Genomic DNA, 111258 nt, shown 5'->3' with positions numbered 1-111258 from the left:
TGACTGTTCCCTTTTCTGCTGTTTTGCTAACCCTCCTCCTGGCCATGTGCATTTGTTTACAACAAAGGCGACGAGAAAGCAATTGATAGCACGGTGGTAGCGTTATAAATCCTATACGATGTTACGACGTGTATGTTTGTGTAGTTTAATCTGTCAAGAAGTAACAACAAGTAATTACGGGTTACGGGGTGCATTTGTGTCGCAGTGCCGCAGAGACAAGAGCTGGGATGCCGAGGCGGCGGCCGCGATCTTGCAAAGTTGGTTTTCAGCCAAGAGACGCAATAAGTGACACGTACGTGTGGTCGTACATGTATGTAATAATTGTTGAATTGTTGTATTGCTGAATTGCTGAATTGTTTAATTGAAAAATTCAATAAAAAATATTTGAATAAGTGACACGTACGACGTGGAAGGCAGAGAGCCTCCATTCCACTCCAGAAACGATACGAATAGATACATTACGCTGCTAAAAAAAAAAAAAAAAAAGTCCCGTCGTCTTTTCGACGTTTCCAAAATAAATCTACACGCGCCGGCCAGACAAACGTCTTCATGACAGTGGGAAATGCAGTCTTCATTCCGCCGCTTTCGTCTACAGGGGCCGCCAAAATCAACACTAAATGAAAAGTCTGTACAGGGGCTTTAAGCTACAAATCCTGCATAGTTGCTCTTTAAAAAGTTAATTGTCCTTTGTGGGCTCCAAATGGTCACAGGGCCCTAAGCAGGTGCTTTGTTCACTTATGCTTTGGGCTGGCTCTGCAAAAACATCAGGAGATGCAATATCACAAAGAAAACAAGTGAATAAAAAGGCGCCTCTGCTACTGTAACAAGTAGTGACATAGAGGATGAAGGATTCTACAAAGTTTCCACAGCAATGTATAAGACAATGTAGGTGAGTAGGTGTTGACTGTCGTCTACCACCAGGCTGCCCTCGGAGGCCGCTGAGCTTAATATTCAGAAAGTGCTTCAGGCAGCGACACCCCGTCAACAACATCCCTTTAACAATGGAGCCGCCCGCTCGCCGCTCCCGGCCTGCATGCCGCAGGTCGTCTCAGTAACATGACTCGTGATTTCGCCCCTCAAATGTTGTTACAAACCAGCTGCAAGTAAAGGCAAAGAGCACTGTAGCCATATAGAAACATGATATCACCCAAAAGTCATCACAACAGGGAGAAGAGGTAATGCGGCGAGGCGGGCGGCAAGGCGAGGAAAGGCGAGGCGAGGCGAGGAGAGGGAGGCCCGATGTGTTCAGACAGGTCGATCCTCTCTTTGTCGACCTGCGTTTCTGCCTCTATTGTCCCAGTTGTCAGGGTGGTGAATGCCGTCTATTGAAGAGGGCTCAGGTGTGACTGTGTGTGTGTGTGTTCTGGGCCTGTGCACGCTATAGTCAAGCACTTACTAGCATGTGTGTGTGTGTGTGTGTGTGTGTGTGTGTGTGTGTGTGTGTGTGTGTGTGTGTGTGTGTGTGTGTGTGTGTGTGTGTGTGTGTGTGTGTGTGTGTGTGTGTGTGTGTGTGTGTGTGTGTGTGTGTGTGTGACGTTGGAGGGTATTGTACAGAGTCAGTAGGCTTGATCCTCCTTTTTGCGCTCCGGTGGGATTGGAAGTCGTTTCCTGTTTTTTAAGGTCCACTTAGAGAGAAATGGCTCCCCAGGGCGGACTAAGCTGTCACGGTGTCACACACTGACAGGTAGAAGACTAAATCAGAATAATCGCTCCCTCATGCACACACACACACACAGACAGACACACTCACACTGGATGATCTCTTGTGCTGTGACTGTCAAAATATATGTGTTGCACTTTTACTGTTTTTCTTTTTCTAAAAGTCATAACTCTGGATTCTTTTCTCACACACTGCAAAAACTCAAATATCTTACCAAGAATATTTGTCTTATTTCTAGTCAAAATGTCATTTCTAGTCAAAACAAATCTCATTATACTGAAAATAAGAAACATCACATAAAAAGTAGCTTGTTTTTAGACACTTTTTACTTCTTTCAAGCATATTTTCACTTGAAATAAGTAGAATAATCTGATAGTGGCGCAAGTTTTTATTCCTTATTACAAGCACAGAGAACTGCTGCTTTCACTGGCAGATTTTTCTACTTATTTCAAGTGAATATTTGTTTGAAACAAGTGAAAATGATCTAAAAACAAGTTAATTAGAAGAAATGAGACATTTTGACAAGAAAAGGGACAAATATTCTTGGAGAGATTTTGAGTTTTTGCAGTGCACGCTAAGACATCTCCTTCTCTCTCTCTCTGTCTTTATCTCTCTCACTTTCCCTAGCACACACACACACACACACACACCCCTGCATGGCTCCAGGCTGTACAAATGAGCCCTGCCACTTCAGAGAGCTAAAGAAAACTATTCTGATGTCAGTGGTAATTATTCAGCAGCGTGTTCCCACAGCTACTCCCTCCCTCCTTCTATCTCTCTCTCTCTCTCTCTCTCTCTCTCTCTCTCTCCATCTCCATCTCCATCCTTGTGTGTGTGTGTGTGTGAGAGAGAGAAGCTTCCCACTTAATCTGATCCAGATTTCACACTTTGTCACTCAGTATTTCAGTCTTGTACCTTTGGTGGTGGTGGAAGTGTAATCCCCTCAAGGCAAGACACGACATGAACTAAATGATTTCACACCGGAGCTATTTGTCTTCCTGAGGTGAGGTGAGCAACAACGCGTTGTTGCCGTCTCCTCGGCCCCGCGGTTTATAACCTCTGATCTCCATCGCCTCCGCTGTTTAACATTAGTGTTGGAAGAAAAAACAGGAAAACTAATGAAGATGTTCTTATTTAAAAATGACCTAAAAGAGAGAAAAAAAGCCACCAGAGGGGATTTATTTCTGAATGACTTCTCTATACTCATAATAACACTGAAACCAAACCCTTGTTGTAATGCGTATTTTAAACACATGTTCTTCTCATATAGTGTAGTTTAGTAATGAGGATTACACTATGTACCTCTCATAGATGAATTAGCTTTAATGCTTACAGGTCAGATGTTGACAGACTGAGTGCTGCACAAAATGTTAATTCACATTTCTATATATTTTTCCCTTTTCTTTTCTTTTTTAACAAGTTGCAAGCCTAGAGGTTTGGATGAAGTGGTCAGAAACATGGTGTAACACATTTCTCTTTGTGGCCTTTTGCAGCTATTAACACATTATCACACAAGACGTTCAAATGAAAACATCTGTCCCATCTGACCAGTTGATACAAAATCATCTTTTAAAATGAAATATGTAATTCAAATAAAATGAAATATCCTGTTTAATGCATCTTTGCACTCATTATTCTTAAACTCAATTAGAATTTGTAGCCATGGAAATAACAAATATAAGTCAGTCAGTTCAGTTGTTAACAACACCATAATTTCTGTGTTTTCTAATAACTGTGTAACATCGTCACCAGATCAACATTAATTAATTTGTCTATTTAGATGACATGAACTTAACTGGCCTGTAGATGGCACTGTAGCCTATCACTGTCCTGTTTATATCATGATGGCCGTAATGTGCATTCCTCTGCTGTGTGTGAAGGTCTTTGGACCACAGCTGCCTCTGATAGGGATCTACAGGATGAGGAAGGGAGACGCTCAGCAGGTCATATGCGCACACAACACCGCACACACACATACACACACACACACACACACACACACACACACACACACACACACACACACACAAAGGAAGAAAAGATGAGACTGAGTGAGGAATTGTTGGTCGCTCAAACACAGAGTGAAGTGAAACTGCCTTGTCTTTGTGTTTTAGCGGAAGAGAGCTTAATAGGGGCGGTTTATGAGTCAGAGAGGAACAGGTGAGTATGGGTGACCTGAACCACTTGTATACACACTCAGTGTACACACACACACACACACACACAGACACACACAGAGGCATCCCACATGTGAAGGCAGGCAGGCTGCTGCCTTTGAAGGGGCCTGGTCTCCTCCAACTGTCCCATGCATGCTTGAGTGATGTCAGCACGCCTGTGGAAAGATTCCTTTCCTGTCTTATACACACACACAGACACACACAGACACACACACATACAAATACACACCACACACATATATATAAATACACATATGTGCACACACACTCCTGTTTTTATCACACACAGTCTCTTTTCACACAAACACACACCAACGTGCCTGACCGTTTTACTACTTTCTCAAACAAATACACACACGCTCTTGCTTGTATAACGCACGTCGCACACTGACTCGGAGGTTCTTCCTCTGCTTTCTCACACACGCACGCACATGCACACACACACACACACATGCACAGACACACACTTGGCAGGATGTGCAGGGAGAAAAAGGGGCAGAAAGACAACACCGAGATTAGGAGGCTTTTGTCACGGCTCTGTGGCAGACTTTAAAGGCCCTGGCTGCCGTCCCATCTGCCAGATTTCTTTCTTTTCTCACCCTGTATGTCCACATCCCTCTATTTTCACGGGGGGGTGGGGTGGGGGGTAAACATTTGGGACAGAGAGATGGAGAAAGAGAGGAAAGGAGTGAGTGAGGGAGAGAGGGAGGGAGGGATGGGTGGAGGAGGGATGGAAGCCGCCTGCTGCCCCCTTTTAGCCTCTTTTTGTGTGTTTTTGTTTTCCTAGTTTTAATGGCAGCTTTGTGGCTGTGTGGAGGATGAGCGCAGAGAGGGAGAGGTATGCAAACAGAAGAGAGAGAGCCTCAATGCCAGCCAGGTGTCCGTGTGTGTGTGTGTGTGTGTGTGTGTGTGTGTATGTGTGTGTGTGTTGCATCTGTGCTTTTGTGTATCCGTGTGCACATGTTGCACTTGCACATGACGAAACGGTCTCCATCCATTTTCCAGGTGAGAGAGTGTGTGTGCATAGGTATCTTTTGGGTTTTCTATGACTAATGCGTTCATGTGTGTTTCCCAGCTGTCTGTGTGTGTGTGTGTGTGTGCATGTGCGTGTGTGTGTGTGTGTGTGTGTGTGTGTGTGCATGTGTGTGTGCCTCTTCATGGTCACTGACTCCATTCACCTGAGCGCTCTTTTCACAGTCAAAAGGCAGTTGCCGTTAAAAAAAAAAAAAAAAAAAAGCTCTTTGGACAGCTTCTCCTCATCACCAGCCACAGCTGCTGTTGACTCAAGCTTCCAGGAATCTCCTCCACGAGTTCACACCCTCCCAACCAGCCGACCGCACTGACACCCAGACCCAAAACCCAAAACCCAAAACCCCAGACCCAGACCCAGACCCAGACCCCTGCACCACTGGATAAGAGGTCCGCCAAGACCACGGGGTCTAGTCTATAGAGGACTCACATTTAGCTCCATCTGTGATATTGATTTCAAAATTGTGGCAAAGAAATTGTAGAAAATTCGATGTTGCTCTTTGGGAGTAGAAATGTTTTCTGGAGCGGTTCATTCATTCATGCATGTGCGCGGTTCAGGAATGTCTCGGTAACTTCACACTCTTGTGTTGAGCCTGTCACAGTGTTAATACAGACCTGCAGAAACCACAGGATCCTCCTACAGTAACACAATAAAAAGGTTCATTCACAAAAAAATGAAGCTCTGCCAAAGACTTTTCTACAGCTTTTGTGATGAACTTTTGTTCATGCATGCATCACACAAATTTAAATTTAGTCATTTGTGGGACCACTTTGCTTTGATTTGAATGAGACAGTGGACAGAGACGGGTATGGAGAGATAGAGAGAGAGAGAGAAGGAAGTGACATACAGCTGGTGAAAGTAAACCTAATCCGAGCATGTGTAATAATATGTTTTGTATTTTTCAATTAATCATGTCAATTGCAACTGTATAGATATATATTTTTTTATAATTCAACGAACCATGTCAGCCACATCTGTATAGATATATATATATTTTTTTATATTTCAATGAATCATGTCAGAACGTTACCAGACAGAGTTGTTTTAGAGGTAAATTCATGCAAAACTGCTGATGCGCGTTGCCTTCAGGGACAGTTTTTCATCAAGTAGTCTCTGTATTTACCTCAAAAACGGCTCTGTTTTGTAATATTCCGGTATTATCTCATAGCGTGGTAAATGTGCAGGTCACAACTTGTCCTACAGAGTGTTTTGGAGTTGTTGCATTGTGTATCTGATGAGTTTGATGAGGGAAACCAAGAAATCCCATGAGCCTCCGTAGCGTAGCTCTGAGCAGCTTACGGCTCTGCTCCACCGTTCTAAAAACAGCTTGCACAGACAATTAAAGGTAACGAACCTACTGCTATGACTATAGGGATTATGGCAATGGGTCAATTTGCCAAAACGTTGAACTATCCCTTTAAAGTAAAAATAAAAAAACCCTAGATTGTCTCAATTTTGACATCAATATATGAATTTTGTTTCAGCAGTTTTTACGACCAGTCGGACTCAGAGGTCTCAGGCCTCGCTGACTTTCTCTCCTCCCTTCCTGCTCTGCACATTTCTTTCCCCTCTCCTTCGACACTTCCCCGCTCTCCACTGATCTCTCCATTTTCTCATCTCCGCTCATCAGTGCAGAGCAGCGGTGAGCTCAACACATCTGTCAGCGGCTCAGCTCCATGTCATCCTCCTCCTCCCTGCTTTTCTTCATCTCTTCCTCCTCTGTCCTCCCCCCCTTTAACTCCTCGTGTCAATCAAATTCACAGGCGATAACCAGCAACACACACACACCAAAAAAAAAAAAGGAAAAAAATGGCAGGAAAAGGCTAATCTCTGAGATAAGAAAAGAATGAGAGTTGAATGTCAAGGATGGAAACAACCCAGGAAAGTTACACACAGTCTTTGCCTTGTATAGTATCTTTTATCAAGTTGTGTCTTTCCCCTTTAAATCTCACACTTAACAAAAATGTAGAGTGTAATGTATCTTTCACAGCTTTAAATCCTTCATATCACTTGCCTGGCTATTTATTTATCACCAGTGAAGCTTTCCAGATGCATGGAAATCCACAGGTTCCTGGATTTGTAAATCCCTGGGTTAGGTCACGCAGTCATGAGTAACTGTTGACTTTGCAAAAATTTCAAAACCACGAATTCCTGTGAGGTATTTTCCCCCCTCTGTATATTTTCATTGTTCGTTTTTTATTTTTCCTTAAACTGCTTTTCCTCTCCGTTGCACGTCCAACATCCCCTCAATCCCTTTTTTTTTTTTTTTTAACTCAATTTCTGACCTTCCAGTCCAGAGAGTTGTGAAACTGTATATGTCAATTAAAGATCCTATTTTTGGTCAAAGCGTCCAGCGCATGAGGGGGAATTATCTGTGGGTCAGTCTACATCCGTTTAATATGGGATGTCTGATCTAATTTAAATGAAAACTGGAAAGACAACTGGAAGCAAAGCAAATACAGAACATGAGACGTTTTTCTTTTTACTTTCCCTTCTTCCTTAACTCTTTCTGACAGATTTTATTTTCACTGACCTGCTTTTTATTTATCGTTTCATCGGAACTTTCTCGGTTCAGAAAAGTGGCGTTTAAACCATTAATGTGACCCTTGAACTCTTCATTCTTCTTGGGAAGTAGAAATTGGCTTCGTCATGGGTCTAAGTAAGTGCCTGCATGCTGCCGTCTGTAAGAGGTTAAATAGTGAGTCTCCACACCAGATAGTTGGACCAGTCCCAGCCTGGTCAGCTGCGTACATGAACTGATGAAGCCTCTTGGATGAGAGGTGAAACGTCTTCCTAGACAAATAACTAAGTTCAGTTGCTTTCGATTTAACCTCCTTTGAAATACTATGACCTGGACAAATGAGAATATGCACCGGCTTATTGCAGAACAATTTGGGGTGGCTACCCTTAGAATGGTGCGGGAACATGAAAGGTTGGCTCGGAAAATTGCAGATTACAGGAACCACCTACGGTTCAGTCTGAGATGCAGACAACAAAGGCTTACACCAACTAGCCTACGCTTGAATTCCACTATGAGAGGGCATAGAGTGGAGAAAATCATGGAAAAGGCTCAAAACCAACTCCTTAACGAACGAATAAGACAGGTCAACTTCACTATCGAGGGGCTAAAAGAGAAAACTGACCACTCACTGCTTAAACTGAAAACACTCTTACCTGGCTCCATCATGGAGAAAGTTGTGGATTTCACCCAAAAGGCACAACTATCACAACATAACAAAAGCAAAGAGAGACAAACCAAGAAATTCCGCAATTTACAATCTCGACATGTTGACAATAACACAGAAATACTCACATGGGGGCAAAAAACTGACCACTCAGCACAGAAAGAAACACAAAACAGATGGGTTAAGAATGTGTCTGACAGAGAACTCACCCAACCTGAGAAAGAGGTCCTAGCCAAAGGCTTGAACTTCGCCATGACACCGAAAGAGCTACCTATAGTGGATTTGATTACAGCTACAGAATCGGCTATAAGGAAAAACAACTTAACCGGAACTGAGGCAGATCAGCTAAGGTTAAAAGTGTCAGCGGCGGTGGCCGAGGCTAAGGTCCCCCCCTCTAACCTCACCTTTGAGGAGAGGAAAGCAGTGACGGCATTGAGCAAAGACCAAAACATTACAATCCTCCCAGCAGACAAAGGTAGATGCACAGTTGTGCTCAATACAACTGACTACCAGGCTAAGATATCTACACTACTCAGCGACTCTAACACTTATGAAACTCTGAAACGAGACCCGACCAGTGGCTATAAAAAGAAGGTGATAGAATGTCTACAACAATTACAAAAAGAAGGGGTCATTGACAAAACACAATACTACCGGCTTTATCCCCAGGATTCAATCCCATGCCTATATGGACTCCCCAAAAAAAAAATCCATAAAGAAGGGTCCCCGCTCAGGCCCATCGTCAGCAGCATAAACTCGGTCACTTACAACATAGCCAAACACGTAGCCAATATCTTGGCTCCTTTGGTGGGGAACACCCCACACCACATCCAAAACTCTATAGACTTTGTGGGTAAAGTCCGGGACATACAAATGGAACCAGATGACACGATGGTATCCTACGATGTGACTTCTCTTTTTACCTGTATTCCAACTATGCAGGCTTCGGCCACAGTAAGGGAAAGACTCACACAAGACAACTCCCTGCAAAACCGAACAAAACTCAAACCCGAACATATTTGCCAGCTTCTGGATTTATGCCTGAACACCACATACTTCCAGTTCAACGGCAAATTTTACAGACAAAAACACGGCTGTGCCATGGGTTCACCAGTATCCCCTATTGTGGCAAATCTGTACATGGAGGAGGTAGAGAACAAGGCTTTAAACTCCTTTGAAGGAACAACACCGAGCCACTGGTTCAGGTATGTGGACGACACATGGGTTAAAATCAAAACCAAAGAAGTGCAAGCTTTTACCGAACACATTAACTCAGTGGACAAAAACATCAAGTTCACCAGAGAGGATGTCAAGGACAATAGTCTGCCTTTCTTAGATTGTGACGTCCATATTAAAAAGGACAGGAGCCTCCACATTGGGGTATACAGAAAACCCACACATACAGACCAATATCTACTTTTCGACTCTCACCACCCTCTGGAACATAAGCTTGGTGTTATCAGAACTTTGCAACACAGAGCTGATAACGTGCCCACCAGCTCACAGGCCCAAGGGGCAGAACACAAGCACCTGAGAGGCGCCCTCACAACTTGTGGTTACCCTAACTGGACCTTTGTGAAAACTGCAGCTGCTTCCAGAAAGAAAACCAGCAAAGTGGTTGAGAAAGAAAGACAAAACAAGAGAAAAAACATAGTCATTCCATATGTGTCTGGAGTATCAGAAAAACTCAGGAGGATCTTTAACAAACACCGTATCCCTGTGTATTTCAAACCCAGCAACACACTCAGACAGAGACTGGTACATCCCAAGGACAGAACACCACACACCCACAAAAGCAATCTGGTGTATGCAGTCCAATGCAACGAGGAATGCAAAGACCTCTACATTGGAGAAACAAAACAACCACTGCATAAACGCATGGCCCAACACAGGAGAGCAAACTCCTCAGGACTGGACTCTGCTGTACATTTACATCTCAAGGAGAAAGCCCACTCCTTTGAGGACAGCAATGTCCAAATCCTAGACAGAGAGGACAGATGGTTTGAAAGAGGAGTTAAAGAAGCCATTTTTGTAAAAGTAGAAAAACCAACCCTCAACAGGGGAGGAGGTCTGAGACACCACCTATCCCCAATTTACAATGCTGCCCTTTCATCCCTTCCCAGGAGACTCAACAATCTAGCCTCAAAGAACAACTACTGTTCACAAGTGGCAAGTGACTCCAACGACTGTCGTTAGAACACATAGGGCACTAACGAAGTCGAAACCAACTTCCCACCAACGACTGTCACTCCAACTACTGTCGTTGGCACTTGGAGCACAAAAGGGAACCAGTGACATCATCACCCTTGTGAAACGCCCACACAAGAGGTTAAATAGTGAGTCTCCACACCAGATAGTTGGACCAGTCCCAGCCTGGTCAGCTGCGTACATGAACTGATGAAGCCTCTTGGATGAGAGGTGAAACGTCTTCCTAGACAAATAACTAAGTTCAGTTGCTTTCGATTTAACCTCCTTTGAAATGCCGTCTGTTAGTTATTGATAAGAGGCAATAATTGTCACTGAACTGACAGCTACTTCACAAGGCCTGTATTGATCTCAACACCTGGAGATGATCTGCTGGAGTTCAACCTGAGCATCAGAATGGATTAAAAAAGTGAGTTTGAACGTGGCATGGCTATGGCTTTGAAACTGCTGATCTTCTGTGATTTTGATCGAGAACCATCTCTAATATTTACAGAGACAGGTCCAAAAAAAGAGAAAATATCCAGCGAGCTGCAGTTCTCTGGGCCAAAACGCTTTGCTGATGCCAAGAGGTCGGAGGAGAACGGCCAAACTGATAGAGAGGAAATCCTCAAATACAACCAAGCTTTGCAGAAGAGAAGAGCAGCTCTGAATGCAGAAGAAGAGCCACATCCGCTGCCACCTTTGTAATCAAAGAAAATCAAGCTGCAGTTACACAGGCACCAAAACTGGACAACAGAAAATTAGGAAGAAAAAAAAAAAAACTCTGCATCAACGTACGGATCAAATGGCAGCATGAAATGTAAAACTGTGGCTTCGGTTTTACTGCCGGAAAATTTCAAGTTGAAGTTTCGGTCCAGTCTCTCATTAACCCTGTTTCCAGCTGCAGAGGACAGATGTTATCAGTGAAACACAGGAGACAGAGTCCAGTCAGTGTCTGTAGTGAAGCTGGTGCAACACAACAGGACTGAAGCCTGGATATTAAAGGGATAGTTCACCCAAAATTCAAATTTCAAACTCATTATCTACTCACCCTCATGTCGACTAAGGGCTGGGAGAAGTTTCAGAGTCCTCCGTGCCTTCTTGGAGTTACAGGGGGGTCCACGCAGCAGTGTTTGTCCATATGATGGTTGTCTTCGTCCAAAAAGACACACCAAAAAACATCCAAATACCTCCATGCTGCTCGTCTGTAATGCCCCTCTTGTATTGAAGCCCCAACATGAAATTGTTCCGCCGGCGTGATTTGCACTGACACAGGAAGAGCAGTGAACTGAGACACTGGGAGCTTCCGCTACAAACAAGCTTAAAATATAGACTTATTTAATTTTTTTCGGTACAATTTCTCATGTTGGGGCTTCAATACAAGAGGGACATTACATACGAGCAGTATGGAGGTATTTGGATGTTTTTTGGTGTGTCTTTTTGGACGAAGAAAAGTGAGCCCCATTTGCAACCATCATATGGATAAACAGTGCTGCACGGAGCCCCGCTGTAACTCAGAGAAGGCACGGAGGACTCTGAAATTTGAATTTTGGGTGAACTATCCCTTTAAACTAAGACCTGCTGGGTTTCAGAGATTAGAGTGAGCATATCTGCTGGATGAGTAACCAGACCAACACATTGGTCATAACGACTTGACAGGGTGTTAGAAGTTAGTATTGCTTTTTATTGCATGTTTTTCTCTGTTAATTCAGCTTTTAAATATATCGCTGTGGAAAGTCCTGGATGATGATTATTTCCATGCCGATCAACGCTGGAGGGGGAAACCTGCTTCACAGTCCAGCAGAAAATAAAGACAAAAAAAAAAAACACCAGAGCTTGGAAACAACTACTTTTGTTGTTTTGTGTGTCATCTTTTTCTGTTGTCATGTCCCTCCAGCCTATTGCAATGCCCCGTCCTTTCAGCAGCGTTTTCTTTCATCATCTTCCTCTCTTAAAAGTGAGTCAGGGAGAGGGAGACTCTCTGGGCACTTCACACACCCCTCCATCTGCACGCAACGCTTGTCCATCTGTCATCAGCGCAGACAGACACGTTGACAGATGAAACGCCGGCTGCAGTGCTCACAATTGAAGGGCTACAACTATTTAGAGAGGGACATTGGCTTAAAGGGATAGTTCACCCAGAATTGAAATTTCACTGATTATCTACTCACCCTCATGTCGACTAAGGGCTGGGAGAAGTTTCAGAGTCCTCCGTGGCTTCTCTGAGTCACAGCGGGGCTCGGCGTAGCAGTGCATGTCCATATAACGGTTGCAAATGGATACCAACTGTCTTCGTAACAAAAAGACACACCAAAAAACATCCAAATACCTCCATGCTGCTCGTATGTAATGTCCGTCTTGTATTGAAGCCCCGAAATGCGAAATTGTCCCAAAAAAATTAATAAGTCTATATTTCAAGCTTGTTTGCAGCGGAAGCTTCTCTTCCCAGTTCGTCCAAATTTGACGACACGGGAAGACGAGCTTCGAGAAGCTTCTGCTACAAAACAAGCTTGAAATATAGACTTATTTAATTTTTTTCGGGACAATTTCGCATTTCGGGGCTTCAATACAAGACGGACATTACATGCGAGCAGCATGGAGGTATTTGGATGTTTTTTGGTGTGTCTTTTTGTTACGAAGACAGTTGGTATCCATTTGTGTTATATGGACATGCACTGCTACGCCGAGACCCCCTGAAATTTCAATTTTGGGTGAACTATCCCTTTAAACACAGTCCTGTGGTCTGTGAGGGGTTTGTGTAGCTACAGTACAGGATGGGACTGGAAAATAAAACAAAAACAAAGACAGTTATCACATAGATTTGACTTTTTTTTTCTTTTTAATGGCACCAATAACGTGATTACAATGGGAGGAAACACATTTTTTTAATCCTAAATGATGATAGACTGTACAAGATTGTCGATACAAAGATTATCGATAAAATTTCGTATATTCCGTCGGCGGGTATAAATACAGTATCTTACAATGACATGAACACGGTGTTTGCTACATAGCTTACATTATGACTATAACACAAAATCCACTCATGCAGTATAATGCCCCAATTATATGAAAAATAACAAACATGTCAAGAGAGAAAAATAAATTAGAAGCAAACTGTTCCTTGTTTTCTGTTTTGTGGGGTCGGTGGGTGTGTTGTCGCCACGGTTACTGTACTGTATGGTCCAAAAGAATCTCACTAAAATCAGCACATTACAACATTTTCTATTGTTTCAACGGCGCTAATGTCGTTTCACGTACATACTAAGTGGTAAGTGCACATATATACAGTCTGTCTGTTGGCAGTCCATCAGCTTTGACACTTAAACAAACATGTGAAATCAGGAAAAAAAGAAAAGAAACGCAAAGACTGAAATTCATTTTAGATTTGACAGAGAGGAAAACTTCAAAATAAAGTAACACCAATAACTCTAACTTTCTTAGACAGAGGACAAGGACAAACATCTCAAAAGGGAGAGAGTGAACACAGTATTTCTTATTTTTTCATTCATTTCATTTAAATGCGTCTCCCTTTGGAGCAGAATAAAGTTTGTCTTTGGCGTCACATGCTTTTAATTTAGAGGGTTTCTACAGAAGAGGGGGAACCTGAGGGAAGGATGAATTAAGAGGACGATATGGTGGGAGGCTTCCTGTGTTTTGAATTTTAAGCTTCTGAACAGATTTATGCACAGATGGTATCACAATTATCTGTAGGCTTCAATTTGTATATTTCTATATTTGTAAGTGTGATTAGACAACAGCTTCACAGGTATCAGATAAATTTAGATTAGAGAGTACCAGTGAGTATAATAATAAAAAAAGGGGCATATATGATTTAGCCTATCCATGTTAATATATTTGTACATTTTCCCACTTGAGCTTAAAGATTTATGTGCAAAAATAAATGCTGAACAACGACCACATGTGTTACCGAGTTCACCAGGTGAGCTCAATATATCACTTCCTGTCACACGCTTGTTTAATCGCACTTGTAAAGTTCTCGCTGTTGTATTTTTAGTGTAGTGGAGAAAGGAGCTACTGAGGGGAAACTGAACACAGTCAACTACACGACCAACCTACGCTTTTCATCTTTCATATTTCACATATATACAGTACATTTCTACATTTGTGTGTTTGAACATCTTTGGACAGAGTCACCACACACACTCTTTTTACACATACACATGTGACATGGCCGAGTGAGAGAGAGGGAGAGAGAGCTGTAATGTAAAACAGCTGAAACCTAAATCTTATCTGAGGATATCGCTTTACACCGTTTTTCTTTCTTTAGTGGTCAGATTCATGAGAGCACACGCAGGGACAACAAGATGGACACCTGAGAAAGAGCGAGTCTCTTACAAATGGCCCGCGTGCTGCTGAGGACACGGCTGGTTTTTATTTTTTAAAGGGAGGTTATGGTCGACGATAATCAAGTTCACAGAGGGCTGGAGGAGAGGGATCTTCCCAGAAACGACCAAGAGCGTCGAGATTCATGAATACAAAAGACCGGCAGGCTGAGAATAAAAGTCAAACTGGAGAACGTGATGATCAAAATCTCTATAAACACTTCCAGAAAGAAAACTCAACAAGCTACCGAGCTGTTGCTACTGTTACAGGTGACTTGGATGCTTTTTTATTTATTTATAAAACCATCTTTATATTTTGGATTTTAGCGCATGTAGAAGAACTACTTTTTTGGGTCACTTAGTTTTTTGCAGATCTCTGACACCTTACAAGCAAAAACATGTCGCTCAGCCTTGGATCCTCATAACGAGGACTAATTGCTTTAGTCCTAACAGCTGCCGATGACCTCACTGACCGACAGACCCTGTGCAAACACACACACACACACACACACACACACACACACACACACGCACACATGTTTCCAGTTTGTCTGATGATGAGACTCAGGATGAAGTCAGGAAGAACCTGCATTAGGAATTACCTACGTTTACCAAGTTCACTGAATTAATGAGGATGATGAGGACTCGATGTTTCCCACAGAAGAGAGGGAAGAGCGAGGGAGTCTGTTCATTTTCACATACGTAGGCTAGTCCTGTAGATGGTTAAAATAAGTGGCAACACGTGTGGCAGTGTAACATGGGTGTGTAGGGGCTTTGACGCGGGGTTAGCGCTGAAACCTTGAGGATCAAATTGTACTCAAATAGTGAGAAAAGGTAAAAAAAAATCCACATGTAGATCCAGTTAATTCAGTTCAGATTCAGATTCAGTTGTAAAATTAGTGGAAAGTCAAAACATACTGACACTTTCTTGACTGAACAAGACTAATTGATATACCTGAAGATCGACGTCCATCCACATGAAAGACGCCGCACAATAAATGGCTCTAAGTTTAACATTTAAAATACTGAGATTGAATTAGTAACAAGCTGTGGAACCATTACCGACCTTTAAAAAGATCTTAAAAGTGTTGATTAGCACATTTTCCACCGTGTTTATCAGGGTGATAGAAACTGCTGCAGGCGAGAAGGCAGCTCATTATCAAGACTTTGCCTCTTTAGATTAAAACGTGTCTCCAGACTCTCTGCTCTGTGATAAACAGCACACGCAACATAACACCCTGTTCAATGAAAACCCAATTCATCTGTTGTTGTGATGCTAGAATAAGAACTGAGGGTTTCAAGTCTTAAATCTTTGAGTTAGAAAGTGGAAGTTTCTCCTTTTAAAGCCCTTTACATCAGATTAACAAGAACCTGTGATATACTATATTTATATAAAAAAATTCAGGGTGAGATCCGTAAAATCTGGACACAACTCTCATCATAAGGCACCATGTTTGTTACACTGAGGCATTGTGGGTGATCCCTTTGTGCTGTTTGTTGAAGAGGGTGAACGAGCTGATGTTCCTTCGTACTTCTGGAGCCAGCGTGCATCAAAGCTGGAAAAAAGAGACGTCCCAAACAGGAAATGTCCTCCTCCTCCTCCTCCTCTGAGAGGTAAACTGTCATACATGAACTCTGATCAATCTACTGACAGAGGTTGACATCAGCTTTTTTGTTTTTTTTTGGTGTTTCTTTTTCACACAGCACCGAGATAAGAGCTGGACGTTTATCAGAAGAACAGCTGTGTGGAGGGTGTAGTGGATACAGTGGATACAGTGGGTTTTTTCTGGAGTTGTGGTTCTTTATGGCTCAGTTGGGCTGATGCCTGAGATTTACTCTGAAAAGAAGCTTTTTTTTTTTACATTACACACTTGCTATTTCATTCTTTATAGATTACCCAGGATGGAGTAGCATGCTAAATGCCATATAATCATATTCCACTATATACAAGAGTAGCTATATTTGGAGCCTCGTAGTAGTGTGAGTGGGCTGTTTTCGTACTGTTGCTGAGGAGGTTGTGGTTTTAGAGTACAAAAAAGAAGAGAAGCAGATAAAGTGGTGGGTTTCTGTAAAGTTACCTTGAAGCTCTGAGTTCATTGTTGCTTCAAATGAGGCAGAGACTTAGACATTTACAGAGGAAATAAAACTCATTTGGGGGGATTTCTCTGTTCTCTTGTCGTTTGCAGTGGGTTGGCTCCATGTTGACTGAAAATAAAAGATCTTTGTCTTCTCTCTTTACATTCTTCATTGTTTGTGTCTTGAGTTAAGTCCATTTGCACGCAACATACGCTGCAGCAAAAATGAGGAAGAATTGCATGATCCCATGTTTTTTCTGTGTCAGGATGTGCACGGTCTCTTGCGTGTGTTTTTTCCTTGTTCTTTTTGCTTTCTGTGTCAGACTGTCGTGAGTGAGTCTGCAGGCACAGGAACATGCTCACGTTAAGAGTTGAATGTGAAGACACCAAAGCGCTGCTGCTGCTGCTGCTGCTGCTGCTGCTGCTGCTAACACTGGTAGTGAATGTGCTGATGCTGGTGCACTTTCCCGTCCACGTGCGAATGCGTGTGCGTGTGAATATCCGTGTAGATCTTCGGGTAGACCTTGGGAGCCAACGAGGCGCCTCCCTGAGCGAGGAGCAGCTGCTGATGGGCGACGTAGTCCTCGTACGAAAGGCAGTCTTTGTCCCCGGCGGCCGGTTGAGGGGGCAGCGTCGGGCAGGCTCGGTCACGATTGGCTGCGGGTGGTAGACGTTGAGCGGCGGGCAGCGCCGAGGAGGATGAAGGGGAAGCAGAGGAGCAGGTGCGTTTTGATTGGCAGAACCAGAGGAGGGCGGTGCCTAAGATGAAGGCGACGCCGGCCGGTATTCCAATAATGACGGGCCAAGGGAGACTCGGGGAGGAGGCCGTGGGGACCGAGTTGAGCTGGGGCTTCAGATCTGTAACAGAAGGAGACGTGGACATTAATTAAAGCAGAAGTAAGTGATCCGGTGGTTTTGGCTAACTTTTTGTCAGCCGATGGAGTTAGCAGTCCCCGCCCTCGTCCCTACGTCACCACATGCACGCGCATCCCTTGGCTGCACACACAGAGAGGACCGCCCCTTTATGCCGTTCTCTCTCCTCATTGGATAAAGGTTGTAGGATACAAGGAAAGTTTTCTCCTCGGCTTACAGCAGAGCAGAGTCACTGACAGACCCGTGTTTCAGACCAAACACTCATAACTCATAACACTCATATCATATTTAAGACTTATATTAACACAAACATTCCGCTTACTTCTGCTTTAACGGACAAAGATCTGAAAATACCAACTTTCTGTTTAGATCTGAAAGTAACACACTCCTGTTATTCATCGTGTTGCTGGTTAACATCTTTTTAGCTGATGATGGTGGTGTTGTAGCTGTAGATTTTTAAAGAGGAACTATGCAAGTTTCTGCTGTTTTTGCTAACCCTCCTCCTGGCCATGTGCATTTGTTTACAATGAAGCCGGCGAAATATCATTCAATAGATCGGTAGATAACGCTATATATCATATACGATGTTACAATGTCTATGTTTGTGTAGTTTAATCTGTCATAAACAATAAAAAGTTAAACCACCTATGAAACCATCACAATTACTCCAAAGCTGTTTAACTAAGGTAAAAATGTAGCATAATGTTGTTAAGCTACAAATCCTGCATAGTTCCTCTTTAGACAAGGGCTACAACCACAGTTTGTAATGCTCAATCAATGCAATGTTACTAAATGTTTGACCAACAGCCTGAAACCCTGAAATATTCAGTTTTATCAACATAAAAAGCAAAGAAAAGCATCAAATCCTCACATCTGAGAACCAGCAGATACACAGCAGGATACTTTGGCTTGAAAATATCTACCACGATCATCAAAATAGTTTCTAATTCATAGACAGAGATGTAAGCTGCATGGTGAAGCCACATACAGTGATGCAGATACACCTTCCTTATTGGTTATTAATTATTTTGCCACTAATATACTAAATCAAGTGAAAAAAATGTAGTTAACAGACTCAAGACCGAGTGAGGACCAAGTCTACTCATGTATCTTGCTCTCTAATATTTAAACCAGACAGGTAAATACACATGATCCTATGTGTTTCTCTCTATGTGTGTGTGTCTCTCCTTCCTCCTCTGACCTGGTAGGACGGTCAGGTAGGCGCTCCTGAAGCTGTAGCCCATGGTGTTGGCTCCCAGGCAGATGTACATGCCAGCGTCCTCTTCCTTGGCTCTGGTTATCAGCAGCTTGTTGAGGTAAGATCCATCGGGACGGGACCACACCTCTCCCGTCGGCAGCACCACAAAGCGATGGTCTCCAACCTTTGAATGAAATCAGGCAGAACAGCAAGTTCATTGAGCAATTCTGTTTGTTTTTTTACTACTTCCATCATTTGTGTCACAGTGTGTATCAATCAATCAATCAATCAATCAATCAATCAATCAATCAATCAATCAATCAATCAATCAATCAATCAATCAATCAATCAATCAATCAATCAATCAATCAATCAATCAGGCTTTATTTGTATAGCACTTTTCATGCCCACGGCAGCTCAAAGTGCTTCACATGATAAAAACAAGCAACATAGGGAACACATATTGAGAGACACACATACATTAAAGAAACAAAAGAAAGGCCAGCAACACTCGTGTCCTTCTCATTGTCTTTTATTACATACTGCGTCGGCGCTTAGCATGCACAAACCGGTTTCGACAACGTCTTCCTCCTTACCTCAACAAGCTGCTGATAACCAGAGCCAAGGAAGAGGACGCTGGCATGTACATCTGCCTGGGAGCCAACACCATGGGCTACAGCTTCAGGAGCGCCTACCTGACCGTCCTACCAGGTCAGAGGAGGAAGCATGCACAAACCGGTTTCGACAACGTCTTCCACTGAGGAAGACGTTGTCGAAACCGGTTTGTGCATGCTAAGCGCCGACGCAGTATGTAATAAAAGACAATGAGAAGGACACGAGTGTTGCTGGCCTTTCTTTTGTTTCTTTAGTTTATCTTTTGGCCGTGCACCTCTTTAGTTTGTTCCTGAGAGTTTTGTTGGAGAGTGCATGTTTTTCTTTGTTTTAGACACACATACATTCACATACATATACACATTCACACAATAATTTTAGAACATTGGATTTTAGAGACATCGGGGAAACGCTATCTTACACTCAATCATTTGCAGTGGGGAAAACACAAGATAAAATGAAGTAAAACAGATAAAATGAGAAGATGAGAAAGACACTAGATAAAATGAAGTAAAAATAGACAGGTGTAGTAGGATAAAATAGAATAAAAATGGATGAATTAACATAGAATAAAAAAGATAATAATAATAATAAATAAATAAATAGGAAAATAAAATAAATTAAATTAAATGAATGTTTTAGAATAGTAAAAATAATAAGAATCAGTTAAAAGCAAGGCTAAACATTTCCAGATTCTCTGCTCTCCTCAAGTCTTCAGGCAGTTGGTTCCATAGGCGTGGGCTGTGATGATAAAATGAGGCCTCACCATATGTTTTGTTAGCAACTTTTGGAATAATTAAAAGGCCGCTGCCTGAAAACCTGAGAGTTCTTAAAAGCAAATCAGACAGGTAACTGGGACCGAGAACTTTAAGAGCTTTGAAAACCATTAAAAGGATCTTAAAATCAATCCTGAAGCAGACAGGTAGCCAGTGCAGAGACCTTAAAATCGGTGTAATGTGTGCTCTCTCTCTCTCTCTGTGTGTGTGTTTGTACCTCGATGGTGGAGTTAAATTTGTTCTCGTCACCGGGTTCGACTCTTTTGAGCCACTGGATGACCGGCTTGACGTCGCTGCGGACTTTGCACTGGAACGACGTGGTGCCTCCATAGTCCACAGTGGTGTTGACGGGGTGAGTCCCGGTCAGGATGGGCTTAGCGTTGGTACGCTCTGCAGAAAGAGACACAGAAGACGGAGAAAATATAAGATTAATTCATTCACATACAGTAAATATTGAATTAGATTTCAGTTGCCAGTGTTAAAAGAAGAAGATAGTTTGATTTATATCTTGGAAATCTGTTGAATTCAGAAGCCAGAATAAAAAAAAAACCATGGGAAAAACACCGTGAGCAAAGAGCATGTTCTCCTTTTATTAATTTTATTTGAAGTGAATGAAAGTTAAAAAGAAAGCACCAGCCCTGAGAGAAAATAACACGGTTTGAAAGCATTATTTGCACAGTATCTGCCGTATTCACATGCACCGCACCACATCCTCCCTGCACTGCTGCAGACACACAAACAGATCCCTTATCTTTAGCTACCGCCTTTTCTTTCTCAGTTTATACAGCAGAATAAACACACCTTCCAGACACATTCAATAGTCTCCTTTATAGCATCTGGCGAAGCGATCTCACGGGAACATAACCCGAGAAAGTGTTAGGATTTTTTTTTTTTTTTTTCTTCCATGTTTGACATCAGCTGTTTGGCAGAATTTAAAGGCGTCTAAAGTTTTGTCTCTGATGCAAAGGACACAGCTTCTTGACTTCCAGGGGGACTCATTAAAGTTGCAGGTTTTAAACTAAGAGGGGCTGCCTTTGTTGTTCTTGTAAGGGCGGCTATGTGTTTCCCACAATGCAATGCAAACTATAACCCCATTCAGCTTCAGCTGGTGTGAAGTCTTTGGGCACTGCTGTTCATTTGTAAAGAATCTGGAGAGATGCCAAATGGTGCAGGGGTAATCTGTATTTAATGTACTTAATCTCAAAATTACTTAATCCCACCTTTACAAAGGCTGCTGGTGGTCAAGCAGGTGCAAACCCGCCATGACGATCAGACAGTTAAGTATAATTGTCTGTAATCTGTATTTGTGGATTTTGAGATTCACAGTTTAGACCTACTTGTCTTTAACAGCTGTGAATGACTGACAGCTGAGTGAATCTCTACTGATCGAGAAAATGTCACATTTAAATGAGCGAGCAGGACTTTGATTTACATCCTCCCTGACTAACTGTGTGTGTGTTTGTGAGGGTGTGTGTGTGTGCACATGTGAGTGAGTGTGTAAATGTCTTTCAGGAAAAAGACTACAGCTGTAGTTTAATGCAGCGCAGATGTGGCGTGTAAAGCTAGAGGCGAGAGCGCCGGTCTGAGCCTCTCAGCAGAGCAATAACACTCGGTATAACATCCAGTTCAGTGCATGCACACACACACATACACACACACACACACACACACACACACACACACACACACACACACACACACACACACACACACACACACACACACACAGTAAACGGCTCAACATTAAATCACCCAGCGTACAAACAGCTTTTGCAGCTTTCCAACAACCTAATTCATCAAAAAACACCCACAACTCATCATAACACACTCTCTCTGCTCTCAACAGCGAAACTAAACCTTGTTCAGACTGAATCTGGAGCCGCTCGCCTCACCGTCCGTCCGTCTCCACACCAACAAAACCTGCTGAGCATTCCTCGCTCGCTTGACTGAAGTTTACTGACAAGGCCGGCGGTGATCAATAAATGCCGTTGAAGTGAAAGGAGGCTTTTAAAAGCTATTTTAAACTTCTATTCTTGGTGCAGCTCAATTGCTTGCACATTGGTGAGTCTGGTCTGTGGCTGACTGCAGCTTAAAACTTTGGTTGACACTCTCCCTGTGGTCGCACTAATGGATTCAGTTAAAAAAAGGAAAAAAGAAAAAGTGTTGTGCAACATAATCTTCGACACTTTAGAAAAGTCAAATTCAACCAGAATAACACAATTGTGATTTTCAAAATAATCTTCTCCTGCAGGTTTGTAGCGTTAAAGGGATAGTTCACCGAAAATTCAAATTTCACTCATTATCTACTCACCCTCATGTCGACTAAGGGCTGTGAGAAGTTTCAGAGTCCTCCGTGCCTTCTCTGAGTTACGGGGGTCGGGGGGGTCCCCGCAGCAGTATTTGTCCATATAATGGTTGTGAATGGTGCTCACTTTTCTTCGTCCAAAAAGACACACCAAAAAACATCCAAATACCTCCATACTGCTCGTCTGTAATGTCCCTCTTGTATTGAAGCCCCGACATGAGAAATTGTTCCGAAAAAAATTAAATAAGTCTATATTTTAAGCTTGTTTGTAGCGGAAGCTCCCAGTGTCTCAGTTCACTGCTCTTCCTGTGTGATTCCTCCTGTGATTTGCACTGACCGGCGGAACAATTTCTCATGTCGGGGCTTCAATACAAGAGGGACATTACAGACGAGCAGCATGGAGGTATTTAGATGTTTTTTGGTGAAAATTCTCCCAGCCCTTAGTCGACATGAGGGTGAGTAGATATAATGAGTGAAATTTAAATTTTGGGTGAACTATCCCTTTAAGCCAATGGACTGACTGGCCGTTGTCTTCATGTGTTTTTCTCTTCACACCAGATGGAAACCTACACTCAGCTTCTTTTCCGAGCACAATGAGCGATTCCTTATGAAAGCAAGGACTGATTACTCTGCCAACAAATCATTTCAACGTTTGAAAAGTTAATTACGGGGCTCGTGATCATATGATCTTAGACATTCGACATAATCACCGTATTGTAAGTCAGGATGGAAACAAGAAAAACCCATTTCCAACCCTGCCATTCAGTCAGACAGGCCTCTCAGTCAAGCAACAATATACATACTGTGTACAGCATAATGTATGTTATTGTTTGGGTGAGAGGTATATGTAAATGTATATCATATACCAGCGGCACACACTCAACAAGTCGCACACCACAACTCCAAAAAAAATGTACTTTCAGATGTGTGTGGACGTGAGATGACCACATGTATCCAGAATCTTTACATCCGGTCGAACCACAAAACCCACAAACATTGGAGCTGCTTATAGAGAACAGTGGAGATTTTCTGTTTCAGATCAATGTTCGCTGATTATCTTTGGCTTTTTTTTTTTTTTTTTTACACAGACTTGATCTTGTGTTGCAACGTTTAAATGTACTCAGGAATGAAGAGACAGTCCTTCATACTGTAAATAACAGCTTCGGCATAAATACTGCAAATCTATGAACTAACACTTCATCAAAAAATCCACCCAAGGAAATAAAATAAAGAATAACAGATTTTGTAAAGTACACAAAGAGCATGTGAAGACCTATGTAAACATACTGGAAATATGCGATTACAATTACTGCATCGGACACAGGATGGTTCAAATCTACAAAAATACTTGCAAGTGGACCGTGACTTCATGTTGTTTAGTCAATGTTCAAACACACGCAGTGAGAAAACTTGTTTCAATTGATTATTTCTGAGCTCTGTTTATATTAACCACCTGGGTCAAGGAAGGAAGGAAGGCAGGAAGGAAGGAAGGAAGGAAGGAAGGAAGGAAGGAAGGAAGGAAGGAAGGAAGGAAGGAAGGAAGGAAGGAAGGAAGGAAGGAAGGAAGGACAAAGGGAACGATGGTAGGAAAGAAGGGGGAAAGGAAGGAAAGATACATGTAGATGGAGGGAGGCAAAAGATTGGGTCAAAAAGGAAGGAAGAAGGATGGAAGGAAGGGAGGGAGGGGGGAGGGGGGGAAAGGGATTGTGGAAAGAAGGAAGAGGAAAAGGAAGAAAAGAAAGATGGAGAGAGGGAACAGATTTGTTCAAGGAAGGGAGAAGGGAAAGAAGGGAGGAAAGAAGGAAGGGAAACGGAAGAAAAGAAAGATGGAGAGAGGGAACAGATTTGTTCAAGGAAGGAAGAAGGGAAAGAAGGGAGGAAAGAAGGAAGGGAAAAGGAAGGAAAGAAAGATGGAGGGTCAATTGGATCAAAAGAGGAAGGAAGAAGAAGTAAGGACGAAGGGAAGGAAGGAAGGGAAAAAGGATTGTGGAAAGAAGGAAGTGAGAAAGGAAGGAAAGAGGGAAGGATGGAGGAAGGGAACAAATTGGGTCAATTTGACCTATAGAAAGACAACAGGAGGGTTAAAACATCTCTTCTTTTTTGAGCTCAGTGTGGATCTGGGACTTGATTTTTCTTCTTAGCACGAAGGTGGGAAAGGTTTTATGCCATCACCTTTTTTCAGCTTTGATATCACCAAGTTCCTCTTTCTGAATGTTTTATTGTGTACAGGTCAAAAGTTTGGACACACTCAATGCATTTCCTTTATTTTCATGACTATTTACATTGTAGATTCTCACTGAAATTCCACTAATGAACCCTGACAAGCACACTTATGAAGTGAAAACCATTTTCAGGTCAGGTTCACCTCTTGAAGCTCATCAAGAGAATGCCAAGAGTGTGCAAAGCAGTAATCAGAGCAAAGGGTGGCTACTTTGAAGAAACTAGAATTTTTGGGGGCAGAGATAGAGGAAGAGGAGGAAGAAGGAGAGGAAGAAGAAAAGCAGAAAGAGAAGACAAAGAAGAAAAGACATTTTTTCAGTTATTTCACACTTTTTTGTTAATTCCACATGTGTTCATTCATAGTTTTGGTGCCTTCAGTGAGAATAAAGGAAACACATTGAATGAGAAGGTGTGTCCAAACTTTTGGCCTGTACTGTATGTATATAAACGATGCATAAAACTCACGTATGACTTCCACTTTGTAGGTGGCGTTGATCTCTCCCGCTCTGTTGGAGACGTGGCAGGTGTACTTCCCGCTGTGCTCCGGCGTCAGGTTCCTCAGACTCAGAGTCCACTTCTTCTTCTTCCCGTCACCTCCTCCTCCTCCTCCTCCTCCTCCTCCTCCTCCTCCTCCTCCTCCTCCTCCTCCGTCCTCGTCCACCAGCGGCCGGCTGTCCTTCAGCCAGACGATGTCGGGGCGAGGGTTACCGCTCGCCGTGCACTTCAGGCGCACCGAGCTGCCCACCGGGCGAGCGATGACGCGCTTCCTCATCTTTGCCGGCTGGGTGAAACGTGGACGCACTGCAAGTGGAAAGAAGAATTTAAATTGTAATAAGTAGGCATAGATCTGCAATTAGAAAATAATAATAATAATAATAATAAACTTTATTTCTATAGCACCTTTCAAAGCCAAGGTTACGAGGTGCTTCACAAAATACAAATACAATATCATTGAAACAATAAAGCAATTAGAAAGTAAGAAAACATCATACAGAAAAACAGTAAACAGGCATAAGATAAAATAGTGGAAATGGATAAGACAATAGAGAAAAAACAACAACAAAAAAAACAAAAAAACAAACATTAAGATTATTGCACAAATGCCAGTCGGTACAAAATAAGCCGCACTGTTATTAGCTACTTGAAGTTTATTGGAACTGAATTTCAACTACGAAACGCTGATTTGAAGATATAAATCACAAATTCTGCCTCTGATGTGAAGGAGAAGAAAGGAAGAAAAGGAGAGAACAGAAGAATAATTATCAGAGATAAATGGTTTAAAGAGCAGTTTTTATATTTACAAGCACTGTTCTGTTCTTCAGACCAGTGGACGGAGAACAGAACAGATCGTGGAATTCATCACATTCTTATTCGACACTTTTATTAGACGTAACAAGCGATCAAAGCCACATTATCTGAAGAGGCTGTGACACCGAGGGAGGGTTCAGAAATGTTTCAAGCCTCTTGTGTTGCAGGTTATATTAGTTTTCTACTTTGTAGAGTCAGATTTTCCCATCAGAGAAATAAAACAATAATTAGTATTTGGAAGTCTGCTATAAATACACATAGTCTTTTTAGAATATTTAATGTATCAGGAGTTGTTGAACTTAGCTATAATTAAACTGATATTATACATGTTTGCTTGCACTTCAAAAACTCAAAATCTTACCAAGAATATTTGTCTTATTTTTAGTCAAAACAAATCTCATTATACTTAAAATAAGACTCATCACATTAAAAAGTAGCTTGTTTTTGACACGTTTTACTTCTTTTAAGCATATATTAACTTGAAATCATAGCAGATAGTGGAGCAAGTTTTTCTTTCTTATTACAAGCACAAAAAACTTGCTTTCACTGGCAGATTTTTCTACTTATTTCAAGCGAAAATTTGTTTGAAACAAGTGAAAATTGTCTAAAAACAAGTTCATTTTTAGGTGATGAGTCTTATTTTAAGTGGAAAGAGATTAGTTTTGACCAGAAATGAGACATTTTCACAAGAAATAAGACAAATATTCTTGGAAAGATTGATTTTTTTGCAGTGTGTCTTCATGAACTGCATGTTGTTGTTTGCAAGCTTCTGCATCGTTTGGTTTTAGCGACATCCAATTTTATGTTTTATTGGTTATTGATATCTGAAACAACTCATGTGAGTAAATCATCCAGGGAATATTCTTGCACCGAAGCACAAGCCTCAGTCATGCACCGTGAAATCAATTTATTTGAACTCAATAAAATTCTGTATCCACACACAAGTGCACGTTTGTGTCTGGTGTGAAAAGGCCTCTGTGTTTCCTTGTTATCTATATCTGTGTGTCTCTATGAAGTCTGCAAACGAGAAAAATGTAACTAGGAACAAGCTGAATAAGTCTGAAACTGAATAAGTGCACAAAATTTGCTTCTTTTTTTTTTAAACACTTAAGTGAATTTTAGGACTGATTGTGAGGCTGAGATTTGAGCGTCACAGGGGCTGAGGTCATCGCTGCCGGCGGTGCCAGGAATCCCATGTTGTAACAACATATGGCAGCGTGCCTCTTGGTATATACAACCTAATTTGCTGTAATAAACCATAATTGTTTTGTTTAAGAAAAAAATGTTTAATCACTTCCTTTTCTCTCTGACACAAAAGAGTTACTCACATGACTGAGAACGCACTCACGCACACTGACTGACACAAAAGCATGCATTCACACAAACAAGACACACACCAGATCTGTGATTTTTCCACTGATCCAGCACCTCTTGCCGCATATTTAAAGGGATAGTTCAACATTTTGGCAAATTGGTCATAGCAGTAGGTTCGTTACCTTTAATTGTCGGTGCAAGCTATTCTTAGAACGGCGGAGCAGAGCCGTGAGCTGCTCAGAGCTACGCTACGGAGGCTCATGGGATTTCTTGGTTTCCCTCATCAAACTCATCAAATACACAATCCAACAACTCCAAAACGCTCTGGTGGACAAGTTGTGACCTGCACATTCACCATGCTATGAGATAATAACAGAACGTTACCAGACAGAGTTGTTTTAGAGGGAAATTCATGCAAAACCGCTGATGCGCGTTGCCTTCAGGGACAGTTTTTCAGCAAGCAGCCTCTGCATTTACCTCTAAAACAACTCTGTGTGGTAACGTTGTGTTATTATCTCATAGCGTGGTGAATGTGCAGGTCACAACTTGTCCACCAGAGCGTTTTGGAGTTGTTGGATTGTGTATTTGATGAGTTTGATGAGGGAAACCAAGAAATCCCATTAGCCTCCATAGTGTAGCTCTGAGCAGCTCACGGCTCTGCTCCACCGTTCTAAAAATAGCTTGCACTGACAATTAAAGGTAAAGAACCTACTGCTATGGCTATAGGGATTATGGCAATGGGCCAATTTGCCAAAATGTTGAACTATCCCTTTAACTAAAAATCATTCCTCCATGAGAGAGAGAGAGAGAGAGCTCACTGTACAACCCACAAACCTGTTAGACAGCTATGTAACATCGCTGTAAACATCCGGTCCTCCTGAATTCGTATTTGCGCACAAGCCCGTGAAAAGCCAGGCACTGACTGGCCCCATGCCAACACATCCTTTTCACCCATGCAAATCCTTTCTTTCAAAACATAAAATGGCCAGTTAACGTCATGCACCAACCCAAACAACCACATCCTTCCAGCCAGATGCATGACTTAACCCTGTCTAGCCATTCAAAGATACATATTCCTCCTTACAAACACATGAAATGATATTCATATACACACATATCCCTCTATATAAAGGGAAAAAGAAAAAAAAACCTCAACAATCAACGACCAGTGAAAACACATCAAAGAGGAAAAAAAAGAAAGAAAAAAAACTATCCAGCAGGGAGGGAGGAGAGGAAATCATTCACAGGAGCGCTTGATTTTACAGCCCTCATGTTCTAGCCGCAGCAGATAGCCATCAACCGGGGCGATAAATCACCCTGAAACTACTGCAGTTGCGTCTCTTTCTTTGGACACAGTTATTATTCTAGCTCTGGGTAAACAAATCGGGGGGAGAGTTATGTGACGGGTTTTTTTTGCGCGCTCAAATCTGGATACCTCACTACACTACGGCGGCATTACTCAGCAGAATATAGCTCTGTTGCTGTCTGTCCGACCCCGAGCTGCGTGGGCAGGATGACAAAAAAAACATACCCGAAAGGCTTTTAAGTCTCACCTCCCCCCCCCCCCCCCACACACACACACACACACACACGAGTCTGAGAAAAAGCTACCGGACTACAGCTGAACTGTCACCACACTGAGTCACTGCAACTAACAGAGTGTGAGGGAAGCAGAGAGGAGGAGGAGGAGGAGGAGGAGAAGACAATGATTAATACTTTAATGTTCTGGTGATGTCTGACGTATTCAGCTGCACTTGTTTCTACTAAAAATGAACTGATAAGACGAGAAAAAGGAGCCAAAGCAAAGTGCAGCTGATCTAAAGTGAAGTTGGATAAAGATGAGACCTGAGTTTGAAGAAAATACAGCAAGGTGCAATTGAAATGAACTGATTTACAGCGTCTGAGCTGAACCAAATTAAACAGAAAGTGCAGGAGAAAACAGATGGAGAGAGGGAGGGAAAAAGAGCGAAGTTCACATTAAGGTTAAAACATACAGAAGACTGACAGATTGCTAAAAACAGATGAATAAAAGTGGAGAAAAAGTGGAGAACAAAGAGAAAGAGACTGAGCTGAAACAATAAAAGAAAGTAAAAGGTAAAGGAGAGGGCACAGGGAGAGAGAGAGAGAGAGAGAGAGGAGGTGGAAGGGAAGAAACATGAGGACAAAGTGAGACGATAGAGGGAGAGAGGGAAGAGGGGAGTGGGTGAGAGAGTTAAGAACGGGCAAAAGGGCAGGCTTGTTCTGGGTCTCAGGGGCCACTTCAACGCCACACTTCACAGTGTAAAAATACTACTGACCCTCTGACAGAGCGCCTTTGATCAGACACTGAGCCAGAGAGAGACAGAGTGTGAACTGAAGGAGGGAGAGAGAAAGAGAGAGAGAGACAGGGGGAGGGAGGGAGGGAGGGAGCCTTCGCATTTCTAATATTCGATTTTAGACGCAGAGATAATGAGATTCTTGCTAAGTGATGTAACTCTGGCTCAACATTTAGATAAAAGAGACTTGTGTGGGTGTTAACGTTTGAATAAGAGTTACATTTATCTCATTTTGCTCGGGATTACAGAGCCTGATAAGGATATTTGCTGAGCATTAAATGATAAAGTTGATATTACTCTCATCATGTCTGTGTATGGAGGCCAGTTAGCATTACCTTCATACGTAGCATGAATGCAGGAAACAGAGCAGGAAACACCTCTGATTTGCCAAAGGTAGCTGAGCTAAATATCAGTGTCTGCAGATGGACAGAGATGGACAGAGTACAAATATTACTGGTCAAAATTTACTCCGTTACAAGTAAAAGTAGCTCAGTCAACATGTTACTCGAGTAAGAGTAAAAAAGTACTTGCTTCTAAAGGTACTTAAGTATCCAAAAGTAGCCTACATGTTTTTTTAAATCTACTTTAAGTAAGAGTAAGAGTAAATTTCTTATTTTTCACATCAATGAATGACTATATTTTTTTCTAAATGAATTTAAGGAGCTTTTAACTCTTGTTTCTGAGAATTAACTCTTTGAAACCATCTGCACTGATGTGCTGCTTTTAGGGGTTAGGGTTTCCTTCTTTGACAAACAGCTTGTGTCCAATAGGATTTTAGAAAAAAGAAAAGAAAAAAAGAGCAGACCTGAAAGTAACGAGTACTTTTCAGCCTTTCTAGAAATTAACTAGTAGTAAAAATATTTGTCTTGGAAATGTATTCAAGTAAGAGTAATAAGTACCAAAGAAATCTAATACTCAAGGAAAGTACAAATCCTCTGGATATTAAGTACAGTAAGTAAATTTACCCCGTTACTGTCCACCACTGCATCTGATATTTCAAGTTCTCATTTTAATACATTTGGAAACAGTCTTGTTTTCACTTGTTTGTGAGGAAAGTGACAGGATCTTAACACTTTCTGAATGCACGGAAAATATTGGGGCTGCAATTTTCATGCAGGGCTTAAAGCTGGTATCGACACACTGAGCCAAATCAGTGTGAGTGTGTGTCTGTTTCTGTGTGTGCATGTGAGAGAGAGAGAGAGCACTGTGAGGCAAACAGATAAAGAGAGAAAGAATGTGTGTTAAAAAAGGGGGGAGAGGAAAGGGAGTTGGATTAAAGGATAACAGCAAGCAAAGAAAGGTTTAAGTTACATGATAGGGGTCCAGGGACACCAGAGGGGTCCCAACAAATCACACCTCACACAAATAGACTGCTCTCTGCTCTGTCAGAGCTAATTATCTACACAAACAACCACCCTGGTGTGTGTGTGCCTGAGTGTATTCCTGTGTGAGTGTGTGTGTGGGGCATATACCCTCACCTTCTGCCCTCTCACAGTTCGCTAGGTGTTTATTGTACGATATGCTACTATAGTATATTTTTCAAATTTTAAACACACCCTCAGCTATCTAAAGGCTTCCCTCCCTTTTCCAAAGCTGCATCTGTCTATATTCAGGAGGAGATCAGAGATTGTTTGGAGCGCTCACCCAGTTTCCCGGCCAACTCGGGGGCATGTTCAGAGTCGCCATTGGCCGCCGCTGCTCCACCTCTTGAGCTGGAGTCATCTGGCGATCAAAAGGGAAAGACAAAATGTTAGTTGAATTCACAATTTCTAAACAGCTGATCAAGAATAATATATTCCAATTATCAGACAAAGATATTCTCTTGATCCCGTAGTTGTCAGTGCTGCGTTGTTTTGATATTATACTGTACATGAATTGTGTTCACAAACAAATTGGCCCGACAGGATGAATTTGCCACATGTGAAAATTACATCGAGTAATATTGTTAAAATTGCACACATTTTCTATTAAAGGTAAAGTTCAACATTTTGGCAAATTGGCCCATTGCCATAATCATCAGTCATAGCAGTAGGTTCTTTACCTTTAATTGTCGGTGCAAGCTATTTTTAGAACGGCAGAGCAGAGCCGCGAGCTGCTCAGAGCTACGCTACAGAGGCTCATGGGATTTCTTTGTTTCCCTCATCAAACTCATCAAATACACAATCCAACAACTCCAAAACGCTTTCGTGGACAAGTTGTGAGCTGCACATTCACCACGCTATGAGATAATAACAGAACGTTACCAGACAGAGTTGTTTTAGAGGCAAATTCAGAGACTGCTTGATGAAAAACTGTCCCTGAAGGCAACGCACAACAGCAGTTTTGCATGAATTTACCTCTAAAACAACTCTGTCTGGTAACGTTCTGTTATTATCTCATAGCGTGGTGAATGTGCAGGTCACAACTTGTCCACGAAAGCGTTTTGGAGTTGTTGGATTGTGTATTTGATGAGTTTGATGAGGGAAACCAAGAAATCCCATGACCCTCCGTAGCGTAGCTCTGAGCTGCTCGCGGCTCTGCTCCGCCGTTCTAAAAATAGCTTGCACCGACAATGAAAGGTAACGAACCTACTGCTACGACTATAGGGATTATGGCGATGGACCAATTTGCCAAAATGTTAAACTATCCTTTTAATACTAAAACAAAGGGAAACATTCCAAGTTCTTTTTATTTATAGGTTATCATGCTATTATTTTACTGGTCTGGTCCACTTGAGGTCAAATTGAGCTGTTTGTGGCCCCTGAACTGAAACAAGTTTGACACCCCTGGTCTAGAAGTTTCCTGAATGTGAGTATGAATGGATGTTTGCCTCTACATGTATATGTCAGCCCTGTGATAGACTGGCGACCTGTCCACGGTGTAACTTGCCCTCGTCCAGTGCCAGCTGTGACTGGCTCGCCCCCCGTGACCCTTTAAGATAAAGTAGTATGGATGATGGATGGACAAACTGTGAACTAAAGGAAGAGAAGAAGCCTCAGCCATGGATGGGGTAAGAAGAAGAAAGAATGGAGGATGGATTTGACTGTTTTCTATCAGAGTCTGACAGAAGTGTTTTATGATGTAGCTGCTTTCCCATGGAGTTTCCATGAGTCAGATGCCAGTGGTGAGTTATCACTTTGAAACATTTTAATAGTTAGACCTGAAATACACTGTTCTTTTTTATGGCAACGAGTAAAAAGCAAAGAGCAAAGGTGGTTCAGTGAGCTGAAAAAAAACAAAAGCAGGTTGATGATAGGGCGACAGGTGGAAGGTAAAATCTGGTCTAAAATGTGACACTGATCTGTTACATCCTGCAGCATCTTGAGCACGAAGCCCGATAGTGACAAATACGACAGAACAATTACCGCGCCACACTCTGAGACCTCTGGCTTTCAAACTCGCTCTGCTGCCAGTGCTCTGCCCTCCCCGCACCCCCGCCGCGCATTTCAGACTTCTCAGCAATGGACCAGCATCGCGTTTCTTATCGAACCAGAAAATCAAATGACAAATAATGTGATACAGCATGTCTGCCAATTAGTGCGACCGTGCCAGGGAGGTGGCGATGCTGCAAATCACTGGCGATGAAAGACATAAAATTAATGCTATTACGGCCCTATCATTCCTCCAGCCTTAACCCTAAAATTATTTATTTCTGACCCAATGAGCCGACGAGAAATACATTTTCTTAACATCTAGAAAGAGGATTCATTTTGATTTCCTCCAAACGACGTCTCAGGGATGTAGAAAATATTCTTGAAACAACTTTATATACATGTGTCTGGGGCGATGCACTACAGTATCATATTTGCTTTTACTCTCATGCTGGTGTATCACTTTCTTTTAAGTCAGCATGTCTTCCCCCCGTTGGTTTCCAAAAAGATACAAACATCTGTCTGAACCTTCATGCGAGGAACCACTTCAAGATGGAGCCAATGGATCCGAGGGGCCTTTTAACAGGGAAGTGGAGGGGTTGGGGGGGGGGGCTGATACAGTGCGACATCAGGTCTGTCAAAATACATGGGGGGTGTGCGGTTAACTTGGCTTGAACCTGAAACTTCCAACCAGAACCTGATGGTGGTTATAAAAAGAATGAAAATGGACTAAACAGCCTCGGAGCACATGCAGAAAAAAAAGTGCATGTAATAGTAAATGGATATGTTTATCATGCATGTTGGTGCATATACGGTGTGTGTGTGTGTGTGTGTGTGTGTGTGTGTGTGTGTGTGTGTGTGGATTTTTAAGAGGGTTCAGGCTGTTTAATGCAGCGCCAAACGTCTTTAAAGCATCACTATTTGGATGATGGAATAAAAGGCGCATTTGAAATGAAAATACGAGGCATGACCTGCATCCTCGGGGCTGGTATTAATAGCAGGCAAGCCGCGTGGTGCAGGCCCGCCGTGTGTGTGTGTGTGTGTGTGTGTGTGTGTGATATGAATTCCTGCGTGGGTGTGTCCGTCCGTGCATGTGTGGGTGGGTGCGTGTGTTCTGGCGTTATTTAACTAAACGGTAACTTGAGGTGCTGGTATTCCCGTCAAACTCTCTCTCTCTCTCTCTCTCTCTCTCTCCTCCTTCTTGACTCCCCCGTCGTCATCCCTCCCCTCCCGCCACATGCACAGCGTGTTCTGAGAAAGGGCATCGCGTTTGAAGCCGAGCGGCATGGGGGTCTGATCTGAAAGGGGTGGGTAAGGGGGGGGCATGGTTTAGCACTCTTAACAGCTACAGCGAACCCTCCCCCAGGCCGGGTGCGAGCCTGTAAACCTTACTTGGCAGACCTCCTGCAGACCCTGTCTCAGAAGGGGGCTGGGGGGGGGGGGGGTTGGACCGCTTCCACTGTCCATACAGTACAATGCAGCCATACATCCAGAGTATCCGAGTAGTTCCCAAACTCAAAACATACCGTACGTACAACAGCTGAATGTTGTGATGCTGATGGAGAGACAAATGTGGCAGAATCAACAACATTAACTGCACACATCTGGAGCCATCAGAGGATTTGAAGACTTGGCGTGAGAGACACATGTTCTCACCTACAGTAAGAGTAGCCTACACCTCTCATCCTGATGCCTTTATGTCCTACAATAGTGCTATGAGCTACAATCTGATCTGTTTTTGTTAATTGTTAAATTCTATATAGTAACTGTGCCTTCTCTTCAAGTCTCTTTCTCTTTGTTCCTAATTCTTCTGCCTTCATTCCAGTTGTATTCATCCAATCCAGACACACCTGGATTAATCAGTTTGTCCAATAATGTAAGACAGGAAACAAAGGAGCAGCATTAAGTTCAGGAAGTAGTGGAGCTGTGCAAAGAGCCCATTAAAGTAACCTTTACTGAAAAGTACGAGTGAGGATGAACCATCCTCAGAGAAAGATGGTGAAAGAAAACGAGTTTCACTCTGCAGCATTTGGTGAGTGCACATGAGTTGATGCTTCCCACAAGTTATATGAAGGTAAGTTGCAGCAAAATGTTAAATTTAACTGGCTATTTATTCAGTAAACTTAGCCAGTCTCATGACATATTTTTGTTGTGTCAACACCTGTTTGTGAAAGTTGGCAGGTTAACTTCATATGTCTTCAATTTAGCCAACGCTAACCATGTTAGTTAGACATGGGATGTCTAAACACAGTTCTTTTCAACTTAAATAACTTAGAACTGATTATCTACTTTACTTGGTCATTTTGAGGCAATTGGTTTCCTAAGTGTTTTTTTAAGTAAAGTCAACAAACTACATTTTTCAGTGCAGTTGTATCGCTGACAAAGATGATTTCTGTCTTCTGTGAATAAACACAGTTCTAGCCATTGAGTGTGATGTTCTACTTCTGACAACAGTTGAAGTCAGCAGAGCCGTCGGCCTTCACCGAAGCAAGCAGCATGGAAACGGAGTTGGTTTTCAAAAGATTTTTTCAAAGGCGTCAATAAAGGGAATTAATGTCTCCATAAACTTTATGCACTTTACTCTAAATGCTCCCAAAGTCAAACGTCCGCGCTGACAGGAGGGAGTTTTTCTATGTGGGACACTGAAGTAGTGAGATCTATAATATTTAGACACAGCTGTTAAAGAGGGGGCCTCCTAAAATAACCAAAACAGGACCCTCTGTGTTTCAAAAGATAAGCGCAAAATTTCTACACCGGGCTATTGATGTCACTGCAGAGTTAATGTCCGACTATAAACACACAATGTCGTTCAGACCGGCCAGCTGTCTTCTCCATTATCACTTCACTTGTGGTCCGAAGAGGAAGCTTTCATCCAAAGATGTTCAGAGAGCAGAGGGAGGAAGCAGAGCGTGTGTGGTCTGACTCACTACGGCGTTATTAACACCATACTCCACTTTGTCACTCACGACGACTCCTGCTGAAAAACGTGTTCCCCTGCGTATATAGACTTCTATGTTTGGGATGTGACACCTTTTCAAACCGTGGCAGAGAGTTTTTTAGTGTGAAACCCACAAATCACATTTCTGTCAGCGTGTTCGACGTCCAGGCCTCGGAGAACAGCAGAGTCTGCCAGCAGAGTTAGTTTTACACCTTTCTTCAGCTGTTATACGAGTTGCAGGGTTGCGGGGTGGTGGTGGTGGTGGACTTATTGTTTCGTTATTTGTTTCAAGTTGAACACACAGAGTAGAAAAAGTAGAAAAAAAAAACACACATTCCCTCCCGGCTTCAGCTGCTTTCAATAAATAAAATGTTTTCTTCTGATCCTGTTCCACCTTCTAATGTTCGGCCAGATACTTTGGCTCGTACCTACAGTGCACACACAGACACACAAACACACACGCACACACACAGGCACAGACACAAACACAGCCAAACACACATATTATATATAGTATATATAGCAAATTCAGATAACTACACAAAGATTAACACCCACACGAGTCATATCACAGTGGTATGAAACTGCGATATGACACATGTGATGGTTTCACATAGATTTATACACATTTGCTATCGACCGATAGACTTGTAGTCAAGAAGACCGCCTGAACCGAGACCAAGACACTACCAAGACCAGAGAGTATCAAGACCAAGACAAGACCAAGACAAGACCAAGACAAGACCAAGACAAGACCAAGACAGGCCAAGTCAAGACTAAGACCAGTTGAGCTTAAAGCAGAAGTAAGCGATCCGGTCGTTTTGGCTAATGCTGCGTTCCAGGCAGGCTTTTGAAACCGTAAATTACAGCTTCACGTCACAACTTACGACTTTGTAGCGTTCCAGGCAACCCACTCGTGTTTTTCCGACCTGTTTTACCTGTGAAAGTCACTATAACGGCCACTCGTAACTTCTGACCCGTGAACTCGTACCAGATCGAACTGGTACGACTTCACAGGTCGGAAAAACACGAGTTACGGGCTGCCTTGAACGCACCATAACAGTCCTCGTCCCTACGTCGCCACATTCACGGCGTCCCTTGGCTGCACACACAGCCCTGCATGCCGTTCTCTCTCCTCATTGGATAAAAACTGTAGGATACGAGAAAAGTTTTCTCCTCGGCTCAGAGCAGAGCAGAGGGACTGACAGACCCGTGTTTCAGTCCAAACACTCTATGTAAGTGATTGCTGTCGGAAGATATAACTATTTAAGACTTATATTAACACAAATATATCACTTGCTTCTGCTTTAAGACCGAGAACGAGAACCAGTTACACCATATTTTGCTATTCCGCATGAGTTGTAGAACGCGAGAGGACGAGTGCCAACACGTCTGTGTCACAAAATGCATTTTTGGTACCACTTGAAGGGGGCGCATAAATAATGATATTCAAAAAAAAAAAAAAAAGCATGCCTGCCTGGATATTGTGGGCTACAAATCCCTTCGAGACCGTTCTGCCAGTCCGAGACATTGCGAGACCGAGAGACACGAGACCGAGACAAGACTGAGACCAGAAAAAAGACCAAGACCGGTCTCAAGAACTACAAGTCTATCAACCGATCAGCTTCTTCAGCTCGTGGTGATTCACATAACATCGTCATCTATCTCTACATGAAAAATGTATCAAGCGAAGGAAATGTCGGCTGTAATTCTGGTTGACACACTAATGGTAGTAATCTGGTCGTTCTTCGGTCTACAGAAGGGCCATGTGGATAAAATCTTCCGTCATGGTTATTTTAATCTCACACACAGTGTAATATTCATACTGTATGTATTGTGGTTTAATATAGTCTCTGGAAAATCAATTGAGAAACTGCTTATGCATAAAGAAACCAGGCTGTTTTAGCTACTCCAGTAACCTTTCTTTTATATTGATGTATGGGACCACTGTTTCCATAAAGGAGTCGTGTCTACAACGGCCTAAAATATTTAAGAGATAACTCAACAGAATTAATAGTATAGAAAAATCTTCAGTGGGTGAAAAAAATGTTGTTGCATTGCCAAATCCTGTGTCAGTCTGTGTATCAGTGCTGAAAGCTCCAGAACAGTAAAACAAGTAAGAACAGAAAAAAGTTATTTGATCATAAAGGTTCAGTGTCATGAAAACTGGAAAAGGATCTGGTACAAACTCACTCAAGTTTTGTGAGGTTTTTTTTGCATTATATTTCTCTCTTTGTCTTTGTTATTGTCCCAGTTTTTTATATGACCGTGCAAGCCCTGTGTTAGGAAGACAACAACTCTCCCCTGATAGTCTTTGGTAACCTTGTGATCACAATACAAACCTGTTTCATGTTTTGCTCACATTTTAAAAATCCATAAAGTGTTATACACCATCTTAAATCTTTACTTCTGTTTTTTTTAAAGGGATAGTTCAACATTTTTGGCAAATCGCCCTAATCCATAGGAGTACGTTAACTTGTCGGTGCATGTTGTTTTGTGAGAGAGGCGCAGAGACGCGGCACACGCAACTTTCGGTTTACCCTAAATACACAATCCAACAACTCCAAAACTCTCTTATGGAGAAGTTGTGACCTGCATATTCACCACGCTATGAAATAATAATGTAACATTATGACATTACGAGTTGTTTTCGAGGTAAATGCGCAGCCAGAACTACATTGAAGCAGACACGGCTGCTGGGCGGAGTGATTTCAAAAATGCAAGTTGTTCTGAGCATTTGCTTCATGTGTTGTAATGTTACATGATTATGCATTATTATTTCATAGCGTGGCCAATGTACAGGTCACAACTTCTCCCCGAGAGTGTTTTGGAGTTGTTGGAGTGTGTATTTTGGGAAAACCGAAGGTTACGAGTGCCGCGTCTCTGCGCCTCTCCCACAAAACAACATGCACCGAGGTAAAGGTAATTAACGTAGTCCTGTGACTATAGTGATCGTGACAATGGGCGCATTTGCCAAAATGTTGACCTATCCCTTTAAGTTTGCTCTCTCTCTCTCTCTCTCTCTCTCTCTCTCTCTCTCTCTCTCTCTCTCTCTCTCTCTCTCTCTCTCTCTCTCTCTCTCTCTCTCTCTCTCTCTCTCTCCTCACACTTTTGCTTTCAACCTCTTTGTTTCTTTTCATTCCTCTCTCTCTTTTTTTTACTCTACAGGGGGAAACGGTTCAACAGTGCACTACATTTCACACATTCACTGGCTGGGTACCCCTATGTGAGTGTGTGTGTGTGTGTGTGTGTGTATTTGTGTAACCCCTTCTTGTATTTACTTTCAGGTCAGTAGAGAAAAGGCAGCGATTGGACATGAGCACGCTCAGAAATATGAGTCTGAACAGTCCAGTGTGTGTGAGTGTGTGTTTGTGTGTGTGAGCGTGTCCATGGGGCCAGTGTTTTCCTAAAGGGTCGTGTCCTTCCAGGTTTTAATATAGAGACACTGGATATGTGGACAGAACCTCTGTGTGTGTTAAGGCTGATGTGTGAGCGAGGGAGAGATGTCTCTGTGTCAGCTCCTGCTGACCGCTGCTTGTTGCAGCATCGGGGCCAAAACCAGCAGCCCTGATGGGAGTTTGTGTGTCTGACAAACCCAGTAAACCACTGTTAGTCCTCTAAAAATGACCACGGGACACATTCAGGCATTACACGGGCGCAGGCTTGCCTCACACTTCATCCAGACCTGATGTTTTACTTCACAGTTCAGACAGGAGCTACCGCAATGAACCAGTTTCACATAACTCTGGAAGAAGAGCCATTGTTCTATTAAACCCAGCTCCCAGGAGGGTTTATTTTTTCCTTCACTTGCGCTAAATATTGTGTGGATTGCAGTTTTTTTTTTTTTACTAAAGTTGTGGTTTAACCAAACTGCACGCTAAGTAAATGATCAGAAATGACCTTAAATAAACTTCAGACTTGAAATGGACTGCAATTTGTCTCCTAATGTTAAGTTGATAAACTAAATGATGCATAATTTAAGGAGGTTATTGCACAGTAAAAGTCACTCTTTCCCTGTGACTCAAAGTTCATTCTTCACTTTGGAAACATAATTAGAGAAAACAGCCTCACAACTCGCTCCATTTAGCAGCTGTAGCTTTCAATTATATCAGTCATCAAGCTTTCGATCATATCATTAGTTTCTCCAGGGAATAGAGTCGGCTGAAATGAACTTTCATCCTTGTTGGCGTAACAGTTAACAGGTAGGATTTTATCCTTTCACTTTTTCACCCATCTATGCCACTAAACAGTTAATCTGCAGTTGTGTTATAGGTGTAAATAACAGTGGCGACACTTTATCCAAAGAAGAACTGTTTTGGAAAAAAGTGAATTCCTCTTGGCTCTATCTTATCTCCATTGAAGACAATGGTTACTCAGCTTGTTGTTGTTGCCACATTACAGCTTGAAGGTTGCCAGTTTACTTTAGCTGTGATGTTGTATAGATCCTCAGTTCAGTTTTAGTTGCAGTGGTTTCTGGTAGGTGCGATGATAGTTCAACACGATACTGTGCTGTACATGCTGAGTCCATGTATCAGACAGATGAAGTCTAAAACCATGTTCTTTGGGACAGTCCTGCTCAGATCGCCGTGTACTCTAACAACACAGTTCGTCCTTCAGTAGTTGGTTCGTCTGTCAGTGCGCCGACCCCCTACCAAAGCACACACTGTCATTATCACTCTCTAATGTCAACGATACTATGAAAACAGCCAAACCAAGGACAGAGGGGTAAAGAGAGAGACATCCAAAATTCCTCTTTCTCTCTCTCTCTCTCTCTCTCTCTCTCTCTCTCTCTCTCTCTCTCTCTCTCTCCCTCTCGTATAAAGTATTACTCCACAGTCGTCCTGTATTTTCGACCCCACGTTCCAAACATACTTTTCTGCTCAGTCACAGTTGTGACATTTAGTTGGGAGATCTTGCAACATTGCACGCAGTGTGATTGTAATGAATGATTAGATTCACATGCTGTTGCTTCATATCCTAAATATGACACTGATATAATACTAGATGTTATGGAAACCTTCTGTCAGATGTAATTAGCAGCTCATGTAATCCTCTATGGACGATTACTGTTTGACTGTTTACCTGGGAACAAGCCAGACCGCTGATCACATACATGTACCGTACAAACAGACATGGACGTGAATGTGAGAATTTGTTACAAGAACAAATGAAAACACGAACAAAAGGTTTTTACAGTGACAAAGTATCTGCAGCATGTTCATGTTCAGTTGTGTCTCTGAGGATCTTTACGACCTTAAGGTGGGAAGACTTAGAGGCTTTGTTGATGAAATCATAACAACTGTGCTGAGCTCAGTCAACAGATCCAGATCCAAACTGATGTGATACAACTAAAAGCTCAGAGAACAATTTTTTAAACTACTTTCCAAGGTCGGGAATGAACTTGTGTGCTACAGTAATGTAATTTAAGGCTGGAACGGTTGGGTGATTAATTGACTGATCTGCCTGAAAGTTAATTGGCAACGAATGTGATCATTTTTCAAGCAAAACTGCCAAAAATGTGCTGGTTTCAGATACAAATGTACAAATATGAGGATTTGCTGCTTCTCCCTGTTTCATATCACTGTAAATTCAGCATCTGTGGGACTGTTGTGACTGGACAAAAACACAGTGAGAGGATATAAATGTGTTTTTGGGGAATTTGCGATCAAACTTTCTCGACAGGTTTTTGACTTTTTGGTAAAAATATGGATGGAAAAACAAACATGTTGATGTCTTTGTTCTTTGTTGACCTTAGCACTGTCTGATGATGGTAGAAATGAAAAAAAGATGAACCATTAAAGCCCCAGTATGTAGGAATTCCCCCCATCTAGCGGTGCGGTTGCATATCGGAACGTATTCTTGATGTTGCATTCACGTGAAATCGGGCAGACGTCAGACAGTAAACAAGTGGTCCGCCAGCACGAGGCTAAACAATACAGGCGTGACAATATGTTGTCATGGTGATGTGGTATTGTTTACCTGACCCACGTTTTACCGTCTTTCTCTCGTCGAGTAAAATGACATCCGGTTGGTTTGCCGACGGCCGTCTGCCTGACTGCACCTGAATGCAACACCAGTGCCTCCGTCCTTCCTCACACTACACAGTGGTGACCGTTTTCCGGTGAGTTTCCGTGGTTACCTACGGTCACGCTGCCACTGAACGTAAAAATGGTGATGCAACATGGCCGCCTCGGTTCGGTGCAACCCCCCTTGTATTTGTAATGACTTGTAACAACTCATTCTGGTACGGGAAAGCTTTCATTTGTATGCGGGTTTGATTCGAATAGTGAAAGCAATATTTGATTTTTGCTAATAAAAAGCCAAATAAGTTACACACTGGGGCTTTAATGAAAATATCATCAGTGTCCACTGTCATTTAATATTCTCTGCATCCTACTTTTCTGTGATCTTTATGCTGGAGCCCCTTTAACTCACCAGGCAATAGGATTGTCCTTTTACTCTCACTCTCTCTCTCTCACACACACACACACTCACACACTCACACACTCACACAAACGTCACAGTGATTTACGCTCTCGCCTGTGGAGAGGCTGTGTAGCCTTATGGAAATCATTATAACTTGTGCTGCTACACAGTCCTCAATTAACAGCATGAGAGAGAGACAGTGAAAGGAGCTGCGACGGAGAAAGAGAGGGAACAAGACGGGATCTGACTGACTTTTTAGAGGAGGTCAAGAGGCGGCGGAGAGGGAGTGGGGGGGGGTTGGGGGGTTGAGGGGAGGGAGAGATGAAAAGACAGAGCTGGAGAGAAAAAGGCGACAGAGCAGAGAGAGATTTATTGACTGTAACCTCGGAACAGACAGTCGGACACTGCAGTTAACTGCTGCTCTGAGCGACAATGCTGGCTTACATGACAGATTAATACTGTACAACATTTGTGTGTGTGTGTGTGTGTGTGTGTGTGTGTGTGTGTGTGTGTGTGTGTGTGTGTGTGTGTGTGTGTGTGTGTGAGTGTGTGTGTAGCTTGGAGTATTTAGTAGCCAATGATCACAGACGGTGACGTGCGTTTGAGCTGACGGCTTTTTCCAACATTCATTAAATCACTGAATCCGACAGAACCGATTTCTTTCTAAGTTTAAAAAATCCTCCTAAGGAAAACATCTTTGTCTCCGAAACGTCTCTGGAACATCTGATCTCATTACCGCTCGTCATGACACACACACACACACACATGCACACACACACAGCAACACCTGACAGCGTTCTCTGCTCCAAGTATTCACCTCCCCCCTCCTCTCCTTTGCCCCCTTGGACCAGACCAAGACAACAACAAATCTTTTTACGAGTGCAACTTTACGATGCTATTTACAAATGTGATTACAAGTTGTGGCGCTCCGAGCTCTCGGGCTCGCTCTGGAATATGATGAACACACGTCAACGTTCAGGGAGAATTGCTTCCAGCTTTCTGACCTGTTTGGTACAAACACATGTGAGCGAATCAAACACACACACAGAAACACACAAACACTCAGAGACGCACACGTGTGTCTATGATATTAAAAGAGGTTGTGCAGACAGTGACGGAGTAAATTTACTTGAGTACTTAAGTTCATATCCAGAGGATTGTACTTTACTTGAGTATTAGATTTCTTTGGTACTTATTACTCTTACTTGAATACATTTCCCAGACAAGTATTTTTACTTTTACTCAAGTTAATTTCTAGAAAGGCTGAAAAGTACTCGTTGCTTTCAGGTCTGCTCTTTTTTCTTCTTTTTTTTCCCTAAAATCCTATTGGACACAAGCTGTGTTTGTCAAAGAAGGAAACCCTAACCCCTAAAAGCAGCACATCAGTGCAGGTGGTTTCAAAGAGTTAATTCTCAGAAACAAGAGTTAAAAGCTCCTTAAATCCATTTAGAAAAAAATATAGTAATTCATTGATGTGAAAAATAAGAAATTTACTCTTACTCTTATTTTTACTTAAAGTAAATTTAAAAGCCTGTACTTTTGGATACTTAAGTACCTTTAAAAGCAAGTACTTTTTTACTCTTACTCGAGTAACATGTCGACTTGTAACGGAGTAAATTTTGTCCAGTAGTATTTGTACTCTTACTCAAGTACTGGGGTCGAGTACTCTGTCCATCTGTGTGTGCAGATTCATTTGGCTGAATCATGAACCACTTCTTCACCTTAGCAGCACTGACCAGAAAAGCTGGAAGAATTATCAATAAATGACAGTTTGAATCATGTATTAAGATCAAGATATTCTAGTTGCAGATGTGAAGATTTAAAGAACATCTGTTTTACAATCACTGTAAATTTAGTATCTTTGAGTGTTGGACTGTTGAGAAATCTTTCTGAGCATATTGAATTATCTCTGAGAATTTATGATCAGCCTTTTTTTTTTCAACTCAAGTTTTTCATGGACAAACAATTAATTGATAAAAGAGGTAATTTATCTTTTCTGAGTTTCAATATTAATCATAATATGACCTTTGTGTTAGTGTCACAATTACCATCAAGCCATAGGAATGTCCTTTTAAAAGCCAATTCGCAAACCCAAGACGCCAATGCCTGTGTTTTAGAAGTGCTGAAAGTGGGCGCAGGCGTCCATGTGTGCATTTTAACAGTTTCTAAAGTGGGACCTGTAACTCTAGCTGACAAGTTTGATCAGTGGTGCAATTGACAAGACGACAAGTCTTGGAACTCGAGAAAAACAGGTTCAGTTTTTCCATAGTCACTGAATCCAAAAAGGCTTTCATCATCGATTCGTATCACTCTTTAAACTAACTTTTTTTTTTTTTTTAATTTAATGGAGCGAAATGTGCCATGTTTAACTCATGACTGAATTAGGTTACCCATAATTCTGACTGTGAAACAAACTGTGGGTGAGACAGAGCACAGTCTGTTCTGAGACCTAAAGAAGACGTCGTACCAGAGGCTGGACAACATCTTGGGTCCAAAAAGAGTCTGAATTGTTTTGGCTCACTGACAGGAGTGAATGGAGGCTCCTATAGAACCAGTTCCTCAACATCTACAGCTGACAAATTATATCTATTTAAGGGAAGACACTACAGGTGAATAGGGGAAAACATTTTAAATAACAGATATCACCATGAAACTTCCCAAGTTTATCACTTACATTAAGACAAATATTTTTTGTATTACAAGTTTTGTCTAATTTTATGTTTGAATATGTAAATGAGGCAATATCTGATGAAATATGCGCTAATTTGCATACATTTTCAGAACCAAAATCTGAAAAATGGATAAAGCCCCTTTCAAAATTCTTGTTTTATTTTGTTGACATATTAGAGTCAGAAGTTTTTACAGAGGGGATTTGGGATATTTCTTTTTATCACTCTGTTAATGAGAAAATACTGTCACCAGCCCTAAAAAATCCAATTTCGCCATGTTTTTAGGAGTAAAATGTTGTATAAATCAGGCTGTGAATGACATATCAACAATCCCCTCTGTAACAACCTTCAGAATATAGACAGGAATAAAACTGGAAGGTTTGGTGTCTGTAAGTGCTGCTGAAGTGGAGATTTCGCACCCGGAGTATGAGGAAAAACTCATTTTGGGAAAACGGCCTTTAAAGACTTGTACCGAAAAATTCCATAGATTGTTAATGTAAATCATACTTTTACGATTGGTTGTGCATATGGAGGAGATGGCAATTTTTGGAGCCTACATCGTTGTTCAGGAGAGAGAGCTTTACAGTGATACCTGACATGACATGGGTCAGACAACAGGTACAGCACAGTAAGTCACAGTAGCATGTTAACGTTTGGCGAACTTAGGAGAAATCTACCAACAAAAGAGACAAAATGAAGTAAAATAAAAACACCTTAATGTGGACTTTCTACCATTTCATTTGACTTTTCTGAAAGAATACATGTTAGGTCAGAAAAATAGCCAAAAATCTCATAATTGATCAGTGCATGAAAAAACAGTGTTTTTGCCTGGGGTGTCTCGCCTCAAGTCTAAACTAATAGATTACTTACAAAGACTAACTGGGCCCGAGGACTTTAAATGAAGGATGGCACAACAGGTAAAACTGACTGTTACTGGATGAATAAAGTATGTGGTGCTCTGCTTTTCAGCTCCAACAAAAACCCAAGTGTCAGTTTTTACTGGTGAGGAGGTGAAGCCAACTACAGCTGAGAGCCAGTGGAAGAAAGCAGGATACTATAGAAAAAGCAGTTTTCACAGCGAACACTGTAAACACCAAAGTGTTTAGTGAGGCAATGTTTCAACCATCAACGTCTTTGCCAGACTGAAAACCTGACCGAGACCTTGACTGTCAAAAAAACTGCCAAATTAAACGGTTCACTGTGCGCTGCTCAACCTTTTCTTTTTCTCCACCCGATGGTAAAAAAAACACTCGTGGTTTCATTATAAAATGGCTCATATTTGTCATTCAATAATTCCAGTCATGTTACAGTGCTGTAGTGCTGCATGTTAGAAGCACAGCGCACGGTGAGACGCGCCTCATCATCACGAAGAGCTTTTTCTTCCAGCAGCAGTATTATTGCTTTTATAACCTTGTGCCCAGCTGGTCCGGCTGTGAACGGTTCAGCTTACTGCTGCAGCAAAAAAACCAACTGCGCCGTATATGTGTGTGTGAGTGTGTGATCATAAGGTTGAATGGAGATGTTGAACTTTTTCAGGCTTATCTAACTCCTAATCCCCTTGCTCTCCACCTTCTCCTGTCTGCAGAAGTAAACACTGAGTCTGTAAGTTTCTACAGAGAAGTCAAAAGCTCTGTTTCGCTCGCAGACTAAACAAAAAACAGTTTCAGGGGGGGAGAGAAACCTTTTGTATGATGGCAGCTTCACGTTAGAGAGAACAAGACAAATAAAGAGTGAAGGTGCATGCATCTACAGTACGTACGAATGTGCGGATCAGTGTGTGTGTGTCTAACTCTAAGCAGGGCTCTGTATTTCCTGAAGCCCAGCGGACTGCAGTTTGATCTTGTGCCATGAATGGGCTCAACACACTAATTACAGCCACCTGTGTGTGTGTGTGTGTATGTATGTGTGTGTGTGTGTGTGTATGTGTGTGTGTACGGTATGAGGGAGGAGGATGACTGTATGATCATGAAAAAAGCAACCTGCTGTTTCCACTCTGTTCACACACACACACACACACATACAGAGGAGAAAATAATGTAGCGTCATACTTTGAGGAGGCAGAGGTGCTGTTTTCCACTCTTGGGTTAACCTTCAGTGTGTGTGTGTGTGTATTTGTGTGTGTCTGGTATGTGTCAGGCCTCTTAAACTGACTTTAGCCTTGACTGTATCTCTCAACCAGGCAACAACAGCACGTCTGAGTTTGTCTGTCCAGCTGTCAGTCACTCAGCGAGTCCATGAACAAACCAGGAGACATTTTAAAACTGAAAATACAAGAAAACTCACCTTTAAAAAACAAACAAACAAAAAAAACACAACTCAGATTTTCAAGGGAGAGAGAGAGAGAGAGAGAGAGAGAGAGAGAGAGAGAGAGAGACTGGGGCTGTTTGCCAGTTGCTTCACTGATCCATCAAACCACTGACATTGTGCTCACCACAAATTCTCTCCAGCTCTTACAGCAGCTTCCTTTGAAGCGGTGCTTGTCCACGTGTGCTACAAAAGCCTGATGACGCACATTTGCAGTGTGTACGACAAAGAGTCTCGTTCCACAAAACTTCCCTGATGATGTCAAACAGACAAAAGCCCCTGGACTATAACGCTCCTGCTCACTTCTAAAGACACCTGCAACCTGCTGTTTGCTGCTCTCCATCTCCAGCATATGTCTGGACCACCATCACACAGCATCTTCCTGTCTGTTGTTGTTCCTCCACCTGCGGCTGTTAGACTCACCAGATACCATCAATTACCCTCGCTACGATCTTTGAAGGGATAGTTCAACATTTTTGGCAAAGTGGCCCATTGCTATAATCCCTATAGTCATAGCAGTAGGTTCGTTACCTTTATTTGTCGGTGCAAGCTGTTTTTTAGAACGGCGGAGCAGAGCCGTGAGCTGCTCAGAGCTACGCTACGGAGGCTAATGGGATTTCTTGGTTTCCCTCATCAAACTCATCAAATACACAATCCAACAACTCCACAACGCTCTGGTGGACAAGTTGTGACCTGCACATTCACCACGCTATGAGATAATAACAGAACGTTACCAGACAGAGTTGTTTTAGAGGTAAATTCATGCGAAACCACTGATGCATGTTGCCTTCAGGGACAGTTTTTCATCAAGCAGTCTCTGTATTTTCCTCTAAAACAACTCTGTCTGGTAACGTTGTGTTATTATCTCATAGCGTGGTGAATGTGCAGGTCACAACTTGTCGACCAGAGCGTGTTGGAGTTGTTGGATTGTGTATTTGATGAGTTTGATGAGTGGAAACCAAGAAATCCCATGAGCCTCCGTAGCGTAGCTCTGAGCAGCTCGCGGCTCTTCTCCGCCGTTCTAAAAATAGCTTGCACCGACAATTAAAGGTAACGAACCTACTGCTATGACTATAGGGATTAAAGCAATGGGCCAATTTGCCAAAAATGTTGAACTATCCCTTTAACTCCACACAGACTCATTCAGCACCGTGTTGCTGGAAATCATTTATGACTTCCTCCTGCCTTGGGCTTCCTGCATTGCACTGTGGGTAAAAAAAAAAATCAGCTTATGTGTTTATCTTTGTGTTCATCAGCTTGAATGTCGCTCGCACATCTGCAGATTGTTTTCTGTGTGTTTTATGATTATGACAGCAAGTGCCTATTTGTGTGATCAATCAGGAAGCCACATGCTGCCCACACAGTGTCACTGGAGTTAAAAGAGCCATTTTTTTTTTATTGGCAGGAGTAGAATACACTAGAATGATCACAACTCAAAACATCTGGTGCACTTGTGTTTCACTACTTTTCCTCCAAAAATGAAATTATAAAGTTCTTTCTTGAGAGTACATGGCTTGCGATGAAGGTCAGGCAGTAGTCTTGAATGTGGGTGTTGAATAACAGATAAAAAAATGCCATTAAGAACAGAAAAGCCTCCAAAGTTCCCAGTTCCTCTTGACAAAATCCTCAATAAGCGAACTCTTCCAGGTAATTAATTTAAGCCAGGGAGCAGAGTTTTTTTGGCTAAAACTGCTCAGCAATAAAATCCTGCTCCAGGAAGTAAACGCTACACCTCTAAAGGCTGAAAATAGTTCCAGACCCCTCAGCACGGCCGCCTCTATAGAGCCATTGTACAGCTGTACTTCTCTGTACCGCTCTCTTTCTTTTTCCTCTCCTTTTCTAAATGATTTCACATTGAATTTCTCCGCTCCAGACCTTTTTGCTATAAGTCTAGGGATGGATAAGTATTTGCAATACTGGGAAAAATGGATTATGTTTGTAACCACAAGAGACAATGAGCCATTACTGTATGAACTTACTTGTATCTCCATCAGTATAACGCCTGTATGAATGTGTAAGTCACCAACTGTTTGTTCTATGTTTTTCTGTATGCTGTATGTTGTTTATATAAAAAAAATCCCCAGCTCCAGTTGAAACTCTCATCCACAAGTGTAAGAGAAATAAAGCAGCACATTTAACTCTCCATTATTTCATGCAGCTTGTATGGCAAAAAAGTAATTTACAGGGGAACTATGCAGGATTCATAACTTAACTCTGCTATAGCTTAACCTTAGTTAAACAGCTTTGGAGTAGTTCTGATGGTTTAATAAATAGCTGAACCAGTTATGAGGGAGAATGGAGGCTCTCTGCCCTCCACTTGCGTACCACTTATTGCATCTCTTGGCTGAAAAACAACTTTGCAAGATCGAGGCTGCAGCCTGCCGGTGTCCCAGCTCTCTCCACACTCACACACTGCGACACAAACGCGCCCTGTAACCCGTAATCTCTTGTTTATGACAGATTAAACTACACAAATATGCACGTCCTAACATCATATATGATACATAAGGACACCTACCGCTCTATTGATTGATTTATCGCCTGCTTCGTTGTAAACAAATTGCACATGGCCGGGAGGAGGATTAGCAAAACAGCGGAAAAGTGACCAGACTTACATAGTTCCTTTCACATATCTTTTGGATTCTGAGAGACTCAAACCTAAAAAAAAACCCCCAAAAAACTGAACTGTGTCTTTGATTTCCTTTGAGTTTTCGCAGGTAAACCCCACTGTGACTGCATGCTGCTGTTATACATCTGGTTTCCCACAGGAAAGATGAAACATTACAAAACCAATCAACGTACGGTACAGTACATCACTGATAGCAGTTTGTTTTAGCAATGTGAATCTGTGTCCAAGTGTTTTAGGGTTGATTTCTCCTTTGGGTAAGAAACTAAATCCCTATCTACTTCCCTGCTGCTGATCCTGGCCCCTGTCTTCCAAAGGAAAAGGAGATTTTTCCACTGGGGATCAATAAAATAACACATTATATAGTGATTCTGAAGTATTTTGGTGAATCTTGTAGCAGTGAAGGGGAAGGAAGGGAGAGTTGAAATATGCTGCTTCCAGCTGACAAAGCACAAATCCTACCTCATTGGATCTCAATCTGATTTTATCCAAATACACAATATGTGATTAACATGCCACATTTTTATGTGGTGTTAATAAATACAGATCCATTTCCCAGCAGAGTTTCTTGTAGATTCGGCTCTGGTATATTTGCAGATGCTGCGGCCAGGCACGAGCCATTTACCCTTGGCGGTCAGGTTTAAGTTAACTACAAGGTCTGGGTTTGGTTATGACATGAAAAATGTTGAGAAAACCCAACAGCGAGAAAATACACGAAGAACCTCGGGCTCCTCCAACGCCGAACATGGACTGTGTCAGAGCGTAAAATATCAACAGAGCGATGAAATAACATACAGGCACGAGGCACAAGTGGTTCCACACTTGCTCATAAATGTCATACAGAGATGGGGTTTATGAGTTCTGAAAACATACAGTTAGGGATCGAGTTTTTGGTTTTCTATGTGTGGCTTAATACAAATCTGGATCTGGATAAGTTAATTTTGTTGTTTTAAGCCTTAGAATAAAAGCAGCGTCGCCACCTTGCCTTCCTTCTCTTTCTTTCCTTTGCCCCCCCTCCCCTCCGCCTGCCTTCTCCATATGTGTGCGCCTGTGAGTGAAAGTGCATTAACCGTTGCACATGCGCTTATTCGCGTCGCTGTTTTACATCACTGTTCACACTTCATCGACAGAGCGGCAGGGGTCAAGCACGCAACACAGACTGAGATTTGCCTAAAACGGAGCCGACGTGGACCTCACGCAGGAATCTGGCAAACGAAAAGGAGCGCGGCCAGAAGTCTTTACCGGCGTCCACCTGGAAGATTTACGTGATGGAGGCGATTGAGTCAAGGACAGAAATGATTCAGGGGGAATTAGTGAATTACTTCATGTCCGCTGCTCACAGGGGGGCTCTGAGATCACAGCAGTGGAAACTCTGTGTGTTTGTCTCAGGGTACTGCCACTAAAGGAATGAATGTAGCTCTCAATGAACTAAACAGACATGATTTCAAAGGTGAATTTTACCCTGAAACAAAGGTACTAAACTATTTAAATGTGTTTAATGGGTCTTCGTCAGACATTAAGCTCACATGAATCAACACCTTTATGGCCACAGATGGCAACAACTAGCCAAAGAAATATTTCACCAAGGTCCTTATAATAAAAGAGAATTCACTAAAATGACAAAAAAGAATTATGATCATAACCCTGTGTTTGTTCTTAAAACATTTCGTGCTGACAGTATGAGCCAGGTGTGCCAGATGTAATAATCAAGGTACTTCTTTGCATATTTTTTTTTCCTTCTGCCATTGTCTTCGTTAACTCTCCACATAAAAAGTGACTCACTCTCCAATGAGTGCTTGACGCAGGTCCGTGCTCGCTGTCTGGGAGGTGTTTAAAAAAAAATTATAGAGCAGCGAGCGGCTGCCAACCTGAGAGGCACGAGAACTCAGGAGATGACAAATTAGTATTATTATGAATAAAAACTTTTCTTTTCTTGCAGAGTAGTAGTAGTAGTAGTAGTAGAAAAGTGTTTTTTTGGGGGAAAGGTACAAATCCTGTTGGAGGTGATTAATTTGTTTTAAAGGGATTACAATCTAAAAAGTGTGGTTAAGAGATCTGCTCTGATAGGATTCAGATGGTGCATTGTATGTTTAAGGCACACCTAGTCGGATATATTTAGTCATTTTAACCCTCCTGTTGTCCTCCTGGGTCAAGGAAGAAAGGCAGGAAGGACGAAGGGATAGAAGGAAGGAAGGAAGGAAGGAAGGAAGGAAGGAAGGAAGGAAGGAAGGAAGGAAGGAAGGAAGGAAAGGAGGGAGGCAAAAAGGATTGTGGAAAGAAGGAAGGGAAAGGGGGAGGAAAGAAAGATGGAGGGAGAGAACAGATTTGTTCAAGGAAGGAAGAAGAAGAAAGGAAGAAGGGAAGGAAGGAAGGAAGGAAGGAAGGAAGGAAGGAAGGAAGGAAGGAAGGAAGGAAGGAAGGAAGGAAGGAAGGAAGGAAGGAAGGAAGGAAGGAAGGAAGGAAGGAAGGAAGGAAGGGAAAGAAAGATGGAGGTAGGGAACAGATCAGGTCAATTGGATCAAAAGAGGAAGGAAGAAGAAGTAAGGACGAAGGGAAGGAAGGAAGGAAGGAAGGAAGGAAGGAAGGAAGGAAGGAAGGAAGGAAGGAAGGAAGGAAGGAAGGAAGGAAGGAAGGAAGGAAGGAAGGAAGGAAGGGAAAAGGGATTGTGGAAAGAAGGAAGGGAGAAAGGAAGGAAAGAATGAAGGAAGGATGGAGGAAGGGAACAGACAACAGGAGGGTTAAAACAACACTCTGGCTACAATACAACTCAAACCATCCTGGCTTATTAAAAAAAACAAAACTCTGTCTTATTCCTAAAATAGATGATGTCCCTTCATTTAAGTATTGCCTCTCTGCCCCTCTCGTGTGATGGTCCACTGCTCCCGTGGAGGCAGAAACGTTGCTGTTATTCCTTCAGGATGATGGATGGTGAAATGACTTGCTAATGTGTTTATGGCCTCCTTATATCATTTTAAAACGGCCCTGTTGTCTTACAAAGCAAACGTGTTTGGTCAAAATACAGACGAATAAATCTTCATGGCACTTTTAAAGAGCTCCAGCCTGTAACAAAACTGTGATTTAATGAACAGAACTGTTGTATAAATACCGGTATGTCTTTGTTATTGAATACACGAGCATGTATTTATGCATAAAGTAAGTGTGTATTGTGTATGTGGGTTTATGTTTATTCAGTGTAATTTGTTCCTGTACTTTCATCTATGTATTTCAATGTCAGTGAGTGTGCTTGTGTGTGTCTGAATACATTTGCACATGTGTACTTGTTCCTGCACGTGTGTAAATTCATCTGAATGTATTTATGTGCACATCTGCCTTAATGTGAGGACACTATCTTGTCGTCCCATCAAGTCACACACTGTCTGAGTTTGTGTGTGTGTGTGTGTGTGTACGTCGAGCTGCTGAATGTGTAACTCTAGTAAACATCAAGGCAGCGCTTTGCCTTGCTGAATTAATGAATCGCTCACATCCATCGCCACGCGCCGCCTTTGAAACGCACACCGCCGTCCTCGGCTCAGCGCTTTGAACTCTCAATCATTCTCTCCCTCGCGCCCACCCTGCTCTTCCCCGTATCACATTATACTCCGGTTAAAGAGCTACTCATTAGTAGTTTAGTAGTTTTCTCCCCGTTTGACCTCTTTCTCATCTTAGATTCCTGAATTAAAAAAAAAAAAAGGTGTGATCACGGCAGCCGAGGCCACACGAGGTGGAGAAGACATGAAGAGAGAACATTTCTATGATTTCTAATGGTGTTCTCCACAGTTATCTGATTTATCATCTATTAAAGATAACAACTACTTAAGTTAAGTTTCTGCACAAATAAGACAAAGTGCTTCTTGCTCATACAGTTACTGCTATTTATGTGAATGCACTCTTACTGTAGGTGCAGAGCAGATTGTCAGCATGCATCTGCTACTTCTGGTTTACATTGTGTACTGCTCCTCTTGAAGGAGCCTAATACAGTTAGCACCCGTCCAATATTCTTAGGAAAGCTTGTCTAAAAACTATAAATTCTTTAACAATAAATCATTAATGGCTTCTCTGTGACTCTCCTCTGCTTGCTGCAGCTTTGCTCGCTGCTCAGTGCTGAACTCCTCTGTGATCCCTGCAGGAATGTAAGAGAGACGCCTCCAAACAAGTTGCACTTTAAAGCAACTCCTGCAGCTCTTTTAGTGTGAGTATAGTATGTCATGTCATATGCATGTCCACAAGCATGTGCATGAACTCGTTTGTCTCACACAAGCTTGCATGTATTGATTGTTTCTGCATGGATCTGCATGCATGCTCACAAGTGTGCCAGCATGCACTTACATGCCCTTGTGTATGTTTTCAAGTGTCGAGTGTGCGAGTGTGAGTTTGCATGTATGTGTGTGTGTGTGTGTGTGTGTTGAGAGTATGCGGCTGTACTGTTTAACTTCAAAGATGCTGGCACACTCTGCTGTGCGAGGCTACATGCTGACAGGCCGTCTTTGATGAACAACTATTTACAACAATGTAAAACTAACCCGCTCATCATGATGCCCCCGCTGGGCGACGTTTCAACATGACTCACCCACGACGCCTGCTTTGTTCAACACTCGTTTGTGTTACTCAGAGCTGTTTTTGGATGAACAATAATGCAACTTTTTTTTTTTTTTTTAATCATCACTCAGCGGGGATGCTCCCTCGGCGCTTACTCACCTCCAACAGTCAGTGATTTGCTAGAGAACATTTCAGCGAGGCAGATGATTTTGCAGTTTTTCATGCCTACTCCAAGTTTAGACTCGGTAACTGGGTAAAAACAATGAATCAGGAAGCTTATCCATGTGGTGGTTGTGTCCTTGACTGAATAAGCAACACACATTGCTGCAGTGCTGTCACATGAAAATCCTCCCAACACAAGGTCATGTACAGTTCATCAAAGACAAAATACATCCAACAACAAACAAGTATATACACAGTTGTGCTCAAAAGTTGACATACCCTGGCAGAATTTGTGAAATACTGACTACATTTCAGAAAATATAATTGATAATGCAACAAAACTTTTTTTATTCAGAGTTAGTGGCTGGGCGAAGCCATTTATTATTATCACACGATTGTGTTTGATCTTTTTGAATCCTATAATGATTAGTGCAAACACCAAAATGGCCCTGATCAAAAGTGTACATACCCTAAAAGTTTTACCCTGATAATAAACACACAGATTGACACAGACAGGTTTAAATGGCTACTCAGGGTAACTGTCCACGCCTGTAACTTGATTGCTTGTAATTAGTGTCTGTGTATAAAAAGTCAATGAGATTCTGGGCTCTTAACAAACACCTGTATCTACAGTATTGCAAGTCTGTCCGTCCTGGGTGAGGGATCCCTCCTCTGTTGCTCACCCTGAGGTTTCTCCGATTTTTCCCTGTTAAAAGGGTTTTTCCATGGAGTTTTTCCTCAGTCGATGTGAGGGTCTAAGGACAGAGGATGTTGTTATGACGCAATGTGAAGCCCTTTGAGACAAACTGTTTGTAAAAACGGGCTATACAAATAAAATTGCCTTGCCTTGCCTGTACTGTACATTTCATCCATTGCTGCACTGACTTTGCTGGATTCTGAGCCGTGGGGAAAGCAAAAGAAGAGTCTTTCAAAGGAGGTTAAATCGAAAGCAACTGGACTTAGTTATTTAGTTATTAGTTTTTTTTAGTATTGTGAGAGCTTTGGTCTCCTGGCCAAGTGGAGTTACAGCAGACAGAGAGACCCGAAAAGGACACACTCGGCTTGTCACGGCGGCTTAAAATCTGACAAATGTTGGCATGAAGCGTTCCCAAATCCCAAACTCCGATCAAAGCAACACTTGCATACAAAAAAAAAAAAAATTGTCTTAGGGTGTTTGCCATGAATGAAAGCGGGTAAAAATCATGTAACAGCCCCAAAAACCTCAGGAACTGAAAGGGATTTAAAAGGCGTTGAAGTCAGTGTGTTAGATATAGAAAGACCCTCACAGAAAAGAACACAGAATGAAATAATCAGCTGGAAATGTTGACGTTTAGACACAAAAAGATAAATAAAGCTCTAAAAATAAAGTATACACACATACACACAAATGTAAAATGGAGTGAGAACAGAGGAATGTAATGAAGAGATTATGGTCATGGCCACAGAGAGTGTGTGTGTGTGTGTCTGTGTGTGCGTGTGTATCAGTTTTCAGCATGCTGTCACACTGATCAAACTTCAGGCTGATAGCAGAGGCGCCGCAGATCCATCGCTGTGTTTGCCTAAGAACCACGGGGAATACTGCACACACACACACACACACACACCTCATCTCCACAACACAGCAAAAACATATTGTGCATGCATTTATGTGAAATATAAGGCGGAGGAATGCGATATTATGCAAGTAAGCACATGCACACACACACACACACCTGATGGCCTGGAACAAAACCAGTCTGTTAGAGCTCATTTCTTGTTTTACACATCTCGTCTTTTTTCTTTTGAAATACATCTGCATTATATATAAATTACATGTAATTTAGATGTTTCTGTCTGCAGACATTTTATGTAATCATTAGTCTTTGTCCGCCTCTTTCTCCTCAGGTATGTTAAATGTTTAGAAATTCAAGCGATAAAGCTTTTTTTTATTTTTTATCAGACTTCCTGAGGCTGAGATATGGTCGTGAAAACCAGTTTAGTCTACCCGCCTCCTGCGACCCTGTGACAAGAAAACACTGAATAGGCAACAAGGCTTATCAATCCCAGATAAAACATTGGCTTTGGGATACATGGCTGAAACTGTGATAAACCTTTTGATAAAGTGAAACAAGTTTTTCCATGCCTGCTGCTTTTTTATCGTCCCTCTGAGCGCGAGCGTTTTTTTTTTTTTTTTTTTTTTCTTCCACTGCATCCCGCCTGCTCGTTGTCAGTGTGATGATGAGATTGGAAAAGATGCAACTGCAGGAATCTGAAGAGCGACAAAAGGGAGAGTGAAGGAGGGAGGAGGAGGAGGAGGAGGAGGGGGTGGGTGGGAGAGTCTGTGAACATAATTCGCTCTTCACGTCGTCATTAAGACATCAAAGCGGCTGCAGAAGATACAGGGCTTTTCAGCGCTGACACAAATGCATTCTCGGGGAGAAGAGTAACGAATGAGAGGAGAACGGGAGAGAAAAGAAAGGAGGCAGAGGGAAGAGGAGGGAGGGAGGGAGGGAGGGAGGGAGGTTGCGTGCAGAAGAACCAGTCTTTGGCTTTGATGACGGCGCAAGAGTGAAGCAGCAAAAAAGCAGACAAAAGTTTCTAAAACTTCAAAAGAAGCCTTTTTGTAGCGCAGGTCCGCTCTCTCTTTCTCCTTGATTCCTCCATTCTTTTTCTCTCCCTCCTCTCTTCAAACATGTCTTTGCTAATTGCCAGACCCTGTTCTGCCCTTCGCAGGCTCTCCACTCCTCTCAGGTCTATTCAGCGGGGGGGTTGGAGGCCTAATAACCCGCTCTGAGTGGGACAATGGAGCCTGCAGGGCCAGCGACAAAATCCCAGCCCTAATGAGAAAAGACTCCTTCAGCGAACAAGCAGCTCTGTCAATAGACGGGCCTATTATAGAGAGAGAGAGAGAGGGTGGAGGGGGGGGTGAGGGGGGCTGCATCTGGGTCTGTTTTTGGTGTTAAAGTTATGGGTGCATTGGTTTATGTCTGTAATAGAGACGTTAATACATACATTAAAAAGACTAGTGTGTCAAATAGATGTTAAAATGTTACAGAAACGAATGGGAAGAAACGGTGTATGTGTGTATTTGTGTGTGTGTGTGTGTGTGTGTGTGTGTGTGTGTGTGTGTGTGTGTGTGTGTGTGTGTGTGTGTGTGTGTGTGTGTGTGTGTGTGTGTGTGTGTGTGTGTGTGTACGTGTGTGTGTGTGTGTGTGTGTGCTGGTACCTCCTGAGGGTAACAATAGTGAACAGGACTAATCCTCCAGACCGTATAATGGCCACTAAGCTGTCTATTGAGAAGTGCATGGCTCCCCTGCTAACTGCTGTGATCAGAGACGAATACTCACGCTCAGTCGTTTGCACTCACTCTCTTCCTTCCTTCCTTCCTTCCTTCCTTCCTTCCTTCCTTCCTTCCTTCCTTCCTTCCTTCTCAATCTTTCTATCAATGTCAAATCTCCTCTTCAATCTTCTTTATGTATCTATCTGTTTGTCAGTGCACAGAAGACTATGAGGTGGTCACTTTGAGAGTCCAGACTGATCATATTTCTACTATTGGTCAGCGGGGCGTGTGTTTAAAGGGATAGTTCAACATTTTGGCAAATTGGCCCACTGCCATAATCCCTATAGTCATAGCAGTAGGTTCGTTACCTTTAATTGTCGGTGTAACGGCGGAGCAGAGCCGTGAGCTGCTCAGAGCTACGCTACGGAGGCTCATGGGATTTCTTGGTTTCCCTCATCAAACTCATCAAATACACAATCCAACAACTCCAAAACGCTCTGGTGGACAAGTTGTGACCTGCACATTCACCACGCTATGAGATAATAACACAACGTTACCAGACAGAGTTGTTTTCGGGGCAAATTCAGAAAATGGCCCTGAAGGGAACGTGCATCAGCGGTTTTGCATGAATTTACCTCTAAAACAACTTTGTCTCGTAACGTTCTGTTATTATCTCATAGCGTGGTGAATGTGCAGGTCACAACTTGTCCACCAGAGCGTTTTGGAGTTGTTGGATTGTGTATTTGATGAGTTTGATGAGGGAAACCAAGAAATCCCATTAGCCTCCGTAGCATATCTCTGAGCAGCTTGCGGCTCTGCTCCGCCGTTCTAAAAATAGCTTGCACCGACAATTAAAGGTAACGAACCTACTGCTATGACTATAGGGATTATGGCAATGGGCCAATTTGCCAAAATCTTGAACTATCCCTTTAAGTTTAAGTGTCTGTATTGGTGTGAGCAACCAGACTTCTGCTCATGTATCGGAGTCGGACTGGTCACTATGTCGGACTTGATCAACAACCACAGAAACTTCAGCTGATGAAATACTGTGCTGGAACGGAGCAAACAAAACTGTTTAGTGTCGTCATGTATTGATTCATTTATCCGTGTCATCCAATGAGCATATTTCAAATGCACCGTGGCTGATGTATCAGTATCAGTATCAGCATTTTAATTCACTTTAATCTCAAGCCATCGGTCTCTGTTCCTCTTGGTGATTGTGGTTTTGATGAAGTTTTTGACTCTATCCCTCCATCTGTCGTGCTGCCTGCCTCTCCCTCCTCCTTTCTTAATCCCTCCTCTTCTCTGTTTCTTGCCTGTTCTTGCCCCCCCTCCTCCACCTCGTCCTCATACTCCCAATCATTCCTGCGGTGTTTGTGTTTTTGTGTACGCGCCAGTGAGTGTTTGCATTGATGAGGTTTTTGGAGAGGTTAAAGCCTCTGTCGTGAGAACGCGGAGTCGTTGTTGCGTGTGAGGGAACCGGGAGCTATGTGGAGAAGGACGCTGAAGCACCTCGTTTCCTTTCAGTCGGAGGTGGGGTGGGGTTGTGAGGATGTGGTGGGGGGGTTGTTAAGTGAGGAGGGGGGGGCAGGACATCTCCCATAAGCACCCACTTTAAGAACAGTGCGTGTCTCCTTGAGAGGATTTCATCAGGCCTTTCACATGTCTCTAAAGTTTCCCAGCTTCATTGTTACCTCGCATGTTTACTCACTCAGTTTCTTACTCGCATTAAGAAAAAAGAGACAAAGTGATTCTACTACATGAATCCTGTGTGATTAAATGCTGTTTAATTACACAGATACATAAAAGAGCCAAATAATCTACAAATAAGGAACAATGTCCCTGCCAAAAAAAAGTATTGAGGTTCAAACCTTGGGCATTCAACCATTTTATTCTCAACCCCATTTACTTCTACCTCCACTTCTCTTTCACTCCCCCCCTTCTCCCGTCCTTCGGTTACTGAGGAGATTGGTCTTAATTACATTAAACAACAGGACAATAGGACAACAGATGCAAAATAGCCTTTGGCTAATTCTGGCATGTTTACATTTGTTTAAATGTTTTTATTAATGTGCAATGTCCCTGATCCTTAAACCTTTAAATAAAAAAAAACAAACTGCGGAACAAAGACACTTTAAAGTAGCCCACATATTTCCCCAAATATACAGTTTCACATAGTGTAACTTGTATTTTTGGGGACAGAGTGTACCTCATGATTGAGGTGAGTAATAGTGCACTAAATGACCCGTGTTAAATTCTGCTACATTTGTTTCTTATTATACTTAGATTTTTTTTTTTTGTTACTCCTCTAAGGATGCCCACTTTGCCAAAACACACACAGAGAAGTAAAGTTACACCTCATATTAGCTATGGGAGAGTTGCTGTGGAAACCCAGAGTGAAAACACGTTTGTGAACAGCTGGCAGATTAAGTTAGAGGCAAATTCCACCCTGAAACTGAATTTACAAAAGGATGGAAGTGGAGGAAGAGACACAGCGAGTGGGTAGGTACTGTAGGTAGGTAGGTAGGTAGGTAGGTAGGTAGGTAGGTAGGTAGGTAGGTAGGTAGGTAGGTAGGTAGGTAGGTAGGTAGGTAGGTAGGTAGGTAGCAGGGTGAAGTCCTGATAAAACCAAGAATTGATCCATGTAATTTGTTGATGCTTCCACGTCTATCTTTGTTGATTGATCGAAAATCATTACACCGAGATGTGCCAAAAAGTGAGAAAAAGTGGAAGCAGACCTCAAAAGGTGTTCCCTGGTCTCTCTCTGCTGTGAATTCACAGTAGATTTGACTCAGCATAAACGGAGCATGACAGCACACTCGAGTGAGAGAGAGGAGCTGGAAGATTTGTGAGAAGGAATTCAGGGAGGCGAGCTGAAGAGATTTCAAGATGTAATGAGACGGTAGCAATGAAACTCTCTCTCCATACAGGGCTTAAAATATGCATACATCACTTCTGTTTTGTGGTGGATTTCCTCTTAACTCGCTGTTGGAGCCTCGGAAAAAGGGAAAAAAAAAAAAAATCTTGCTGACTGATAGATGGCATCTCGAACGGAGAACTGAAGTCAAAGCTAGCAGAGGGTATTTAGGACCCATTAGGGGTCTATGAGAGCGTGACTTGGCGTAAAATCGGTAGATGCAGTCCATACGCACTTACTCACTCACATGCACGCACACACACACACACATACAGATGTAAATTGAGTATGAAGGCAGATAGGAGGAGGAACGAGGAGCTGAAAGATGCTTGAAAGTAAAGATGGCTTCTATCAGCTGGTGGAGTAGAAGGAGCATGAGACAGAGAGAGAGAGAGAGAGACAGCTGGAAAAAGAGAGATGATGTAGATGGTTATGATGGTTATTATGACCGTAACCATCCTTGTTCTGTGTAATAAGAGTGATGTGCTTTAACAATGTCCAATATGTGCTGTGTTTCCCACAATAGGTGTGTTAACATGGAGCCTTAAAGGGAAACTTCGTTTTTTTTTTCAACCTGGGCCCTGTTTTCGTATGTTTTTCTGTATACGTGAGTGATGAATAATACAATTATTGAGGTGGCGCCAGTATTGAGCCGGGCAGGCAGCCTGCAGCCCAGCTAACGCTCTTCAACCGGGCAAGTGGCTCCCGTCAAAGTTCGCCCTATAAACGTGCATTTTTTTCACACTGACAGGCTCAGATAGTTACAATGAGTGTCCCACAACATACTAGAAAGGAGAAATGAACGTAATAGTCTCTACCTTTAGCACGTATCTTCTTTGACCGGCAGTAGCTCACAGCAGACCCTGTGGTCGGCACGGCATCGACAAGAGTGTTAGCATCCATTTGTAGCACAGCTAACTGTTAGCCCTAACTTGTGAAAGCTCTGTGAAAGCTGCACGAAGAGCAGCCCAACATTTTGTTGCTACAATTTGGAAATGCTCAGTTAGGTAACAGTTTCCCCACCAGTGTTTTGCAGCGAGTTATCGCGGGATTTCTAGCGTGGTGAGATTTGGACACAGATCACAACAAACAGAGACCTCCAGCTAAAGGTAGAGACATACCGGTACGTTCATTTCTCCTTTCTAGTATGTTGTGGGACACTCATTGTAACTATCTGAGTCTGTCAGTGTGAAAAAAATGCCCGTTTATAGGGCGAACTTTGACGGGAGCCACTTGCCCGGTTGAAGAGCGTTAGCTGGGCTGCAGGCTGCCTGCCCGGCTCAATACTGGAGCCACCTCAATAAAAGTATTATCCATCACTCACATATTCAGAAAAACATATGAAAACAGGGCCCAGGTTGAAAAAAACTGAAGTTTCCCTTTAAAGAGCTGATTACGACTGGGTCAAAAGCCAAAACAAAAAAAACAAAAAACAAAAGAAATCAGTTGCAGAGGGATACTTTTTATGACATGAGCAGAAAAACGGCACCATGTAAAGGATGTAATCTGATTACTTTCTGGCTCCATCTTGATGTAAATGCGTGGAGACGTACGTGTGACATCACACAGCTGTTGCTTTGCCACGTGTAAACAGGAGACGTATTAAATCACAGCTCTGTGTAAACACTTGACCTGAAATCTTCAATCAGGATGAAAAGAAACGTGCGTGTGTGTGTGTGTGTGTGTGTGTGTGTGTGTGTGTGTGTGTGTGTGTGTCACCACAGCCATTGTTTTTCCATGTTGCTCAGTGTTGTGCTGCACTTTCAACAGACCACCTATCGGTCACTCAGTGTGGGAGGCGCTGTGAAGTGTTTTCTTTGGTCACTCTGTTAATGAAGTTTGAGTTTCGGGAGATTAAGTAGATACAACTCGCTTCACTCTGACAGTGTTTTGAATTCAAGTGACACCTCATCCTGTTAGGAGATGGATTATTCAAACTTTCTTTTCCTTTTTTTTTTTGTGTTGTTTTTGTTCTTTTGTGTCTTCCAATCCAGACTTGTTGACGTCTTCAGACTGAAGCCAGGAAAGCTTTACTCTTTGCTTTTCTCTGTCTCTCTCCGTCCAGTCCATCTTCTTTCCGTGTCTTTGCTGGAAGTGAAACGAGGCAGAACGAAAGGATGTGGGACAGACAGCCGTGAAATGGAGGCCAGGGCCCCTGAGGAGCGTGCGATCCTGTGTATGTGTGTGCGCGCATCTGTATTTTGTTCCCATCTGTCAGTGAGGTGTGTATGTATGTGCGTTTTTTTCCTCCTGTCCGGTCTTGTTGATACAGGCACAAAAAGATACAGTACCTATATCTTTGTGCATCTGTTTGTATTTGTCTCTGCTGGACTCAACAACAAGGCGGAAAACTGCTTTTGAAACTCGACTCCATTCGACTTGACTGTCCCCCCGATGCTATTTCATATACACACATTCACACACACACACACACACCAGCATGTTTACATGTCTGTTCGCTACAGTGCCACCCTGATTTCCGGAGGAACAGCTTTGTCTACCTCGCTGTAAGGGTGGTGTGTTGTTACAGCAGGAAGACCGATATGAACAGATCTGATACAGAGCCACGAGGAGGGACTGTGACAGAAACACAGTCTAAACGGAAACGCTAAAATTCATTTTTTGCACAAGTTAAAGGGATAGTTCACCCAAAATTCAATGCAGTGCTGCGGCGATCCCCCCTGTAACTCAGAGAAGGCACGGAGGACTCTGAAACTTCTCCCAGCCCTCAGTCGAGATGAGGGTGAGTAGAAAATGAGTGAAATTTGAATTTTGGGTGAACTATCCCTTTAACAAATAAATAATGGAGATTAGGTCTGTCCGATTAATCTTATTTTCATCATCATTGTGATGTCAACATGCAGGATAGACAAGTCGCTACGTTTTATTTACAGGCGCCATGCCTTCACTCTCATACACCTCATGCCTGTAACCTGAGCTACACCGCTACACATAACGTAACGTAACGTAACATAACAACAACAACAACAATGGCGGACTTCCATCAGGTCCCTCAGATACCGCGACTGAAACGCGTCCACTCGGCATCAAACAGCATATTTGTACTGGAGCGACTTCTTGTGTTTACTTGGATTACAAAGTTTGTTCTTCTCTGTTTGTGTTGTATTTGCGTGGCAGTGTTGCAGCGCCACTTCAGGCCTGGCGTCTTCACTACAGCGTATTGAGTCGTTTTCAGAAAGACACAGGAACTGTACAGTTAATATGCACACCTGAATATTTGCTTATTTCTCACAAGTCATATCGTCATTGCAATACTGAACAGTGTCATCGCACATCGGACATTCGTGCAGACCTAATAGAGATCTGTATGATCTGACCAGTCATGCAGCAATTACAACATTTAAAGTAGATAATTCATATTCATCTAGTTTCACTACAGTTTACAATTAATTAATGACTGCTACACAAAGGCCAATTAAAAGGTTAAAGGCTAAATGCAACATTTCTTCATCCAAGTGGCATAAAAAAAGAAACAAAGGGAGACACATGAGGGAAACTTCTGGTCGGGAGTAGAAGCAGCAATACAGTTCACGAGGAGGGGGACTTAACCACTCGATGATTTCTGGGCTCCACATTAAAATAACATCTTTTTCATGTTCTGTAAATCAGGATTGAGACCGCCCTGACAAAAAAAAAATCCCCTGCGAGGCCTCAAACCCTCAAGTGAACACCAACCGAGCGGCTTCTCCAAACCAGCGAGCTGCAGCTCCAGGTTTCCTCCATGCATTTTTCTGCCATTAGTGAAAAAAAAGAAAAAGGAAAACTGCTGCGTGTGTAACCTGAGCAGAAGAAACATTAAATCCACAACACACTCTCAACAACACACACTCAGAAAAACCTCAGCAAGACACTATAGGGCACAGCTGCCCGAGTGTGTCTGTAAGAAGGTGGGTGAGTGTGTGCGTGGAAGAAAGAGACGGCGGTTATTTGAGATTGTTTTTTAAGACCCGGTGCAATCACACACACTCATTCATTTCTTCTGTGTGTGTGTGTGTGTGCGTATGACTCATACTAATTAGACGGCAAACCTTGGCCACCTCTACATCCTCTCCAGATGAGGCACCAGATATCTCTCAATTAAAAAACGGGGGGAAACCTGAGAACACGAAAACAGAGGAGGTATCAGGACGGAGGAACTGAGGGATAGAGAGAAGATGTGGGTCTGCAACCTGATCTGATGTGTTAGTTTCTGGCCCGGAAGACAGCTGCAAGTCTCACACACACATGCAATACAGTTCAATGGAAGGGGAAAAAACCTGAATGGAGGAGCACAAATCACTTCAGAAGAACTGGATGCTGCTCAGTGTGAAATAAAAGTAGAATGAAGCAACGATTGAAATGATTTAGTCTGCATGCAACATCAAACTGAATCAGCGAGACGTCCGGGGCCGAGCCGTGTGACGTCAGGGTGTCAGTGTGTATTAAGTGGTCATTTATTTTTGTTGAGTTTAGCAGCGTTAGTGAACTAATCCTGGCACCAAATCACAACGCTTTATTTTAGAAAATGTTCAACAGAATCCTTTTTTTTTTTTTTTTTTCTGCTCCAAGTTCTGCTCCGGGTTTATTTTCCATTTGTCACGTTTCATCTCGCGCCTTCATTTTTCTTCTTTCAACATTCATTATATATCTGCCGCTTGATGAGCATTAATCACGTACGAGCTCATTTACTCAAACATTCGTTATGTCTGTGTTTGTTTCTTTGCCTCTCGTTCCTCATTGTTCTTCAATTATGACCAGATGTCAGCAGCGATGGTTGAAACACCCAAAGCACCACAAATAAGCACATCAGTCACTTATGACTGGACCTGCAGTGATGAATATGACCATCAAAACTAAAAAAAACAAACACATTTTTACATCTACATTCACTAAAACCAAACACAAATGCAAAAAAATATACACACACACACTCATTCAAACACACTGATGTTCACGCAGCAACATAGCACATAGCACATGCACCTCCAAACCGCTTCCTTCCCTCTTACGCACGGCTTCCCGACTCTGCTCCAGACACACTCCCATTGTCATCACATCTGGTCTGAGCTATAAATTTTCAATCATTCATCTGCGAGGCGGGAAACAATTTCAGAATTTCATACAAGTGAGTTGGAAAGACAGACAGCAGAGAGAGAGAGAGAGAGAGAGAGAGAGATCAAGAAGGAGAAGTGGAGGAAGAAATAAGAGCTTCCTGCAGTTCAGTCGTTGAAGGACGCTGAGTTTTTTCGAGCAGAACGAAAATATCTCTCTCAGTTTCACTTTACTGGTGGTCCCATAAATCGGTGCACACCAACGCATACGTACAAATGTACACAAACCCTCAGCTAAACAAGCACACACACACACATGCACACACAGAGAGAGAGACTCATATTTACTCTTGCAAACATTTGCCAACCCACACACAATAAAAGAACAAATACTTCAAGGAATCCACTAATTTCCCCCCGCTAACAAAAAGCCTTCACAAAACGCCTCTCCATCACTTCCAACCGCTGGGCAGCAGTACAGTGGATGTTTTATGGCAATCAAATGCTATTACGCCCTTGAAAAACGGGAAACTGTGAAAATATTGATACAAATTAAAACGCGGTCGGTCGGGGGGGGAAAAATGAACCGGACGAGCGAGGAGGGGAGGAATGAGCGCCCGGGATTGAGTGTTAATAGGAAAAAGGTGTCAAAGATACTTTGGGTTAGAAAGTGAGAGCGAAAGACAATAAGCCGCAGGTGTGTGGGCTCATTACTGTGAAACGGAGCGGTCATAGAATAATTACCGCAGGACCACACAAGAGAGGAGCGGAGATGAAAGCGGTGGAGAGACGGAGGCAAGATGGGGAGGAAGTGAAGAGGCACGGCAAAACAGGGGAGAGGGAGGAAAACACCGAACCAAGCAGAGCAGAGAAAAACAAAATCACAGCACAAAAAAAACTCCTCATTTCCATCTCATAACGATCACACGAGGACGAGGCCGTCATCCACTGCAGCCATACATGCAGCCATGCCCTCATGCTTTGGACATCATTGCCTATGCAGATTGTCCCAGCTATGAAAACACTGCTTTCCACACTAACTGCCTCTCCAAGGAGATGCTGTGGCATGATTCCTGGCTTGAATTACAGAAAGGAGGAGGGGAGGGGTCATCTTTGAAGGTTAACCTGGTGGAGCACAAAGTATCTCTGGGTACAATTTGTGCAATCTAGGAATGTAGTGATGCAGCCTCTTGTGCTCGTGCAGCATGTGAACTTTGCTTTTGAACGTTCGTCAGCTGCTGGCAGCTTTCTTGAAGCTCGTTTGAGAATGACATAGTGGGGGTGATATATGTAGTAAACACCGTGTCACCATGTGTAAAAAAAAAAAAAAACATCTTTCGTAAATAATTTGGCTTCAGTTAATTCATTTCAAGGGGGAAAATCTTGCCCAGAATCGGTGTCGTTTCGTGCTCAGACTCATGCACATTTGGTTTCCTCATCATTACATTTTCCCTAAATGCTCTTATAATCAATCCGGTCCCTTCTCCCAGTTGTCATGCATGCGCTTGAAGGATTTCTCATCTGTGTTGGACTTTTTAAAGTCTTTTTTTTTTGAAGTCTTTTTAAAAGTCGTTGCTTCTTGGAGAGTTCGTAGAAAAAAAACTGGGAAATATCCAATCTGAGGAAGACTGTGTGACACGACTAAATGCTCCACAACAGCTGAACTGTACAGTACGTTTCACTTTGAGGCACCTAGTGCAGGGGATGCACAAATACATTCATCAATTACATCCTGCAAAGATTCGATAAACCCTCTCTTTAAGTCTGCATGTGTAGATTTGACTGTCTGCCCCCAGGAGAAAACTAAACTAAACTGCTACTTAGCACATGTGGTTGAAATAGTTTTTTTTTTTTTTGGAAAAGCCTGATCTTCAGTGTCCAATGAGATGAATTAGCAGGCAAAGTTGTGTGAAATGAAATGAACAGTGAATGAGAGAGAGAGCGAGAGAGTAAGTCCGTGAGTGAGTGAGTGAGGGAGAGAAGCAGCAGCTGTCTGCATGGATGACCTCAGCAGCAGCTGTTGCCCCCCCTGCCCCGCTGCCCTCTGTATGCCAGCCTGCCTTTGAAGTTCAGGTCAAGACCGATACAGCTCTGGATCCCATGCCGATAATAATTACCGGAGGATAAAAGGATATCATTTACTAACAATGTGCTAAATTATTGTAGGATACAACATGTATTTGCAAATGACCCCTGGACCCATGCAAAATCTGAGAAGAATCTGACTGCATGGAAAAAACAAGAGACCTCTGACTTCTGCAGGTTGACAATGATATGTTATTGCATCTAAACAAAATGTGAAGAAATACAAAAAGGTGCAAATACGCAACTTTATCAACGATGCACAACATAATGACGTTTTTCTGCCTGCAGTACCTTCAGCAACATTCCCATTTTGATTTAAAACACTTGTTCCATTGTCAGCTTGGGCACAATATTGAATTTAAATCAGAGCTTCATCATCATCATCATTATCATCAATAATGAAGATGGAGTGAATATCGGCTGCTGATACTGTATCCGTATCTGGAGCATTTCACTCGTGCCGGTCTTTGAAGCGCCGATGGCGAGCGGAGAGAGATGCTTCAGTCAGATTCTCTGGAAGGCAGCGCAGCCTTAATCTTCCTGTTGGCATCTGCTCTACTGACTGAAACCTGACACACACACACACACATACAGACACACACACACACAGACAGACACAGAGTGGCATGTGCCTAAATGAAGGGGAATGAGCGCACACAGATCGGGGTGTGGAGACGCTCTTAGCAGACACACACACACACACATGTCCTCGCTCCAGGTATTTTGTTTACATGAATGAGAGTTGTGGGAAGCAGCTATTTGAGTCCCAGTATAGTCAGGAACACACACACACACACACACACACACACCTGCATGTGAGCAGGAAGGCCGTCCACGGTCCACAGGGTCACAGACTGAAGTCCACACCACATAACAACACAACTGTTTCTACAACTAAGACAAACACACGACCAGACACACTGACAACCGAGTCTGGACTGGAACTGAAAGATGATAATGTACTGTAGGGAGGTGAGGAAGGGGGAGAGGAGGGGTGGGAGGGGTATAAGGGGAATAAAAGAACAAAACACAACAATGTCTCTTTCATAGTGACATCTAAATTGAGACGCGCACAAAAACGTGACATTCCACACTACACTGACGCAATGTCCTACACACAAACACACGCACAGCATCTTCCTTAACAAACGCCTCATTCATAATTATACAGGAACACACAAGCACAATGACTGTGGTCGCACACGCACACACATACACACACACACACACACGGCATTAAAAAAAAAAAAAAAAAAGACAATTGTCTGAGGAACTGCACTGCGCGGGGCCTTAGTACAGTATAATGCCCCCCCCCCCCCTCCAACCTGACCTGGCTAATTATATCCTGGAAAACCTCACAGAGCAGAATCAATGGGATCAGGCAAGCATGGAAAACCACAGGGGAAGACAGACAAGACAAATAAAAGACTGAAAACTCATGTGTGATGAGGACGAGAGCCAAGAGCGTAGAGAAAACCCAACGCAGACTTAAATTAATGGAGAGAGAGGGAAAGAGAGGATGAGAGAAATAAAAGAGCTTGAGGACGGCTGCTTTTATCAGTCTGTCATCAGACAAACACACACATAAACACGCTTGTCACAAAATAAAAAAAATACACAGCTTAGCACTGCTTCAGCAAGACACTCGTGTAATTTTCCTGCGCAATCACAAGTCTCTCCTTCAGAATAAAAAGGCATGTGTCTGGTGGAGTTTGTTTGAAAAATGTGAGACACCGTTGAATACAACAAGTGTGTTTGTTTTCGTGTGTTCGTGTTTCATCCGTTGAATTCAAAGGTTTTTCGCATCCTCACATCTTACCTATGACGATGAGCGTGTAGTTGATGTTCACGCTGCCGAAGCCGTTGGTGGCCTTGCAGATGTAAGTTCCCGCGTCTTCGGTCTCCACCTCTTTAATTCGCAGCGCGTGCTGTAAGACCCTGAACCTGGTCCAGCCGCTGTGGATGTTGCGTCCGTCCTTGGTCCACATGATGAGCGGCGGGGGGTCTCCCTCCACGGGGCAGGGCAGCTTCATGGTGCGGCCGAGGCGGACGCTCTGCCGGTGGGCCACCCGCTCCGACACCCTGGGGGGACCTGGATGAGATGGAGACAGAGAAGAGTTGATTAAACCTAGCAACAACCTGTTGAGTGACATGAACACTAGCAGTGTCATCTTTGGTTGCGCCATCGTAACTGTTTTAACCACGGCTTGAAGTGAAAGGAGACGAGTGTGACAGCGCAAGAGGACATTGTGGATAAAAGAGGAAAGGTCAACAGTCACCAGTTTGGCAGTGTTTCGGATATTTTAAGTCCGACAAGAGTCAGACCGGTGTTGTCTACAAACAAGGTCGTCTCTCCCAAGTCTGGTAATACGACAAATTAATTCACCTGTTGGAGTGCAGCAGTGTCAAACAGCCACAGCCAACGACATCAGCTGGTACAGGTGAAACACCACACCATGGAGAGGGCCTCGGCAGCAGTGTCATATGACAAAGCATCAAAACGTTACGTCTATATTTGCATATTGACCAGTATGTTTATTTATTTGACTGATTTTCATAGTTGTGTTGACATCTTTTTAAAGGTTAAAGGTTATACGTTTAAAATAAAAGTATCTAAATTCAACCTTTTTTTCTCCTGGTCCTTATTTCAAATAGGTTTTCAATATATCTGTTATACTCTGTCTTTAAGAGGTGGAAATAACCAGGCTGCCTGAGTGCAGGTAAACTTTGAAATTCTTAATGTTTACTTTCATAAAATGGTTTACAGCAGCAACATCTACCTACTATTATATTAAAAATGTTTCACTTTCATGCTTATCATTGGGCCATGGCATTGAATAAAGGGTTAGTGAGTATGGTTGGCTACATGCCTTTGAGAGATGGAGGCGTTTTGATAGAAGTAGATATGTCAACAGGTTTAAGATTAAGATTAAGATGACCTCTCATATACTTATTCACCCCATCTCTAAGTTTGTAGCAAAAGCAACACATTTCCTCCCAAATACAACACACAGGGTTTATGATTTAACCTTTACTGTAATAAGCTTATAGTGGTTTCACTGAAACATTGACATTTCAACGGAGACAACAATAAAACCCCCTGGGAGCAAACACAAAGCCAAGCAGCGAGTTTTAATATCAACTCAGATGTCGTGTTGAGACATAAAATCAGGTGTGACCTTGACCGCTCAGTAGCTGGTCTACCGTGAAACTGCACACTAGAAAAACAAAGAGGGGCGGAGGAGCAGCCTGACTGACTGGATAGAGGATGTGAGAAAGCTAATGAGAGATGGAGAAGTAGTAGAGGAGATGGAGAAATGAATAGGGACTGAGGGGGTGGGGGGGGGAAAGACAGAGGAAGGAAGGCAAGGAGAGAAGAAAGGAGGAAACGAAGGGGATGAGGGAGGATGGAATTTAAGGGAGTACGTCTGAGGAGAGAAAGGGAGTAAAATATGGTTGAATAGGAGAGCAAGACAAAGAAAGACAAACAGGAGTGTTTGGCTTCTCATTACTCCTTTTGGGTTAAAACAATACCCTCCAAATATAGCAGTAAAAACACATAATGGGCCACCATGTCAGCGTACACAGTGTCCTAACAAACTACAAAAGGCAATTGTATGGAAATACAACAGAAAACAACCAACTTCAGGTCACGTCCTGTAGCCTCAACATTTTAAAGGAAGGACAAAGGGTGTTTCATGCTAACAATGTGCCTGATAGAGGCTTATCTATCTGAACGCACGCTGCCTGATAAAGGCCAGAAACACATGTAAACTTGGCTTTAAATATAAACTTTTGAGGTCTGTCTGATACTTTCTTATCACAGAGAATGAGCGCAGGCCGGGCCGATGCCAGATATTACATATGGAGACCTTTAACTTGCCCTTGTGAACAACTGGCTTTAAAAAACAAAAAAAACAACAAAAAAAAACAGCTGCAGACGCCGCCGGAGTTTGTGCAAAAAGAGACGGGGGAAAGAGAAGAAGAGAAGTTGGGAAGGGTGGTGGTCACAGTCGAGGAGTAGATGGCAGATCTGAATGACATCACTAGATTTCTACTGCAGCTGTCAGTGACATCACCCGACTTCCACTGCAGCGCTATATGGCATTAATAGACTCCTAATGTAGTCCGCACAATGTCATCAACAGAGACAGAGACATCCCTGATGTTCTCCGGTGGCTCATTATAACATTATTACAGTTCTGCTATCACATGATGATTAATGTCCTATTAAATATAACATGTCTCATTTTGAATAAGTCTGTGCAATGCAGAAGATAACGGGCCTTTTTTCTAATTCTCTCTGTTTGATATACATACTTGGTCATAATTGGTCATAGTTAGCACTACGACTAATCAGAGCAACGAGCAGGATGACGTCGGTAGATTAAACTTTTCCTATATCCCGTCGGCAAAACACCTAATACATCCTTCTTCAAAATGAATGACTTCAGTGCAGTTTCTTGCTCAACTTTTACAGAAAATGACAAGTTTAATTCTTTTAAAGTTGATGCCAACGCCGATTCAAACGATTCCTGTTTTTCACCGTCGCAAGTATGTCATCATCGCGTTAAGCCCGCCCAACGACTCTCTAAACAGCGCTGTGATTGGTGAACACAAACGGTGTTCGAGACTCAAAGAGTTCCCATGGCTCGTTTCTAGACTGACCTGCGGAGCAAATATATTTGCTGCCGCTAGGGTGCATCTAGATTTCTAGGCTATAGGTCATAGTGGTATTTTGGGACAAAGTCTCATTTTTTTCCCGGCTCTTTTTAAAGTTATAAAAACAATACAAACTCAACACTTCCTGTAACTACTTGCAAATTAAAACAAATCTGTACTGTCTCAGTGGAAAGACACCGTGCATTTCTACACAGGGCTTTCATCGCTGTGCTGACGTGCTGCAGTAACTGTAACAGCTCATTTCTGGTCACTGGTGTTTCTTGTGTTTTCATGCAAATTTTCTCAGTTTCCAGTGGCCTCTCTTCCTCTCCTGTGTGCAGTTATTCCTCAGCCTCAGCTTCAGCGATAGGGGCACATGTAATAGACCCCAAAGGTGAACGTTCGCCATCTGGAAAGTATCAGCATTCACCTGTATGTGCTTTTTTACTTTCTTTTGCCTTCCTTGAGGAAGAAGTAGGTAGTTAGCATAAGTCGGAGTAGCCACCGGGGTCTCAGACGTCAGACTTAAAGCTTCACATCACTGGCCAACATTGTCCAGCTGTCACCGAAACAAAGCAAAACAAGGCGCTTGATTCATTCCCTCCAGCGTGCAGCTGTAGATACAGGAGGTGAATGAGTGAGGAGAGTCAAAGCAGGATAAATACAGGTGATTATGAAAAGGGGATTGCGAGCAAGTTACAGTAGTTTCCAAGTATTTGCTCTCACAGCAGCGTGGTGTTTTAACAGGAGGGGAGAAAGTGGACACAATGATGGATGGATGGAGGTGAAATGTGTGAAAAAGACATTAGTCACATGGAGGTATTCACGGGAAGCCTTTTCTCCTCCTCTGCCCTCCCTCCTTCCCTCCTTCCCTCTCGCACTTGGACGGGGTAATGTGTTCGCTCAGCTGTATGGCTTTCTCATCAGGGGCCCGAGAGCTCACTCCTTCTCCTTTCCCCCTATATGCTCTACCTCTGTTTCTTTCCTCTCTCTGCTCATTCATCCCTTCGTCTCTAACTCTCATGCTGCCATTTCTTCTTTTATATTGAACACATAAACTGTTGTGATCTATTTTGTCTACAAATTCCACTTCCACATATTTCTGTCTTTCTCTATATCTATATTATCGCTTTCATTTTTATTTTTTCCCCCATTATTTCTTCTCTTCCTCCGACAGATTGAAATCTCATTCTCCTGAACTCTCACTACTCCCCTGCCGCCTCTCTCTCTTTCGCCCTTAACCCCTCACTTCCTCTTACTACCTCCTCCTGTCCTCTCTTTCTCCCTGTCATCACTCTCATCCGCCACTCTGCCTCTCTCTATTTTTCTCTCTTACTCCCCTGCTCCCTCTTTTCTCTTTCATCGCGCTCATTCGCACCAACGTCTTCGTTCGGTGCCATATTTCTTTTTCCTTCGCTCTTAACTGATTTACTGGTCTCCTGCCTTTTTCAGATCTGCACACACAGAGCTTCGGCTTCCCCGCTCTCTCTTCCCCAGAGGATCGCAGGAGCAGGACCTCGAACTGAACCTCTCAACTTTCGACAGTTAACCTCTCCTACACTCTCCCTCGTCAACCACTTTTCCTCCTCCCCTCCCCTCCCTTCCCCTCTCTGCCTGATGACGGGAACACAGTTTAGCAGCCTCCTTTCCTCTCTCCCTTCCCCTCCTCATCATGGTCCTCCTCCCCCTCCCCCTCCTCCTCTTCCACGGCCGAATGACCGAAGCAAAGTCTTTTTTAAATCTGTCTCTGGGGGTGAAACTGAAGCGAGCAAAAGATCTATTCCTCTCTTTCATGAAACACTTACATGTGTGTGTGTGTGTCAGAGTCTGTGAGTGTAGAAAATGCTACATATACAGTATGTAGTCAAATTACACTAATTATGTTGCATGCATCTTTGTATTTGTGTGTGTGTGTGTGTGTGTTTGCATGTGTGGGAGCAAAGAAAATTGCAGGGCTGTTCAAACTTTGCTGTGTTTAGTCCGGTCGGGACTCACAGCCCTCCCTCGCCTTTGACTGACTTCCCGAGGCAATGTAAAGCACCTTGAAGATTGTTTGTCCGCCTCCAGACGCACACAAGATACACACAACATCTCTTCTCTATATACAGCGAGGAGTGTGTGGAGGTTGGTCGTATGTGCACGCCTGGTATTATGCAGCCTAATGACAGGAAAATACATCCCCAAGTCAGACACACACACTACACTACTCCCACAGAGGCAGAAACTTCCAGCTCTGAACTGCACGTCCCCTTCACATGGACCGAGGGCGAAAGTCTGAAGGCCAAATAAATCAGTTCAGAGTCAGACAGTCTCTTCTTTTAGCCGTCAGACTCAAAACAACTCAAAACAAACTGCTTATATGGTCATCTGGGTTAAATTAGGCTGCACTCGGTGCAAGGACAGATTTGTGAATGTGTGTGACCCTTATCAAAGACTTCTGAGTGCAAATAATTTCAGGGGATTCACTTTACAGTAGGTGTGCTGCATAAGTGATTTTTAGAGACTACAGTGTAAAAAAAACTAAAAACTTTTATTTACCTATCATACAGTGTGATATATAACAATCATAGTACTTACTTGTTTATATTAAAACCTTTAAACAAGTTCTGAAAAAGTTAGATACAATAAGTCTAACTTACTTAGTTTTTAGAGGGACACAACATTTAGCCAGTTCCTGTTGGCTCAGTCTGTATTAGTTAAAGGGATAGTTCACCCAAAATTCAAATTCCACTCATTTTCTACTCACCCTCATGTTCACTAAGGGTTGGGGGAAGTTTCTCCAGCATTTTTGGAGTTACAGGGGGGCTCGGTGCAGCACTGCACTGCCATATGACGGTAGCGAACGGGATTCACTTTTCTTCATCCAAAAAGACACCAAAAAACATCCAAATACCTCCACACAGCTCGTCTGTAATGTCCCTCTTGTATTGAAGCCCCGACATAAGAAATTGTTCTGAAAAAAATTAAATGAGTCTATATTTTAAGCTTGTTTGTAGCGGAAGCTCCCAGTGTCTCAGTTCACTGCTCTGCCTGTGTCAACACCGACAGAGCCATGAACTGGGTGTCAGTGCAAATCGTGTCTTTATGGACGAAGAAACGAAACGAAGTGAGCTCCATTCGCAACCGTCATATGGACATGCACTGCTGCGCCCTTAGTCGACATGAAGGTGAGTAGAAAATGAGTGAAATTTGAATTTTGGGTGAACTATCCCTTTACGTAAGACTGGAGAGGTTAATATTACCCAGTGTAGGCCAGTCTACTCTAACACTTATTCCCTGTTTAATTCAGTTTAACCATAAAACCAGGTGAAGTCTGGTTCTAGTCACCAAATAAGAGGTCTAGTAGATTCTCCTGTCTTGATCTCATCTAGATTAACCTACACACCACAGGCAAACACTTTCACTTGTCACACACTTGTTTTTATTGCTCCGGCCTACAAACACTCCAAGTTCATCTTTCACAGTGTATATTTCACGAGGAAATACTAGCATTAGGATTTTACCTTGTAGAGTTTTATATCAACTCAGAGTTTTACTGTGTTTTCTTTGGTTCTCTACTCTGCATTCACTGGCAGCTAATGTCAGAGCACAGTGGGTCTAAAAAAAAAACAAAAAACAGCCACTAATGCCTTTCACAGACATTTCCAGGGGTGTAATTTTCTTAGATGAAAAAAAAATTAAGCCACTGTTGCTGTTGGCTGACGATGAAGGATTTTTGATATACTTTACATTAGAGAGAGAACAATAAACACCAACACTTCATCATAAAGGACGTGTGTCACATTTCTTGAAATCAGTTGAAAAACTGTTCTCGGTATCCAAATACTAATATTTTTTTCTAATTGCTGAGAAACACCTACTAAATTGGTCAATTTTAGTGTTGTACATTTTGACAGAGTGTGACAGTTAGGACTGTTCTTGATGTTTTGCATCCAGAGTTTGGACTTTTAAGCCCCCGAACGTTTCCCTGGTCTCTGAGCCCGGATGGTTCTACCGAGTCCAACACAACGTTGTTGTTGGCAGGGAAGTGAGACTGGAGCTGGAGGAGAGAGCTGAGGAATGCTTTTGATGGAGAGCACTTAACAGCGGGACACAGCGTTGATGTACTGCACAAGGTAGAGGTGTGTGTGTGTGTGCGTGAGAGAGCTACAGTATGTGTCACATTGTATTTCCCTATACAGTATAAGACTGGAGCACCACATGACAACTGGGTCCTCGGCTGCCGTTGATCATTATCATCTGATCAGTTATAAAAGTAACATTCACCTCTTTATCTCTACTTTGTGCTTTTAACTAAGCTCAGTGTATAAACTGGCTGAATGAGGGTTTATTCCTGCACAATGTGCTGTTCAAATTACCCCAGTACACGCAAGTCTGATATTTATGTAATGTTTTTGCTGAAATCCTATAATCCCCATGATGTTACTTTTATGTATCTGGATTCTCTTCATAAGCCTGCATCCTGTTAAAACTCCCTAAATTCATTATGACTAGTGCGACTGCTTGTTGCTTGTTTTGCGAAACACCACGTTAGTTGAACCATGTTGTATGTCTGTATCATCAGTATTGTCTTCATGTTGTCCATGTGACCACCTGTGCAACTCGTGTGTGCTGTGTACTGCCTCTATGCCGTCCATGTGTTTACCTATGTCGTCCTATGTTACAAGCTCCTCCTGTGTTTTATTGTGATTTGTATTTGTGCATTTTATGTTTGGACTACAGATGGAAATTAGCTGCTGAAGATAAATCTGGTACGACCATCTTTCCGTTGCTCTATACAATTGATCAATGGTATTGTACACTTACATGTAAAGCCCCTGTACAGACTTTTCATTAGGGTCCGGGCAGCTAAGCTGCCGGGAACCTATTGTATTCCTAGGAATTAGGGTCCGGGCAGCTAAGCTGCCGGGACACTATTGTATTCCTAGGAATTCTTCTTCTTTCTTTCTTTCTTTCTTCTTCCAAGGAAGTCATACTTCCCATGGGCGAAAACTCACCAAACTTCACAGAAACATCCGACCCCATGCCAGATTCACTCAACTCCAAGGACATGTGCCCCCCCCTCCTAGGGGGGGCACAATAAGCGTTTAAATTTAAAAACTTAAAAAATTCCTACCAAACCAACGGTAGATGCTACAGTGTTGAAACTTCACCACAATGTAGCCCAGATACTGCTGAAACTTTTGTCCACTTAAACTCATTACAAATTATGAAGTCCATCACTCTGTTTTTTTCAATAACTGTAAAACTTTTAAAATGTATCTCCTCCCACAATTTTTGCTCAACTGACACCAAACTTGCTACAGAACATCTCCAGACTGTCCTCCACAAAACTTGTTTCTCGGATTTTTGATTAAGCAAAAATTGAGCCTACAGTGCAAGAGAACGTTTGACTGTAAACACTACTGTAAACATATACCATCAAATTCTTGCTAAATACATTTTCAAACTTCCTGAAAAAAAATGACAATATTTTGGAGTCATGGTTGATGAAGTTTAGCAAATATCAGAATTTTAATTCAAAAACTGAATTTTTGAGAACATTTTGAATTCTGCTCTCATGGGAACAACTGCAGTCAATGTGAGTGTGGAATTTTTAAACATCAGATTTTCTCTTATGAAGCAAAACACTTAGAGTTAAAAACAAATCACCAACATTTTCAAGCTGTCAAGATGCAATTTATGTATTATCAGATTTTTGTTTAGATGACTGAATTTCTGAAATTTTGACCATTTCATCACAACAGCTGCCCGGGCACTGACTCACCTGAGTGGATAAATGAAGCTACACAGCAGGTCTCACTACCAGCTAATTAGCTCAGTGAGTTAAGAGCTGGTTCTTGGTGTCAGAGAATGTGAGTTCGAGACCCAGCAAGGGTGATGATGATAATGATGGATCAAAATGTCAGATGTCCTCAAGCTGTTTTGCTGTCTAAATGCAATTTATGCATTAACAGATTTTTGTTTAGATAACAGAATTTCTGACTTTTTGACCATTTTTGAAATCTGCCTTACCAACAGCTGCCCGGGCATTGACCCCCTGAGTCGATAAATGAAGCTACACAGCAGGTCTCACTACCAGCCAATTAGCTCAGCGAGTTAGGAGCTGGTTCTTGGTGTCAGAGGTTGTGGGTTCGAGACCCAGCAAGGGTGATGATGATGATGACAGATCAAAATGTCAGTTGTCCTCAACACGAAACACAAGACAATTGTCCTAATGGTGGCATCACAGCAAGCTTCTACTTTTAAAAATCCAAATGGCTTGGACTGGACCATGTGCGAAGGCTCCTAACATCTTAGAGTCACAGTAGATGTTTGACAAATACATATCATTACCTCAAAAACTGATTTTTCTTTTTACTGTGGTTTCAAATCTGCCTACACGACAGTGAATGGCTTACTCAATTTGTGAAGCCACTGTTGCACTGCCACTTGTCAATTAGCTCAGTGCAATAGACAACGGTCTTTGGTTCCTGAGGTTGTGGGTTCAATCCTCAACTGGTGCAAATTGGACATTATAAGGACTACTGTCTTGTCTTCCTATACTCCTGTTTGTTGCTCAGGATTGCCTAAATTTGCCCAAAAGTAGCCCGGACCCGACCCATCGCTGCGCAGCAGCTATAATTAGGGCCCGAGCCTGTGACAACGTCCCAGGGAGGACCCTATTGTAATTCGACATGCACATTAGTCAACGTGCCAGCCGACGAGTAACAACAAGTAAGCAAGCAAGTAACCAAGTACTGCATAGACCTGGCGCAAAATATCCCAGATATTGTAATGTTTATTAGGGCCCGAGCCAGTGACAACGTCACAGGGAGGACCCTATTGTAATTCGACATGCACATTAGTCAACGTGCCAGCCGACGAGTAACAACAAGTAAGCAAGCAAGTAACCAAGTACTGCATAGACCTGGCAGCGAAAACCCCAGATATTGTAATGTTTATTCTTATTATTATTATTATTATTCCCCGAGTTCAAACGCGATTTCGACCCCTTTCCCAAGCCGAGAAACGGATGAAATTTAACACGCAGGGGGGGAAGCCAAAAAATTGCGATCTGTGGTGGTCTCGCATGTGGGCGTGGCCAAATGGCAAAATAGCGCCCCCTACAAATTTCTCAAAAACCCATAGGGAAAAAAATGACGTTAATAAAAGCGGACCAAAGTCGGCACACATATTTATCAATGCAAGTTGAACAAAAAATCCTCTTCTGGCGAAGCCCGAAACTCAACAGGAAGTCGGCCATTTTGGTTAGCATTTCAATTACGCAAAACGAACTCCTCCGAGGGGTTACGCCCGATCGGCTCCAAATTGGGTAGAGAACATCGTCAGACCTAGCTGAGCTTATCTTGTGCTCCGCAGGTCTGTAGCTCAAAGCGCTTGGCCTCTGGCGTGCCCCGAAGTTTGGCGACTGTTTCGGTGCTCGCCATGTAAATACGAACGGCTCTCATGCCCACATACTTGATCGTAGACGCTTCAAACTTAGTGCAAAAATCTATGGCGAGACCCTGAACGATCCGACATATTATTTGCCTACGTCGCTCATAGCGCCCCCCGGTGGTAACAGGAAACGTACAAAAATTCGTTAAAAATCCATCGTTGACCAAATCGACTTCGTTCCACTTCTAATACATGAAGACCCGGATGGTGAAGCTACATCATGAACACTTTGACCCTACGAGCAACGGCGTCCGTGTGCCGTCGCGGCGAAAGTGTATCTTCCCAATTTAAATTACGTTTGCCATTCACGCGCACATACTTCGTCGTAGCCACTCGAAATTCAAAGGACATGACGTTGGCTCCTCCCTGAACGTTTTGATATATCGACTTCCTGCCTGGCTCATAGCGCCCCCTGGTGGTAACAGGAAGTACGCAAAAAATCATTAAAAATCCATACTTCACCCGATCAACTTCATTCCACTTCTAATACATGCACAACCAGTTGCTGAAGCTACATTATGAACGCTGTGAAGATACGACGAACGGCGTCCGTGTGCCGCCGCGGCGACTGACGATTTTTTATCGTACAATTACGTTTGCCTTTTTCGTGGCTTTAACGAAGTCGTGTCCTCACGAAATTTCATCCACAGGTCAAGAATGGCGAGCTCTTTCAGCGGATAGAGTCGTTTCCCATGGGCGTGGCAAAATGGCTCTATAGCGCCCCCTTGAAGTTTTTCCGAAATTCTCCATAGACAAATTTCGCTTACTTTGCCGTACACGTACGAAACTCGACACACACCTGTATCATACCCAAACATACAAAAAATTGAATTGGAGCCACGCCCTAAACCCAACAGGAAGTCGGCCATTTTGGTTAGCATTTCTTTGACGCAAAACGAACTCGTCCGAGGGAGTTCGCCCGATTGACTTCAAATTGGGTACAGAACATCTCCAGACTAAGCTGATTACGGCTTGTGCTCCGCAGGTCTGTAGGTCAAAGGGCGTGGCTGCTAGCGCACGGCCAAGTTCCCGAATTCAGCTAAGAAGTTTACAATGCTATCACGCCCACAGATTTGATCGCAGCTGCTTCAAACTTGGTGCACATGATGAGGGCGTGACCCTGAACGATCCGACATATTATTTTCCTACGTCACTCATAGCGCCCCCCGGTGGTAACAGGAAGTGCGCTAAAATTCATTAAAAATACATAGTTGACCCCATCAACTTCATTCCACTTCTAAAACATGCCGAACAAGTTGGTGAAAGTATTTCATGAACGTTATGACGCTACGGATAATGGCCCCCTTGTGGAGGCGACAGGAATAGCGCTCCATCGTGAACTGCCACCTCCCACGGATTTTGCCCGATTGACTTCATATTCGCTACAGATCATCAGGAGACCAAGCTGGTCAAACACTATTAAAAGCTTTTCTCTACGTCAAACGGCGTGGCTGCTAGGGGGCGACAAAGTTGGCCAACAGCTCGTTTAGTCGCCATGCTATTACGTTTGCCTTCCACGCCCACATACTTGATCGTAGTCACTTCAAAATTTAAGTACGTGATCAGAGGCCCGCCCTCTACGCCTCCATTTGATCGTACACTAGCTCGCTCAAGACGCCCCCTTGTGGACACAGGAAATGTCGTGTTTTGCATCGACATTGTCCGATCAGCTCGAAACTTCACATGTGTGATGAGGTCACGACCCCGTACACAACGGCCCACATCCCGTTACCGCTCCCTGGTGGACGAACCGTAAACCTGCCGTAACTCCATCGTACGTTGTCCGATTTGCTCGAAACTTCACGTGTTCGACGAAGGGACCGCCCTCGACGCAGCCGCCCACGTCCGGTTGCGCGCGGGGGTTTCGAAGAGCGGCCCGGGGGTAGCGGGGACGCCGAGTGGCGTGGAACGAGGGCCCGTCATAGCCGCTTGCGGCTTTAATTATTCTTATTATTCTCCCGAACATATAATCGCCAATTTGACCCCCTTAACATGCGCGAAAACTCACCAAACTTTGTAGCCTCGTGGGGCTTCGCGAAAAATTTGATAATTTGCCAGCGTCGTATTTGGCCGGGGCCAAATGGCTAAATAGCGCCCCCTACAATTTTGCCGAAAACCCATAGGGAAAAAAATGACGTTAATGAAAGCGGACCAAAATCGCCACACTTATTTATCAATGGAATATGAACAAAAAATCCTCCTATAGCGAAGCCAAAAACCCAACAGGAAGTCGGCCATTTTGCTTCAAAGTTTGTTTACGCAAAACGAACTCCTCCGAGGGGTTACGCCCGATCGGCTCCAAATTGGGTAGAGAACATCGTTAGACCTAGCTGAGCTTATCTTGTGCTCCGCAGGTCTGTAGCTCAAAGCGCTTGGCCTCTGGCGTGCCGCGAAGTTTGGCGACTGTTTCGGTGCTCGCCATGTAAATACGATTGGCTCTCATGCCCTCATACTTGATCGTAGACGCTTCAAACTTGGTGCAAAAATCTATGGCGAGACCCTGAACGATCCGACATATTATTTGCCTACATCGCTCATAGCGCCCCCCGGTGGTAACAGGAAACGTACAAAAATTCGTTAAAAATCCATAGTTGACCAAATCGACTTCGTTCCACGTCTAATACATGGAAACCCGGATGGTGAAGCTACATCATGAACGCTTTGACCCTACGAGCAACGGCGTCCGTGTGCCGCCGCGGCGAATGTGTATCTTCCCAATTTAAATTACGTTTGCCTTTCACGCGCACATACTTCGTCGTAGCCACTTGAAATTCAAAGGACATGACGTTGGCTCCGCCCTGAACGTTTTGATGTATCGACTTCCTGCCTGGCTCATAGCGCCCCCCGGTGGTAACAGGAAGTACACAAAAATTCTTTAAAAATCCATACTTCACCCGATCAACTTCATTCCACTTCTAATACATGCACAACCAGTTGCTGAAGCTACATTATGAACGCTGTGAAGATACGACGAACGGCGTCCGTGTGCCGCCGCGGCGACTGAAGATTTTTTATCGTACAATTACGTTTGCCTTTTTCGTGGCTTTAACGAAGTCGTGTCCTCACGAAATTTCATCCACAGGTCAAGAATGGCGAGCTCTTTCAGCGGATAGAGTCGTTTCCCATGGGCGTGGCTAAATGCCTCAATAGCGCCCCCTTGAAGTTTTTCCGAAATTCTCCATAGACAAATTTCGCTTACTTTGTCGTACACATACGAAACTCGACACACACCTGTATCATACCCAAACATACAAAAATTTGAATTGGAGCCACGCCCTCAACCCAACAGGAAGTCGGCCATTTTGGTTAGCATTTCTTTGACGCAAAACGAACTCCTCCGAGGGAGTTCGCCCGATTGACTTCAAATTGGGTACAGAACATCTCCAGACTACGCTGATTACGGCTTGTGCTCCGCAGGTGTGTAGGTCAAAGGGCGTGGCTGCTAGGGCATAGCCAAGTTGCCGAATTCAGCTAAGAAGTTTGCAATGCTATCACGCCCACAGATTTGATCGCAGCGGCTTCAAACTTGGTGCACATGATGAGGGCGTGACCCTGAACGATCCGACATATCTTTTTCCTACGTCACTCATAGCGCCCCCCGGTGGTAACAGGAAGTGCGCTAAAATTAATTAAAAATACATCGTTGACCCCATCAACTTCATTCCACTTCTAAAACATGCCGAACAAGTTGGTGAAGGTGTTTCATGAACGCTATGACGCTACGGCAAATGGCCCCCTTGTGGCGGCGACAGGAATAACGCTCCATCGTGAACTGCCACCTCCTACGGATTTTGCCCGATTGACTTCATATTCGCTACAGATCATCAGGAGACCAAGCTGGTCAAACATTATTAAAAGCTTTTCTCTACGTCAAACGGCGTGGCTGCTAGGGGGCGACAAATTTGGCCAACAGCTCGTTTAGTCGCCATGCTATTACGTTTGCCGTCCACGCCCACATACTTGATCGTAGTCACTTCAAAATTTCAGTACATGATCAGAGGCCCGCCCTCTACGCCTCCATTTGATCGTACGCTAGCTCGCTCACGACGCCCCCTTGTGGACACAGGAAATGTCGTGTTTTGCATCGACATTGTCCGATCAGCTCGAAACTTCACATGTGTGATGAGGTCACGACCCCAAACGCAACGGCCCACATCTCGTTACCGCCCCCTGGTGGACGAACCGTAAACCTGCCGTAACTCCGTCGTACGTTGTCCGATTTGCTCGAAACTTCACGTGTTCGACGATGGGACCGCCCTCAACGCAGCCGCCCACGTCCGGTTGCGCGCGGGGGTTTCGAAGAGCGGCCCGGGGGTAGCGGGGACGCCGAGTGGCGTGGAACGAGGGCCCGTCATAGCCGCTTGCGGCTTTAATTCTTCTTCTTCTTCTTCTTCTTTCTTTCTTTCTTTCTTTCTTTCTTCTTCCAAGGAAGTCATACTTCCCATGGGCGAAAACTCACCAAACTTCACAGAAACATCCGACCCAATGCCAGATTCACTCAACTCCAAGGACATGTGCCCCCCCCTCCTAGGGGGGGCACAATAAGCGTTTAAATTTAAAAACTTTAAAAATTCCTACCAAACCAACGGTAGATGCTACAGTGTTGAAACTTCACCACAATGTTGCCTCAATACTGCTGAAACTTTTGTCCACTTAAACTCTTTACAAATTATGAAGTCCATCACTCTGTTTTTTTCAATAACTGTAAAACTTTTAAAATGTATCTCCTCCCACAATTTTTGCTCAATTGACACCAAACTTGCTACAGAGCATCTCCAGACCGTCCTCCACAAAACTTGTTTCTCGGATTTTTGATTAAGCAAAAATTGAGCCTACAGTGCATGAAAACGTTTGACTGTAAACAGTACTGTAAACATATACCATCAAATTCTTGATAAATACATTTTCAAACTTCCTGAAAAAAAATGAGAATATTCTGGAGTCATGGTTGATGAAGTTTAGCAAATATCAGAATTTTAATTCAAAAACTGAATTTTTGTGAACATTTTGAATTCTGCTCTCATGGGAACAACTGCAGTCAATGTGAGTGTGGAATTTATAAACATCATATTTTCTCATATGAAGCAAAACACTTATCGTATCGCACTGATACTGAGACCGACTGAGACTCGAGTCGGTCTCAGTGCGAACCTTGCGCATGCGCGCTGGCAGCGGAAGACCGGACAACAAACACTAGGAGCTAATGCTACAAACATGCTTGGAATGTGGACTTATTTAATTTTTTTCGGGACAATTACGCAATTTGGGGCTTCAGCACAAGACGGACATTACATACGAGCATCATGGAGGTATTTGGATGTTTTTTTGTGTGTGTTTTTTTACGAAGAGCTCTGGTGTCCCTTTGCAACCGTTGCATTGAAATGCACTGCTACGTCGAGACCCCCTGTAACTCAGAGAAGGGACGGTGGACTCTGATAATTCTTCCAGCCCTTAGTCAACATGAGGGTGAGTAGATAATGAGCGAAATATCATTCTAGGGTGAACTATCCCTTTAATTTTTTTCGGGAAAATTTCGCATTTTGGGGCTTCAATACAAGAGGGACATTACATACGAGCAGCATGGAGGTATTTGGATGTTTTTTGGTGTGTCTTTTTGTTACGAAGACAGTTGGTATCCATTTGCAACCGTTGTATGGACATGCACTGCTACGCCGAGACCCCCTGTAACTCAGAGAAGCCACGGAGGACTCTGAAACTTCTCCAGGCCTTAGTCGACATGAGGGTGAAATTTCAATTTTGGGTGAAATATCCCTTTAAACTAAATAAACTAAACTAAACTCAACTCAACCAAGTTGAGTCCTAATCAGCCTGACAGACCCTTAGTGAAACCTGCCTGTCTTTGTCTTCGCTCTCTGTCACCGACATGCCCGTGCTCAAGTGTACAGAGTTTCCTTTCCTAGTCCTGAGGCAACAGACCGACAGAGTGATGTGTAGAAACACACAACTACACCGACACTTTCTCATTTTGACCCAGTCACTTCCACCCCATCAATAGGTCAACTGCTGCTTGTTACTCTGTCCTGACAGTTAACACGAGGCCCGAGGCTGGGGAGGATACACCGACAGCACTGAGGAGAGAGAGACACACACAAAATGTAGAGTCTACACTTGTCTCACTCACACACACATGCATGAACACACAATCATGCTAGAAAAACACACTGCGGCCAGAAAAACTTTGAGGAATCTGCTGAGTGGTTGGTAGGGCAACCTGATCCCCTCGGCGACTCACACCATCGGCTCTCTGAGAGCAACACATTCAAGCATGCACGCATACACAAGCATACACACACACACATAGAAGGTTAAAACTTTTTTGTAAACACTTTTTTCTAAGTATTTGAATCATTTTAAGGCCTGATAATCAACCTTCAATGTGATTTGTTCTCTTGCTCTTTCTTTCTTTCCTTCCTCCTCCTTTCACTCTCTCCATCTTCTGCTCCTTTCACTGCAGCCTTTCTAATAGCTGGTTATATTGTTCCACATTTCTTTTCTTCTCTCTGCTGCACCTGTCTGCTTTTCACTGGAAGAAAACCTCTCCACAATCGGGATTAAGAACAAGAATCGAGGTTGTTATTTAGAGGAAACCTACCGAACAAGTTGCTGTGTTACGAAAACTAGGAGGAGGAAACTTTCGCTCCTCATAATAATACCGCACACATTTGGACACTGCCCTGAATGGGCCCCCAAATGTACAGTGTAAAAATTATATAAAATTACCACATAGTCACGCTTCTTCCTTCCAAAAATAAAGACCAGCGTTTAAATTTCACGTTAATGTGCTCTGAAACCAGCGGGGCAAGGTGCAAAATGTACCACAGACCTTTTCCTGTTGGGTTTATACTTGGCAAGAGCTATAAATTTAGTCCATTTGGATCCTGGCCTAAATAAAAAAAGAAGCAATGGATCATTTTTAATGGCACACCCCACCCAGATGACTACGGGAGAGAAGATTTATGAAAGCGATTAATTTATTTAACTGAGGTGAAAGGAAATTGCTTTAATGGGAACTATTTGCCACTCTGAAATCTCCACATTTACACAATGTGGGAAAAAATGTGTAGATTTGCTTCGATAGAATTTATTAATGATTACTGTCAGATTTTTCACGCATCATTGGTGCAGCTGCATTCGAGCTGAAGCTAGCTTGTGGCTAATGGACTATGGTTCACTCCTATAGGAATATATTTATACATTTTCAGCTCTTAAAGTTAGATTCATACATACGACAAGGAAGTCGAAGGAATCCAAAAAATAAAAACTGCAGCAGTTTCATTTTTCCTAAATGAAAGTCGGAGGAAACTCAAATACTGGGAAGTGAGAACGAGTCTTTTGAGGAACATGACGCTTTACAAACCACCGAGAACCTGAGGGCGGCAACATTCTTCAAAAGCTTATAATGGGCTTTACAAAAACCTCATCATGCACAGTTTACACTTGTGTGAGTATAGAAACAATTACAGGTCATTACATTGAAGCAGATTAAGGGAATGTGTGTGAATGGAGTCAAGACAGGATAAAGAGCAGGAATTAATCCACACAAAACAACTACCTGCTAACATTTGAGGGTTTACCAGTGAACTGCAGGTAGGGCGAGGAGGAGGAACTGACATTTTAATGACTACCTTAAAAAAAACATAATGTCCTTTCCTTTGCTGTCTATATAACTCAAGACAAAAAGAAAGAAAAGCAGACTGACAGAGCTGCAGACATCCTCTCTACGGTCCATTAACGTCTTGCAGTCATGACTTGTTTAAAACTGATCCGCTAGTTGCACATGAGCGAGAGCACGGACGCGTTACTTCTGTCTTTTCATGGACAGAGAGGGGAAATTAGATTTTACAGTGTTTGACAGTGAGCGTATTAAAATGCCACACCTGTCTCCTGCGCTGACAAAGAGTGGCTCCAAAGCATCTGTGTGACCTGATGAGCTTTGTTTAACATCACGGATCACATATGTACCCTTATTACAACATATGGCGTGTGTACATATAAAAATAAAGGAAGAGCCTGATATTTTTCTTTTTCTGTTTCACCTTCAACCTCTTTGAGCAACAGGGCAGAAAAAGCAAAGGGAGAATAGAAAAGAGCAAATACGTGGAGCAAAGGAGGCCAGCTGGGGCTAAAAGTAGGTCAAAGGCCATAAGTACTATTCCAGTTCCATGTGTGTATTTGTGTATGCGTGCATCATCCCTGTCTGGTCAGTGTATGGAGGCTGGGGACTGGGTTACATTTTAGGGCAAAATAAAACCAGAGACAGACAAGGAGCAGACATCCTAACAAGAAGTTATGACAGATTACACTCGCTGAGCTTATCTTTTATGTATCTAAGTGGTTTTAAAAGAATGTTACAATGCAAAAAACACCTACAGTATTTCTTGCTTTGTATTTAAAGGGATACGCCAACATTTTTTTTTACATGTCTTGCCTCAATCCCGAGTCCATGACAAGCAGATAGACACCATCCTTTCGACTGTGAGTGCAGTAACAAGGGAGATAGAGCCGTATCACCCGTAATTAGCTTAGCTCAAACACTGGAAGTGCATAGGAGGTAGTGTTAGCCTGCCTCCTACCCAAGACGAAATCAGCAGTCAGAAGCTGATTTCATTTTAGCTCTAAACTCTGTAAATATATCACTTTATCAACATTTCAAACATTTTTAGGTGAGAAAGTAGCCGTTTAGATCAGCAGTGTGTCGTTAATTTGTCTAAATACCAGCTGTTTACAATTTTGTTCGGACGAATTCGGCGCTACTCAAGCTAGTCGTTGTGTCCAATGCACTTCCGGTTACTTTCACAAAATAAAACACCTGTTGCCCTTTACATACAGAAGTGCTTTTACTTTGAAATAGGAAGCTAACCTACCCTCGATGTAGCTAGCTTGAACCAAAATAAACCGTCTTAGCTTGAACCCTCCGTTTTGACCGATCTCGTCCCGTTACCGGCATTTGACCGCTCAAGATGCCTTACCGGAGAGTTTTGTCAGCTCTGAGACGAAGATCGGTCCGTTTAGAGTTGCTGAAGAGTTTCTCTGATGACTTTAGGTGGAGGCAGGCTACAGTATACACTTCCAGCGTTTGAGCTAAGCTAATTACGGGCGATACGGCTCTATCTCCCTTGTTACTGGTCGAAAGGATGGTGTCTATCTGCTTGTCATGGACTCAGGAGTGAGGCAAGACATGTTAAAAAAAATGTTGGCGTATCCCTTTAAGGTGAGTGCAGCTGTGTGCAGTATTACGCTGGGGGATGATAACGTCTATCTATCTTCTCTTGATAAAAATTATATCAGGAAACTACTGAAGGACATTTCTGATTCTGTCTTGAGAGAGAGAGACGATTCAAGTTTATCATCTAAGGTCAAACAGTGACACACTTGCAGAGGACACACAGAGATAAAATGTAGACATGCGGATGGGTAAACAACTTCACTCTATCCAACCTTCACCAGTGACTTTTAACACTTGTTAAGACGGAAAGACTCACGGCAGGTGTTGTTATATGTCTGTGAAGAGCCCCACAGGTCAGGGTCAATTTACTTCAGTATTCAATCAATGTCAGGTTACAGTCACCAGCAGTCGACAGACACAACTGCACAAGATAGTGGCTACCAGAAAGTACAGATTAAACATACAGTCAGTTCGCTTTTGTAAACATTTAACTGTGAACTGACCTTGACAAAATGCCAGTCAGTCCTAATTAAAAATCTTGCCTTTGCGTGGTGAGAATATACTGTATTGTGTGCGTGTTTATGTTTTGTGAACGTCTGCGGAGCGCCTCGTGTCTTACAGATAAGGTCACACAGTTGGTGCAAGATAAGAAATACTTAACAGTTGAATGTGTGTAAACGTTTGTCCGCAAGTGTGTGTGTGTGTGTGTCAGAGGCAACCCAGTGTCCTCGACCTAACTTTTATCAGGACTCTGGAGGCAGACACTGTTACTCATTAATAGCCATGAAAAAACACACACACACACACACACACACACACACACACACACACACACACCTGCCTGGACTATTGGATTACACAGACGTGAACCACTCTCTAAAATGTTTAGGTCTTTTTAGTGCAAAAAATTCTTGAGAGGTGACGTCTCGCCGTGTAAAAGTGTATCTTTGACAAATCTACTGTACCTCAGAATAATATTGTTAACATAGCGCTAAACTCTATTAGCACTGCAGGGGGTCAAAAATGAACAACTATGCATGTAATTCATAAGTGTATATTACCTGCTATTAATGAAGTAGTCTGATATAGTGGACACACACACACACGCACTGCACCACCACCTGCTGTGGTGCCCTTTACTGATAAAGAGGTGAATACTTACAATGAACAAGTCTTTCCTATTGACATAACACAAGGAGATGTGAGAGAAAGAGAGATACTGATTTTATAGGCACCTTTGAGTCAACTTCCTGTCAATTAAATCACTGTAGATAAGCTTCAATTAATTATGAAGGCACATCTGTTACAATATGTTTGCTACTAGCACTGATAGAGAAAATTTATCTGAAGTCTACTTTTAATTTGTTTCATCCACCAAGAACAGCAACACTAACAGCAACAATGTGTGATTGGTTATTTAACATGTGCTAAAGTATTTGTTTTTTGTCCAAAGAAGGTATTATTATGATATCTTTTGTCTAAACTGGCATGTCAAACAGTATTTTGCACCTTCAATGTCTAGATATCTGTATTTTAAGACAAACTGTGGCTGATTTTTAAGCCTGACATCTGTTGTCTCTCTTGCAGACCACTTAGGATTACAAAGAGTATCACAGTTTGAAAAAGGAGACAATACAAGAATTGGACTAGATTATTATAACTCAAACAAGCGGGGGAAAAATAAGGACTTAACGAGGACTCATTTCACATGAATAAAAACAGCAGCTAAGGACACGTTACACTCAGGCTGCTTGTGATTATCCAACTCCCTCCTTCTTCCTCCTGTATTTCCTCCTTTTCTCCCTCAAACGTCCACCACCTCCTCCTCCTCCTCCACCTGTGTGTTTTCTGGTTCATCGGGTGGAGAGTTAGACATTCCAAGCATGCATATAACACAAAACACACACGCACACACACACACACACACACACACACACACACACACAGTCGTCGTGCCCCCCTCCCACATTCCACACCAATCCTCAGCCGTGACTAAGTCCATTTGTTCAGCTCAGGTCACTGTCTCATCTTAACCTACTGTGTGTGCGTGTGTGTGTGTGTGTGAGAGAGCGGGGATTAGGTGTGTGTGTCCGTGTGTGTGTGTCTGTGTGAGTATAACTGCATTTGCTGCTTAACCTATATATGTTTTTGTTGACTGGCATCCTAATGTCTCTCAAAGCCTTAAAGGATAACAACAGCAAAATAAAGATTCAACCATCACAAACCTCCAACCTGTGACCTCTCACCTTTAAAACGCATCCACTTTTCAGCTTAAAAGGGATCAAACCTGCACATCTGCATTACATATACATCAAAAGCAGTGCTGATGGCAGCTAAGGCTGGGTAGTGGTACTATGACATAATTAGGGCACAACTGAACAACATTTACTGCCCTGGTAAGATAGCTGAGGGCTTGTACTCATAAACCACACTTGACAACATGTAATAAATTGTAATAACATTTGTGAATGTGGATTTTACAACTTAAATATAAATATTTATCTGTTATGAAATCATGTTATGGCTGTAATGGATCACAGAAATGTATGAAAAACGTGTATGAATGATGGCTTAAGTCCTGCTCCCTATTCATCAAAAAAATATTCACTGGTTGAATCATTCCTTTCACAAACTAAATATCTGCGTGTGTCCCGGACGGCACATATATACAGTATTTCCCATGATGCAGAGCAAGCCGGGACCGGAGCCAGAGAGGTGTTGACTGAAACACCAAACACACGCACATACATGGGCAATTCCTTAATACCGGCCTGAAATGAATCAGTCATCGTGTCACTTGTAGCTGTCAGTGTGGACTAATCTCTGTCTGTCTGCCTCCCACATGTTTTCTTCATCTCTCTTGTTCTTGTTTTCCTCTCATCATGCTGCATGTATGTGGGCGTGTGTGTCGTAATTACAGAGGGAAACTAGAAAAGAAGAGGGAAAAAAACACAGAACCTACTACGTTACAGTCGTCTTATACCTGTCTAACCCAACAGCACACTATAGGCTTTATGCAGAGCTCCACTACTTCCTGAACTTAAACAAGCTCCTTTACTTCCTGTTTTACATTGTTGGACAAACTGATTAATCCAGGTGTGTCTGACCACTGAGTCAGAGTCACACCTGGATTAATCAGTCTGTCCAATAATGTAAGACAGGAAGTAAAGGAGCTTGTTTAAAGGGATAGTTCAACATTTTGGCAAATTGGCCCATTGCCATAATCCCTGTAGTCATAGCAGTATAGGTTTGTTACCTTTATTTGTCGGTGCAAGCTATTTTTAGAACGGCGGAGCAGAGCCGCGAGCTGCTCAGAGCTACGCTACGGAGGCTCATGGGATTTCTTAGTTTCCCAAATACACAATCCAACAACTCCAAAACGCTCTGGTAGACAAGTTGTGACCTGCACATTCACCACGCTATGAGATAATAACAGAACGTTACGAGACAGAGTTGTTTTAGAGGTAAATACAGAGACTGCTTGCTGAAAAACTGTCCCCGATGGGAACGCACATCAGCGGTTTTGCATGAATTTGCCTCTAAAACAACTCACACAACTTGTCCACCAGAGCATGTTGGAGTTGTTGGATTGTGTATTTGATGAGGAAAACCAAGAAATCCCATGAGCCTCCGTAGCGTAGCTCTGAGCAGCTCACGGCTCTGCTCCGCAAGTAACGGACCTACTGCTATGACTATAGGGATTATGGCAATGGGCCAATTTGCCAAAATGTTGAACTATCCATTTAAGTTCAGGAAGTAGTGGAGCTCTGCATAAAGCCTATTTAAAATGTGACAGATAACAATTTGGGGAAACATTGACAGATCCTTAACTTTTTTTTTTTTATTGTGAAAACAAAAGTAAGAGAAGTAACATAGAGTTGAAATAGTATCTGATTACAAAGCGAATGCCGTCCATTCATACTCACGCAGGTGTTTTCAGTTGTTTTGATTAATTAGCCCGCTGTATAAGTGATGTGGTTGATGCCAAACATGCTCAGGCTGTATTCCTGAGGTGAGGTCTAATCGGGGATATCAAGTGAAAACACCTGTGCAGGTGAGCCATGGGCGTGTAGGGGCTTAAAGTATCTGGAGTCATGGTAATCATGCAGAACTGGTGCTTGAAGAGTGCTCTCTCCTCATATTAAAGGCTGCGACTAATGATTGGTTATATTCTGGTCGTGATTAAGAAACGCTAATACTTCAAAGTTATACTTGACGACTACAAAACGTGTTACTTTCACATTCAATTGCCAGAGTAAACCAACCTCTTCTTTCGTTCACAACTAAAACTAACCACATGTAATCCAGTGTGGTAAAAACCTCCACTACACCACTGATCTGAGAGCTTTCCTTCCCCCCCATCTAGGCTACTCCATTTTCCACTATGTCCCACTGCCGCCCCTAAAGCTCCGCCAACATAACAGTTAAATCCCAGAAAGCAGCCCATAAGTACCTTTGTTAATTACATGTGGAAGAATAGGCCTGTTGTGTCCCGGTGTGATAATGGTGCCAGCACAACAGAGGGATTACCTCCGGATAATACGTACGTACGCTGAGCTGACCAGTGTGATGAAGGGCCATGTAGTGGGAAATAATTAACACAGCTAACTGGTCTGCAGGCCTTTCAGCGAGACGTCAGCACTGTGCGGTTACTGGCAGGGGATTAACGTCCTGGGCTATTTCGCTGCAGCTGTAACCAATATCTGGTTTGTAATTGTTTTTTTAATTTTTTACAGATCTGGTCAATGTTTTGCCTGTTACTTTGGGAAAAATGCAAGAAATGCCAGTCATGCCATTCTCTGGTGTTTTTCAAATTATTAACAATAATCAACACGGGATGCACTGTCTACTTTGGCTGCATGTAAGGTCCTGAAATACTTGCACCACACTGTGCGGTACACACTGTCTCGGTTTCGGGGATATGATGAACTGGTCATTTATGGCAGATGTCAATGAGCAGAGGTTCAATTCATTGTAGACTTTTGCCTCAAAGTGCTTTAGAGCATTCAACACTCTGTCCTCGGACCGTTGATTCGGATGAGTAAGTACTTACAAAACAAACCCTTTAAAGGGCAAAGAAGGAAGAAACCTCGGAAAGAGCAACACAGGAGGGATCCTTCTTCCCAGGATGGACAGACCTGCGATAGATGTTGGATGTGCCACAAAAAATTAATTATAAAGGCAACTGAACTTATTTCAGAACTAGGTTGACTAGATTTAATGAGGCCAAATTCGCTTTCTGCGCAGTCCAGTTCCCAAGATTTACAGTAAAGCCACTAGCTTCAGCTACGTTAGATTTGAATAAAAACATACAACTTTTAATCAAAATTAACTGCTTTTAGAGAAATATTTACCAAGTTGAAGGCCAAAGCACACATTGTGTCCGCTCAGCACTTCAAGTGAAATTCACTTTGTGTAAATCTAAATCCACAGATTACAAAGACACATTAAAAGGCGCCAGTGTTTTCAATCAGAGGACTGATACTGTAATAGCTTCATAATTACAAAGGTTCAACATTTTTGTACTCATTTTGATCAGAAAAGTCAATATTCAGTAAATACCAGATGATAAAAAATGCATTTCTCCATCCACACCAGTGCGTATGTCCACACCAGTGTTCCCATCTTGCTGAACCCACCCCCACGTCTCTCACACTCATCTCACATTCCCGCTGCCGTATGGATTCCACATTGACAGCTGGCACTGGGAAAAAAGACGAGCGGGTTTGTGTCTCCTCATGTGTGGTGGTTTTCAACTTTGTGCCATGTTTTAGTTTCAGTGTTTTTTAGTCTTCACGCAAGATATGCCACAACAAGGAAAACCAGCCAAAAAAAACAAAACAGTTAAACGCCCACTATGGTCATCTGCATAAAGTCCCTTTGGAAGAGGACTTTAGTGCATTTCCTGCTTTAGTAGAAAAAAAACAAAGTATGAAAAAACAGAAGACACAGATCTCTGAATACCTTGTGAGTGCTGTAATTGTGAATACAATAATGCAACATTAAATTTGCTAAACTTTTATACATAATGCTACATAATACATATGATATGTACTCATGAGATCATGTCAAGCATGTATTTGTATTGTTTTGTGTCTTGTTTAAGTTTAAACTGGGATAAATAAGAGCTCAACACTACAAGCACAATGTCATAGGTAAAAGCTGCAGCAACAGCTTTGAAAAAGTATTTCCTAAAGCTGTCTGCCTTAACATCCTGCCCCTGATCAGCCCCCACTTCCTGGGGTTGAAGGTCATCTGAACGTGTAATAAACAACCAACAAGACGAGTCTGCGGCTCACTGTCCATAACATGTCAATCACACTGGTGGTATTTTGGGGGGTTTAACCCTTCTCTTGTGTTCGGGTCACCAGTGACCCGTTTTCAGGTTTTAAATGCATAAAAGTACCACATAGATTTGTTTATAGCATCAAGGCTTTTAGACTTTGTCAGAAACCTCTATTTAAACAAAATAAAACCAAAAAAACTTTAACGATAAGAACAATTATGAGAGTTCAAACTGAAATCATAAGTGCAAAACCAACCTTTTCGTGGATAAGGAAGCCTAACAATGTAACCAAGAGATGAGAAACAAATGGGATGATAAATAATTGCTTTACTGTGTTTTACAGCTGATTTGAGACAGCATAGATGGCAGTAGAAAAGAAGAGGAAGGTTACATTGAAGCCAAGGGGCATACTGACAAAAAAGGCCCAGAGACCCACACCAAAAAATATTAAAACCAAAATGTTCATGGATAAGGAAGCCTAACAATGTAACCAAGAGAAGAGAAACAGATTGGATGAAAAAAAAAAAAGTTTTTTGTGTATTTTACAGCTGATTTAAAACATGGGTCAAAACTAACCTGAACACCATAGATGGCAGTAGAAAGCTGATATAAGACGAAGGTTAAGGTATAGTCCTCCTGGCTATGGCAGTCAATAACACACACATACAAAAACACACAACTGCCCTGAGTGCTGCTGCGTCACCCACCCCCACCCACCCTCCCCCTCCCTACAAACCCAATCTGACAGGCTGAAGCCCAAAGAAAACAAGGGTCTGTGTCTCCTGTCCCAGCGATCACCTTTCAACATCTCATTTGTAACGCCATCAGGAATAACAGCTGGAGACTGTGTGTGTGTGTGTGTATGTAGGTGGGGGTTAAAAATGGGTTGGGAAGGGTAGAAGAGAGAGAAACCATGCAGCAGAGACAAAAAAAAAAAAAAAAAAAAAGTGGCAGAGGAATTAAAATGTCAGAGAGCGAGATAGAGGCTGACAAAGAGAACAGACAGATCAGACAGAGGGTGAGATCTAGAGGCAGTGGAGAACAATTAGATGACTGACACTCACACAGACCTCCCTGTAGACAGTTTTACTATTCAGTTCCACCTTTAAAAAGAACAGAGAATAAGGGAAAATACCATCCAGCTTAAGAGATTTGCAAATTTTATGACAACTTTAAAGGTAACCCTCAAAAATGTGAGCGGCGTTTGATTGGAAACACCATTTAAAAAAAAAGATGTGTAATAATTAGCGTATGGTAGGCTACTACTACAGTGTTAGGAGTATGCACAAGAGTCTCACATGGATGCTGGTGGAGGAGAGACTGGCTTATAGTCTTATAATGTTTTTGAGAAAGACTTATACCTCACATAAACCTGTTTTTTGGTTTTTACAACTTCAACCGACAAATGTGAAACATAGTTATAGTACTAGACAGGCCTCAGGAAACAACTTCACCTTGCCTTTACCTAGAACCAATGCACTCAAAAGGTCAGTTATGTATAGAGCTGTAGCTCACTGGAACAGTCTCCCCCCACACTTGATTACAACCACGGGAATGTCCAGTTTTAAAATGAAACTGAGAGAAGCTGTGTTTCGTCATAATATTATGTTGCAATAAACTACAATTAAATTATGTTAAGTGGAATTCAATCAATACATCTGCGTTGAACAACTTGGTATTAATGCTTCAGGTTACTAACTATTGTATAATCATGTAAAAACTATATTATTCATTTTGATCATGTTATCTCATTTACATTGCACTATTTAATATGCATTTCTATAATCATGTTGATATACTCAGGATAAATGATTTTATGTAATTCTTTGTATAAACACTGTATTGTTGGAATAATTGTTTGATTTAATGTGGACCCCAGGAAGAATCTTTATGAAGACTAATGGGGATCCAAAGAATACAATAAACAATAAACAATAAAACAGTTTCTGACAGATAAATAAAGTTATTGAACTGAGACAGGGTGCAGGGTGACAGACAGAGAGCAGATAAAGGTGAAAGCAGTGTGTGTGCGTTGTCCTGTGGGGTTCCTGGTGTGTTATTGCAGTCTCCTCTGGTGCTGGCATGTGCTTTCTCTGACCCTACCTTTCACACACACACAAACACACACACACACATGGGCGTGCACAAACCCACGCACACACAACTGTCCCTGAGCCCTCCCTGATCCACTCGCTGCCCTTTGACCTGCAGTGCTGTAGCGCTGACCAAACATACCCCAACCCCACTGAGACCACAATACAGCTCTGTGGCGCCACGACCCACACAATACTCTGCACTGTGTATAAGAGACATGGAAGCTGGGAAAGAAAGAGGAAGAGAAAGAACATATTGAAAAAAAAAAAAAAATTCTCAATTACCTGTGACAACTAACAATACAACTGCAATACCAGATGTATACAACTCGAAGAAAAACATATTTTCTGTGCCACAAAATGTCAAGAAAGCACAAGAGACAGCATACACAGTCATGTTTGTGTGTGCTAATATGAAAGGGCACTAGACATTGGGGTAAAAGAAAATTTGACAATGACGAATAACAAATAATTACACGGCTTTAAAGAGGAATTTCAGCTGTTTCTACTCTATTCCCGCCATACCTTTCTATACTCAAAAGCCTTAAGTATACCCCTGTAATTATGAGATCATGCACTCACTCACTGTCTCTGTATTTTGTCTACATATGAACTGTACATAATGCACATGTGCTATCTGAATATATGATATGCATGAATGACACAACACAACAACATTGTTGCAATTTACATAAGTGGTACAATCGTAAAAACATGGAGTCACTCACTGTAAACATCAGCCTGAAACAAGGAGTTGGACCAGGCTGATAGAGAACATGTGATGCTGTCAGACAGGGGGACTTGATGATTTTTCCTACAACCTCTAGGAGAGGGAGAAAACTTTATATTATGGGGTTTCAAATCTCCTAGCTTAGAGGAATAGTTCAACATTTTGGCAAGTTGGCCCATTGCCATAATCCCTATAGTCACAGCAGTAGGTTCGTTACCTTTAGTTGTCGGTGCAAGCTATTTTTAGAACGGCGGAGCAGAGCCGTGAGCTGCTCAGAGCTACGCTACGGAGGCTCATGGGATTTCTTGGTTTCCCTCATCAAACTCATCAAATACACAATCCAACAACTCCAAAAACGCTCTGGTGGACAAGTTGTGACCTGCACAGTCACCACGCTATGAGATAATAACAGAACGTTATCAGACAATTACAAACCAGACGTTGTTTTAGAGGTAAATTCAGAGACTGCTTGATGAAAAACTGTCCCTGAAGGCAACGTGCATCAGCGGTTTTGCATTAATTTGCCTCTAAAACAACTCTGCCTGGTAACGTTCCGTTATTATCTCATAGCGTGGTGAATGTGCAGGTCACAACTTGTCCACCAGAGCGTTGTGGAGTTGTTGGATTGTGTATTTGATGAGTTTGATGAAGGAAACTAAGAAATCCCATGAGCCTCCCTAGTGTAGCTCTGAGCAGCTCATGGCTCTGCTCCGCCGTTCTAAAAATAGCTTGCACCGACAATTAAAGGTAACGAACCTACTGCTATGACTATAGGGATTATGGCAATGGGCCAGTTTGACAAAATGTTGAACTATCCCTTTAAGCTTCACAATATCTCTCCAAAAAGCCTTCTCCTGCTATCTTATCTCCCTCTGTTTCTTTTTGTGGCCCCCTCCTCCCCACAATCACACATCGTGTCTTCACATCACTGCAAGACACCATCGACCCCCGCAGAGAGCGTCCAGACAACCCCATTACTGCCCCCACCATTAGCAATGTCAAAGCAAACATTGACTTTATCTAAATGCGGGCTAATAGCCTTTAACATTAACAGGCCCTGTAAAACAACAGAGGCTGCAAAAGTGGGGTGTGGGAGGGAGCCGGCCCTTAAGGTCGCCACTCAGTTTCCTGCAAATGGGCTCATGTCGGTACTGGTTAAATCTTACAAGGCACAAAATACAGACACTGATTGTATCATGTTAGGTTTAAATTATTCTTAACATAACAAAATATCAGCTGAAGAACCGCAAGTCTCACAGTAGACTGTACAGACTCAACATCGGTGATGCATACATTCAATCGCTACAAATTAAACCTTAGTTAATAGGGAAAAGAAATTGTCTAAATAGGAAAGAGGTTTGCATTTGGTCTTTTTAACCAGCAGGACAACATTTGGCCCTGACATTAGGATTTAACAAGAGGAACTGAAAGAGTCATTCATGCTCTTTGAAGCTCCCCTTTGTCTGCTAATCACCACGTAATCAGCTATACACACAGAGACTGAGAGTTGCTATCACCACCAGAAATTGAAGATTAACACTCTTTAGGGGTGTCATCTTTCTTAATTTTGCAATGAGAGTGAATTTTTTCTTGGGTCATCCTCACTGTCTTCAATTTAACATCACAATAAACTTAAACTAAACAATATTATGAATGTTAACATGTAGCTTTGTATTTAGTGAAGTTACTTTTCTGTAGAAAATGTAAAAAATGATAAAGATCCACCTGGAAGCCAGATGCCCACCTCCACCACCATGAGGCCATATACTGCTTATCAGCATGTCAAATGGTATTTACGATAGTGAGCTGTGACTTAGGACGCACTGCATGCTTAAACAACAGGAGCGATGTGTGGAGGAGATTTATTGATGTGAATCTATGAGTGTGTCTGTTTACAATGAGGCATCTGTTTGAAGCATCTGTCTGTGGTATGCAGTTGTTTACTCTATGAGGAATCAAGATGCTCTCCTTCTTCTCCTCCATCTCTTTCTCTGTTCTTCACATGCAGAGACCACTACCAGTCCAACCAGAAATGTGTGTGGCTGCTGCTGTTTATCAGCATCGTAAGCTGACATCCCTCTGGGACACTGTGTGGTTAACAACACACAACAGTATCATTAAAACTCAAATTGACACGATGCCTTAAAATGTATTTACTTTTTTTATTAAAAGAGGAACTATGCACATCCGGTTGCTTTTCCGCTGTTTTGCTAACCGTCCTCCCGGCCATGTGCATTTGTTTACAACAAAGCCGGCAAGAAATCAATCAATAGAGCGGTAGATAACGTTATATATCATATAATATGTATGTATATACGACATGTATATTTGTGTAGTTTAATCTGTCATAAACAAGAGGCCGCGATCTTGCAAAGCTGATTTTCAGCCAAGAGACGCAATAAGTGACACGCACGTGGAAGGCAGAGAGCCTCCATTCACCCTTGTAACAAGTTAAGTAATTTATTAAACCATCACAATTACTCCAAAGCTGTTTAATTAAGGTGAAAATGTAGCATAGTTTAGCTAAAAATCCTGCATACTGTAGTTCCTCTTTAAGACTATTTGCTACTTTCACCAAATCCAGTTATCTCCATACGGATGTATTCAAAATATTTGGCACATCCAAAAAACAGTCTAAAAACACAGAACTAAATTATATCAAATACAGAAAAGCAACAAAATTCTTATACAATTAAACAACTGTAAACCAGAACATGTTGGTTAGGCTACTGAACATCCAGGGAACAGACATTGAGGTGGTGACATCTTATAAGTACCTGGGTGTTCACCTGAACAATAAACTGGACTGGACAAACAACACAAATGCACTTTACAAAAAGGGCCAAAGCAGACTCTATCTGCTTAGGAGGCTGAGGTCTTTTGGGGTGCAGGGGGCACTCCTAAAAACCTTTTTTGACTCTGTGGTGGCTTCAGTAATTTTTTACGGTGTGGTCAGCTGGGGCAGCAGCATCTCAGTGGCAGACAGGAAGAGACTGGACAAACTTATTAAGAAGGCCAGCTCTGTCCTGGGATGCCCCCTCGACCCGGTGGAGGTGGTGGGAGAGAGGAGAATGATGGCTAAGCTGTCTTCCCTCAGGAACAACGACTCCCACCCCCTGAAAGACACCTTGACTGCACTTGAAAGCTCCCATAGCGATAGACTCCTTCACCCCAAGTGTGTGAAGGAGCGGTATCGCAGGTCTTTCCTCCCTGCAGTTGTGAGACTGCACAACAGGCACCGCTCTCGGTAACCCCCCCCCCCCCAAAACTTGGACTATTGCACATAGGCTACTGCACTTTACTGCAATTATTGTTGTGTGATGTTTTTTATTCCTTTTGTTTTATTCTGTTTTTCTCTTTTTATCCTGTTGTTATTTGTTGCTGCTGCTGCACAAATGTAAATTTCCCCACTGTGGGACAAATAAAGGAATCTTAACTTAACTTACAATGTACATTTCTCAACAAGTGGTGCATGTGAATAAAAATAAATGCCCCCTGTGTCTCATGTATATCTGCAGAAACCTTACGACCATGTCAAATAAAACCACATCCAGGAGTGCAACAGATACTGAAAAGTAAAGTCTAGACTTGAAGCTATTGGTTGAATTGACAGAAAATCAATCTGAAACAATTAGTTTAAGAAATCTTTAAGTCCCTGGGTCCAGCTTCTCTTCCGCTAGTTTTACTTGTTTACTTAGAAAGTAAACTGATCATTTTAGGACTTTGGACTGGTGATGGTGGTGGGATGAAGCAGGTATATGAAAACACCATCTTGGATTCTGGGAGTTTGTGACAGAAATTTACTGAAATTTTACAAACCAAATGAAAAATCAATGTATCAGCAGATTAATCAGTACACAGGTCAAAATAATGGTTCATAGTGGCTCTACTTTGATCCGTCTGTTTGCTAGTTTCAGGCTCTGATGTTTATTCATTGCCCTCTTTACCAGACCACAGTTCTCCCCTACAGTACATATCATGGTTAGTATTAGGATGCTAATTACATTCCTCCCTAATGAGTGTGTGGGACAGGGGTTTGTTAAGTTATTGTGGGCTGTGTGTGTGTCTGAGTGTGTGTGTGCATACAAGTGTTAAGTCATATTTATGTGTAGTTGTATACATTTCCAGCATCTGTGCAAGTGGTTGTTTACGCTCCACACTGTCTTTCTGTTTGTCTGCAGCGGCGATGCTGCTGCCTCCTCCTCCATGTGCATCTCTGTTTTGGCAGCTTCAATGCAACGAAGATGCATTTTTAATGCTTGTGGCCCTTTACACTGAACAACACCACAACAAATGAACCCTCTCATCTCTGTGTCTGCTCCTCTCCCTTCCTGCATGCGGATAATGGGTGGTCTGTGGAGCACAATCACCCGGAAAACATTAAACTGTTTAGACAGTTCAAGTGCATCAGGAAACCATGTACACAACCCACACTCATCATCTCATTTCTGGTTATGTTTTTTCTTCTCTCAATCTTCTTCCAATGATAGTGGGGTAGACATGAAAGATGTGACCATGCTGTAGGTCCCTCCAACACACAGCATCACAGATATAAGCCAATAAAACCCCCCCCAAAAAAACATTTCTGCTGCTGCAGTAACTTTAATAATCCAGTATCCTCTCTGCCCTGCAAGTTTCACATCTGTCTCATGTAAATATCTGACATGCTGATAACCATCTGACATACACGTGGCATTTCACATCACATGCACAATTAACATATGTATTTGTGTGCAGTGCAGAGGCATGCACAATCACAGCCATTCACACAAAAACCAATAAACAAATGGTCGATCTGTTCAGTGCCTTCAAACTGTCTAATTTTGTTTTTGATTTTCTGTTCCTCATCCCCACCTGACTCTTGGCATACTCTCTGATGAACTCTGTCAAAACGCAACATCTGCTCGGCTAAAATGACTTTCCCTGCGACTCCCCCTGTTTAATGCCAGTGAAAAAAAAAACAGTGCAGAAGGAAGCTGTTACTGCTGCATTCAGATGGGATGTGACCAAATTTTGATACTCATTATTATAATAGTTGGAAAATGCGCTTTGCAGCTGCAGTGGAAGCATTTCAAAGTAATATTACATCATCTACATATGTCAAAGAGTAAAAAAGTCCACCAACACACAATGGAACGGACACACGAACGCAGCATCCAGCAGCAATAGCGGTTGTGGTTTAATAGTTCAGCAGCATCTTGCTAAATACATTGATTCAATTTCCTGTTGAAATTTAGATGAAAAGATCAATACCACCCTCATAGCTGACAATTTAATATGAAGCTATGGCCAGACAGGGTTAGAGTTAGCTTTTTTAGCATTTAGAGTGGAAGGAAGGAAACACATCTCCTGGTTGCAGCTTCGTATTTAAGAATTTGAATGACGTTCTCATCTACCTTTCAAAAAGAAGGCAAATAAGCATACTGAATGCTTATTGAAACTATTGACAGTAAAAAAAAAAGTATGTTCAAGTGGAGGAGAATGAAATTCTACACAGTTGAACCTCACCCGGCCCAGAGCAGCAGGTAGCCCAGAATGCACTGGCCAACTACAGGTCTTTGACCCCGGCGTCCCGAGCTCACTGCTGTTCAACCAATAGGGGAGAATGCTAATCTCTCAGCTGCTCAGTCTCATGCTCAACAACAACACACAAGCACGCGCACACAGCCGAGACGCCAGTGCAGTGCGGTTGTGTTGTGTAAGCCTCTGGAGTGCACTTTATATGACATCTGCTGTAATAAATGCATGGATGTTGCATCTTTGTGTCTGTATCTCTGACTGGGCTTATCTCTGTGTGTCTTTCTTTCTTTCTGTCTCTTCTGCTATCCATTTTACTCTCTTCTGCAAATGTATCTCTCTCTGTCCTCTTTCACTCCCTCCATCTCCTTGTTTTTTTTTCTTCATCTCTCTGCAATGCAGCCGTCCAGCCACTCAAAACGTCCCTGCTTCCAATCACAAATCAGCTCTCACAGTGGAAAACAGACTTCAATGCCATGTGATGCTCAAGTCCAAGGACACCCAGAGAAAAATAACTTCCAGTAACAATCCTTTAAAACTGCCTGGCTTTTCTTTGTGTCCATTAATCCATGTGCTGTGCTGCTGCCATTTCACTGGAACAAGCCATGCTGCAGTATACGGTCATTTCAGAGCACTTCTGAAAGTAGCGTTGGACGTTATTTCCTGGATTTATACAATAGCTGCCTTACATTTACTGTATAGCTGAATGCTGCGTGGAAAAGGGACTGCCCATGGCTGACCTTGTCACAAAGAAGTTCATGTTTCAATTCTTAATGCCCTGGCTCATCTCATGATAACTTTTTATTGTTCATTGTTAATGGCGTTGCCTTGAGCAACATCTCAGTTATCACCAAGAAGTCCTTCACCAAGATGTTTCCTTGTGTCATTTCTTGGAGCGCAGCGAAGAAGGCAACAAATCAGCCAGTGAGAGGACGTTTCTTCACAATCATTTTTAATGAAATCTCTCCTGAAATTACTTAATATAATTTTAGACTGGAAATTGTTATAATGAGTCCGTCTATTAAATTATCTTAGGTTTTCCCTTTTCTGTGCAGTTGCAGTTGGCCCACACCCTGCTGAGAGACAGTTATCCGGCCTGTCCCACCTTCCTTGAGGCACATTCTGAGGATCTTTACTCTAAAGCCTTTTAGTTGGGCTCTTTTTTCTGTCTTTCTGGCATTTAGGAAGGAGATTAGGCTACTGTAGATTTGTTGTTCACTGTAGTGTAGTTCCACCGTGAAGCTGCTGAATTAGCACAAGCTATCCTGAAAACTACGGTATACAGTATATGCAATTTGTGTCATTTTGTGCAACTTCTCAAGATGCTTGCACAGGGCAAAGCGGTGAGAAACCTGCAACAGTTTGATGAAAGTTGTTGAGGATGTTATCTCTGTCTGAGGTGACAATCTCAGCGGAAATCTGGCAACAACATGCTTACAAGCCAGTTGGACCATTGCTGTCAAAAGTAAGGTTTTTGTTTTGGGTTTGTTTGTTTTTTTGCTTGGTCTTGGCACCTGAGATTGCTCTGACTTGGATTATTTGATGTGAAAAAAGCTGGTGTTGGAAAAAATGCAAAAAAAAAAAGAAATTGCATGTGAATGTTGCTGAATTGGTTTGAGTCTGTAAGTTCCTGGTTTATAAAAAAATCTGTTGAAAATTACACTTTCTGGTGTTCTCATGATCCATTTTTTAGATAACTCCTCTGTTCAATATTATACTGTAACCAAAGAATGCTACAGATGAGATACAGACAGGGAACAGATGACAGGCCGCATTACTCAAAACCACAAGTTCACAATTACATGGTATGAACCTCAGACAAGACCACCTAAACCAAGCGTCCCTCTCTCAACACACACACACACTCACACACACACACACTGGTCTGTGGAGAGGCCTTTCAGCTGCCTCTTCACAGTCTATATCAAACATGCAATACCAAAACTAATGCAAAAAAATAACAAATATCTGATTGCCTTGTCACTGTAAATGCGTCCTTCCTTGCCATTACTGCTCTATATTACTTACTGCAGGCAAATGTAGCAAGAAACATTAGCACTTAAGTGTCTAATAGGGACATAATGGTTTTTTGTTTCCTCTGTCCTCATCACGCTCTCCTGCCCTTTCTCTCACACCGCTTTCTTTAATATGTTTCCTTTCCTTCTTCATTTCCCCTTTTCCTCCTCACTCCCTCTCCTTACCTCCTTTTCCCTACTTAACCTCTTTCTCTTATCATCCATTATGACACTCTACAGTCTTTCTATCTTTCTCCTCTATTCTCCCTTCCTTCCTTCCTTCCTCACCCCCACCTTCTGTCTCGCTGTGCTGCCTGCCCCGGTCCCATTGACAGACTGCAGGCGGTGAGGGGGAGGAAATGCTGTGGCATTGCACAGCAAACATCCCTAATAGGCTAATCTAATCTCATCTCTTTGCGGTCTATGACCCTGTGTTTACTTTCAGCCCCGTGTCTGCACGCTGGCTTGGCCGTGCCTCGCTGAATGCAGCTTTGTTCCCACTGAAAACTCATCATCGGTGTGATCTTGGGAATGGGCGCCAGCTCTGTGACCGTCTGCCCATAATGCCTGCAGGCTGGAGATCATTCTCATCTATGTGCAGCTTCTGTAGCCGTTGTTGTTGTTTGATTTGATGTTGACAAGTCGAGTGCTGAGGGTACAAACTGCAGTGCTGACCCTAATCACTGAGGTCCCTGTGTGGGTGTTCAAATTATATCTTGGACTTGGAATACAACATTTTATTCTACAACAAAACACAGTAGCATATTTGAAACCTCACTCTGAGTATGAAGCTCCCAAGGCACCTGACTATAATAATAGTAATAATCATAATAAGTCAGTCAAAGTTCACTCAATGTCTCAAGGGCAAAAACATTCATTATGTGAAGTTCACCCAAGGACAAGTGTCTGCAGATACTCCGTAATCAGAGCAAATGTGTGACTTCAACATGAGCCAAATACAAAATAACAAAGAGGCACTAAGTTTTTCAGAGCACACAATCAAAGTGATTCCAGAGAAAAAGTGCTAGAAAAGACAAAAAAAGGAGTAAGAGAAAGATGGGGGAATGTCCCGCAATTACTATTGTCCACCCATCAGGATTTTTGCTTTAATGACACTGCTGTCTCTTCAGTCACAGTCACAGCAATCAAAGCAGCCTGTTTCATAACCACAGTATTTTTCCAAAAAGGAGATTGTGGTTGGAACAGAAATGTGACAGCAACATAAGAAGAAGAATACAACAACAGAAGATTTCACTATAATAAATTACTCCATGTCAAACGGAGACTTCTCAGTTTGTCAGCTGCAGTGATTTACTTTATCTGCGCTGCACCGTACTGACAGTACTGATTACTGCAACACGCCAACTCTACTGAAATAAGTGCTGCCGTTACTCACCTCTGGCAGCAGTGGACACCAGCAACATCTCCAGAAACACGCAGACCCAGAGAAGCTTCATTTTGGCTTCGTTTTCAGGGGGGAGGGAAGCTCGGCCTCTTCGGTCTGAAGGGTACTAAAAGAGGAAAAAGAAAACATGAAGTTGTTTAATAAAGGATAGCAGCAGGTGAGATATTTGTACTGAGTAATATGCTCTCATTATTATGAATGTTTACTTTGGTCTTGTAGATAATATCTGTGTCATTTATCAACAGAGCTGTACTGTGTGTGCACCATCACAGTAATTTATTCCAAAAACCCACAAACCACATTCATTAAATCACCATCTGATGTTTTTTCTTGATTAATCGCTGCTAAAGTAGCTGCTGCTGCAATTACAACATAATTCACCACCAACTGGCTGATAGCAGGTTGAATTTTAGAAAAAAAAAGTGTGATATATTATAACATACATGCATCTCATGTTAATCTATATTGATTGACCCCCCCACCTCCAAACAATACACAAACACCTCTTAAAAAGTGTACTGTTCTCTTGTTTTAGGTCTATTGTGTCTGCTAAGTGTCCTCTTGATCTACAGAAATCCATGGGAGTCAGAGCAAAGTATCACCGCGTGGACAGACACCACTATAAATCTGTTCAGATCCTACCGAACAGCAGCAGAGACTTTCTTCGAGTCGAACCATTTTCCTTACAGATTTATTCAGTCCACCTGTCCGTAAGTCTCCCCTTACAGTGGTTTTAATCTTTCCGACACATAAATTCTCCCTTGAACCTTATGAGATCTTATTTCAGTACTTCACATGCTATATCTTTGATCAGGATCCCGTCAACCTCAGCGTAGTCTTGGTTCACCAGAAACTGTTACACACTTTACAATACAGGATAATTGATTTGTGGCAATTGAGTGGAGATATTTAATCTGCATGAGACAGCTTTAGTCACAATTAAACAGTAGTTTACTGATTTTATTAGGATAACAGATCATAGATAGACCTTAAATTCATAGATCCCATTATTAGATTTCAAATAAAAGTAGTTGAAAATAGCTGGATATTAAAACATTTCTTTAAAGTGCCTGTAACTTCTGAGTGCTTGCATTTGTATTATCCCAGACTACAGTGTAATGTGCTTTAGCAAATCACTTGTTTAACAGTTATACAGGCAACATTTATCAGTTTACTTGAATGAAATGACCATGAAGTCTGGTCCTATTCAACCAGTAAAGCACAATAGTAGCTCCTTAACACACCATGTCGCTCTCGGTTTGTATGTATGGTTGTGACTTCTTCATAAATATATAAGTTAAGTGTTATATAATATAATACAGCAACAGTTATGCCTTGATTAACAGCGTCTGCGGATCAAATAAGTCAGGTTTATAGAAATATGACAATGTTGAGTCAATTTAAAACTTCAATACGTTTTTGTAAAATAAAATTCAACAGCATAAAGGTAAACGCTGATAGAGATGGATAGATGTTCACCACAGAGACTGTATGAAGTGCAGCATGCACGTTAAACTTTTACACCTTTTTTTGTTAGATTATGTGATTATTATAGTAACTTTGCCTGATGAATAAAGATCCGACTTACTGTAAAACTCCCAGCAGTGATGTTATGTCCTCAGTGAGTTACCCGCTGGTCACCTGCACGGTTACCATGCCGTTATCCCGCAGTAAATGACTTATTCACCTCCTTTCCAGTGATTTTAATGATTTCGATGACTTAATCCGTGATTGAAACCGATAATAATTTACACACGTGAACAGACGCCTCTCTCAGCGAAACGCCAAACTGTGGTAAATAAGTAACTTTGGCAAAGTAGGTGCGCAAAGTTGGTTGTAACTTACCGAGCGATAAATGTGAGAATAAGTGGAAAAAGAATAAAGATATATGAACTAAGGTCAAACACGTGAACACTCTGAATGCAGGGCTGTAGTATTTCTGAATGACAGTCCGCGTGTAAAGCGCTCGAGGGAGAGCAGCCACAGGAGCGAGGAAAGACAGAGAAGAGGGAAACAAAAACTTTTTCTACATTTCTCCTCAGACTGTTAAAATGAAAACCTCAACTCTATATCCACACATTCGCCTCCAGCAGCGGTTCAGCGTCCAAACTTCAGCCGCAGGCGAGAAAACAAACTTGCGTCGACGGAGTTGTCCCAGCGCCGAACTTTCGGCCAATCAGAGGCCAGGCCAATCAGAGAGCGGACCAATCAGAGGGCGGGAACGTGCTAGACAAATTTGGAGCGGTCACAGTGGCGAGGAGGGGGACATTAACCCAAATTCACTTAAATCATTAAACAGGAGGAACAGAAATTAAACATTTAATGGGTTTCACTGTCCTCCAAAGCACTTTGAGAGGAGATACACGAGACTGTTGGGTATTTTAATTTCTATTAATAACTTGATGATGATGATGATAATAATAATAATCATAATAATAATGATGCTGCTGCTGCTGATGATGATAAAAAATAGTAATAATAATGTATCAGTAGTGAATGAGCAGATTGTCTGTAGTATTTTCTAATTTGAGCATGAAGCCTCATGCATGTACAGTCAGTTTTCTCCAAGCAGCCAGTGTTATGAACCAACTCTGCCACCTTATGGTACTAAAAGGTTAGTACACCAATATCTCTCATCAGTAAATGTGGTTCTTGGACATGTCCTGCTGCACTGGCAGGTATCCAGAGAATCTCTCCACAAAAAAATAAAAAATAAATAAAAACTACCATGACAATGTCTTCTTGTTTCACAGCACACATTCTGACATGTCAGAAAACAAAGTGACTATATGACAGTGAGTTAACACACACGCAGTGGTGGACAGTAACGGAGTGAATTTATTTGAGTACTGTACTAAAGTACATATCTAGAGGATTTGTACTTTACTTGAGTATTAGATTTCTTTGGTACTTATTACTCTTACTTGAATACATTTCCAAGACAAATATTTTTACTTTTACTCAACTTAATTTCTAGAAGAGCTGAAAAGTACTTGTTACTTTCAGGTCTGCTCTTTCTTTTTTTCTAAAATCCTATTGGACACAAGCTGTGTTTGTCAAAGAAGGAAACCCTAACCCCTAAAAGCAGCTCATCAGTGCAGCTGGTTTCAAAGAGTTAATTCTCAGAAACAAGAGTTAAAAGGTCCTTAAATCCATTTAGAAATAATTGTAGTAATTCATTGATGTGAAAAATAAGAAATTTACTCTTACTCTTACTTTTACTTAAAGTAAATTTAAAAGCATGTACTTTTGGATACTTAAGTACCTTTAAAAGCAAGTACTTTTTTACTGTTACTTGAGTAACATGTCGACTGAGCTACTTTTACTTGTAACGGAGTAAATTTTGACCAGTAGAATTTTACTCTTACTCAAGTACTGGGGTCGAGTACTCTGTCCATCTCTGCTAAAAACAAATAAAAACTACCACGACAATGTCTTCTTGTTTCACAGCACACGTTCTGACATGTCAGAAAACAAACTACTAGACGATGACAGGTGTGAGGTGTTACTCATAACATTAACAATGACTATATGACAGTGAGTTAACATACAATACAAAGACACATTCATCATCGGCAGCAGCATCATTCATGACAGTTTCACTCTGATCAGTCACAATCTTGGTAACTGGACAGTCTTACATCTTAAATCATATTTCCATCACTATCATTACTATTGCTTTCATGGATACCAGCAGTATTCGGTGTAGATAAGGAACTAAGATAAAGCGCTCTTTTCTTTTCTACATGGTAGGGCTGCAGTGCCACCTCCTGGTCATGAGAGGAACAGCAAACCGCCGCCACCATCCTGCTCCTGGCAGCACTGGTGTCTCACTGGTGTGAAGATGTTCTAATCAATATTTTTCTATTGACTTAAATCATGATTCAGTGTCTCTGTGTCTAACATTAAAGTAATGTCTAATACTCCTGAGCTAACAGTGACATGACATCTCACCCACTCTGTGACTCTGATTGATCAGAGGTGTGTGTTTTTCAGCTTTTACAGCTGCTTCCATAATTCAG

The 111258-nt window shown here is 42.4% G+C and overlaps 1 protein-coding gene across 1 annotated transcript; it reads right to left on the bottom strand.

Annotated features, from left to right (window-relative positions):
- Positions 1-14940: 14940 nt before the first annotated feature.
- fgfrl1a (fibroblast growth factor receptor like 1a) lies at positions 14941-109346 on the bottom strand. Its single transcript, XM_083980688.1, has 8 exons — positions 108825-109346; positions 107228-107342; positions 69721-69993; positions 31223-31300; positions 25107-25442; positions 20334-20506; positions 18732-18912; positions 14941-17515 (listed from the first exon to the last, which is right to left on the bottom strand). The coding sequence occupies exons 2-8, from the start codon at positions 107286-107288 to the stop codon at positions 17085-17087; spliced, it is 1533 nt and encodes a 510-aa protein (XP_083836814.1). The 5' UTR covers positions 107289-107342; positions 108825-109346; the 3' UTR covers positions 14941-17084.
- Between the last annotated feature and the right edge of the window lie 1912 nt (positions 109347-111258).

Source organism: Trachurus trachurus (assembly GCF_905171665.1).
Source record: "Trachurus trachurus genome assembly, chromosome: 10".
Classification (NCBI taxonomy): Eukaryota; Metazoa; Chordata; class Actinopteri; order Carangiformes; family Carangidae; genus Trachurus; species Trachurus trachurus.
This window is presented reverse-complemented; position numbering and strand designations above follow the sequence as displayed.

What these genes read in the sequence shown, in the direction of transcription:
- fgfrl1a (XM_083980688.1), bottom strand. Translation starts at nt 107,288, where the DNA reads ATGAAGCTTCTCTGGGTCTGCGTGTTTCTGGAGATGTTGCTGGTGTCC. An exon ending in CGAGTTGGCCGGGAAACTGG is followed by an intron (nt 25,443 to 31,222) that starts GTGAGCGCTCCA and finishes TTCCACTTGCAG; the next exon opens with TGCGTCCACGTTTCACCCAG. An exon ending in CTACCTGACCGTCCTACCAG is followed by an intron (nt 17,516 to 18,731) that starts GTCAGAGGAGGA and finishes CTTCTGTTACAG; the next exon opens with ATCTGAAGCCCCAGCTCAAC.